Source organism: Siniperca chuatsi, linkage group LG4 (assembly GCF_020085105.1).
Source record: "Siniperca chuatsi isolate FFG_IHB_CAS linkage group LG4, ASM2008510v1, whole genome shotgun sequence".
Lineage (NCBI taxonomy): Eukaryota > Metazoa > Chordata > Actinopteri > Centrarchiformes > Sinipercidae > Siniperca > Siniperca chuatsi.
Window position 1 is genome coordinate 10177295 of NC_058045.1, and position 141893 is coordinate 10319187.

The following is a 141893-nucleotide window of genomic DNA, read 5'->3' on the forward strand; positions in this document are numbered from 1 at the left end:
GGGTTGCTAATATCTCAGGTAGTATTAAACAATCAATGAGCAGGACTGCTTCATCCAAGTATTGGATGTACAGGCATCAATGTCATAGACATACCTTGATTTGACAGGTTTTTAATTCACTGGACTAGCAAAAACAGACATCCTATCTTGTCCTTTTTGTCTTTAACAGTTTAGATTATTCCCAAAATATGTACTGTCATGGTTTATACTCAGTTGCCAGTTTATTATGTACACCTAGCTAAAACTAATGCAGCCTGATAGAACAGCCCTGCAATAAATCTTACAGATGGGTGACAAATTAAAAGAAGATTAAAGATTAAAACCAACATGAAGTGTCTTAGTATGGAGTCAGGCCACCACGAGCCTCCAGAACAGCTTCAGTGCTCCCCGCTAATTCTGTGGAAGTCTACTGGAGGGATGAACACCATTCCTCCACAAGATAGTCCCTCATTTATCTATACAACCTACCTTTATTTAATCAGGCCATCTCATTGAGATCAAGCTCTCTTTTGCAAGAGAGACCTGAGTACAACAGATATAAAGAAAAACAAACATAGCCCGACATAACAAAAGGACATATAGCATCAGAGACACTCGCAGACATCACTAAAGGATGGGACCTGGAAGCGTCTGCATTTTATATGTTTCTCTACTCGTTTATTACTGGGGTTATTACTGGGGGATTTCCTTTCATTTGTCCCCCATCAGTACCTTCATGAAGGTTATAATATTGTGGTTTTGTTGCAGCTGTGTTGATTCAACTGCATTGTTATTTTGGAGGCTGTAGTTTGTGGTGGGTGTAGGTGTACCTATAAAATGGCAACTCGGGAGTAGGCTATATCGCACAATGACAAGCTTTATGATACGAGAGTTGTTATCTAGAAAAGGAAGTTAACGGTTTAACGCTAGCTATGAATGCAAACTTTGCATATTTTACTCGATTTAACGTTTAACAATTTAACGTTAACTAACGTTAGCAGATGCATATTTCGCTCTTAACGGCAGGTTGCTATCTAGCTTAGCTGTCATACTCATAAACAGTACTTCTTACATGTCAACTCACCCATAATGGCCGCTCTCTACAAACGTAACTAGCTGGTAAATATTGAATGCAATATCATCGCATGTTTTTAAATTGTCACAGTAGATTTTCCAGACGACATTTCAAAGACCCTCCATTTAGTACAAGCAACTGGATGCGCATGCGCGAACGGTGTACACACTGCGCAGTCTTCTTCTTGTGGTCTACCACCTCCAGCTCAAATGAATGCCGCCACCTGCAGTGCGCAGGGGCAATGGCAGGCTATTTAGGCAAATAAGGTGTACATGTAAAGAGGATGGTACATTTACCTTTTTTACTAGCCCTAATCCACGACCACGAGTGCTATCTGGGTGACCTACACATCGGACATTCAGTTCAGGAAAAACTTCACTAAAGTGATGATGAAGTTTTAGCTTCTTATCTAGGAAAAAGTCAATGTCAGGTGTAAATTAACAAAACTGGGCTTTTTATTCCAATTGAGTGCGGCTGGTTTGCATTTAAAGGGACAGATCACCCCAAAATCAAAAATACATATTTTTCCTCTTACCTGTAGTGCTATTTATCCATCTACATTGTTTTGGTGTGAGTTGCCGAGTTTTGGAGATATCGGCCGTAGGAACACGAAACTGCTCACAACAAGGTCTGTGGATTATCTTGAGTGGGTTTTACAAATACATTTTTTTGGTGTTCTGAGCACCACAAGCCGAGTGCCATATAGTCCCATTACATTAAAAAAAAAAAATCTAGACATCTCTTAAAGAGTTTCCCCTCGGGGATCAATAAAGTATTTCTGATTCTGATTCTACAGCCGATATCACTCACACACACACACATTTTCTCATCTACACTAGCTAAGTTTCGTGATCAGGTTTGGAGATATCTGTCTCTGAGATGTCAACTGCTGTCTCTACAGGTGAGGTGAATGGAAGTTCATTGTTGTGATAATATCCACTCCAGACCCAGACCTCGCAGTTTTTATTGGAACTAAATTTACCACTACTTATCAAAGAAAATAAAACTAGTTCCTAGGTAAGATTAATGCTGCTGGGTTTTTTAAGATAGCACTTTTTCAATATTTTGAGCAGTCCCAACAAGCCAATTCACATTCATTGTATTGGGGTGGTGGCAGACATAATGACATGGGACATAATCTCACTGATGGACCCATTAATGTTCAGCCTTCCTCTGGTGAGTTCCTATTTTCAGTATTCTTCTGTTAAAGAAATTCAGGGGCACAACAAACCTAAATTAATTTTGTGGACAGTACCGGACCCTGTTTGTGATGTGTGTTATATGTTTATGAAACAGGATTGGACACAAGGGCTACAAATATGATTTGCTTTCTAAAGTAATGTTAGGTAGCGCGTTAGCAAGCCACCTATGGCAGTTAGTTAACCTAGCTAGCTATCTAGTTAGCTAATAATGGTAGCTAAATTATGTAATTAGTTAGCATGGATGTATAATAGAACGTATAATGCATCCATGTTAGCTACCAGCCTATAGTACAGAATTGTTTGGCTATTTTTTTCCTAACAGTCTTCAACATTATAAAAATCTTTACCTTCATTTAGACTGATCCTTACCCAGAGTTTTGCATAGGTTTAATCTGATTTACACTTGATACTAAAATTCAAAATAAATGAAACTAGTTCCCTAAAATTATATTAATGAACATTTCTTGCAAGCAGTTTGATGGTCATGTAATAATTGCTACTACTGAAATGATTAGTCAAATAATTGATTAGTCAATCCACAGAAAAATAATGTGCAACATTTTTGAAAATGAATTTGTTGTCAAGGCATTTTATGAAGCAAAAATGTCATAAATTAACTGGTAACAGCTTCTCAAAAGTGAACAATTGCTGGATTTCTTAGTCTTCTGTGATAGTAAACTGAATCTCTTTAGGTTTGGGACTGTTGATCGGACAAAACCTGACATTTGAAGACGTCACAATTATGTGACATTTAGTATAGACCAAGTGATTAAATGAGAAAAAAATAAATACATTGATAATAAAAATAATTGTTAGTTGCAGCCCTAATAATTATTTTAGCATTAGCATCAGCTGCTAATGAATGATTGCATAACTAATAAGGCAGTGGTTTTTCAACCAAACCTTCCCACGGAGCACATCTAAGTATTCTCTGGTTTCTGTGTGTTGTAACAGCACATGTAGTGTTGTCTTTGCATACTTCCCTACAAACAGAAATACTTGCTCTGCCTGGCTGAAAACATAAAACATGTTTCTGTTGTATCTACTTTTTTACTTATTGTTCTTATAATAATAATAGAAAGAAACCTGCAGCCCAAATGTGATTGAGTGAATGAATTACAGAAAATTTGAATGAAGTGCAAACAAAAAAATTAAACCTTGTTGGTTAGAGGATACATAAAACCTACATTTTAATTTAATTTAATGGAGAATCTTCTTCCCCTTTTCTCCTCTTTTCTGATCAAACCTTTTCCTCCAAATAATTGGAGCCAGCATACTGATCTGGTCCTGTGGTCAAATAATCACATCAGACTACCTAAACCTAATCCAAACTAATGATTATTATTTGCTGTAATAGAACCTGTGGACAATTTTCCAGTCACTTTAAATTAAACTCTTGAGTATATTGTGGTACATATAAAATAAAAACATTATAAACCCTGCTTAAATTTAAAATAAATTATATTCCATTTTTTTAAATGAAAGCAGACATGTATTGAATGTCTACTTTTTGTTTACATTTCTTCTATGTTGTGTTGTATGCTCACACACTGCCTTGTTTAAAGTGTCACTTCAGTCTGTTTTATGGGAAATTACGATAAATCTGTCAGCAAGGATGTTAAATAGTATGATGTCAAAATGGATTATAAAATCTTAAATAGTCCCACCTCTAATCAAAACTGTCTTTAGGTAATTTGGCGAATGTACTGTCCTCCCTGAATCAACACTGTCAAGCAGAAATAACAATACACCTTCCTCATGATGCAGCTGTCACCCCGTGGGAGTGTTCAAAAAGCTCTATTTGCACTTGGAGGAGCTTCCACTGAACAGATATTTGAGAACATGCAAAATAACTGTTTGTTTCCAAGATATAACCACAGATTAAACAAATGAGTAAACAGCTTTTATAAGGTGTGATGGAATGTAGAAGATCAACTGACCAGCTGGAGTAATCAATAACCTCCTATGTTATAAAACTGCTTTGCACAAGTGAGTACTCTGTTGAAGCATCTGTTGACCAATAACATTTGGGTATTACTATGGTGTTTAATTAACTGTTTAGTGAATTTAATAGTGATATTGTGACTTTTAACTTTTCTTAGTAGTAAGAATAGTTCTCAACCGTTAAATGGGGTTTTAACACATGGTTACTATAGCCACAAGACAAACCTATTGTCATGACTTTGTCTGAGAGTTGGAAAGTTTTCAGCTTGATATGATGCCAAGTCTTGTGTGCATTAATGTGACACTGCAGGTAGAGGATGACCGTAATCAAGGATGTAGTACAGTGAGTACAGTTGCACATCCTGTGCTATTCATGAACCAGATGCAATTTAGATAACGCAGTGTGCTCTCTTACCACATTAAAACAAATATTAACTTTAAGTAGTATAATATTAGGCCTTTATTTTTTAGAAATATAGTTTTCATTATTGGTTGAGAGTGTCCTGATTTTATCATTATGGCATTATTTTTTTGATTATGTTTTGACCCACATTGACACTTCACATATCAACAAAACATAAACACACAATCCCAACAATGACAACCACGACAGGCAAACAAAACAAAACAAAAACCGTTGGCACCCTGGTGACCAAAGGGTTGAGGCGTCGACCATGAGCAGCAACATGTCTGGCCAAGGAAATTTGTTGCATGTCGTTCCCCATCTCTCTCTACCCTCATTTCCTGTCATCTCTACTGTATACTGTGCTACTATCAAATAAAGACAGAAAATGCTAAAAAAATAAATAAAACTACATATTAAACAAACACACAAAACAAACAAGCTCAGTCTCATTATCTTAATATCTTGTGAACTGATGTTCATAAAACATAAATGTCATATATTTGTCAAACCTAAATACAGTTCATCTCTATTGAGTACCATTTGAAACTAAAATATTTTGTTTCGCACTGTTGTTGTTTTTTTGTTACTACTGTGTGTTTTTCTTGTATGTAATGTTTCTCTCAGATTATGGCAGATGATGATATAAAAAAAAACATATTGGTGCACATGCACAATGTGCAATTGCATAATAATAAGGGATTGTGCTATTTGAGCCTAATTGTCAAAGGTTTACATTTGCATATTAAGAGAACGAAAGTTTTGGCATATCTTAAGTAAAAACACTGTGATGTGGGGTTCCTTCAGGAAACACAGTTATTAGACCAATAGACAAGAAAACTACATAATGGGTGGGTGGGATATGTGTCTGTAGCATGTGGATCTAGCCGTAGTAGGGAAGTTGCTATTTTGGTTAATAAACATCTGCAGTATAAATGTATTAAAGAAACCAGAGACAACTCAGCAAGGATTTCAGTAGTATTTGTTGAGCTACAGGGCCTCACTGTTGTTTTAGCCAATGCCCAAGCTCCTAACATAGAGGACCCATCCTTTATTGGACTGCTGGAGTGTAAACTGAGTGAGATGGGTAATTACCCAGTAATCATGGGCGGAGATTTTAATCAGGTGTGGGACCGAGTTCTGTACCGTCACCCCTCAATACCTCGGCCCCGTAGATCAGTGAATATGCTGAAGGATATGTTTGTCTGGGCCTGGTAGATATCTGGCGTCTCCATAATCCAACATCCAGAGACTGCTCCTCGCCTTATGGCTCTCTCTCCAGGACTGACTACTTCTTTATTTCTGACTCCATTGTATCCTCCACAATATCCTGCAGTATAGGAAGTATTCACATCTCAGATTGTGCCCATGCGATGGTCAACATTCTCCCCTTTAACAAGTCTAATAGGACCCCTCAATGGAGAATGAATTCAAGCCTTCTACTGGATATTGGCTTCAGAGAAACTTTAAGAACCCAAATTACCCTCTTCAAAGAAACCAGCGCCCCACTGCCCCTTAAATGGGTGTAGCATGGGAAGCCCTGAAATATTTTCAACTTAGTTATTTATTTTCTATTAATTAGAAATTTCTTTTTGTCAGTCTCAGTCTCAGTGTTATCTACTGCGTAGACATATAACTACGTAACCTTGTTTCTGCTCCGTGTGTCTTGTCTCTCAGCTCTTACATTGCCATATGATGTATCTGATGTGTTGTTTTGCCCTGTCTGAAAACAAAAACAAAAACTACTGATCACAAAAAATGTAAAACAGCACAAATGATTGATTTATGATGATTTGACGTAATTTATGAATTTGCCAAGCAAAGGTTAAGATTATTAGAATGCCTTGTAAACAAGCATACTGTAAGTTACATAGTATATATTCAGTTCTCACTGACTGCATCATGTGTATTCTTGAAGCCTAACAAACATATTGAATGCATTTCCTTTCTCATGAAACATTTTTAAAGCAAATGTTTTTGATATTTTGAAATCTGCCTTGTTAACATCTGTGTTTGCTATTTAGCATTCTTCTTTCCTGCATTGCTATGTTTCTTTGCAAATTCAGTGTGTAACAGTCAGCATGCTCGTGTGCATGAAATACAAACAAAACAGGTCCCGCTCATGAAAAGCATTGCTCCATAGCACTATTAGCAGTTAAACACTTCACAGGTTACCTTTAATGTGTTTTAGAGCAGCTTTATCATGCATTTATTTTGGAGAAATGTGGCAAAACAAAACATGGCTACCCTATTTGAATTGGATAAAAATGTGTTGTAATAGCAGAAAACAAAAATAGCAAAAAAGTGCAAGTAGTGAATAACTCTGTCAGTAGAGCCATAATGCCTCACCTGTTAATATTTGTTTAGCACATCAGCCTTTTTTCTTATAGACTCTGTGGCATTACAAAATCTGACATGTCACACAATGTCACTCAGGAAACACCAGCTTCAGTGTTTCCTGAGACACTGACATTGTCTGCAATGGACTAATACAGAATTAAATATTAAAGGGATGGCATTAGCAAAATCATTACAGATTTTTATCGGCTCACAATATATATCATTTGTGAAACTGTTAAAGAAAAGAAAAGTAATTGCCCTGAAAAGAACAAGATCCTTAGTGGAAACACTGATTACTGCCATATTACTTGTTACTTGGTAATTATCCACCTGCGTATCAAATGTAAAGCAGATGGCAGGTAGGGTGACGCAGGCTCTATTTAAGCTGTTGTTTTAGCACACACAGTCAAGGTTTGAGGTCATTGTAGGTCAACAACTCCATTTAGGTCATACTCACTCATAAGATCTCTACTTTTTTTGCAACTGTGACATGGTGCTCCCAGTGCCTAGATGCATTTATTTATGCTCATTAAAATGTCATATTATTATGATTTAATTTAATTTTGTTAATATTTTACATTGTTATGAATTGTCATAATCACTATTATTAAAATATACGCTGTAGTGTTTACTGAAAATAAAATTATGTCATTTTGCCTTGTTGACACTGGGGCTGTTCATACATACGTACTCATCCTGTGCAGGGTTGTGGACTCAAGCATATCGCAGCTGACATTGGGCGTGATGGGATTGGACAATAATCCAGTAATAAAAATATTTTTATAATTTCCTGTTTAATCATATCATAAAATAATTCAAATATCTATATATAAATTAAAAAGTTTAATTTTACAGAAATCTGTCACAGCATGGCATCCTCAAAACCTGCTCACTCTTTGACACTGATTTATTATTTCATCCAGACACAATTAATTATTACAGAATAAGTTTAGAACAGAGGAGCACACTGTCAACAAAACTACTTTATTGCTGCTCATTCCTCTTGGAATACAAATTCTGAATTGAAGTGCAAACATATTAGTTCAGTCAAGAGATAAGGAGGATGTAGGAATGATTATATTGGACTTGTGAAAGACATCAGACATTCATTCAACACATGTTTGCCATGTCTTGGCAATAAAACTTCAGTTCCCACTCAGAAAGAAGGTGGGAGCAAAACAATGTGCAGTCTCAATATAAAGGGCTGGCAAGTACAGTCTGACTATTACCTGCTTTAGGGACAGCAAGCCCACAGCTGCAACGATGAGGTGGAGATGTGTGTGGTTGTGTTTCCTTGCTTTGTCTGTTGCCAGTGTCACTGATGTCCAAGCCAGACTGGGTAAGACTCTGATGGTTTTGGATACTGTAGAACACTTTTCATGACTGTGTGAATGGATTATTCTGCTTGATTTATACACACAAATGATGTTTAGCACTGTCTCCAATGTCAGCTATGTAGAGCATTTGGTAACTCAACATTGTTTTCTACACTTTAAAATATTGCCCAGTTCGCAACCATGTCAGCAGCATCTGCAGCACATGGGGCAGAGAGCACTTCAAGACGTTTGATGGTGATGTGTACCAGTTCCCTGGTATGTGTGAATACAACCTGGCCTCAGACTGCCATGAATCCTACCAGGAATTCTCAGTGCACATGAAGAGGAAAGAGAATGATGGAAACCCTACAGTTAGTTATGTGTCGGTCACCATCAGTGACCTTTCATTCCACCTCACCAAGAGCCTGGTCACTGTGAATGGCTTGCCGTGAGTAAAAAAGCAATTTAGCCTGTGAAAGCCACTGTACTCTACTTTTCTATGATTTTTCTGCATTATAGTAAAAAATATATTCTCTTGTTCCCAGTATCAAAATGCCATACTACAATGCAGGAGTACAAGTAGAAGAAAATGCTGTTTACATCAAGCTCCAATCTAAAGTCGGCATCATTGTCGTGTGGAATGGTGATGATGCAGTCATGGTAAACAGGTTTTCATCTTCTACACTGCTTTTCAATTTTTTAATATTACAATACAATTGTGGAAAACCTGTTATAACCCCTTGCTGTGTCGTAGGTGGAACTGGATCCTGACTATGCTAATCGTACTTGTGGGCTTTGTGGAGACTTCAACGGTGTTTCTGTCTACAATGAATTAATTCATAATGGTATACATGGTTATTCACTTTGTGTAATAATGAATTTCAACAATCATCCACTGTATCTTTGACATTTCACACTATGATTGCAATACGCAGGTCGCAAAATCAGCCCCATTGAGTTTGGCAACAAACAGAAAGTCCATCATCCAAACGACGATTGTGAGGACCCCTACGAAGAGGAAGAGGAATCACCGGAGGCTGTTACTGTGCCGGATTCATGCAAGGAGTTTGTGAGTTTATTATCCAACTAGTTTTATCAACAGTGATATTTAGTAGCATTTGCAACAGAGTAACTTTGTCTCTGTTGCCTGTCTCCCTTTTCCCGTTTAGCAAACGACCTGTGACCAGATGCTGCGTTCAGAGTCCTGGAGCTCCTGCACCAAACTAATTAACCCTGAACCTTACATCCAGGCCTGTGTGCAGGACATGTGTGGCTGCACCAACAGTACAAATGACTTCTGCGTCTGCAGCACACTGTCTGAGTTGTCTCGACAGTGTTCACATGCAGGAGGGCAGCCTCCCAACTGGAGGACACCTCAGTTCTGTGGTAACGTTTTGTGCCCTCTTTTCTGTTTTGTTTTCATCTTTATATTTTATACGGCACTGAGCAATCAGCTCAGTGAAAAGATTAAATTAAATTGTCTCATGCAGCTTTAGGATGAGAGGATTAATTATATTCTATTTGGAAAAAATACATTTAAAAACTACATAAAGACAGGCCAGATATGTCTACTTTTCTGTCTGACTTCACAGTGTCAAAGGTCAGAATGTTATATTCTAGTTACTGGCACTCATTGAGCTGAACAATTTCTGTGTAATAGATATGATTTAAAACAGTTCAAACTACATAAGTGCAAGTACAATAAGCACATAAAAAATCTACTTTTGTTACACTTAATCAAAGGAGTTACATCCACCCTTGATATGCTATTGAATATATCACATAAATTCATATCTACTTCCATATATTTTCAATTGTACCGTATCTTCACAGCTAAACAATGCCCATTCAATATGGTTTATGAAGAGAGCGGTTCCCCTTGCATGGATACATGCACACATCTAGATACAAGTTCCCTGTGTGAGGACCACAAAATGGATGGCTGCTTCTGTCCTCTTGGTTAGTGCTGTTTACATGTGCACACTTTTCACTTTTTATTACCCTTAAAGTTTCCTTTAGAATTCATCTTCCTAGTCTGTGAATATTCATGTTCATGTCACGTGTCTACTAAAGGAACTGTGTTTGATGATATTTCCATGAGAGGGTGTATTGCTCAATCTGAATGTCAGTGCAAGCACGACAAAATCTATAACTCCGGTGAGGTTTACCAACAGGACAGAGAGAAATGGTATGTCACATATTTCATAACGTCTACATAATATTTCGTCTGGTCTCCTTAATTGTGTTTTATTTTTGATAACTTATTTTGGTTGTTTCAGTACATGTTTTGAGGGTAGATGGGCTTGTGAGAGCCTTCAAATGCCTGCTACATGTTCAGTTGAAGAGGGTTCATATGTAACTACCTTTGATGGGAAAACTTACACCTTCCATGGAGACTGTTACTACACCCTAGCCAAGGTGGAAAGCAAGGTGAATGAGTCATTGCTTTCTTCTATTAAATGTTAAAAATATATAACCTGCTGATGAAAAACATAATTTGTTATTCATTCACTTCTGCTCACACTATGTATATTTCAGAATGATGTAAGTCCGAAGTTTACCATCCTGGTTCAGTTGGTGCCATGTGCAAATCAGAAGTCAGACACTTGTCTTAAGAGCCTTAAAATCCTGCTGAACAATGACAGAAACAATGTGAGTTAAAGCCTGTCAGTTAAGAAGACTAGTCATTTATAAATTCATAATGATATCTGCAACACTCTTAATGATCGATTCTGTTTTTATTCAGGTATTAATGTTCACTTCCGATGGCACAGTAAAGCAGAATATGCAGACCATCAGTTTGCCATACCACTCAGGTGGGTCCGACAATATTATTGTCTTCTGTCATTTATGCTATGACATTAGCAAATGATCTGACTGTTTTTGTATTTCTCTTTATTCAAAGGTGATGTCAACATATTCCACGCTTCATCCTTTCACATCTTGCTCCAGACCAGTTTTGGGTTGCAAATTCAGATCCAGCATGTGCCTGTCATGCAAGTCTATGTCAGCCTGGAACAGAGCTACAGAGCAAAGACACGTGGTAAGTTTTACATTTGTCTTAACATGAAATCAAAACGTATCGTACTGTCAAAATACAGTATATTTACAATAAAGTATTTGTTGCTGTAGGCAGTACATATTGTGAAAAAATGCCCAAAACTTCAATCAGTTGTTTGTGACAATACTATCTTATATATTTAACAATGAAACACCCATTGGCCAAGTAGTACTAAACAGGTGGACACAAATATGTATGATAATATTTATTTAATAGTTGTTTTTCATGACAGTGATTACACAGAAAATTTCAAGATCCATGGCTGTTACCCATCATCTTTCCCACACCCCTGAATCCGTCCAAATAAACAAACAAACAAAAAACAAACAGTATACATAAAGTAGATAAATACATGAGTAAATGAAATAGGGGGTGGATTTGGTGTCAAATATACATCATTTGTATCTTCTCTCATTTTATCTTAATTCAAATAAATTAACCATATTCCTAATCTATTTTGTAAGTTGCATTACAGTAATGATGCCAACTTTGTGGTTTCCACCAATTGTTGGTTATCTATGTATAAGTGCTGATAAAATTCTAAATTAATTCTAAAATATTTGGTTTCTTCAGGTTTATGTGGAAACTACAACATGGTCCTGTCTGATGACATGAAGACACCTCAGGGGATCGTGGAGGGAACAGCAGCAACTTTTAGTAACTCCTGGAAAGCTAACTTCATGTGCCAAGATGGCGAGGAAAGACTTGATGACCCCTGTGCCCTCAGTGTGGAAAATGGTAAAAAGCAGTGGCTCATTATTCTACAGTTGTCTGGTTTGTCTACTGTTTTTTTGTGTGTGTGTATTTCTTAGATTGATTCTCAGCTTTAAATACTTATTTATAGTCTGCAAGTATGTTATCTTTAAGGCAATTAGACAGTTCAACATAATTGTAGACATTAAACGTAAAATGTAAATTGTTCATCCACTCTTAGAGAATTACGCCAAACACTGGTGCGCCTTGCTGCTAAGTCCAAACAGTACCTTTGCGCAGTGCCATTCAGCGGTGGATCCTGAGATGTACTATAAGGTACAGCAAAACCTTTCTGTTTGTCTTTCATTGAATAAAATTTTCATGGGATTGTAATTCTCTAAAAGTGTTTGCTGTCTTCTGCAGCGATGTACTTATGCTAGCTGTAACTGTGAGAAGAGTGAGGCCTGCCTGTGTGCCGTCTTCTCCTCCTATGCACGAGCTTGTGCATCAAAGGGAGTGTTCTTGACAGACTGGAGAGAGAACGTGTGCGGTAAGGATTTCTGTCATTATGTTGTGGTAAAAGGATTTCTGGAGTTTGATGAACATCTTCTTTTTCATTACTTAGTCATAAAACTATGAAGTAACCATCCTCACATTGTGCACAAAACAGATAAATACACAAGGAGCTGCCCAGAATCTCAGACCTTCTCTTACAAGCATCAGAGATGCCAGTTGACTTGCAGATCGCTTGGCTCAAAGCAGCAAAGCTGCACTTCTGACTTCTTGCCTGTGGATGGCTGCTCCTGCTCTGAGGGTCTCTATCTAAATGAAAATGGCATGTGCGTCCCCATGGCAAAATGTCCCTGCTACCATAACGAAGTCTACATCAAGCCAGGAAAGTCCATCAGCATCAAAGACGAGCACTGGTGAGTCAGTTGTTTGTAATTTGGTGTCATTGGACATCAAATCAATTATCCTAAACTAATGTTTTAGATTGTAATGCCTGTAGTATATGATATTTACAGAAACAACATTTTTAGTCTTTAAGTACCTTTGTGTTGCCTCTTATAGCTTTGGTGTCTTTTTCTAGTGTGTGCACCAATGGAATGCTTCATTGCCATTCTTGGAGAGCCCGCTCATCAAGTAATTTTTTAAGTTTTTTGTTTGTTTCTTTACCACAGCACAAGCATTTGGTTGATACAGTGTATATTAAATCAATTTCTACTTCTGTTACAGCATGCCCTTCTCCAAAAGTATTCTACAACTGCTCCACTGTGGGCACAGGAGAGCTTGGACTGCAGTGTGCTCGAACTTGTTTGAATCTGGACAGCGATGATTGTGTGAGCTATTTTTGTTGCTGTGTCCAAATTGACCTCTTAGTCTCAAATCATGGATCTAATATTTATTTCCTGAATTTAATGTTGGATAGTATGTTAAATTGAAGATGTAAAACATTGAATATACTGTGGTGACACAGTTTTGAACAGTAATTTTTAACCATATCAGTAATTTTTTTCTCACTTTCTATCATCTTCCCAGGTCTCCACAGAGTGTGAATCTGGCTGTCAGTGTCCAGGTGGCCTCATCGATGATGGCAAAGGCTCCTGTGTGAAAGAAAATGAATGTCCATGTCAGCATGATGGCCGTCTTTATGCACCGGGAACAAAAATCCCTAACCAGTGCAACACCTGGTATGACCTTGTTTTTAATCAGACGTATATTATAGCATGGTAAAATGTAAAATGTTATCATATTTGCCTGCATGTTTTACTTAATTGCAGTATTCAAACCACTATTATTTTTGACCATTTCTAATACATCTAGCACCTGCAAAAGTGGAAAATGGGAGTGCACAAAGAAAAAATGTCCAGGAGCTTGCATTATTTATGGGAGTGGTCACTACAATACATTTGATCAGCGAACATATGGGTTTCATGGACATTGTGCCTATGTTGCTGTTAAGGTAAACAAAGCATGTCAAAATCTTCTAAAACTTCAAAACTAATATGATCTTGCTCTCCTGGGGATCAATTACACTTCTGTTTTATGTTCTAGCTTTTCTTTAACAATCTTAAAGTATTGTGGATTAGTAAAGGCCAAGCTGAAGTTTGATTTGATCAATGGTCTCTGTCTACTATAAAGCAAACACACAAACTATCTAATGAATCTCTCTCTTTTAAGAACAAATGTGGCAATAACACAGTACAGGACAACTTTGGAGTTATCACAGAAAATATACCATGTGGATCTACAGGCACCACATGCTCCAAAACTGTCAGAATCCAACTGGGGGTAAGACCTAATACCAACACTTGCCTACAATATTGAACATAATTAAATAAATTATGTCATATATCAAACTGCGGTTTTTACATTACAATTAAAGCAACAGAAATATCTTTAACATTACAGCGAATGGAAGTCAAACTGTCAAAGGGTGAATATAAAGAAGAGGACCTGGGACATGGCCCTCAGATTCAGTACAAAATAAGGAAGGTTGGGTTGTATCTGGTTATAGAATCTGCCATTGGTCTGACAGTGATGTGGGATCGCAAAACAACTGTTCGCGTCTTCCTGGAACCACAGCACAGCGTGAGTCACAGTGATTGTTTTAGTGATGATGACTGAAATCTCTTACAGTAAGAGTTTAGTGCTAGAGTTTTCATATGATGTACCATTTTTTCCTCATCTGTAGTTTATTTGTCTTTGCTGATCATCTTAAACCACTTGTAAAGCTTTGGGACTACAATGCCATTGATGTACAGTATGTACACATTGCTGAAAAGTCCTTAAGTCACTTATTACAATATTCATAACATGAAGTAAATACAATAGAATATTATGTTTGTCAACATAATGCAAGTGTATTAATGCCTGGAACATGCTTGTTTCTTGTATTATGCTATGAAATATTGTCCTCATATAAAACTTGACTACTTTTGTTTGCCTGTACAGGGAGAGGTATGTGGCCTGTGTGGAGATTTTGATGGTGATGGACAGAATGACTTCACCACCCAGGGTCAGCTGGTAGTGAGCAGTCCGTTAGAATTTGCAAACAGCTGGAAAGCGTCAAGCAGCTGCAAAGATGCGGAAATTAATGTTGACCCTTGTGGAGCAAGACCCAATAGACATCACTGGGCAAAAATGATGTGCAGCATTATAACTGCAAAGGACGGCACTTTCAAAGACTGCCACAATAAGGTAATGACATATTTGTTTCAAATTTATCATTATTTAAAGTTCCATGATTGCAAACATTAAACCCATTTTTAAAAATCTATCATATATTTTGATAACTGAACAGGTAGAGCCCCATCCATTTTATGAAAACTGTGTGAAAGACTCATGTGCCTGTGACTCTGGAGGAGACTGTGAGTGTTTTTGCACAGCAGTTGCAGCTTATGCTCAAGCTTGTAATGAGGCCGATGTCTGTGTTGCATGGAGAACTCCAGAAATCTGCCGTAAGTAAACAACACTTTTTCCCTCAGACTAAACTGAGGTTTTTCAGCCTTTTCTGGCCTAAGACCCTGTTTTACCATCCCCAAATCCTTATGGCCCCAGCATTTAGAGATTTAGAGATTTGTCAAGATATGTGTGATGTATATATGAGAATGGTTTGCTATTCTTTTCTTTATAAACAGGACACCTAATATTCTGCCCTGTTTGTTTTGTATTATATATTTAATGTGTGAATGGACACCAAATGTAATTAAAGCTAATATATGTTACAGAGACTCTATAAGCATCAGTGCATGCTTCATAAAATGTATATTGTAATGTATAAGACTGCAATGATTTGTATAATTTAATATATACTTAAATTAAGTGCAATTTAGTATTATAAAATGTTCTTGAATTTATTTAGTTTTGAATTGGCTTAAAGGTTGTTTTCATCATTATCTATTTTAGTTTTAGTATTATAGTCATAAACTTCCTAAGTTTAACTACAACTAAATGAAATCCTCAGGCCTAAAATAAATATTATGAATAAAGAAAGAATGTATCAGATGAAGTTTATGTTTGAGTTGTCTTTCACTGACACATCAACATTTCTTTTATTTAAAACATTACATACCTTGTCTCTTTTCTTCTAGCTGTCTTTTGTGATTACTACAACAACCCAGGTGAATGCAAGTGGCACTACAACCCTTGCCACACACCTTGCTACAAGACCTGCTTGAATCCACAAGAAAATTGTAACAACCATATACCCAACCTGGAAGGTAAGTGGTTAACTCACAATGTCTTACCTTACTTCTGATTAATGTGCTAGTTTATCTTAAATGTTGTCCTATGTGACTTACTGTATGTGACAAAATGAGACAAGAGATTCAAAGACTACCTGGCCAGCTTAAGCTTTTGTGATTTTTGCAGGCTGTTACCCTGTATGCCCAGAAGATAAGCCCATATTTGATGAGGAGACCCAGATGTGTGTGGAGGAATGTACAGGCTGCTTTTACAACGGGTCTAGATACGAGGAAGAGGAAGTCATTTACAATGTGACGGACAATTTGGGAATGTGCTACTATGCAATATGCATTAATGCAACAGTGATACATGAAAATGAAACCTGCTCTGTTACTGTCTCAACAACAACTATGGCCACCACTACACTTGTAACCTCACCAACCCAACCTCCCACTACAACTGCAGGGCCAACCACAATCACAATATCTACGACCACACCAACCGAACCTCCCACTACAACTGCAGGGCCAACCACAACCACAAAATCTACGACCCCACCAACTGAACCTCCCACTACAACTGCAGTGCCAACCACAACCACAAAATCTACGACCACACCAACCCAACCTCCCACTACAACTGCAGGGCCAACCACAACCACAATATCTACAACCACACCAACCGAACCTCCAACTACAAGTGCAGGGCCAACCACAACCACAAAAGCTACAACCGAACCTCCCACTACAACTGCAGGGCCAACCACAACAAAATCTACAACTTTGTCAACTACCATAACTCCTACCACCACTCCATGTATTACAACGTGTCAATGGTCAGAGTGGTATGATGTGCATAACCCACAAAAGGACAAAAGTGACTGGGAAACATATCAAAACATCACAAATAGCGGTAAACAAATATGCAAAAATCCCAAAGAAATTGAGTGTGGATTAACAGATTATCCTGACAAAGACTTCAATGACTTTGTGAGTCAAACTGGCCAAGTTGTTACTTGTGATGTGGGATATGGTCTTATATGTAGAAAAGAGGACCAATTCAGACCGCCACGAAAATGCTTCAACTATAAGATCAGAGTATGTTGTGAGGTTGAGATATGTAATACCACAACCCCATCAACCAAACCTTCCACTACAACTGCAGGGCCAACCACAACCACAATATCTACGACCACACCAACCGAACCTCCCACTACAACTGCAGGGCCAACCACAACCACAAAATCTACGACCACACCAACCGAACCTCCCACTACAACTGCAGGGCCAACCACAACCACAAAATCTACGACCCCGCCAACCGAACCTCCCACTACAACTGCAGGGCCAACCACAACCACAAAAGCTACAACTGAACCTCCCACTACAACTGCAGGGCCAACCACAACCACAAAAGCTACAACCCCACCAACCCAACTTCCCACTACAACTGCAGGGCCAACCACAACCACAAAATTTACGACCACACCAACTGAACCTCCCACTACAACTGCAGGGCCAACCACAACCACAAAATCAACGACCACACCAACCCAACCTCCCACTACAACTCCAGGGCCAACCACAACCACAAAAGCTACAACTGAACCTCCCACTACAACTGCAGGGCCAACCACAACCACAAAAGCTACGACCCCACCAACCCAACCTCCCACTACAACTGCAGGGCCAACCACAACCACAAAATCTCCGACCACACCAACTGAACCTCCCACTACAACTGCAGGGCCAACCACAACCACAAAAGCTACGACCACACCAACCGAACCTCCCACTACAACTCCAGGGCCAACCACAACCACAAAAGCTACAACTGAACCTCCCACTACAACTGCAGGGCCAACCACAACCACAAAAGCTACGACCACACCAACCCAACCTCCCACTACAACTGCAGGGCCAACCACAACCACAATATCTACGACCACACCAACTGAACTTCCCACTACAACTGCAGGGCCAACCACAACCACAACCACAAAAGCTACAACCGAACCTCCCACTACAACTGCAGGGCCAACCACAACAAAATCTACAACTTTGTCAACTACCATAACTCCTACCACTACTCCATGTATTACAACGTGTCAATGGTCAGAGTGGTATGATGTGCATAACCCACAAAAGGACAAAAGTGACTGGGAAACATATCAAAACATCACAAATAGCGGTAAACAAATATGCAAAAATCCCAAAGAAATTGAGTGTGGATTAACAGATTATCCTGACAAAGACTTCAATGACTTTGTGAGTCAAACTGGCCAAGTTGTTACTTGTGATGTGGGATATGGTCTTATATGTAGAAAAGAGGACCAATTCAGACCGCCACGAAAATGCTTCAACTATAAGATCAGAGTATGTTGTGAGGTTGAGATATGTAATACCACAACCCCATCAACCAAACCTTCCACTACAACTGCAGGGCCAACCACAACCACAATATCTACGACCCCACCAACCAAACCTCCCACTACAACTGCAGAGCCAACCACAACCACAAAAGCTACGACCACACCAACCAAACCTCCCACTACAACTCCAGGGCCAACCACAACCACAAAAGCTACAACTGAACCTCCCACTACAACTGCAGGGCCAACCACAACCACAAAAGCTACGACCACACCAACCCAACCTCCCACTACAACTGCAGGGCCAACCACAACCACAAAATCTACGACCACACCAACTGAACCTCCCACTACAACTGCAGGGCCAACCACAACCACAAAATCTACGACCACACCAACCCAACCTCCCACTACAACTGCAGGACCAACCACAACCACAATATCTACGACCACACCAACCGAACCTCCAACTACAACTGCAGGGCCAACCACAACCACAAAATCTACGACCCCACCAACCCAACCTCCCACTACAACTGCAGGGCCAACCACAACCACAAAATCTCGACCACACCAACCCAACCTCCCACTACAACCGAAGAGCCAACCACAACCACAAAATCTGCACACCAACCGCCAACTACAACTGCAGGGCCAACCACAACCACAAAAGCTCCGACCCCACCAACCGAACCTCCCACTACAACTCCAGGGCCAACCACAACCACAAAAGCTACAACTGAACCTCCCACTACAACTGCAGGGCCAACCACAACCACAAAAGCTACGACCCCACCAACCCAACCTCCCACTACAACTGCAGGGCCAACCACAACCACAAAATCTACGACCACACCAACTGAACCTCCCACTACAACTGCAGGGCCAACCACAACCACTAAATCTACGACCACACCAACCAAACCTCCCACTACAACTGCAGGGCCAACCACAACCACAAAATCTACGACCACACCAACCCAACCTCCCACTACAACTCCAGGGCCAACCACAACCACAAAAGCTACAACTGAACCTTCCACTACAACTGCAGGGCCAACCACAACCACAAAAGCTACGACCCCACCAACCCAACCTCCCACTACAACTGCAGGGCCAACCACAACCACAAAATCAACGACCACACCAACCCAACCTCCCACTACAACCGCAGGGCCAACCACGACCACAATATCTACGACCACACCAACCGAACCTCCAACTACAACTGCAGGGCCAACCACAACCACAAAAGCTACGACCCCACCAACCGAACCTCCCACTACAACTGCAGGGCCAACCACAACCACAAAAGCTCCGACCCCACCAACCGAACCTCCCACTACAACTCCAGGGCCAACCACAACCACAAAAGCTACAACTGAACCTCCCACTACAACTGCAGGGCCAACCACAACCACAAAAGCTACGACCCCACCAACCCAACCTCCCACTACAACTGCAGGGCCAACCACAACCACAAAATCTACGACCACACCAACTGAACCTCCCACTACAACTGCAGGGCCAACCACAACCACTAAATCTACGACCACACCAACCAAACCTCCCACTACAACTGCAGGGCCAACCACAACCACAAAATCTACGACCACACCAACCCAACCTCCCACTACAACTCCAGGGCCAACCACAACCACAAAAGCTACAACTGAACCTTCCACTACAACTGCAGGGCCAACCACAACCACAAAAGCTACGACCCCACCAACCCAACCTCCCACTACAACTGCAGGGCCAACCACAACCACAAAATCAACGACCACACCAACCCAACCTCCCACTACAACCGCAGGGCCAACCACGACCACAATATCTACGACCACACCAACCGAACCTCCAACTACAACTGCAGGGCCAACCACAACCACAAAAGCTACGACCCCACCAACCGAACCTCCCACTACAACTGCAGGGCCAACCACAACCACAAAATCTACGACCACACCAACCCAACCTCCCACTACAACCGCAGGGCCAACCACGACCACAATATCTACGACCACACCAACCGAACCTCCAACTACAACTGCAGGGCCAACCACAACCACAAAAGCTACGACCCCACCAACCGAACCTCCCACTACAACTCCAGGGCCAACCACAACCACAAAAGCTACAACTGAACCTCCCACTACAACTGCAGGGCCAACCACAACCACAAAAGCTACGACCCCACCAACCCAACCTCCCACTACAACTGCAGGGCCAACCACAACCACAAAATCTACGACCACACCAACTGAACCTCCCACTACAACTGCAGGGCCAACCACAACCACAATATCTACGACCACACCAACCCAACCTCCCACTACAACTGCAGGGCCAACCACAACCACAAAAGCTACAACTGAACCTCCCACTGCAACTGCAGGGCCAACCACAACCACAAAATCTACGACCCCACCAACCCAACCTCCCACTACATCTGCAGGGCCAACCACAACCACAAAAGCTACGACCCCACCAACCAAACCTCCCACTACAACTGCAGGGCCAACCACAACCACAAAGGCTACGACCACACCAACCGAACCACCCACTACAACTGCAGGTCCAACCACAACCACAAAATCTACGACCACACCAACCCAACCTCCCACTACAACTGCAGGGCCAACCACAACCACAAAAGCTACGACCGCACCAACCCAACCTCCAACTACAACTGCAGGGCCAACTACAACCACAAAAGCTACGACCCCTCCAACCCAACCTCCCTCTACAACTGCAGGGCCAACCAAAACCACACCCACAAAGTCCACAACTGCACCAACCGAACCTCCTACTACAACTGAAAAGCCAACTACTGTTTCGACAACTTCTACAACATTAGAAACGCCTGTCACTGGTCCAACACCTGTGAAGCCATCATCTCCCCCCATTGTCGTCCACACTACAACGTCTGAAACGACACCATCAACAATAATCACGCCAAGTGTCACTACGGAATGCTTCTGTATAGTTAATGGCAAGCATTATAGGCCAGGTAAGACAAGACAGACATTAATTATGTCTTTGACAGTGACAAGTAATATAAGGTCTCATATTCCTGTTTTCATATTACCACTGTTTAATCCATTCTATTCATTGTTTTTCTCATCTTTAGGGGATGTAATATTTGACAGGGAACACATCGGATCAGATGTGTGTCTCACAATGATATGTTCTGATATTTGTGAGATTCACAACAAGACTGAAATTTGCGTGTCCACGACTGTGCCTACAAGCACAACTTTGGTGCCTACAACCACAACTTTTGTGCCTACCTGCCCTGAATGGGAAGTAACAGTAAGAATCTTAACGTATCTAGCACATTAAAATATATACTATTTTATTTTATACTCATATTTAATAACACTGCACATCAGCACATGAAAAGAAAACAAGCTTTCTTGCAGTTTTTTACAAAATACTTCAACAAACCAATGATTTTCCCCATTTTTTCTCTTTACATCAGCAAAATGAGACCTTTTATCTGTGCAACTGCACCATGGCCAGATGCATTGAGAACAATACAATTGAAATAATTCCATATGAATGTCCACCCATTGAGAACATCACTTGTGCCAATGGAAAGAAACCAGTTCTTGTGTATGATGAGTATCACTGCTGCCAACATTTCGCTTGTGACTGTAAGTTTTTCTGTGGTTAAAAGACTGTATGACATATTTATTGACTCATATGTTTCTCTTTTAAATTATTTTTGGATTTTGAACTTACTTTGTGTTTCTTTTCAGGTGTATGTGAAGGGTGGGGAGATCCCCATTACATCACATTTGATGGATTATACTACAGTTATCAAGGAAACTGTACTTATGTCTTGATGGAAGAGATTTTACCAATACATAAGTTGAAGATTTATATTGACAATGTCTTCTGTGATCCAGCTGAAGATGTTTCTTGTCCGCGTTCGATAATTGTATCGTACAAATCACAAGCTGTCACACTCATAAATCATAACCTTATTGGAGCAGCGCAGTTAGAGGTATATATGGTGATATGAAAGCTTTATTGTACATTCTGAAAAACTCACCAGACTAACTACGAGTATATTATTGTCAATATAAAGGAAATAGCAATGATGGATCATTTTGTCATAGTATATTATATTTTTTATTGTCATATAGTGTATTTACTTTTTTCCCTGTAGGCACTCAAAGATGGAGTAAGTTTGAAACTGCCTTATTCACATCAAGGTGTTAAGATCTTGAATTCAGGTATTAACTTGATTTTGGAGATCCCTCATCTAAACGTGGTCATTACATTTGGAATAACTGGCTTTAGTGTCACCCTTCCATATCAACACTTTGGCAGAAACACACAGGGTCATTGTGGTAAGAACATTTCTCTCTCCAGTTGCCATATTGGTAAATAATTTAGAAGAGTTTAGACTGTATATTAACTGTTTTGTGACTCTACTGTCAGGGACATGCAATAACAACCAGGCTGATGACTGCAGGTTGCCTGGAGGCCAGCTGGTGGAAAGTTGTGCTGTGATGGCTGACTATTGGCTTGCAAAAGAAATTTCCCAACCCAACTGCCAGATACCATCTGTACTGCCCACCAGTATACCTGAACCTCCACCAACCTTAACTCCATGCAAGCCAGACTCCATATGTGACCTGCTTAAGAGCAGGTAGACATTCTCTAATCCATTGTAGTAGTTCACATTCATCCCCTTAACTTTGACATATTGCAGTTAAAACACTATATATTTTTTATTTGTGTTTTTGTTTGTTTTACTTTCACAGTGTCTTTGCAGAGTGCCATCCTTTTGTCTCTCCTGACAATTTCCACCGAGGTTGTGTTTTTGATAGCTGCCATGTTTCCAATCAAGTAGTGGAGTGCACAAGTTTGCAGACTTATGCTGCTGCCTGTGCTCAGGCTGGGGTTTGCCTTCACTGGAGGAACCACACCACACTGTGTGGTAAGCAAGCCCTCATTATTTTATGTTAAATGCTGGGATCAATAGAATCAGGAGGGGCAACTCATTTATTTTACTTTTGTTGCGTCTAGCACGCATTGAACAGGTTGCTGCACATTTTATTACATACAGTATGTACGCAGTATGTATTTTAAAAATAACCAATTGAGTTATTTTTTTCACTAACAGCAAGTAGCTGTCCATCAAACAAAGTTTATAAGCCATGTGGTCCTGCAGAACAGCCAACCTGTGAAGACAAGTAAGTTTCAACAAAAAATGAATTGTATTCATTTTAAAGTTCATTGTTCACATTAGCATTTCCTAAGACTAGGATCATAATGGCTAGTGGCAAGAAATATTTCTTGTTAACAACATAGTAGCAATAAGTATAGTAGAATATAGTGTATTTAATCAACTGTGTTTTAGAGATCTAAAAGAAATAACGTAAATTAACTTCTTTCTTGATGATTCTAAATTACAGTCCTAATGAAACTCCCATGAACATCACTACTGAGGGCTGCTTTTGTCCTGATGGAATGAAACTCTTCAACAAAGAGTCTGGCATATGTGTTGATAAGTGTGGTAAGTGTGGTGTATATCTTCAAGTCTTATCATTGAGCTGAATATGTTGTATCAATCATGAAGTTCTACAGGATTGCTAATTTTCCAACAGGATGTCTTGATCCTGAGGGCATTCCTCGTGAGGTGAGCAAAGTCTTCTATTCATATTCAGTTAATATCCTAACCAGTGTTGTTTACTTGCAAGAGACAATTAAATCACTACTGTGGTTTATTCTTTCAGTTTAATGAAAGGTTTGAGTACAAATGCCAAAACTGCATCTGTAAGGAGTCCATCAAGACTGTGACTTGCAAGCCTAAGGTGTGCCCAACACCACCTATAACAAACTGCACTGGTCCAGGGTTTGTCTTTGTCAACCAAACAGATCCGTCAGATCGCTGCTGTTCCACCTACGTTTGCCGTAAGACACGTAGCCTCAATTCACATTTGTCTTCCAGAGTTTTTCAGAATGCTATACATTGATCACAGTTCTTGAGGATGGCTCTTAACTATTTACTATCATCATCTTATCATCGCTACAGAATGTCACAGCAACACTTGCCCAGTCACCAACATGAACTGTCCAGTTGGATATATTTCAACTGTCAGTGTTCCTGAGGGAAAATGCTGTCCAGAACATACATGCGGTGAGCTCATTAATTCATAGTTTGAATTTATATAAAACCTAATGATGGCAGTGACACTTTTAACATCATTTCCATTGTCTTACTCTGTTGCAGTACCTAAAAGAGTTTGTGTCCACAAAGAAAGTGAATACCAGGTAAATAAGAAATGGAAATGTGAGGATGATTTGTCACATAATTTGTTAATATATCACTTTTGTCAATTAATGATTTCTTCTGCGTTCTGTATGGCTAGAAACAAAAGTAAGATTACATTTCTTCTTTATTTGCTAGCCTGGTTCTTCAGTTCCTGGATATAAATGTCAGGATTGTGTCTGTACCAATGTGGTGGACCCCAATTCTGGTCTATTTAAGATATCTTGTGAGTTTCAGCAATGTGAAAAACATTGTGACATGGTAAGAGAAATTACACCCTTGATACTCATACACACAATACATACAATGCAACTTGTTTTCCTCAGAATATGTTTACTGGGAAGGTGAACTTGAAAAACAGGACTTGGAAACTAAACTCCCCCCTTTCTCTCAGGGATATGAATATGTGGAACCTGATTCAGATGAATGCTGTGGGAAGTGTGTACAGACACACTGTGTCTTTGAAGTTAACGGTACCATGCAGTTTTTGATGGTAAGTTGGATCATCTCTGTTGGCTGTGACTCCACATGTTCATGTTTGATAGCTTAAAGTACCTCAGTATTTTGATATCTGTGTGTGTGTGTGTGTGTGTGTGTGTGTGTGTGTGTGTGTCTGGACATCCATTTCACTACTCTCCAGCCAGGACAAACCTGGTCACCACCTGAGAGTAAGTGTGAGTATTACAGCTGTGTTAAGAACGGTGAGACTTTAACAACGATTGGTTCAAACGTTGTCTGCCCGCCATTCCAGCAGACCAACTGCCAACCTGTAAGTATAACTTTCAATAAATTAATCTGGATTGACTAAACAAATGCTGTTGATGTTATACCAAATCATTTTTTGCAATACAAAACAAACGTCATCATCCCTTTTGAAAGTAGTTTGAAATGTTGTGTATTTTCCTCCTTAGGACACAATTCAGACTGCAGCAAATGGATGTTGTAAAATTTGTGAGTATAACATTTTCTTTACTTTTGGGTAGAAGGTACTTAAATGAAAACAAGCTAATTGTGTGTCTCTTTTGAAAAGGTGTGGAGAGGGAGAAGGCCTGCAAATTAGAGTCCATTAAAACCCATGTTATGCACAAGGGCTGTCGGTCTTACCAGGAGGTAGATATGCCATATTGTGAAGGATCCTGCAACACTTTCACCAAGTAAGGATGGTATTACTAATATTTCTCATTCCTCTAGAAAGTCAGTAACCCATTACATTTTGGTAATCTTAAAAATGTTTAGCTATAGTTTCTGCAGATTTAGAGTTTATTAATCAATCCTGCCTCTGTTTTCTTCAGGTACTCTGAAGCAGCAGCTATTCTGCAGCATTCTTGCTCCTGCTGTACGGAGACGCGCTCCAGCAATCGCACCGTTAACTTGCACTGCCTGAATGGAGATGTGGTTCCCTTCACTTACATCCATGTGGAGGAGTGTAGCTGTAGCCACACAGACTGCACCAGAACTGCTGGACAACCTGCTCGCAGGAGGCGATCGTCACATTAATGGATGTGCGATGTAAAAGTTTCTTCTCATATTGTCTTAACAGTCATTACATATCTTAACAAAATAATTGCCATTATAGAGAAAGTATTTATCCATTGATCAAATAAAAAACTGCAACTCAGTTTATGTCTCATCTCTTCTATTGTCTTGTTTGTGCCAATCCACCTTTTGTTTGCTTATTGTTTTAATTTGTTATCATGAATATCAATTTTTCAAAATAGTACGCATATTTATTCAAAACTACATTTATTATCAATTTCACACAGACCCAAAAGATATATCTTATGTGGTCCTTCATAATGAAAGTAAAATATGCTATCATTTGTGTATCACATAAAACATGGTTGGCAAAGTGAACAATAGAACTGAATACAGCATGATCAAGCATCTTGACTGCTTGTGGTGGAGTAGATAGGGTAAATGTAGGTAGAGATTGAGATGGGTCAAGATGTGCTTTTACTTAAGCAGTTGTTCTGTAGATCTGAACTGAAGATCCAGCCCACATGGCCCATTTGAAGTGAGAGTGCTGTCCAAGGTGCTGAAATAGAGAGCGGTGGGTTATCTTATTCTTAATAATGTCAGCCCACTGTCTCTGTGTGTGTTTGCTGCAGCTGCATTAATATTACATAGTTTGTTAGTGTGGATATAGATAAACCCATAATTCAGTCAGAGATGTCAAGGAATTGACCTGCAAATGGTTGTACGGTTAGATGTAGCAGAAAAGGCTCTGCTCTTTGAGGGAACTCACAAAGAATCCCAGCAGCACTAAGGATTCTGCCAGGAAAACTAATTAACCATCTTAATAAACAGATACATGAAAATTAAATTGTAGTTAAATCCACATTACAAAAAAAAGCACATAAGGAAGAGGTTAGGATGGTGGAGGGAGCTGAGATGGCAAACAGTTTTGGTATGAGCCATCAGCAGTAATAGTGAGAAGTGTCAGGTGATTATGCTGTGCACCTGCTTGAATTTGATTGGCCATAACCAGTCATCTGATAGCCATACAGCTGTGAATGAGCCAGTGATTGTGAAGCATGAATGAAACAGTGTCTGATCCATATAACCTGCTCAGCAGAACAGAACACAGATGACCAACATAAAATCAGAAGCCAGAGTGGTGCATAGAAACAACACAGCAGACTTCATTGCCAAACTTAATTAAAAAAACATTTATAATTGGAAAGGCAATTTCCATTAGCTCTTAATCCTGCTGACCCTCACCCTTGAAAGACCACAATAGTACAAGTATTCTGTATCCGCTTGTTCCCGATCTTCATTGAAGCTATCTGATGTTTACACTGAGTGAAATTTTCTAACCCAAGATTTCAAGATTTTTAGGGCTGCACCATTCTATCAAAAGGAAATATTCTAGATATCTTGCATCATTTTATACACATTTTCCACAAATTCAGACTGACATATTTAGTATCTTTGAAGCTTTGGCATCTCCTAGAATTTAAAATAAAGTTCTCAAAACAGTGAGGTTTCGCTGTGAAAATTTCGAATAAGCTACATATTGCTGTGGTGTGAGCACAGCTGGTATGCAGTGTGTGTACTTGCAGTGAGTAACAAAACTGCAGGAAAATTTCTCTTATCTTACTCTTATCTTATCTAAATATTATCTTACTACTACTACTATACTATATACGTGTAACCAGGTGGGAAAAAGAAGATGGTGATACCAGAAAACAAGAAAACGTGTGTAAACATTCTCTGCTATTCCAGTCCTGCCGTCCATACCTGTTCTTGATTTGTACGAAGGGTACTGACACACATTGACAAAAATAAAACATTTATTATCAGATAGCCTACATCTATCTATATTAATGTTATTGTTCCATTATTTTTAATCACTGATATGTTCAGGTGCATCAGAAGATGTATTTTAAGAATTTATCTTTTCGAAAAATTGATGCTAAGCTTATTTCTCTGACTATAATGTAATAAATGAGAGGCACAAACAGAGGCTATTTTAACTGATATAAATTCACATTTACTGTGATCATTAGGTTTAACATGTCGAAGCTGATGGGAAGAATACATTTCATGTGGGCTGTGGGAGCTCCTCAACTTGAAAAATCGTTGGAAACAGTTAGAAATGACTATGTTGGGGGAACATTAATGTTTGTATTTTTATTTATCTCATGTATACTAAACAGAGATATTTTGTCTCTGATAAATTCTTTCACTTCTGAAATACAGTATGTTCAGTAGGTTAGCAAACATACTCTACAGTGATGCTAAAGCGCAAAGTGCAGAGGTGCTGCTGCCATATTTGTACCATATTATTATTGATTGAGCATTTTATTCCTGAAGTGTTCCTTTGAAGATTAAAGATAATGTGAAAAGTGATGAAGGCACTGCAGGATTTCTCTTATTTTGCATATTTCTTTTTCATCCAAAATGCAAACCCAATTCCAAAAAAGATGGGACACTGTACAAATTGTGAATAAAAAAGGAATGCAATAATTTACAAATCTCATAAACTTATATTTTATTCACAATAGAATATAGATAACGTATCAAATGTTGAAAGTGAGACATTTTTAAATGTCATGCCAAATATTGGCTCATTTTGGATTTCATGAGAGCTACACATTTCAAAAAAGTTGGGACAGGTAGCAATAAGAGGCCGGAAAAGTTAAATGTACAAATAAGGAACAGCTGGAGGACCAATTTGCAACTTATTAGGTCAATTGGCAACATGATTGGGTATAAAAAGAGCCTCTCAGAGTGGCAGTGTCTCTCAGAAGTCAAGATGGGCAGAGGATCACCAATTCCCCCAATGCTGCGGCGAAACATAGTGGAGCAATATCAGAAAGGAGTTTCTTAGAGAAAAATTGCAAAGAGTTTGAAGTTATCATCATCTACAGTGCATAATATCATCCAAAGATTCAGAGAATCTGGAACAATCTCTGTGCGTAAGGGTCAAGGCCGGAAAACCATACTGGATGCCCGTGATCTTCGGGCCCTTAGACGGCACTGCATCACATACAGGAATGCTACTGTAATGGAAATCACAACATGGGCTCAGGAATACTTCCAGAAAACATTGTCGGTGAACACAATCCACCGTGCCATTTGCCGTTGCCGGCTAAAACTCTATAGGTCAAAAAAGAAGCCATATCTAAACATGATCCAGAAGCGCAGGCGTTTTCTCTGGGCCAAGGCTCATTTAAAATGGACTGTGGCAAAGTGGAAAACTGTTCTGTGGTCAGACGAATCAAAATTTGAAGTTCTTTTTGGAAAACTGGGACGCCATGTCATCCGGACTAAAGAGGACAAGGACAACCCAAGTTGTTATCAGCGCTCAGTTCAGAAGCCTGCATCTCTGATGGTATGGGGTTGCATGAGTGCGTGTGGCATGGGCAGCTTACACATCTGGAAAGGCACCATCAATGCTGAAAGGTATATCCAAGTTCTAGAACAACATATGCTCCCATCCAGACGTCGTCTCTTTCAGGGAAGACCTTGCATTTTCCAACATGACAATGCCAGACCACATACTGCATCAATTACAACATCATGGCTGCGAAGAAGAAGGATCCGGGTACTTAAATGGCCAGCCTGCAGTCCAGATCTTTCACCCATAGAAAACATTTGGCGCATTATAAAGAGGAAGATGCGACAAAGAAGACCCAAGACAGTTGAGCAACTAGAAGCCTGTATTAGACAAGAATGGGACAACATTCCTATTCCTAAACTTGAGCAACTTGTCTCCTCAGTCCCCAGACGTTTGCAGACTGTTATAAAAAGAAGAGGGGATGCCACACATGGCCTTGTCCCAACTTTTTTGAGATGTGTTGATTTTTCCCTTTAAAATGATACTTTTTCTCAGTTTAAACATTTGATGTGTCATCTATGTTGTATTCTGAATAAAATATTGAAATTTAAAACTTCCACATCATTGCATTCTGTTTTTATTCACAATTTGTACAGTGTCCCAACTTTTTTGGAATCGGGTTTGTAGGAAATGTCATCATAATTTCCATAATTTCTGGATCTATGATCCAGATGTGCACTGGTGTTTACATACAGTGTGTGCAACATGTATCTCAGTCCATTGGTAGTTGAGCCTAGGAGCAATTTGGAGCACAAGGCTGTTTCTTGTGTCAAAAGTCCTTGCAACTAATAAAAGTACAGAAATATCTGCAGGCTGAAGCATAAGATACAGTGCTGTGAGATAACAGCACCTTTATTTAATGTGTACAACATCTTTATTGTGTTTTTCTCTGACAGCATGCACTCTCAAGGAAAATGCTATTTCAGGGTGTTTACTTTGTATCAGACTGCTGTGAGTAGGCCAGCATCAAGATGAGGTGAGTTTGTTTGCTGAGTGTCAGTTTAGTTTGAGTTTAGTTTTAATCAGTCTGATTCACTTATGACACCTTACTTGATAATGTGTTTCCTGTGGCCTGAACCCTTTTGGTCTAAGGAATGATGCCATTTTTTTCTGATGTCTGAGAACTTATGCTGAAGTCTAAGGATGTCCTAACTGTAATTTGAACTCAAATTAAATTGTACAAATTAAGTAAGCTTTCATGAATGTTAATGCCATGGCTCAATTACATATTGAATTATTACATCTTAAAAAGAAAACTAAAAAAAAGATAAATTATCACAAGACAACAAATGATTTAAACAGTACAATCCATTAGGATTTGTATACACGTGGTCTAAGACAAATATCAAGTGGTACTGCTAAGTATACAGTATACAGATGAATACAGAGAAAAATATTCCTGCTATCCATAATTCATTCTTTATTCCCCTCCATACATTATTAAAGACTAAGACTTTCAGATTCGTCTTGGGCGTCTTCTGTTTGGTCTGCATAGACACAACACAAATCACCACCAAAGCTTGACCTGAATCAAGCTATTCTTTTACAGTAATACAACACATTTAATGCAGATAAACCTATCACAAACATTGTGTAAATCTTTCAGTAAGGCAGTGGAACAACAAATTGCACTCAGTTATGCATAGTAGTCACACAAATTTGGAGGTTATTGATCACTCCAGCTGGTGGCATGGTCATAAAGCTTGGCTCCCATCCCAGCACATTTAGCTTTATACAAGCTTGTAGTGCTATTTGCTGAAGTCTGTTTATTCATTGTTTTATCTGGGGTTCTTGGAAACGAAAGCGGAATATTATAAGTTATTTTGCTACTCAAACGTACTCATATTCAAATAGTTACTCACATGGGAGCTCCTCCAAGGGCAAACATGGCTTTGGACCACTCCCACAGGTGGACAGCTGCATGACGAGGAAGAACTATTTCTCCATAATAGCACGCATTGTGTTGATTCAAGGAGGACAGTTGATTCGCCAAATTACCTTCAACCAGTTTTTATTAGCGGCAGGACTTCTCAAGATGTTGTAATCCATACTGACATAATATTATTTAACTTACAATACTTGTCATCATTCCACAAACAATTTGAAATGATGGTCACTGAGATGGTTTAAACAAAATAAGTAAGTAAATAAGTAAAAATAAGTAAGTTAAGTATATTTAATAAAGCACCTTTCAGAGAGCAAGGTCACAAAGTGCTTCACAAAAGTAAAATTGTTAAAAACAAGACCATAAAAACAGTAAAAAGAAAGAAACAATAAAACATAAGCAACAAAGACCTTAAAAACACACCAAATTACAAACACTTGACAGGATGAGGCAAGACAAAGGCCAATTTGAATAATCAGAGACCGCAGACATAAGTCTATAGTAAAGAGTGTTCCTCAGTGTCGGAGCCACCACTTCAAAGGCACGATCACCTTTTGTTTTCAGTCGAATGTGAGGGACAACCAGTAAGCCCTGGTCAGAAGACCTAAGTGACCTACTGGTTATATATGTATATATGTGTGAAAACAAGAACCTTAAAATGAATCCTGAACCTGATGGGAAGCCAACATAAAGAAGATAAGATGGGTGTGATGTGAGTCGACCTGCTGGACCTGGTCAACAGCCTTGCAGCAGCGTTCTGGTCCATTTGAAGATGGTCCAGAGACGACTTGCTGAGGCAGGTGAAAAGGGAAGTGCCAGGATGATATAAAAGCGTGTATGATCATCTCTAGGTCAGGTTGTGATACAACAGACCTGAGTGTGGCAAATATTTCTTAAATGGAAGAAACATGTACGGATCAACGATTTGATATGTTGATCGAAATACATAGCCTGATCAAATATAACACTGAGATTTCTAAGACTAGACTTTGCAGCTGAAGAAAGGAACCCAATACACTGAGCAACCTTGGAAGCTATGCTATCTAAAGCAATGATAAGGACCTTAGTCTTATCTGCGTTTAGCTGTAAAAAGTTGTTAGCCATCCAGTCCCTAATGGCAGTCAGACAAATGTGCAAAATGGTCAGTTTATCAGTCTCATCAGGTTTAAAAGAGACATACAACTGGATATCATCAGCGTAACAGTGATATGAAATACCTTTGCTAATAATATGACCTAAGTAAAACATATACAAAGCAAATGATATAGCACCCAAGAGACACACCACAAGAAAGAGCAGCAGTTTTAGACATGTAGGGTCCAAGCAACACAGAGAGATCGGAGAGATCCGAGAGATAGGAGAACCAGTCCAGGGCGGTCCCAGAGACACCCACCCACTGCCTAAGCCTTTCAGTTAGGATGCTGTGGTCTACACTATCAAAAGCTGCACTAAGATCCAGCAACACCAAAACAGAGCATTCACACACATCAGAAGACATCATTTTGTCATTGGAGACTCTGTGAAGAGCTGTTTCAGTGGAATGCTTCTGACGGAAACCAGATTGGAATTTATCTAAAAGGCAGTCAAGACAGCAGTGAGCTGTGTAGGGAATCACAGTAAAGGGGCACCAAACTGTGTAGGTACAATTAATTATTAAATTATCAAAGGTAATAATAAATAATAACATTAATTAATTTAAGTTCATCGGGGCACCACTCTTAAAGAAGAGACAATTGATAGTCAATTTATTAATTTAGTCTCATAAAATATATTAAACTATCAATTTGGAGCTCTGTTTAATAATTAAATGTATAAATATAACCAAAATTACCATCAATAGCTAGTAGGTTGAATGATTTTGAGTTCTAAATATGCCAATATATTAATTTTTATCCATTATGGACTATAGTAATGTAATTTATATGCACTCTCCTGCCTCTACTCTTAAACCTCTCGATGGGGATGGATTTAGAACACATCGTTGTATACTATATGAGAAAGTTAGGTGGCAGTCTTTGGCAGTGAGAAGAGAACGGCACTGAATTCTATTTATTTATAAAGCATTTCTTGGCAAAGTTCCTGGGTATCTCACATGTCTTTTTAACTAGATCATCTTCAAACTGCACTAGGACCCAAGACTATTTGGTCCTCATTGTTAATCATCATGTTAGTACTGAGCCTGGGAAACTGGCTCTTAATTACCATGCTCCACACAAGTGGAACAATCTGCAGAAGTTTGTAAAATTATACAAGCTAATCCCTTTTAATTAACTTAAATCTTGTTTGACTGACATAGAGCAATGTGAATGCATGTGTTTTCTTTCTTATTTTGATGTCCTTGGCCTGTTTGCTGTATAATGTATTGATGTATACTGTAACTATCGTTTGCTTTTATTGTTCTGTATGTACTGTAATCAGGGCGTCCTTGTAAAATACAGCTTATTTGCAGTTGTCCTCCCTGTTTAAAGAAAGCTTATAATCATAATTAAGTTCCATGTTTTTACTGTGTTAACAGCTGAGTCAGAGCAAGCCTTTCTGTTTGCTATGTGTCAGAGCTAGTCTTTCAGTTTGCATGAAAGTATGCAAAGTCAACACTGCATAAGTTGTTACAAGACACAAAAACAGTGGCTACTTTGACGTGCTTTGTGGGAGGGTTCATGTTAGTTCTGCTACCTCTAGCAGCTGATGTAATGATTACTGTACATGACCATATAAGACAGTATGATTTATGCTTGCAAGAAATTTTTATTTTTGGTTTTTATCTCTACCTTTCCACAAAATACCTTTTGACTTTTCCTCCTGCCCCGGCCACGTCACTGACTCTGTCTGCGTTTTATTAGTCATTCAACATACCCTCTTCCTCTTCCCCTCGGCACTTGCCTTCAGGAGAATGCTGCTATCCTCCAGCCTTCACCCTGGCTCAGCATCAGGATTTTTAGCCTGCAACCTGCCAACAAGTTGAGGAGCCGCCCTGACATTCAGCAGTCACCTTTTGAAGGGACTTGCCTTGCTATTTTCAGGGGGTACTATGGACCCCATGGCTCCTGCCATTGGCTCTCTCAGCTGTCCTCAGAGTCTCAACTGTCCAGCACCATGGCTGACCAGTGCCACAGAGACCTGGCTGCCCAGCACTGTGACTGACCACCAGCCACATCATCCAGATCTGCATTTGGCCAACTTCCAGAAAAGGGATATGGTAAAATTCAGGCTCAATACAGATTTGGACCAAACAGATGGTTTGGTTTAGACCTTAGCTGGAAAAAACCTGATGTGATTAACTGAAACAAATGACAATGGGGGGGGTCTGGGTTCCTTAAAAGGTTACTTTTATGGACAATATACATGAAATCCTGTCATCATAACATAACACCCTTTAAATAAAAAGAGGAGGTGGGGCTCCATTATTTTGGTCCCACCCAGAGTTCAAAGGTCAGCATAACAGACCTGGTTCTCTCTCCAAATTCAACCAATCATGGATGTAGAGCGGGTAATTGCAGGAATCACTTGTGTGGTAAATTATATCATTTACAAAAAGAACTACAGGTGGGTTTGAGTAAGCTAGCAGTTTTTGTGGGTCTGCAGTCTGATAGTGGTACATATTCGTTTGTTCCATCCATGGTTTCCCTTCCATATCAAGTTAGCATAATTAATTTGGGGTAACTTAAGCTAGCTATTACATTAATTCCGTGAGGCAGCTTTTAGTGGGATTGAGGTCAGTGTGATTAAAGGCAACATTTGACAACACTTGAGAGAAAATTAGATGTATCTGGAGAAAATAAGATCTTGAAATATACCATTAAAAAGCTAACAATTGCTAATATTACATTTTAGAGATACTAAATAAAGTAGCTTTCTTGGATAGACCTTTGATTGGCATTAAGTGCATCACCACAGGCCCTTCAAATGTTAAGCCACACTGAGAATGATATACTGCATCGAAATTGTGCTGTGTATACATGTGCATACACACAGTAGATATATATGTGTATACCCAATTTACAGTGTGTATTATTCTGTAAATACCTAGTGCTAATAGAGCTCCAAGTTGACTGACAATATGTTTTCCATAGATGCCCATTTATGATGATTTAGTCATATGTACTGTATGTACTTTTAATGCTAAGATTTGCCAGTGTTTCATAGTTTGTAGATAAAATGTTAATCCAAATAAAATATCATAAATTGCAGCATTTTTTTTTCTGAGTCTGCACATGATGACAACCAGCACAGCTGGTACATCTGCCTATTGGATAACTGACTGATAAAGTGACAAAACTGAAGATAACAGATACAGACTGTTGAAACAGAGACCCTTTTCCAGCTGTATGTGGACTTATGATATACTTGCTAATTTAATAATGTTTTTTTATTGCATGCTTTTCTAGATACTCAAAAGAAGCTTTACATTACAAATTAGGTAATTTATTTATTTTTGTTTTTACCAACCAGCTGCAAGCCATTCAATTTGCTTGCACACAAAAAATGGTGACCCTTAAATTGGAAGGAAAAACACTGACCCTAATGAGTAAACGTTTAATTGCGCATTATCTTGGTACATAATTAACTATTCAGTTATATTGGAGTAGTATTTTAAGTTGTCTTAGCCTACAGTATGGCTTAGGTGGTTAAGCGGGCCGATAATCAGTTGCGATAATCAGTAGTCGGTTGGTGGATTCTCCTGGGCACATGCCAAGTGCCATGCCATGCAAAGTGGCTCCTGATTATGAGGCCAGCACATTGTGTGACAGCTCCAGCATCATCAATCTGTGTGTGTTTTTCTGTGTGTGTGTCATTCTATCAATATGGTGCTAGCTCAAGTATTTTAAGTTGATACTGCAGGTAGAGGATGACAGTAATCAAGGATGTAGTCTTATTTACACATCCTGTGCTATTCATAATCCAACTGCAATTTAAATCATGCATCATCTTCTCTTACCACATTTAAACCAACAGTAACTTGAAACACAACATAATATAATTTTCCATAAGTTTAATTAATATTATGGGCCTTATTATTTATTGCATGAGATATTTGCCTTTGGGTCCTGATTTTATCATTATAGCATATAGTAGATAACCCAAAAGTTAAATACTGCAAGACAACAGAAAGTATTGCTTTAGGATGAATTTACATAATTTATGATTTTAAAAAACAAAGATTATAACAAAAATACCATGTAAAGAAATAAAACTCAACAAAATTACTTTACCAAACTATCCAAAATATATACCTACATGTAGGATTTGATTTTTTTTTACTTTGGTGGTTCTTAATCTAAAACAAAACAACAGTGTGCAGCTTGTCTGTTTAGTTGTTGTTCAACACTCAGCCCTTTTCTATAATTGTGTAATACCAGCTTTAGTATCTCCTGAGGATTATTCTTAGAACAAGTAGTTTGAACTCTAAAGGCTGTTCCCCCCAAATCTGTTGTTTTTACAGTATATGCAGTAGGTGATATGAGGGAGGAAGCCATCTCCCTTGTTAGTAGAATCAGAATCAGCTTTATTGCCAAGTAGGTTTACATATATAAGGAATTTGCTTTGGTATTATGGTGTATACAATAAACATAGTAAGTAGAAAAATATAAAGAAAGACGGCAAGCAAGTACTGCGAGTCACAAATCAAGTCAGAAAAAGTCAGAAATATAAAAGAGACAATAGGATATGAAAAAATATGATAAAAATAGTAAAGAATATGTACCTTGTTAACCTGCCATCCCCCCTCTTCATCCCCTAGTAGCAGAGAGAGTGCATGAGCAGAGGGGTTGTTTAGTTGAATATGTTAGTCTAGTCTGCCTGACTCATTGATCCTTTATCTGACGGAGGTTTGTGCAAGTTAGAATCTACGGCCCCGACCATGGCTCTGAAATATCAGTAGCCTAACTGCGCTGTGTATTGTTAAATCCATGGCGCTGTACGTGGTGCTGAAGCAGCAGATGGATTTGTAATTGCACCCTTCTGTCAGTTTCGTCTTGGATCTATAATATTCTCTAAACTACATAGCTACGGGGGAATTAAAAAATATTGAAAAATACAGAACCAAAAGAGTCGTTCATGAGTCGGTTCGCTAGGCACGGGTGAATGAAAGGAACTGGGTCCCCCCTGTTAAACATTAACAAATCGCCTACTGGTTATAAGATACCTGCCAATATGGTTTGATACTGTACACTCACTGGTCACTTTATTAGGTACATCTGTATAATCTAATCCAATCAAATACAACAGTTGTGCCATAAATTATACTTTTTAGTTTTTGTTGACACTGTCAGAAAGGTGATAATTCTACTTTATGTTTATTATTGAGGTTGTAGCGGGTGGTGGTCTTGTAATTCAATGTATTGTGGGCATATATGCATGTTTATTATTTTATTTACAATCGATTACACTTTTAAAGTATGACTAATAATAAATAAACTTAAGAATTTGTGTTTATGCATCTAACATTTTGTTAGTTGTAATATCATGATTTTGAATAGTTCAGTAAATATTGTATTAACTTTACCAGAAATGTGTTAAAGAGTTAAAGAGTAAGCCTGGAATAGATAAGCACAATCTCAACAAAACAACATCATTGCTACCACTTTCTAGAAGTCCTCGTAGAACTGCTTGTTTAATTAAGAGATATGGATGACAGAAAATACAGTATCAGTAACATGTGATAGGTGTCAAATGTCAATTCAGAGCATGTTTTCCATGTCTTTGCAAAAAACTTTAATCACTACTCAAAGAGGGTGGAAGCAAAAAATATGAGCGATTTCAATATAAAAGGCTATCAGTGACAGCAATGAAGTGGAGATGTGTGTGGTTGTGTTTCCTTGCTTTGTCTGCCAGTGTCATCAATATCCACACCAGACTGTATTGTAGTTATGTGCATGTGAAGAAATTTCAATAATGCTGGTAACATTTCTTTTTCTTATTTTAACCAAATCTGTCTGCATCAGTCAGTCAGTCAGAAAGGAACACATATTGAATGAGTAAATACAGATAGCACCACACTGAGTGACAGGTTAGAAACATGTTGCTCAGCAACCCCCAAAACACCAAATCTCACATGTGACTGTACCAAAACAGAAACAGATATCCATAAGAGTTCAAAATATTATATTGCAAAAAAAAATACCATCCTGGTTCAGTTGGTGCCATGTGCAAATCAGAAGTCTGACACTTGTCTTAAGAGCCTTAAAATCCTGCTGAACAATGACAGAAACAATGTGAATTAAAGCCTGTCAGTTAAGAAGACATTTATAAATTCATTCTGACTCTTAACGATCGATTCTGTTTTTATTCAGGTATTAATGTTCACTTCCGATGGCACAGTAAAGCAGAATATGCAGACCATCAGTTTGCCATACCACTCAGGTGGGTCCGACAATATTATTGTCTTCTGTCATTTATGCTATGACATTAGCAAATGATCTGATTTTGTATTTCTCTTTATTTAAAGGTGATGTCAACATATTCCTGTTTTGGGTTGCAAATTCAGATCCAGCATGTGCCTGTCATGCCTTGCTGCTAAGTCCAAACAGTACCTTTGCGCAGTGCCATTCAGCGGTGGATCCTGAGATGTACTATAAGGTACAGCAAAACCTTTCTGTTTGCCTTTCATTGAATAAAATTTTCATGGGATTGTAATTCTCTAAAAGTGTTTGCTGTCTTCTGCAGCGATGTACTTATGCTAGCTGTAACTGTGAGAAGAGTGAGGCCTGCCTGTGTGCCGTCTTCTCCTCCTATGCACGAGCTTGTGCATCAAAGGGAGTGTTCTTGACAGACTGGAGAGAGAACGTGTGCGGTAAGGATTTCTGTCATTATGTTGTGGTAAAAGGATTTCTGGAGTTTGATGAACATCTTCTTTTTCATTACTTAGTCATAAAACTATGAAGTAACCATCCTCACATTGTGCACAAAACAGATAAATACACAAGGAGCTGCCCAGAATCTCAGACCTTCTCTTACAAGCATCAGAGATGCCAGTTGACTTGCAGATCGCTTGGCTCAAAGCAGCAAAGCTGCACTTCTGACTTCTTGCCTGTGGATGGCTGCTCCTGCTCTGAGGGTCTCTATCTAAATGAAAATGGCACGTGCGTCCCCATGGCAAAATGTCCCTGCTACCATAACGAAGTCTACATCAAGCCAGGAAAGTCCATCAGCATCAAAGACGAGCACTGGTGAGTCTTGGAGAGCCCACTCATCAAGTAATTTTTTTACGTTTTTTGTTTGTTTCTTTACCACAGCACAAGCATTTGGTTGATACAGTGTATATTAAATCAATTTCTACTTCTGTTACAGCATGCCCTTCTCCAAAAGTATTCTACAACTGCTCCACTGTGGGCACAGGAGAGCTTGGACTGCAGTGTGCTCGAACTTGTTTGAATCTGGACAGCGATGATTGTGTGAGCTATTTTTGTCGCTGTGTCCAAATTGACCTCTTAGTCTCAAATCATGGATCTAATATTTATTTCCTGAATTTAATGTTGGACAGTATGTTAAATTGAAGATGTAAAACATTGAATATACTGTGGTGACACAGTTTTGAACAGTAATTTTTAACCATATCAGTAATTTTTTTCTCGCTTTCTATCATCTTCCCAGGTCTCCACAGAGTGTGAATCTGGCTGTCAGTGTCCAGGTGGCCTCATCGATGATGGCAAAGGCTCCTGTGTGAAAGAAAATGAATGTCCATGTCAGCATGATGGCCGTCTTTATGCACCGGGAACAAAAATCCCTAACCAGTGCAACACCTGGTATGACCTTGTTTTTAATCAGACGTATATTATAGCATGGTAAAATGTAAAATGTTATCATATTTGCCTGCATGTTTTACTTAATAGCAGTATTCAAACCACTATTATTTTTGACAATTTCTGATACATCTAGCACCTGCAAAAGTGGAAACTGGGACATCGGAAGTACATCAGAGACTCACTACGCGTTGGGCTCATCCATGTGTCCTCCTCACCAGCAGGGACGGGCTTCTTCTTCGTAACTAAGAAGGACAAGACACTATGTCCCTGCATTGACTACAGAGGCCTCAATCAAATCACCATTAAAAACAACTACCTTTTGCCACTGATTAACTCAGGGGTCTACGGTCTTCACTAAGCTGGATCTCCGGAACGCATATCACCTGGTGCGTATTAGAGAGGGGTCGTAGAAAAGGTTTCAGTCGTAGTCATCTGGACACTGTTTTCAGGATCAAGACGTTTCGACTCCTATCCGGAAGTCATTCTCAATTGTGAAAAAATAGGACGGAAACTACGTGTGACTACGACTGAAACCTTTTCTACGATAGAACACTCCTGGACGAATGAGGGACTACACCGTCTTATTAGAGAGGGGGACAAGTGGAAGACAGCTTTCAACACCCCCATGGGTCACTTTGAATATTTAGTGATGGCTTTCGGACTAACGAACGCCCTGGCTGTCTTCCAGGCACTTGTGAACGATGTGCTAAGGGATTTTCTGAATCGTTTTGTCTTCGTTTACCTAGATGACATTCTCATCTTCTCTCCGGACCAAACCAGTCATGTTCTCCATGTCCACCAGGTACTTCAGAGGCTTCTGGAGAATCGGCTATTCGTCAAAGCGGAGAAGTGCGAGTTTCACGTCAGCTTGGTGAGTTTTCTTGGCTACATCATTGAGAGTGGGCAGATGAGGACCGATCCAGCCAAGACTCAAGCGGTAGTGGATTGGCCTACACCCACTACCCGGAAGCAGCTACAGGGGTTTTTAGGATTTGCTAATTTTTATCGGAGGTTCATTCGGGATTACAGTCGGGTGGCAGCTCCCCTTATGAGACTCACCTCAACTAAGATCCCTTTCGTCTGTACCCCTGAAGCGGACATGGCCTTGGCCCAACTCAAAGCCCTTATCACCTCAGGTCCCATCCTAGTACAACTAGATCCCACACGACAGTTTACGGTAGAGGTAGATGCCTCGCATATTGGTGTCGGAGCGGTACTCTCCCAGTGCTCCCCCACTGACCAGAAACTCCACCCGTGCACCTTCTTTTCCCGGCATCTCTCCCTGGCCGAAAGAAATTATGACATCGAGAATAGAGAGCTCCTGGCAGTCAAGTTGGCCTTGGAAGAATGCCAGCACTGGTTGGAGGGAGCTGAGCAACCATTCATCATGTGGACAGACCATAAAAACTTGGAATACATCCAAACGGCCAAAAGACTAAACTCCCGTCAAGTTGGGCCCTGTTCTTCAGCCGTTTCAGGTTCACCCTCACTTACTGTCCCGGATCCAAGAACACCAAACCTGACACACTTTCTCGTCAACATCATACCCTGGATAGCAACCCCAAACCTGATACTGTTCTCCCATCCGCCTGTGTTGTGGCCACCGTCATCTGAGAGATTAAGTCGATAGTTAGGGGGGCCCAGCGTGACCAGCCAGACCCCAGGAACGGGCCCCCTAATCGCCTGTTTGTCCCGGACTCAACTCTTTCCCAGGTGCTTCAATGGGGGCAAAACTCTCGCTTCGCCTGACACCCTAGGGTGACCCGTACCCTCTCTTTGCTTAAGAGACATTTTAAGTGGACCACTATGGAGGCGGACACCCGAGCCTTTATCGCCGCATGTTGCATCTGCGCTCAGGGAAAGGCCTCTCAACCCCCGGCGGGCTTGCTCCGACCTCTCCCCATCCCCAGCCGTCCATGGTCTCACATCGCCTTATACTTTGTCACCAGGTTACCACCTTCACACGGTAACACCACCATACTAACCATCGTGGACCATTTTTTAAAGGCAGTCCACTTCGTGGCGCTAGACAAACTTTCCTTGGAGGCAGCCGACCTCTTGCAACATGTGTTCCATTTCCATGGCATACCTCTAGACATAGTTTCCGACTGGGGCCCCCAGTTCATTTCTCAAGTCTGGAGAGCTTTCTGCCTGGTGCTGGGGACTACCGTCAGTCTCTCTTCTGGGTTTCATCCACAAACAACAACCAGGTCAGAAAGTTTGGTTGTCTTCAAAAACATTCCCTTACGAACAGAATCCAAAAAGTTGTCCCCCCGTTACATTGGGCCATTCATCATCGAACGTATCATTAATCCCTCTGCAGTGAAACTCAAACTACCCCACTCTATGAGAGTTCATCCCACTTTTCAAGTGTCACAAATAAACCAGTCTCTGTCAGCACTTTGTTCTTGTTTTGCCTTGGTGGTAACTCTGTTCTGTCTCTGCCACAGACTTACACTCTGCCGGTGATCTCAGCCTCAGTCTGTCCTCGGATTTCTGCAAACCTATTACCACACCAACTGCCACATCACCCTCGCCTGCCGGCCAACTTCGCCTCCGGAGCCTGCTGTCTACTGGGACCCACCTCCAGGCTTCACGGGTCCACCGCCTGGCCGGCCCAGCTCTTTCCACTACGCTTGCCAGTCCAGAGCCAGCTCTCCTTGTCTCGGTCCGGAGCGTCGCCATTCTCTTCCTCGACCCGGTCCAGTCGAGTCCTCGGGGCGACCACGAACCACGCCGGACTTTATCATTTAATAAAGAACATTCCTGTCTACCTCTGTGTCCCCCGCCTGTCTGTAACAGTAACAATATACCACTGTTAGCAAAAGGATACATTTTCTTTTGTGGTTCTTAACCTTGCAAAAGTATACTAATATTTTGTGTTAAATAAAACATGCTTGGAAAGCTGGACAATGAATAGGATAAGTTAAGATATTACTTAATCCACCCATTTTATCCAGACCTTTTTGTGTCTAAAAACCTCAGTATACTCTACATAGTAAAATATAGTAAATCTATACACAGTACTATATAAAAAACACACTATTTACATACTAACATTAAAAGTAGAAAAAATACATACACATAGAATATATACATATACTGTATATCATTTAGAGTGAGATGAGTGAAGTACAAATGGTGCAATGCATTAATGAAAGTGCTGGGTACCGGGGTGTATAAATTACAAGGCATGAAGAAAAATGTACAGGTGCATTAGGATTATATTACTTAAATTGCAAATTACAAGCATAAAGAAAGAATTTTTTTTTTAAAGTATGAACTGTATTAAGGGGTGATTTCCTCTGTAAGTAGGAGATGTAATAAAAACAAGACAGATAGATATATAGATAAAAAGTAGTAATATGAGCTAAATTTAGCAGGAAGGATATCCTATTGTGTTCAGTGGTGCACATTGATTGTATCAGTCTATTGCTGAAGGTGCTCCTGTGTTCATCCAGAAAGGCAAGAAAGGGTGGAGAGGTATTGTGCATGATGCTCCATGGGTTGAGCAGCATTTTTCTCTCACCTGTGACACATGATCCTGAAAGAATAAAATAGAATAGAACTGTGACACCGTGTTTCTGTGATTACAGATCACTTTTGTTTACACTGTTAATGTGTGCTTTAGTCAGTTTGGGGATCTCCAACTGGCACCTGTGTTCACATTTGTTGGTTGTTATGCACAAGCCAAGGAAAAATCTAATTTAGGTTTTGTGGAGTATTTTATCAACACACCCAGTTCATTATTCTTTTGGCATATTTTTTTATTAATCTTGTTTGTAATTGCATTCATAACTTTTGAGAGGCTTACATGTTTGTCACGTATGAGCTAATAAGGCATCATGTCTCAAACTGTTTTTTTCAAACATTTTTTCAACAGAGATTGTAGTGACAATTCTGCAGAATAAAGAAACACTCAAGGCAACCACTTGTCTTTCTGTAGGTTTACGTCAAGCGTCTGCAAACGGGCTCACAACAGTAAAACATACATCAGTATAATCTGCTCTGAATGAGTACAGAGGGAAAGGAGCATCAGTTATGTATCCAGTCTTCAGGGTCAGGCTCCTCAGCCCGGGGGGAAGAGTGTCCCTGAAGTCTGGACATAACAGTCAATAGCATGTTTTATAGTTCCATATCATCATTATCAATGTACTGTTCTCATCATGCAGTCCAAGCAATCATACACAGATCAAGTATTGACACCAAACAGTTATGTGCCTGGTACACAAAAGAGTCAGATATATAGTGTATATATCAGAGTCATGTGTATGTTATACAATCATGCAGTCCATTTGTTCTTGCCATTACAAGATACTACTACACCAATAATTAATTGGCATGCTAATGGCAGCAAGTTGATCTGTAGCAAAATATTTATTGATATCACAGAAACCTAGGCAGGAAAGAGGAAGCATTTCTAAACAAGACTTAAGAGTCTACAGTCATACTAGCAGCTCTGTTAGGCTGTACTTAGGTACAGCTGTGCTTTGAGTGAAGACAATGTTAACACGCAGATGTCTAGCAGGTATAATATTTACCATGTTTACCATCTTAGTTTAGCATGTTAAAGGGAAAGAAGATCACCAAAGTCATTAGGGTTCATTATTTGCGCACCATGAATGTCTGTACACCATTTTGTGCCACTCCATCTTGTATATGCTGAGATATTTTACTGAATACGTGAAAACTTTGACCTGCTGATAGTGCTAGAAGAAAAATCACCAAAGTCAGTAGGATTCATCCTCTGGGGACCATGAATATCTGTATAAAAATGAATGGCAGTCCATCCAGTAATTGATAAAACAGAATGATATTGCCATTCCTAGAGCCAAGACTCTTGCATGGCTAAAATTCATAATGGAAAGCCAGCCTTAAAATTGATATTGGTCTCACCCACACCACTTTTGTCACTATCTCAGTTTCTATAGGCAAGTACCTTAGTCTAAAAGCATAACTGATGGTCACATCAGATGTTGTGTATTAGTAAATGTTAAGTCTCAGTGTGTATGAACAATGCTACCTGGTAAGGAAAAGGGAACAGTAAATATTTCATACGTCTGTAAGTCAAATGTTTGGTCAGTGTATGGATTTACTTTCAGATGTCACATCAATGTATTTACTCATATCCTTAGTAGATATGGAGGCACAACCCACATCTTAAAATGCTCTGGTTCAGTGAGAAAAGTACACAATTCTTGTTTAAATATACAAACACACTCCTCTTCCTTTAATAAAAACCAGAACCTGAATAAAAGTGTGCCATAATTAAAGCATACTGTGCAATGATTCATCAACTTCAACTGTATTGCAGTTCAATTTAAAAGATTTGTCTTACTTATAGGATATATATATATCCCAATGTTTACAAAAGATTAATAGAAATAGAGCTATGGATACTGAGAGCGAATAACAGGTTGCTTCATGACAGTGTTGTTACAAGCAACTTCTTCATGGGTGTGATCTTAATGGAGACAAAAACCACAATGGTTGACACCCAAAATGTGTCTTTTACCCCTCCTAAAGTGCAAACACCCAATGAGCTATATTACATGACATTAGTAGTGTGGGACCAGTTAGCTTAACCATCCCTCTCAGAACAGGAGCTACTCAGTGATCACAAGAACAGCCAGGATGCCACTTGAATGGGTGATACCATGGCTCACCCTCTGCCTTGGACTATCTGCAGAGGCCTCTGGTATGTACATTCAATGGGACACTGCATATATCAAATCCAGTCTTATTGTCCTGTACTGGCTATCAAGTGTAATGGAGTTTACTGGATTATACAAATATAAACAGTCTGATTTTGTCTGACATTTTTGATGATGTGTAGTGACTGTGTGAATGTCTTTCTCTTTTTTAAGTAATGGTTCAGGCGATGACCAAAATGCCAGTAATTACAGGTAATAGTTTTTTGTCAAAGATGAAAGATGATAAACCAAAATCATGTACAATTTGAACTACTGTGTAATTAATGTTTTTTTCTCCACAAACTAGAAATGACTCACTCTCACGACCAGTACTGCAGTACATGGGGAAATTACCATTATAAGACCTTCGATGGAGATTTCTTCCAGCTCCCCTACACTTGCAACTACCTCCTTGTGTCCCAGTGTAAAGACAACTATGAGGAATTCAATATTCAGCTCCAACGGCAGGAGATAGATGGGGTGACCACCATCAAGAAGGTCACTATGAAATTGAGTGGGGTCATTGTGGAATTAGCAAAGACTTCCATCAAAGTCAATGAGAAATTGTGAGTCTGTTTTGATAACGTTTTATTACCAGCTGATGTTCCGGTTACAGTGATGGATAATGTCTTCTTATCTTACTGTGATGGGGTTTTTTTGTCCCCTCTAGTGTCACTATACCATTCAGCCAGGTTGGCATTTCAATTAGAAGAACTGTCTCCTATGTCAAAATCAAGGCAAAGCTGGGTTTGGTCATCATGTGGAATGAAGAAGACTCCCTCTGGGTATGTTTATTCATTCTCTGTCATCATAACTGATTGCACTTACATATAGATAATATCTGATATTGATTATTGATTATTTTGATGTCTTACAGATAAACACACTATACATACACTATATTTAGTTTTACTGCTATTCGAGAGATTAGAGAATTGACTCAGGCGACATAAAGATGAATCCATGTTAAATCAAAAGAGAAGTAATTGTAAGGGTTCAGTGTCTTGACACTTCTCAACATTTTTTCTGTTGATGACTAAACTGAACCTGACTCATTGTGTTTATGAGAAAAGTCTATAAAGTAAGACCAAATACTATCAAAAGTTAGTTGTACCAGGGATGCTGTTAAAATGCAGTTTGTATGCATTACAAATGTTAAAGAAAAAAATTCACAACCACTGACTCTCAACAAGAACGGAAAAATGCACAAAAAAACTATTACTAAAAGATAGTATTCAGTATTGAAAGGCAACAGAAAAAGTTCCGTTTTGAGGCTTCTTTTAAAACAAGTGAGAGCCTGAGCACATCTCCCGTCCTCAGGAAGGCTATTCTTGCAGCTAGGAGCACTTTATTCAAATCAAATTTTCACCTGGTTTTAAGGTTGAGCTGGATAAAAAATTCAAGAATCAGACCTGTGGCCTGTGTGGTGACTTCAACGGAGTCCAGATTTATGATGAGTTCATCAAATCAGGTAAATACTAAATAACAAAGCTTAAAACAAACTACGCAAAATCATCTTCTTCACATTTACTAAAACCTCTTTTTCCTCCAAAACAGGGGTTTCTATAACTCCTGATAATTATGGGGATGTTTGGAAAGTCAATGGTCCTACTGAAAGCTGTGAAGAAATCCCTACAGCCACACAGACCTGTGCAAATCAGGTATGTGAAAATGGATTTGCTTCAAAATTTTTATATATAACATTTAGGTACAATTTAAATACATTGTACACTTTGACCCACAGAAAGACCTCTGTGAGACCCTGCTGTCAGAACCTGCATTCCTCAGCTGTCAAGACCTGATGGATACTGACTCCTTCGTCAAAGCCTGTATGAAGGACCTGTGCTACTGTAACAGCAGCAGTACTTCATGCTTGTGTTCAACCATATCAGAGTATTCCCGCCAGTGCGCTCATGCAGGCGGGAAACCACAGCAATGGAAGACCGCACAGTGTGGTAAGAACACCAATCAAAATATTTACATGTTCGAGCTTTGATGTTTTCACTGTATTTATATCACAATCGCTGTTTTGAAATTGTAAAAAAATAATTTGTGTTATATAGCAAAAACATGCCCTTTCAACATGGAGTATAAGGAATGCGATAGTCCTTGTATTGACACCTGCAGCAACCCCCAGAGAAGCCATGTGTGTGACGATCACTGCGTAGATGGATGCTTCTGTCCATCTGGTAAGTTTCAAGATTTTAAAACCAGCACAGATCATGTTTGTACAACAGATGTCAGATTTTCAGTTTTTTTTCATTCACACAAATTAGTAATTTATGCTATCAAATTACTTGATTCGTGCTGCTGAATTACTGTCAAGTTGTTGTAACAATAGAAGCTGAAGTTATAGTTTTAGCAGCAGCCTCGTACCTGTGTTTTGGTATTTACTTACCTACAAATACTGAATTAATTACTTCATGTTAATATAATCCTTGTCCTCATCTTTGTACAGTTGTGATGCTACATTGAATGTAGCTTTGGCTGCTATTAATTTGGTGCACTTATACAACTGTGTGGCCTAATGTATTGAAAATTAACAGTGAAAGCTGACAGGCCACGGACAATGAAATCTAAATGAGGTGCTTGGATTTAATGCAGTTTTTAATTTTCGAGATACGTGAATATACTGAATATTGTACCTAGTAAACAATGTTGTTGACTTTGACGTCCCTTAAACATATGTTAAGTAAAAATGTCAAAAATATTGTTTGTTATGTTCTGTTAATTCATGCACACACTGGTGGTAAAATAAGTGGTAAAAACATATTTTGCAGTACCATACATGTACGGCTCTTACAGGGTTTGCATTGTGTAGAGCAGTTTACTGTTGGCCTAAGACTAATCATGTCATTATGTTTCTCCCAAGGGACTGTCTTTGACGACATAACACGAAGTGGGTGTATTGCTGTTGACCAGTGCTCTTGCTTACACGACGGCAATCCATACAAACCAGGGGAATCATACTCAAGTCCATGTAAACAATGGTAATTACTTTCCTATCTTTAATATAATGTTTACATCTTCAACATGTGTATTTATGTAGCCCAGCTGAACTGACTGAACTCTGTTGACAGCACCTGTACCCAGGGTCATTGGAAATGTAAGGATACAGACTGTCCTGGTATCTGCTCCGTACTGGGTGGCTCCCACATCTCCACCTATGATGATAAAACATATACTTTCCATGGAGACTGCTCTTATGTCCTCTCCAAGGTGAGGCATTCAAACTTAAATTAATTCATCCTTAAATTCAAACAACAATTAAAATACTTATAAATAAGCAAACAGTTTGTAATTAAGTGCATTTTTATCTTCTTGACTTTAGGAAACTAATGGGACATTCAGTGTCCTTGGTGACCTGGTCAAATGTGAAAAATCAGATAAATCAACTTGCCTTGCTGCAGTCACTGTACAGCTGCCTAATCAAATGGTAAAATTACAGAATATTGAAATTTATTATTTCTCCATTTCATATCTGTTGGAAAGGTTGTATATATATATATATATATATATAATATTGTATATCATATTTTAATTTTTTTCCTACTGCAGATGATTGTAGTTGAAGCCAACGGACAGGTTTTTTATAACAAACTATTCTCTCAACTGCCTCTTTTCATGGGTGAGTGGTCGGTTATTTTTGTTTTTCATTCTCCTATAAAATCACAAGATATAAATGAGTTTTCTCAAATTAAAACAGTCTCTTTATACAATGCAAAAAAAATTTTCCTGCACAGATAACATCACAGTCTTCAGTCCATCGACATTCTTCATTGTAATTTACACCACCTATGGGCTTAATCTTGAGATTCAGCTCACACCCATTATGCAAGTCTACATCAAAGCCAGTGTTTCCAATAAAGGAAAACTCAGCGGTGAGTTTGATTTCTTGAGCACTTTTGATTATAATGTAAAATAGCCACCTTGAGTGAGTATTTTATTAAGTATTAAGTCAAAGTCATTATTTTCATCCAGGCCTTTGTGGAGATTTTAATGATGTGGAAGTTGATGACTTCAGAACCACAAATGGATTGATTGAGGGAACGGCTGGGACATTTGCTAACACATGGAAGACCAAGTCAAACTGCCCTGATGTGACAACCACACATAGGGACCCCTGCATTTTGAGTGTAGACAATGGTAGGTCACAGACCTCATGCTCCATATTTTAATATCATTCTTCAAAACCCTCTACCAGTAAACATGTTTATTTGTTTTTGTAGAGAAATATGCCAAACACTGGTGCTCCATGCTGTCAGACCCAGAAGGGATTTTCTCTCAGTGCCATTCTACAATAAACCCAGGAGACTATCAAGCTGTAAGCAGTGATTTCTTTTTGTGTGCAGTCTAATGTATGTGTGTGTGTATTTATGTATTTGTGTGATTTTACTTATTTAACAACTGCTCTTTTTAACTAGTCATTTAGCTCACTGCTGCCTCTCTCCACAGTCTTGTATTTATGACACCTGCATCTGTGAAAACAGTGAGGAGTGCATGTGTGCTGCCATATCCTCCTATGTCCACGCATGTGCTGCTGAAGGTGTCTTAATGGATGGATGGAGGGACACCACGTGCCGTAAGTTAAACCCAAACTATCAAATGTGAAATAAATGTAGTCCATATTTACTTATAATATTTAAACACTAAGTGAACCTGTTTTCTTTCAAAAGAGAAATACACGGATGGCTGCCCTTCTACTTTTGTGTATGGCTACCAAATGACAAGCTGTGGTCGCACCTGTCGCTCTCTTAGTCAGTCAGACTCAACATGTGAGGTTGAATTTACCCCGCTTGATGGCTGCGGCTGTGCTGAAGGAACTTACCTAAATGAGAAGGGAGAGTGTGTGTCAGCCTCACAATGCCCCTGTCATGTGGGAGACACTGTGCTACCCCCCAGGCACAATGCCATGGTCCACGGACAAACTTGGTGAGGATTTCAATATTTCCTGTAAAAATAAAACAGAACAATCTTTTTAATGATTTGGGGGGGGGGATTAGTGGGTCCTAAGTTGTGGGTCACAGTCCCCGGAACTTATTGTGGGTCAACTTTCCGATGCTTGCCTTACACGTTGTAGCAGTCCTTCGAGGATCTCCAATGCTAACTGCAGAGATGGAAGCTAGCGCACTCCACAACTTATTTGCTTAACAGAGTTATGACAAAGAATATATTAAATTTGGTTTTACTGAAAGTGAAATATACAAAAAAAACTCAGTATGTTGTATGCAGTGAAGAAAGCTGCTCACCTACAGTATCCAACCCAGTGCTCACTATGTTTACTAGGAAAGTGAACTTTGAGGTTAATAGATTATTAAATGCTAACCCTTTCATTCCCAAATCCAACCTGTCTAACAAAGAGCAACCAGTCATCTCCTTTTGTAAAGCAAATGCTTTATTGCTCTTTTCTTATTATTAGGCCTATTGACACATTATTCTGTGTCAGTATACTTTTATTTTAATATTCATTTTGTTCACAGTTTTTTGACGAATCAGAATCACTTAATTGCCTATGTGTATGTGATTATCTGTTTGTATGTGTGATAGACCAGTGACCAGGCAGGTGTATACTGCTTTTCACTCAGTATGTGCTAAAATAGTCTCCAGCTCCCTGCAACATCATCCATTGAGAGAATGGACCGATGGACACAGAATTTAATTGCTGTCAAGCTAGCCTATGTGTGTGGACAATGACTTAATGACTAAGGAGAATTGCAGATCCTAAAGGCATGACCATTTGGGTATCACTGTCTTAGATTGTTTTTGCTTTAGCAAGAATTGAGCAAAAACTTGCAAGAATTAACTAGAAAATGCTTTTCTCTTCATTGTCCAACTTGCCTGTCTTTCTATGCATTTCAGCTCCTGCTACAGTGGAGTACTAAGCTGTTCAGGAACCCCCATAAGTGAATGTAGGTACAAAGCACTCAGCTCATCATAGTATTCCTTCTATAGCAAAGCACAGTATGAGCATACACCAAGCATACAGTGGTGTCCTTTGTAACACACTATCATTGTCATCAGCATGCACCAATCCAATGGTTTTCTTCAACTGCTCAAACGCAAAGCCAGGTGTCACAGGATCCGAGTGCCAAAAAAGCTGCCAAACACTGGACACAGAATGCGTAAGATTGAGACTCTGGTTCATGACTGTTATTTGTTAATATTCTACACGTGTATACTAAAGCAGCAGGATGACATGTTAAATACATTGCTGTTACGCTGTATAGGTCAGTGCACAGTGTATGTCAGGCTGTGTATGTCCTGCTGGCCTGCTGTCAGATGGTAAGGGAAACTGTATTGAGGAGGAGCACTGCCCCTGCACATATAATGGAGAATCCTATAATTCTGGACAGACTGTCACTGTGAACTGCAATACCTGGTGAGCCTTTTAATCCTTTCCACTTATGTAATGCTTATGCTTAGTCAGTTCACTGTTGTGTGTTTATTTTTAAACTGGAGATATATAACTTGACATTAGTTCATCTATTTAAATCATAGCACTTGCAAAAGCAGAAAATGGGAATGTACAGATCAAGAGTGTGATGGAACCTGTACCATATATGGAGAAGGGCATTACATCACTTTTGATGAAAAGAAATTCTCCTTTAATGGGGACTGTGGCTACATCTTCACTCAGGTATAGCACAAACTTATGGTTAGTCTTTGTGATTTGTCAAAAGTCAGTCTTGTGATACTGACATCAGTATCTTGCAGGATTACTGTGGGGACGATATGACTGGCACCTTCAGGGTCCTGACTGAGAGCATCCCATGTGGAACAACTGAAAGCATCTGCTCCACTGCTATCAAGCTCTACTTAGGGGTACATAACACTATTATATGCATTTAAAACAATTTTTAAAATGCTGAAATTAACTTTGCAGGATTTCAAATGAGCATGTTTCGTTTCTTTCAGAACAATGAAATCATTCTTTCAGATGAAAATATCAGAGTTATCAAACAAAGCAAAGGGAAGGACATACCCTATAAAGTCCACACTATGGGTATTTATCTTGTCATTGAGGCAAATAATGGTCTTGTTCTCATTTGGAATAAGAAGACAACACTCATGATCAAACTCAGCTCTATATTCAAGGTGGGTAAACAGATATACAGGTATTCATGTAAATGTTAATAAAGTTGCCATTTTACAAATGAACTAAATCTCATTTTATTCTAGGGAAAAGTCTGTGGTTTGTGTGGGAATTATGATGGGAATATCAAGAACGATTTCACCACCAGAAACAAAGAAGTTGTGGTTGAAGCCCTTGAGTTTGGAAACAGCTGGAAAGTGTCACCTACCTGCCCTGATGCAAATGCACTAAAAAATCCCTGCAGTCTGTACTCATACAGGCAGGCATGGGCATTAAAACACTGCAGCATTGTCAACAGTGAAGTATTTGCTAGTTGCCATTCAAAGGTAAGAAAACTGCCAAGCAATTTCACATGGCATGTAATCGCAAACAATGTCATTGTAATCAGTTAACTGTCTACACAATGACTTTCTGTACAATTAGCTAGCAGAATATAATTCAGCCTCTACTTGCATTTACAATGGTTTCTTTCAAAAAGGTGGATCCAAAAAACTATCATGATGCCTGTGTGAGTGACACATGTGCCTGCAACACAGGAGGAGATTGTGAGTGTTTTTGCTCAGCTGTAGCAGCCTACGCAGCAGCCTGTAACAAGGCCGGAGCCTGCGTGAAATGGAGAACTCCCACAATCTGCCGTGAGTGTTTTACAAGTGTTTCTATGAGGAGATAATCAAAAAATACAATGTATGGTCATAATCATCATCTGTCAGCATCACCTTTGTCATTTTAATTTAACATCTACAAATGAAGCCAGAGTGTCATTTTACACATGATTATAATATTTTCTTGTATCTTTTTAATATTCTTTTCTCTTGTTTCATTAGCTCTGTTCTGTGATTTTTACAACCCTGATGGAGAGTGTGAATGGCACTATGAGTCTTGTGGAAAACCATGCATGAAGACATGCAGGAATCCCTCAGGAATGTGCTACAATCAAATTCCAGCATTAGAAGGTACAAATGATATGAAAGTGATGGTGTATGTATTTTTAAGGTTATACTTATGTAGGGAGAGTTTATTGACCATGCATGCTCTTTTCTAGTAAAGCCCATTGGTTAAGCACAATTGTGCATACTGTAGTCTTAATGACTTTTTATTCACTTTCACCACTCAGAGGGAATCACATGGTTTAGGCTACAATTCTTGTCTTTATCTATTCTGTGCAAGTTTTGCAATTTAAAGTAACATTAAACTTTTTAAGGCTGCTATCCAAGTTGCCCGCCTGAACGCTCTTATTTGGAAGAAGTTACCATGAAGTGTGTGTCAAAGGAAGAATGTGGCTGCTATGATAACGAAGGGAAACATTATAAAGACAAGGAGACTATACCTACAGACACCATCTGTTACAAGTGGTAGGACACGTTCCATCTTATTAATGCTACAGTTGGTGCAAAAGTTGATGATAGCCTTTATATTGTTTTTACAATAGCTGATGTAATGAAATGATGTATACTAATATCATACAATCATGTTGTTTAGCTTATATTATAAAATGAAAACAATTTTAATGCAGCATTAGCAATCCTTATACAGAATATACAGGTAGGTGATACATTAAAGGAAAAACAACATAAAGTGTCTTAGCAAGGCCACGCCCCTCGGCATCATATACATTTTTCTTGTTTCATTTACATTTTAGTTCTTGTTCTTCAACCAAGGTGGAGTGCATCTATGATGAAGGTGAATATGGTTATGACTATTACTGTTATTCATTGTTGTCACTGAGGAATCAAAACATACAGATTAATTGAAAAGACAATAGTATGAATCTATTTAAACAAAGATTCATATCATTCTTATACAAATATTTCTTTTGCAGATTGCCCTTGTTTCTATGAAGGACGTGTATACAAGAAAGGAGATATAGTCTATGAAACACATGATGGAGATGGAACCTGTTTCATTGCTGTTTGTGGAGAAAATGGAATTATTATGAGAATCATGAAGGAATGCCCTACAACCACCCCGAAACCAACAACAACAGTCTTTATTTTTCGTAAGAATAATACGCTTTAAAAATGCAGACCATAGGTGTGGAAGATTTCTTATCGGTGTATTTTGAACCATTTAAAGATAGCTTGATAATTTTGTCTTTTCTTTTTTTGACAATAACAGAAACAACGACAACCACAGGAAATACCATCGCAACAACAACTATAACGTCTTCCACTCCAAGTGTTACAAGTGAAGCTGTAACAACCATTCAGACCTTCTCAACACCAGGTTCGACAAGGTCTACAACAACAGAAGTACCTACATCCTCAATCACCATCTCTACAATCCCTGACTGCTTTGTTTGTCAGTGGTCAGGTTGGAGCAACAATCATTACCCTGACAGTGACCCTGACACTCCAAATGGTGGAGACTATGAAACCATTGAAAAAATTACTGACCCAGATTTGAGTGTTTGCAGAAAACCTCTGGAAATAGAATGTAGAGCAAAGCAATACCAAGATGTGACTTTGAATGAACTAGGTCAAAACGTAACATGCGATCCAAAAGTTGGATTGATCTGTCATAACAAAGACCAAGGTCTACTTTCTATTTGTTATGACTATGAAATACGAGTCAAATGTTGCGTTTACACTTGTGAGACTACAACAACAATTACACCATCACCAACAACAACAACCTCTGAAAAACCCACCACTTCAGCAACAACAGAAAATGCAACTACAGGATTCACAGAAACGCCCATTACTACTGCTCTTCCAACAACTGTTAAACCTACCACAACAACCACAATCACAGAAAAACCCACGACAACCACACAAAATCCCCCCACCTCATCAACGACAGAAAAGGCAACTACAGGATTCACAGAAACGCCCATTACTACTGCTCTTACAACAACTGGTAAACCCACCACAACAACCACAATCACAGAAAAATTCACGACAACCACACAAAATCCCCCCACCTCATCAACGACAGAAAAGGCAACCACAGGATTCACAGAAACGCCCATTACTACTGCTCTTACAACAACTGTTAAACCCACCACAACAACCACAATCACAGAAAAACCCACGACAACCACAGGAAAGACCATCGCAATAACAACTCTAACATCTCCCACTGCAAGTGTTACAACAAGGTCTACAACAACAGAAGTACCTACATCCTCAATCACCATCTCTACAATCCCTGACTGCTTTGTTTGTCAGTGGTCAGGTTGGAGCAACAATCATTACCCTGACAGTGACCCTGACACTCCAAATGGTGGAGACTATGAAACCATTGAAAAAATTACTGACCCAGATTTGAGTGTTTGCAGAAAACCTCTGGAAATAGAATGTAGAGCAAAGCAATACCAAGATGTGACTTTGAATGAACTAGGTCAAAACGTAACATGCGATCCAAAAGTTGGATTGATCTGTCATAACAAAGACCAAGGTCTACTTTCTATTTGTTATGACTATGAAATACTGAGTCAAATGTTGCGTTTACACTTGTGAGACTACAACAACAATTACACCATCACCAACAACAACAACCTCTGAAAAACCCACCACTTCAGCAACAACAGAAATTGCAACCACAGGATTCACAGAAACGCCCATTACTACTGCTCTTCCAACAACTGGTAAACCCACCACAACAACCACAATCACAGAAAAACCCACGACAACCACACAAAATCCCACCACCTCATCAACGACAGAAAAGGCAACCACAGGATTCACAGAAACGCCCATTACTACTGCTCTTACAACAACTGGTAAACCCACCACAACAACCACAATCACAGAAAAATTCACGACAACCACAGAAAATCCCACCACCTCATCAACAACAGAAAAGGCAACCACAGGATTCACAGAAACGCCCATTACTACTGCTCTTACAACAACTGTTAAACCCACCACAACAACCACAATCACAGAAAAACCCACGACAACCACAGGAAAGACCATCACAATAACAACTCTAACATCTCCCACTGCAAGTGTTACAACAAGGTCTACAACAACAGAAGTACCTACATCCTCAATCACCATCTCTACAATCCCTGACTGCTTTGTTTGTCAGTGGTCAGGTTGGAGCAACAATCATTACCCTGACAGTGACCCTGACACTCCAAATGGTGGAGACTATGAAACCATTGAAAAAATTACTGACCCAGATTTGAGTGTTTGCAGAAAACCTCTGGAAATAGAATGTAGAGCAAAGCAATACCAAGATGTGACTTTGAATGAACTAGGTCAAAACGTAACATGCGATCCAAAAGTTGGATTGATCTGTCATAACAAAGACCAAGGTCTACTTTCTATTTGTTATGACTATGAAATACGAGTCAAATGTTGCGTTTACACTTGTGAGACTACAACAACAATTACACCATCACCAACAACAACAACCTCTGAAAAACCCACCACTTCAGCAACAACAGAAATTGCAACTACAGGATTCACAGAAACGCCCATTACTACTGCTCTTCCAACAACTGGTAAACCCACCACAACAACCACAATCACAGAAAAACCCACGACAACCACACAAAATCCCACCACCTCATCAACGACAGAAAAGGCAACCACAGGATTCACAGAAACGCCCATTACTACTGCTCTTACAACAACTGGTAAACCCACCACAACAACCACAATCACAGAAAAATTCACGACAACCACACAAAATCCCACCACCTCATCAACAACAGAAAAGGCAACCACAGGATTCACAGAAACGCCCATTACTACTGCTCTTACAACAACTGGTAAACCCACCACAACAACCACAATCACAGAAAAACCCACGACAACCACACAAAATCCTCCCACCTCATCAACGACAGAAAAGGCAACCACAGGATTCACAGAAACGCCCATTACTACTGCTCTTACAACAACTAAAAAAGCCACAACAACCCCTGAAGTTGTTACAAATACAGTGGTTACAACAGCATTAACACGACAAGTGGTTAGTAATAACACAACACACACAACAGCCACAGAAAAATCCACCACATTCACAAAAAAACCCACGACAACCACACAAAATCCCACCACCTCATCAACAACAGAAAAGGCAACCACAGGATTCACAGAAACGCCCATTACTACTGCTCTTACAACAACTGTTAAACCCACCACAACAACCACAATCACAGAAAAACCCACGACAACCACAGGAAAGACCATCGCAATAACAACTCTAACATCTCCCACTGCAAGTGTTACAACAAGGTCTACAACAACAGAAGTACCTACATCCTCAATCACCATCTCTACAATCCCTGACTGCTTTGTTTGTCAGTGGTCAGGTTGGAGCAACAATCATTACCCTGACAGTGACCCTGACACTCCAAATGGTGGAGACTTTGAAACCATTGAAAAAATTACTGACCCAGATTTGAGTGTTTGCAGAAAACCTCTGGAAATAGAATGTAGAGCAAAGCAATACCAAGATGTGACTTTGAATGAACTAGGTCAAAACGTAACATGCGATCCAAAAGTTGGATTGATCTGTCATAACAAAGACCAAGGTCTACTTTCTATTTGTTATGACTATGAAATACGAGTCAAATGTTGCGTTTACACTTGTGAGACTACAACAACAATTACACCATCACCAACAACAACAACCTCTGAAAAACCCACCACTTCAGCAACAACAGAAATTGCAACTACAGGATTCACAGAAACGCCCATTACTACTGCTCTTCCAACAACTGGTAAACCCACCACAACAACCATAATCACAGAAAAACCCACGACAACCACACAAAATCCCCCCACCTCATCAACGACAGAAAAGGCAACCACAGGATTCACAGAAACGCCCATTACTACTGCTCTTACAACAACTGGTAAACCCACCACAACAACCACAATCACAGAAAAACCCACGACAACCACACAAAATCCTCCCACCTCATCAACGACAGAAAAGGCAACCACAGGATTCACAGAAACGCCCATTACTACTGCTCTTACAACAACTAAAAAAGCCACAACAACCCCTGAAGTTGTTACAAATACAGTGGTTACAACAGCATTAACACGACAAGTGGTTAGTAATAACACAACACACACAACAGCCACAGAAAAATCCACCACATTCACAAAAAACCCACGACAACCACACAAAATCCCACCACCTCATCAACAACAGAAAAGGCAACCACAGGATTCACAGAAACGCCCATTACTACTGCTCTTACAACAACTGTTAAACCCACCACAACAACCACAATCACAGAAAAACCCACGACAACCACAGGAAAGACCATCGCAATAACAACTCTAACATCTCCCACTGCAAGTGTTACAACAAGGTCTACAACAACAGAAGTACCTACATCCTCAATCACCATCTCTACAATCCCTGACTGCTTTGTTTGTCAGTGGTCAGGTTGGAGCAACAATCATTACCCTGACAGTGACCCTGACACTCCAAATGGTGGAGACTTTGAAACCATTGAAAAAATTACTGACCCAGATTTGAGTGTTTGCAGAAAACCTCTGGAAATAGAATGTAGAGCAAAGCAATACCAAGATGTGACTTTGAATGAACTAGGTCAAAAAACGTAACATGCGATCCAAAAGTTGGATTGATCTGTCATAACAAAGACCAAGGTCTACTTTCTATTTGTTATGACTATGAAATACGAGTCAAATGTTGCGTTTACACTTGTGAGACTACAACAACAATTACACCATCACCAACAACAACAACCTCTGAAAAACCCACCACTTCAGCAACAACAGAAATTGCAACTACAGGATTCACAGAAACGCCCATTACTACTGCTCTTACAACAACTGGTAAACCCACCACAACAACCACAATCACAGAAAAACCCACGACAACCACACAAAATCCCACCACCTCATCAACGACAGAAAAGGCAACCACAGGATTCACAGAAACGCCCATTACTACTGCTCTTACAACAACTGGTAAACCCACCACAACAACCATAATCACAGAAAAACCCACGACAACCACACAAAATCCCCCCACCTCATCAACGACAGAAAAGGCAACCACAGGATTCACAGAAACGCCCATTACTACTGCTCTTACAACAACTGGTAAACCCACCACAACAACCACAATCACAGAAAAACCCACGACAACCACACAAAATCCTCCCACCTCATCAACGACAGAAAAGGCAACCACAGGATTCACAGAAACGCCCATTACTACTGCTCTTACAACAACTGTTAAACCCACCACAACAACCACAATCACAGAAAAACCCACGACAACCACAGGAAAGACCATCGCAATAACAACTCTAACATCTCCCACTGCAAGTGTTACAACAAGGTCTACAACAACAGAAGTACCTACATCCTCAATCACCATCTCTACAATCCCTGACTGCTTTGTTTGTCAGTGGTCAGGTTGGAGCAACAATCATTACCCTGACAGTGACCCTGACACTCCAAATGGTGGAGACTTTGAAACCATTGAAAAAATTACTGACCCAGATTTGAGTGTTTGCAGAAAACCTCTGGAAATAGAATGTAGAGCAAAGCAATACCAAGATGTGACTTTGAATGAACTAGGTCAAAACGTAACATGCGATCCAAAAGTTGGATTGATCTGTCATAACAAAGACCAAGGTCTACTTTCTATTTGTTATGACTATGAAATACTGAGTCAAATGTTGCGTTTACACTTGTGAGACTACAACAACAATTACACCATCACCAACAACAACAACCTCTGAAAAACCCACCACTTCAGCAACAACAGAAATTGCAACTACAGGATTCACAGAAACGCCCATTACTACTGCTCTTACAACAACTGTTAAACCCACCACAACAACCACAATCACAGAAAAACCCACGACAACCACACAAAATCCCACCACCTCATCAACGACAGAAAAGGCAACCACAGGATTCACAGAAACGCCCATTACTACTGCTCATACAACAACTGGTAAACCCACCACAACAACCACAATCACAGAAAAATTCACGACAACCACACAAAATCCCACCACCTCATCAACAACAGAAAAGGCAACCACAGGATTCACAGAAACGCCCATTACTACTGCTCTTACAACAACTGGTAAACCCACCACAACAACCACAATCACAGAAAAATTCACGACAACCACACAAAATCCCACCACCTCATCAACAACAGAAAAGGCAACCACAGGATTCACAGAAACGCCCATTACTACTGCTCTTACAACAACTGGTAAACCCACCACAACAACCACAATCACAGAAAAACCCACGACAACCACACAAAATCCTCCCACCTCATCAACGACAGAAAAGGCAACCACAGGATTCACAGAAACGCCCATTACTACTGCTCTTACAACAACTAAAAAAGCCACAACAACCCCTGAAGTTGTTACAAATACAGTGGTTACAACAGCATTAACACGACAAGTGGTTAGTAATAACACAACACACACAACAGCCACAGAAAAATCCACCACATTCACAAAAAAACCCACGACAACCACACAAAATCCCACCACCTCATCAACAACAGAAAAGGCAACCACAGGATTCACAGAAACGCCCATTACTACTGCTCTTACAACAACTGTTAAACCCACCACAACAACCACAATCACAGAAAAACCCACGACAACCACAGAAAATCCCCCCACCTCATCAATGACAGAAAAGACCACTCTTGAAACACCAACTGTAACACCATGTTCCTGCAAGTACATGGATAATATTTTCTCTCCTGGTAAGTAGTTGGCAATTGTCATCAATTGTTGTTCATATTATCATTATGATGTTTTGGTCATAGTTACACCTGTCCTTACAATGCAACCTGGCATCTGATCACAATAGGCCGCCTAACATGTAAAGTGTTTATGCTTGGAGTTCAAATTCTTCTATCAGAATCCACATTCTGATCTGCATTTCTTTTAGATCTTGGGCAAAACTCTTGCCACAATGTGGTAAAACTGATGTACATATTGGCTGTACATGCTTTTCAACGAAATAATTGGCTGTATTCTTTGTCCATGCAGTTGTGACTGTGGTTGGTCATGGCGCCTGCATGACCAACCAGCTGCATGGCGTGGTGGGATATTTGACCAGAATTGGCAAGTTTGGTGATGAACACATGACTACTGGCGCTGTGGTCAAAACATTTAGCAATTGGAATCGTACTTCCAGGAACTACTAATGTCCATTTAGAAAATAATAATGTTGTCAGACTTGTATTCACAAAGGTTGTGTAGTCCCTCATTCGTCCAGGAGTGTTCTATCGTAGAAAAGGTTTAAGTCGTAGTCATCTGGACACTGTTTTCAGAATCAAGACCTTTCGGCTCCTATCCGGAAGTCATTCTCAATTGTGAAAAATGGACCGGGAACTCAGAAATTTAAGCTACTCTGTGTTACATGAGCCTTTCCCTCAGGAAGCAGTCTACCTGAGTATCTGTTGATTACTCTACCTGAAACTGACCTAATTGTTTCCATGATGGCCCAGTAATCAGGCCTATTGTTTTCTGGCTGCACCTCCCTCATCACTGTTAAGTACCAGCATATGGTTGGCGTGACCAAGGTGCTAATACACTGTGGTAAACACAGTTCCCGGTCCATTTTTCACAATTGAGAATGACTTCCGGATGGGAGCCAAAACGTCTTGATTCTGAAAACAGTGTCCAGATGACTACGACTGAAACCTTTTCTTCGATTCACAAAGGTTGCATTATAAAGATAACTGTAACCCTGTCTTTTGTCATGTTTTTCTCACATCATTAGTCATTTTGATCTAACTGCCTTGGTTTTATTCTCAGGTACCTTCATGTACAATAAGACTGATGGAGCAGGCTGGTGTTTCACTGCATATTGCAATTTGACATGCAATGTTGAGAAGCTTGCTAGACCATGTCACTCTACTACTCCACCAACTCCTACCAGTACAATTTCAGTAGAGAAGCCCAAGGAAAACTGTTCATATCTCAATCCACCTAGAAAGGTATTTGAATTCAGTTATATAAACATGTACTTTAAAGGAACAGATATATCTTAAAATAAAAATGATGTCATTATGTCCTGACCCCCAAAATCAGTCAAAACTGCTCAAGTTTTATCTTAACTGGCTTGGTTTCCAGGGACTCTATTCTGAGAAAGCCTGAAACAAGGTATTTGATTCCCTTGTATAAGGGGAAGGAGCTTTTAATGCATATTCTGCATACTCTCATTGGTCTTTTGAGTGTCAACATGCAATTACTGATTCATTTGAAATGCCTCCAATACCTCCATATTATAATGGCTGCTTTTTGTTGATTTTCACACCTTAGTTCTTCCCTGAAAAAGGTCTACAGTAGTGTAGGATGAAACAAAAATCTCCTATATCGTCAGATATCTTCTCCCATTAGTTGCCGATTTTTGGAACAAAAGTCAATGGTTGTTTAATTTAATATATTTTTATTTATTAGGGTTCCCATTAGCTTAATCAAAACTGAGATCAAAACTGTCCAATCACACACCACATTGACAGACAACATAAAAACATGTTAAAACACACCACAACACTAACAACATACAAAACCAGACAAACTGAAAGACAGAGATAATAATGCATAAAAAAAAACAACAACAAAACAAATAGCACCATAATAAGATAATTTACAGGTAAGTAATATAACATTGTTAAGTACCTCATATGTCACTAAAGGACATCTACAAATAAACCCAACATAATAATTATTAAAGCAACTGATAAGTGAGATTGATAATAACACCTGTGCATATACTTTATTTCAACTTGCACCTATGTAAAATTCTTTCCTTGTTTCCTGAATTACATAAATCATAGATGTGTTGTGCATGTGTGTACCTGTAAGGCTCAAAGATAATATTTATTTTACTGGTAATAGATTGCTAAAAGTACTACTTTGCCCTTTACAGCATGGTGAGTCCTGGAGTTCAAACAAATGCGCCACAGAAAAATGTGACGATGGAAGAGTAATAACAGAACATGTGTCATGTAACTCAGTGACCATGCCTGTATGTGAAAATGGGCAGCCACCAGTTAGGGTTTATGATAAAGCAGGCTGCTGTTTCCACTACGACTGCAGATGTAAGTTCAAATGAAAGCCTTTTAAAATTTCACATTCAAGCAACGTCTTAAAACTGCTACACATATAAGCAAAATTCAATATATACAGTTTTTCTTTGATATAACACTCACTGTAATCTCAATCTAATATTTGCAGGTTTTTGCGGTGGCTGGGGAGATCCTCATTATTTGACATTTGATGGCCAGTATTACAGCTTCCAGAAAAACTGCACATATGTCTTGGTCAAAGAGATCATTCCTCGACACAATTTTAAGATTCTTATCGACAACGAAAACTGTGATGCCTCTGGAACTGTGACCTGTGCTAAAGCCTTGATCGTGTATTACAAAAACTATGAAGTTATTCTTACACAGAAGAGAACCCCAAAGACTGTGAACATGGTAAGTTTTGCCAAAACAAACTGTCTTGACTGTATAATTTTACTTGAATATATTTAAATGATATGAAATTATAATGGTGATGTAAAATGTTTAACCTTTACAATGTTGCAATTGTTTAGGTGTACGTCAACAGAAAGCAGGTATTGCCAACCTACTCTAATGATGACTTCACCATAACAAGTACAGTAATTGAGCTGCTTTTGAAAATCCCGGCAATTGAAGCAGTTGTGACGTTCAAGGGGCTTTTATTCAACGTTGACTTGCCATTTTCCCTTTTCCACAACAACACAGAGGGACAGTGTGGTAAGCTGATAATTGATTTGCTCTTAGAATAAACATGTTCAACAGCATGTGGTTGCATGTTACGTTGATAGATGAAAATATATCAATATATATAAAATATATAATATAATTAGTGCTGGATTTAATATGAAAGTGCCACTGGATGTACCAAGTGTGGTAACACATGGGTTGTAATATCTGACATGCTAACATTTACTTTTACAAGGTACCTGTGACAATAACAGGAAAAATGACTGTAGATTACCAAATGGCCAGATTAATCCCTCGTGTTCTGAGATGGGACAGTGGCATGTACAAGATGACAATAAGCCATATTGTGAGAAGCCACCGACACCGCCACCGCCACAGCGATCAACATCACCACCGACACCAACACCGCCATCAACATCACCACCGACACCAACATCTACAAGAGGCTGCAAACCTGATATTTGTGAAATTTTGAACAGCAAGTAAGAATTTACAGAATAAACATGACCACAATATATCAATTTGTTCTAGGGTAACACTTGGATTAACTTTTTTTTAATTTTTGCATTAAGGGTGTTTGAGGAATGCCACAAAGTAATCGCACCAGAACCCTTTTATGAGGCCTGTAAATTTGATGTTTGCCGCACAAATTCCACCGTCGGTTGTTCCAGTCTGGGGGTGTACGCCTTGATGTGTGCTCAAGCGTCTGTCTGTGTATCCTGGAGGGGTGCTACAAATGGAGTGTGTGGTAGGAGGGTTTTGTTTTAGTAGAAAGCAAACAATGTTATTTTCAGATGTCCAGATTACCTTTTTTCATCATTTTGATGTTTAAATCCACTTTCTTTTATTGTAGAGTATAAATGTCCAGAAAATAAAATCTACAAGCCTTGTGGACCAACTGTTTTACAGACTTGCAATGCAAGGTAATCGCTCGGTTCTATTTAGTAATATCATAAATTAAATAATGTCAGCAGATTGTAATTTAACAAGACTAAGAGTCTATAGCCATGCTAGCGGCTCTGGGAGGCTGTACTTGGGCTGAGCTAAATGCAAACATCTGAATTCTAACATGCTCACATTGATAATGATAACATGCTGATGTTAAGCAGTGATGTTTGCAATGATCACCATCTTAGTTTGGTGGGTTAGCATGCTAACATATGCTAATTAGCACTAAACACAAAGACAGCTGAGGCTTATCGGAATGTGATTAGATTTGCAGGTATTTGGTCATTGACCAAAGTATTAGATAAATTCTAATTTTGACCTGATGATGATGCACTAGATGGAAAGTGAAGGGGTCACCAAAGTGATTACAATTGATCCTTCACTTAAAACCACATGTGTCAGCCTCATGGTGACACTAGAGGGAAAGTCAGGGGATCACCAAAGTCAGTAGGATTCATTCTTTGTTTGCTCTGTTTGTACAAAATGTCGTGGCAATCAATCAAATTGTTCAGCCTTGTTCAGTGATGGACCAACAGACAACATTGCTGTATCCAGAGCCATGCTGCTAGCATGGCTTAAAAAAGCAATAATTTGTGTCTGCACTGCATTATACATAGCATTTTATTTCTGAAATGACTTTTTGTGTTTTTCACCAACAACTGTCTTCATATTTAGATACAATGAGAAGTATACACAACAATGCCAGGGAGCAATTGGCAGCGAAAACCAAGCTTGTAATGAATTCATGGAGGGATGTTTCTGCCCAGAGGGGAAGATTTTGTTCAGTTCACAATCTGACATCTGTGTCTCCTCCTGTAAGAGCTTTTTCTGAAATTTTTCAAATTTTTTGTGATTTAATTAATGTACAAGTAAACTGATTGCTTTTATTGTTTAAGGTTGCACTGGACCTGATGGCCAACCTAAAAACGTAAATGCTACAATACCTAACTAATTATCATTACTAGTTTATTTGTTGCTGTTACGACATTAATTCTGTTCTGTCACTCAAACAGGTTGGTGAGACTTGGAAGAGTGGCTGTCAGCAGTGTAACTGTAATAAGGACACTATGAGTGTTCAGTGTGAGCCTCTCACATGTCCCACTCCAGAACCAATAATCTGTCCCAAGGAAGGTGAGGTGTTGGTGAACCGCACAGTGGACTGCTGTAACAGACTGACATGTGGTGAGTAATTTAAAGTGTCACACCTACATCTGCTGACATAATGTTTTAACAGAGGCAGGTATGATCATTTTAAAAACATAATTTAAAGATTTTACACACAGAGATCAGTTTTCTCATCATGGGGAGCAGTACTCAGCTTGTGAAAACTGTGTAAAAGCTTTCTAAAGCCAGAGAAAATACCCTCAGTTGACAGTTAATTAGTTACACCGAGCTAAAACTAATGAAGGTTGTAATGTTCAGTTTTTGTTGAAACTGTTTTAAAGAGGTGCTGCTCCAACTTTATGGTCATTTTGGAGGCTGTAATTTGTGGTGCTTTTGAACTGTATTGAATCATACAGAGAGGTGTTTGTAAATTGGGTGGACAAAATAATAGAAACACCTGTTAGTGTAACAGCAATACCACAAATTGCAGCCTCTAAAATGACCATACAATTGGAGCAGCACCTCTTTAAAACAGTTTCAACAAAAAATGAACATTATAACCTTTATGAAGGTAAGATTTATTGCAGGACTGTTGCATTAGACTGCACTAGTTTTAGCTAGGTGTATCTAAAAAACTGGCAACTGAGTGTAACCTGATGATATCTCAGTTTGGGTTACTTAAAATTGTTAAGCCTTATGGTAGAAAGTATTACAAATTGGGGGCACAGACTTTAAAATATGCAGACATTCACTGGGAGGGTCTAACTATTGAATTGCATTGTGGAAATTGTAGAATCCAGCATTTTTGGAGCTTAGCCCATAACAGGGACTAAAAGTTAGGATATACTGTATGATTAAACAGTGTCAGCTGCTGTCTATAATGAAACATTTTTAAATCAATGAAAAATGGCGTTTGTATCACTTATTCTGCAATTAAGAGACCAATTTTTATTTTAAGTTATGTAACAAGTAATTGCCCATTTTCCAGAAGTACCTATAATAATTCCAGTTGCTATACTGTTGGTTTAATTTTATGTTATACTCACCAACCCTGGAAATGTCTCACCTTTAAACCAACAGAATGTGATAAGAACCGCTGTTTGTTGCCAACACAGTGCAAACTGGGATTTGAGTTGGAGATCCACATCTCAAATGAGAGTTGCTGCCCCTCTTATCACTGCGGTAAGCTTTGCATATAGTTACATTTACTTACAGTATTTGTGTGTGAAAGACATAAAACTGAACTAAGCATATGCCTGTAATGTCATCATGTTTGTTAACATTTTTGAATCTAGTACCCAAAGGCGTCTGCATCTTCAATGATACTGAGTACAAGGTAAGGAATAATATACTGTATATATTTTGAATGTACTCTTTTAAGAGTATACTTGCTTGTTAAAGTGTTACTAACACTCTGCAATCTTTGTAGTATACTATAAATTAAATATAATCTTAAGAATGATATTTAAGTAAAATTTTGCTCAACATTCTTCCCTGTCATCAGACCAGAGTGACATGTGTTTTGCTGACCTTTATATAAAATTGGCTCAGATTTTACATTTTATTGTTTACAGCCCGGTATGGATTTCTCCAAAAGCCCATGTGAACTATGCCGCTGTACTGAAACTCAGGATCCCAAGAGCATGTTGAATGACATTGAATGTCATCTGATACAGTGTAAAACACTGTGTGCAGAGGTACTTTTGCATGGAAATATTAAGAGTATTGCAGTTTTTAGCCAGTAAAGTCATATATTGTACAAAAATGTTTAAGACAACAGCATATACAAAATCTAGGGTCACTCACTCATATGCTTTACTTTCACAAATCTACAAGATGTCTACTGTTGATCTGTTGCTGATGCATAGACTTTGTTGTTATTTATGTGCACGCGATGATAGGTTTGAAGATATCAATTTTAGGAATGCAGACTTAAATGCTGGTGTTGACTCATGATACCCATGCTTAAAAAGAAACAAAATACAAAACAATATTTTTTTCACTTGTATCTTGTATCTAGTCATGCAAACGTTTTGGTTTTATTTGCTCAGGTTTGAGACATCTGTCTCTGAGATTTCTGCCAACATCCGAATCCAGTGAAGGTGAATGTAATTTTGTTTGTGGTGTTTCTACTGAAGAAATTGTCCACTGTTGACAGTCTACTCCGTAGATTATCCAAAGGGACATTGTCTCTGGAAATGAATGTTGCTGTTTAATTTTTTTATGGAAAAATCTACATACTAAAAACTAAAAACTATTCATTCACCTGAATTTGGGTGACTGCAGAAGTCTCAGCAATGGATGTCTCATACCTTTGCACATAAAACCAGAACTATCTAGATACCACATGGGGGTAAGTGAGAAAAAAAGCTTTTTGTAATTCGGATGAAACTATATCCTGGTGGTGTAAAAGCTTTCTGTAACTACTAATTACTAATTATGTATACATTTAATGTAAAAGTTGCAGACCACATTGATTTGTGCATTTTTTTCAAATAGGGCTATGTGTATGAAAACCAACCTGGACAATGTTGTGGATCGTGTAAAAAGACAAGTTGTGTTTTGGAAGTCCCAGGCTTCACTTCTCCGATCATTATTGAAGTAAGTACAGTGTAATATCTGCAAACTTAAATAGTTGTATTGGTCAGAATTGTTTATGTTCACTAACTGACCTCTTTTACACTTCTGACAGCCTTCTCAGTCTTGGTCACCACCAAATGACAACTGTATCACGTATGACTGCCAGAAGGTGAAGGATGAGTTCATAACCTCTAAACACCAAGTAACATGTCCTGAATATGATCCAAAGAACTGCGTTCCTGTGAGTATAATCCAGCCCCAAAAGGAGCATAAATTCTTATATCTGGCAGCTAAATATCTTTGTTAATAACTCTGAACTGATGCTGGCTTATCTTACAGTGCACTTTGCATGTGTCAGATATAAATGAAAAAATATGGGGTTTGTTTTGCTATTTTGCTAATGCAATGTGTAATGTGCTTTACAAAGAGCATTTACCTTTCTTTTCTTTTTATACTTTTGATTCAGGGTAGATAGTCTAAGAAAACAAACATTTTAAAATTAAATATAGAAGGCAGAAATAGGCACTGCAAGCCAAATACAGATAAGTGTGTCTGTAAATGAGCTGAAATTATAAATTCTGAGTTAATGTATATGGTTAGAGAAATATGAGGGAGGTAAAAAAACCAAATGTGCTGAAATACACAAATACATAGTGAAGAGGAAATAGCTTTACATTGGCTTGTGCAAAAGCACCAGTAATACAAGTGACTCTATATCTGTCAGTGTTGTCTATGTGCATATTTTACAATCTATATTGTCTGTATTACAGGGAACTGAACAAAGTGACAAGAACGGTTGTTGCAAAACTTGTAAGTATAAGTCGATAAAATGTATTCAAATTACACAATATTACATATTATTTTTTGTATGTAAAATACTAAATGCAACTACACATAAATATAGGCCTTCATAAACCTCATCCACGACTCAACAGTCAACAGTTTCTTAATTTAAATGATTTAACCTACAAGTGAGCCCTTGCAACTACTGATTATTTGCATTATTGATTAATGCATGGTACTTGTTTAATTATTGGTTTAGTCTATGAAATGTCTTCAAAAAAACAAAAAATGTTCCAGAGCCTGAGATTATGTCTTCAATTTCCTTCTTTTGTCAGAACAACAGTCTAAAATCCAAAGGTACCCATCTACACTGATATAAAACATTGAAAATAAGCAGATCCACAAATTTGAGAAGCTGGAGCTGAAATTATTAATGGACTATCAAAATTGTTGATGATTAATTTTCTGTCAACCAACCAATCGATTAATCAATTCATTGTTTCAGTATTAAATTTCTCCCTGTTAAAAGGTGTCAGAATTATACTAATGGGCTCTTTTTGCAAACATCAGTGGTCAATATATACCTATAATGGTGTTTTTTGCATTAAAACAGCCTGACCAGAATACATTTGTAACAATTTTAACTAAAACTCTTTATTTTATTTTGCCACTGAAATGATAATGTGTGTTACATGTTGCTTTTGCAGCAAGATGAAAAAGATGCTCATGTGTCATTCACAGGTACCCCTCGTCACAACTGTCAAATGAACAGGACCACCACCTATCTGCAGACAAAGAACTGCAAGTCAGTTGTGCCAGTGGAAATCACAGCCTGTGAGGGATCCTGTGGAGCATCCTCATCAATGTGAGATTTATAACAAAGTATATCTGAAGGATGTACAGTACAAACTACTCGTGCTAAAACCACTTGTTCAGTTTTCATATGAAGAGTCATATTTAAGATAAATGTTTGTTTACATTCAACAGCAGGTGACTGACACTGCTCCTGTCTAATTGTATCTATTTACAGGTACTCCGCGGAGAACAACAGATTGATGCATTCATGCTCATGCTGTCAAGAAATGGCCACCAGTAAGAAGGAGGTGAAGATGATCTGCACCGATGGCAGGAAGACAAAGCACACCTACATTTCAGTTGACCAGTGTGGTTGCCAAGTCGCTGAATGTCCTAAGAACACCAGTGATTCTAAAGAAAACTAAGTTTAAATGAAATTCTGACTATTATACTTTTAGAGACCATTAGAGAATCAAGACTCAATATGTGAAGACAACCAAAGATACATGTCTATGTATTCAGGTGCCCCAAATAAGGGCAAATAAGTTAAACCTTTTAAACAGCAGAGATGTTATGGTCTGAAAGTTCCTACACCTCTGGAAATTGGCTCTGTGTACTCTGACAATACTTGTCATCACTTTCTCATTTATTGGCATTGGGCATGTCCGCATAGTGCCCCATGATGACAGCACATATTTGTGTCATGGTGGCTCTTTTAGCTTTTGAAGAGGTAGTTCCTTTATATAAACTTTACAATTTGGTGTTTTCAGTCTTAGAGGGTGTTTCTTTTCATTTTACTGTAAATGTCTTAAGAGATTAAAAGACACAAGAAAAGGGCTTAAAAAATACAGTACATTTTAGCAATGTGTTCACTGACTTGTTCTTTTCAAACTATCCAACATGTGATTGTCTTCAATGTCATTAAAAACTCACAGGTTTACTGATCATCGTGTGTTCTTGTTTTTTTTTTAGTTTCTTGGCTATTTTCATTGTGTTTCTTAAAACAGTCAGTTCTCATTTCAATAACTATATTTATTTTACCTATGGCAGTGCACCATCATTTATAAGTGTAGATGGTATATTTCATACATATTTGATTACTTGATATGTGCATATATAGAGTCAGTCACCTACAAGTGCATATATTGAGTCCACTTCCAATAATTAATAAACTCTAAAATACATTTTTTGTAAGTGATACTTTTAAAATTGAGAAAAGCCTACTTTTTTCTCAATATACAGTAAGCAAACATTGTTTGTATTTACTATGTAATGCACAGATTTCTCCAGTTATTGCCATACAGTTGGTGCAACATCAAACCCTCATGGGAACATTGGTTGTTGCTAACACATTGTTTTGTCTCGGTTGTATTAATAAGGTGCTGGATTACCATGTGAGGCAGCCCTGGGGAAACTTTATTTAGGAATATGCACATTGTGAGCCCAAACTAAACTTAAATAATAAAGTTGATAAAACTACATTTTGACACAGGTCAAGAGGAGGAAGATCAGGTAGCCTAAATAAATAATTCATTAACCGATTTAATTGATATTGTACCATAGTGTTGCAAACTGCCTAACATTTAACATCACCATAAACTATTTTACAACCTGGGCTTTTGTGGCCCCTGGGGGTCTGTTGCCTTGGAGCAGTTGTGCCACTTTGACTAGTTGGTAATCAAGCCCTAGCTGGTCCAGTACTGTGGATGCAAATTTTATTGAAGATATGGACATAAAACCCTAATATCATGTTTCAGCGTTTAAGAATAACTGATGAAAAACCATATCATAAAAAAAACCCTCCTTGGCAGCATTGGCTGAGGGTGGTGGAAAAGTTTCAAAAAGAGGAAGGTCTTTGGCTGTGTCCGTGGGTGACATGTCAGTAAACCTGATATTTAGCTTTGAGGGTCTGTAAAATAAATAATAAATTAAATAAAAAGTATTTACTTTTTATTTAATCTATTTATTTTGTATTATCATTGTATTAATATTACAATTTTAATTGAATATTCATAGAGATTCATATCGATGTTTGCATTAAATGAACTGAATTATAGTGCACCACATTTCATAAAATGTGCTAAAGTTTAACATCATCATTAATAATACATTAGTAGTGGTAGATTTTGTAATGTGGCCAAACTATGCTGTAAATATTATCTGGATATCTGCTGCATATAAAGAGTTCATCGGGCTCTGAGTGGAACTGATTCCTGTTCGGGTTAACCACCCGGAACGTTTTTAGTGTAACACCCCGCTTGGCAGTCATGTCGGCACTGAAGTCAGGACTCTCAGTGTAGAGCAGTCAAATTTCTGTTTAAAATAACTCATTGTGTCATTTTTATATTCAAGAATACATTAGTTAAATGTTATGCGTTAAAGGAAAGCGACGTATTCGTTGCACTATCGCTTCAGTTTGAGGTAAAATAAGTTTATTGCCGACTTCTCCCTCAGGCTTTTTTCTTCTTGACTGTTCACGTTAGCTAACGTAACGCTAGTTAGCTAAGTTGATATGATAAAACAGTAAACACAACAGTGGCTTGCGTGTGTTTGGATAAAGGCGTTGTAGGAAGCATAATATTTATTCAGGACGTTGTCGCGAAGTCAGCTGAAATAGTTCTTACTTGTATCTCATATGAAGTGTTTAATATCTTAGTCTATGTGCTCGCTTTATTCCCGTTAATGTCGCTAATGTTAATTCTGTAACTGCAGGTCAAGTAACGATTAGGTGGTTTAGTCAGCGTTAAATAGATGTTTAACACATTTCTTTCTAATGTCCTGTTTATTCTTTTATCCGTGAGATTGTATCAATACTGCTGTGCATGATTATTAATGTTAATCAATGGCAGTATATATGCTTTCTCAGTTATTTGTTTGAGCCATGGCATCACTATCAGAGGAGGTGCTGCTGGTGGTGAAAAAGGTTCGCCAGAGGAAGCAGGATGGCACACTTTATCTGATGGCTGAACGTATAGCCTGGGGTCCAGAGGGCAAAGACCGCTTCACAGTCAGCCACTTGTATGCAGATATTCGCTGTGAGTACTTGATACCATCAAATTACAAGTAGTGCTACAATATGTTGGCGGTGTTCTCAAGCTGCTTTATTTGTTGTCTATACAGGTCAGAAGATCAGCCCAGATGGTAAATCCAAAATTCAGCTCCAGCTGGTCCTTCACACCGGCGAAAGTACCACATTCCACTTTTCCAATGACAGCAGTGCACTCAAAGACAGGGACGCTGCCAAGGAACTGCTGCAGCAGCTACTGCCCAAGTTCAAGAAGAAAGCCAACAAGGAACTGGAGGAGAAAAACAGGTGAGACTCTGCTGTTTCTACTGTTAAGATGGTCCTTAAAGGATAAGTGTGGTAACATTCTGTGTTTCTCTTACTGTCAACAAATTGCATTAAAAGACCAAAACCAATAATGAATTTATCCTTCTGATATGTATTGTCTGTGTAACCAAAGCCTAATAAAGCTTATTCCTCACTGCCATAGACCTCCATTGTGTCCAAAAACTATTAAGAACACACTAGTGAGGCTCATAGTTGCACTGGGTGACACCTTCCTTCCTTGCAGTTTGAGTCAGTCCCACTTACAGCGTGCTGGTTGTTGTCCACAACAAAAACCTGCTAATCTCTACTGAAGTTCTACTGTTTTAGAGGGGTGTTGATTAAACTGTTTGGTCATTTTGGAGGCTGTAGTTTGTTTAATACAGAGAAGTGTGTAATATTTAGTCTAGCCTCATTGATATAAATGGGGTGACAAAATACAATTCAGCAATACACAAACTACAGTGAATCACCTCTCTAAAACAGTTTCAACAAAAGCTGAACGTTATAACCTTCATGATGGTAGGATTTATTATAGGACTAGTTGTACCTAATAAATTGGCACAACTGAGTGTATATATGGGGATGTAATATTGATTTTATTATAAGAGAGTAGAAACTGATATTTTTTTGTAATATCATCAATATCATGATGTAGTTTAAATAACGTGTGTTCCTGGTCTTAAAGGATGCATCACAGTAAATCGATGCAGGAAATTAAGGCAATTAACAGCTTCAATGAGGTTTTTAGGCAATTAATTAATTAAATTCTCAAAATATTGTTTTTTAAATTTTTTCCTGTAGGATGCTTCAAGAAGATCCGGTGCTTTTCCAGTTATATAAGGATCTCGTGGTGAGCCAAGTGATCAGTGCTGACGAATTCTGGACCAACAGGTTAGGAGACATAAACAACACAGACCCCGCACTATACAACAACAAACAGGAAGTCGGTATATCTGGAGCCTTTCTGGTGAGTACATCAAGTCCAGCACAATTAGACCTTACATTTTGAAAACAACCTAATCTTAAATTTCATAATTGACTCAAGCATTGACAACTTCAGCATTAACAACATACTGTTAAACGTTAACAGCTTACATTTTCATGCTTTACAGGCAGACATTAGACCTCAGACAGATGGCTGCAACGGCTTGAGATATAATCTGACAGCTGACATTATTGAATCCATCTTCAGAACATACCCTGCAGGTAAACCATTGCATCTTAACTTTGAAGTTAGCTCATCAATTGCAACAGTAATGAAAGACCAGGAAATGGCTAACAATGATTTTACTGATTAACTCACTGTCAGCTAGAGAGGAAGAATTTCTTTGTGAAATCAGCTGGTAAAACTTTAGCTTGACAGTGTAGTGCATTCTTCTTCACCTCAATAACTGATATTAAATGTGCAACTAGTGTTCCTCATCCATTACATAAAAGCTTGGACTAAATATATTTATATCAACTTGCGTTGTACTTGCAGTGAAGCAGAAGTATAGTGAAAATGTGCCTCATAACCTGACGGAGAAGGAGTTCTGGACCCGCTTTTTCCAGTCCCATTATTTTCACAGAGACCGCATCAGCACAGGAACACAGGATATCTTCTCAGAGTGCGCCAAGCAGGATGAAAAGGGTAGGAGTTTTAAAGCGTTTTCAGGTGCAAATCTCACATGTAAATGCAAAGGTTTTCTAGCGATGTCAGTACATGTATGATTTCAACATTTAATTCATTACTGTAAACGAAACTGCCAAGCCACAAATCTGTTTTCATATGTAAAAGTTTTAAATCTGTTTCATGCAGGGTTAAAGTCTATGGTGGTTCAAGGAGTGAAGAATCCTTTGGTCGACCTCCTGTCGTTAGAGGATAAGACATTAGATGAGGTGAGATTTAATGAGATGATTAGCCAATCACAGCCACGTCATACTACTCAAAAATCATTTACTTGTATAGCTTTCTTTTTCCTCTCCATCCTTCGACCTCAAGACTTGGTATTTTCTGTGACACAGGGTTACGGAGTTTGCACAACGACACCCTCAACTTCCAATTCAAACAGGACGGTGAAGGAGAGCAGCAACGCTGCCATTATAAAGCGGTTCAACCATCACAGTGCCATGGTGCTGGCAGCGGGCTCACGCAAGGGGTAAAGAAATAACTTTTTGAAAAAAATATCACTTGCTCAGTGTCTAAAATTTTTTGCTAATTGTATCATATTTTTAAAGGGAAACACCAACTGACCAAGCTAGTGAGACGAGCAGTACAGATGGAAACTCAAGGGATTCTGACTTCTTCCAGCCTCCTGTAAAAAAGGTATGATGGCTCTGTAGCTTTAACAGTTTTTCCAAAATATGGTTGTTACTCTGTAACAGACTGAGATACTTTTTTCTGTTGGCAAACTTTCTTAGGTTAAATTACAAGAAGCCATTGAATATGAAGATCTGCAAAGGGAAAACAGACCAAAAACAGTCGCATTAAACCTCAAGAAGTCTGACAGGTACAGTTTATCCACATTTTTATTTTTTCTTCTGTGTTCCTTACATGTTGTTAAGTGGCAGTGATTTATGAAACACCTTTTGTTAGATGAATATTTTCATGTAACACCTATCAATAAATAATACATTAACCGACGGGTGATGTTTTGAAATTACATATTTTGCCAATTCATCACATAACAGGGTTTTTTTGCATTTCAGAAGCTGTAACCACCAAATATTTTTTTATATATATATATTTTTTTAAACCAGTAGATAATCAAACTTTATTTATTGTATTTCCATCAACTGAACAGAAACCAAGCAATCAATTGATTATCGTCATCCCCTCAAAAAGCGCCACAGGAAGTCATTCCTGCCTGTGGCCATCAAACACTTTAACTCCTCCCTCTTAGTGTTAGTCTATATGACCCTAAGTCATTAAATTGGACTTTGATCATTACATCTCTGCAATACTTTATTATAATTGTGCAATATTCTGTGCTAATACTACTGTGCAATATACTCTTTTCAGTTTTAAATTTCCTATTTATTGATATTTATTCATACCTCTATTACTGCTGTGCAATATCCTCCGTCTCATTATAACCTTAATAGCTACACTTAACTTGACAGTTCATGCACTATTATTTTATACCGTATTATTATCATCAACCGACTTTGTACTTCACACTTATTTTATACTTATACCCACTTGGTACTTAATTTATTATCTGACCTGTATGATAGTGTATTAGATTTTTTGCTTAGTACTTCTATTCCTGTGTGCACTGACATGATAGTGAGCTGCTGTAACAAAACAGTTTCCCCTTGGGGATCAATAAAGTATTTCTGATTCTGATTAGTTGTGTCAGCTCTAACAAAGCATATCACCCATATCTAAAGAAAATATATAGATAATAGATATATATATAAAGAGCTTTGAGGCTTGTGTAGCCAGAAATCAACTGTGCAGAATTTGGAAAGATGCTCATCTGTTGTAGGTGAGTCTCACTTCCTCTGGACAGACTGCTCATTTCGAAATATATTTTGTATTTCATTTTACAGGTCAGATTCATTGCTTTCACTGTGTTAAAGTTCTTGCTAATGGCCTTAACCCAACACCTGAATGTCACTTCAGCATATAAAGTGAATGTATGAAATCTCAGCCCCCCTTTATGCTTTCAACTGATAAAACAGGCATATTTTTGCCTTAAAATTATCCAGGAATTAAATATTGCATTTTTTGTTATGTATTCTTGGTTGAATTTATGATGATTTATGTTCTAATGTAATGTTTCTCACTCCCTATCTTTATGTATAAGGTATGCTCACGGTCCTGTGCCACTTCAGTCCCAACAGTATACGACAAGCCAGGATATCATCAACTCTGTCAACTACATCCGGCATGAGATGGTCAATTACAAACCCAACCTCACTCAGGTTAGGTCATGCACCCTATATTTCTGTAACTTTATCATGAATGATCAAAATCATTGCCATCAGATCTTCACCAGGTGCGTTCACGTATTCACCACAGTGTAATCAGGTCGGCTGCACAGAACACACAGCCTCTGTTGTGAATCAACACTCATTGATCTTTGGACACAGATTCATGATCATTCACAGCTCAGAAGTCCAATAACAACATTCTCAGGTTAAGATCAGGAAGCCTGTTCCTTCCAGTCACACATCTCCAGGTTTTCTCATTTCTTGTGAGCATTTAAGACCCCCGAGAAGCACTGTGGACTGGGTAGGCAGTCACCCTGAGGCAGCCCTGTCATTTACTAGGAAAGACTTTGCAGACCTCACTCAGGGATTTGTGTGTATCTGCATATGTGACAAACCATTCTTCATGAAGCTGTTTGGTATCTCCATCAGCACCATTTTTTTTCTCTTTTGCAGGTGTTGTCCAGCACAACAGCTAGTTCTGCCATTGCAGCACTTTCTCCAGGAGGCGTCCTCATGCTGGCAGGAGCGCAGCAAGCCATAAATCGTAAGTGTGTTGTACAATTGCTAAATAAAGTTAATATTACTTGCTGTGAAAGGTGGCCAGTGGGTGCCTATAGCATCTGTAGTGTGTGAGGTTGCTGAAATGCCACTGAGCAACACACTGAACTTCAAGGTTCTTCCATAAGACTGCTGTCTGTGCAGACTGTAGAGATGGAGGGAAGGATTATTTATGTAAACCGAGACAAAATCTCTTGTTTTTCTGTCCAAGATTTCTGGATTGTTCACTGATGATCCATAGTTTCACTGTTGCTTAAACCTGAATCCATCGTGAAAAATGTTTGAATGCTGAGTATTTAAACTGCCAGTACTTTGTCTTTTCTTTTCAATCTTTGTTTGTTTTTCAGAGATGGTACCTACTGAGGTTCAAGGAGAGTTGAAGCATCTTTATGCAGCTGCTGGAGAGTTGTTAAGACACTTCTGGTCCTGTTTTCCTGTAAACACACCGTTTTTGGAGGAGAAGGTGACTAATATTCACTGTATTGAAAGAAGGTCAAATTATTATTGTCACACAGTAAGTTATTCCCTGTCTTGACATCCATGATTTTGGCAACAAAAAAAAAATCTATTAGCACTTAATACTTGTCTAATAGTACACACAAATCAATGATTAGCATTTCTGTGTGGTTTAAAAAATAAACCACACTTGTCCATAACAGTGTAGCCAACAGAGGGTATCATATTTCATACAAAGTATTCATGCCCCTTTGACTTTTTCATGTTTTATTGTTTTACAACACTGAATCACAGTAGACGTTAGTGTTTTTTTAACAATATTTTTTATGCTTTTCAACACATAAATACAAACATAGACAGATCCAACAATACACAATGGCCATAAGAACTAAACATCTGACTTAGATACATGATATATGATGTACATAGCACATAATATACTCAGAGAGATAATTGCACACTCACATAAACATGTTGTGGAAGTATAAATGGGAAAATATCATAGCATCTATGTATATTTGTATATATAAGGAAACACTCAGTCCCATTACAGGCGACAGTGATAAACAAACATCTGGAGAGAAAAGAAGGGACAATAAATAATAATTTTAAATAATATATAATTTTGAAAGAAATAAAACAAAAAAATAGTATCCCACCTTTTTATAACCCAAAAATGTCAGTTTGCCAATTTTTATTAAGTCTTTTACCAGTATATAAAAAGAAGTCCAAGTCTTACAGAAATCATCGATTTTACATTTAAATCTGTATGTTAGATATTCAGTTGGTATTAACTCAAATATCAGAATCAGGTTTATTGCCAAGTAGGTTCACACATACAGGGAATTTGCTTTGGTATATATGAGCTTATTCCATCCCACAACTGGGCAGCAAATGTAAGAAGACTGAACAGCCTTCTTTGATGAGGGCCCTTAATATAAGAGCTGGGTAAATCTTAGCTGTAAATCTTTTGTGTTTTTTTTTTTTTATATATACTTAAAATTATTTATCAATGTTTGTTTTCACTTGTACATCAACACATTTTTTTCTTCTTGATCAGTACCAAAAATCCTAAATTCAAAATGCGTAAAATCCTTATTACATCCACTTTGAAACTAAACTGGCTATAAGCCACAAACGTTTCCCATCAGTATGTGTCAGTATAAAGTTAATATGTAGTTTTATAGCATAATCTCCATCACTACCATCACCATTACAGGTGCCAGCCCCCGTAGTAGTAATCCTTTTTTCAGATTTTCCTAATGTTATGTCTTTTTTTTCCCTTCACATTTGTTCTCAATATCTCATGTAGGTGATGAAAATGAAGACAAACCTTGAGAGATTTCAGGTGACCAAGCTTTGTCCTTTTCAGGAGAAGATTCAGCGTCAGTACTTAAGTACAAATGTAAGTCTCAACGCTATTAATAAAGACACAGTAATGGCTTATACCGGGTGGCACTTGTATTAAATCTCTTTGGCATTTCCCACAGCTCACAGGGCATCTGGAGGAGATGTTGCAGACAGCCTATAGCAAGTTCCACATCTGGCAAACCCGTCGCATGATGAGAAAAACCTGAGGTTGGACGGTTTGTCAAAGAAGAGGACAAGGAAGACATGAAAGTGTATGAACAAATGGCCTGTGAAGGTTCTCCAGACTGCTGTGAAGAGACACAGTTTACAGCCTGATGGGCGTGGTTCACAGGGGCTTAATGAGGATATAGATGGATGCTGCCACATCCCCAACTGTTCTACAGAGACTAACTGCATCTCAGCCACAAATAACTGTATTTAGTTTCTTTCTCTTTTGTTTGTGTTTTCTCAATGGTTGAGAGATTGGTGCTGGTAATGGTTAAATGGGACTTTAAAAATGGTGTAATATGACCAACTTTCAGATGGGAAATCAGTAAAGTCACTCAGGACAACAGTCTGAAGTGTCAGATGCAAGCGGAGGGCTGCCAACACGTGTTTCATCAGTGCACGGAGCAGAGAAAGGACATAGCAAGGAGTGCCTCTGAGCACTGGGTCGATTTGTGGAGCACATTTCCAGAAAATCTGAAGCGAAAGGCGAAATGAATATAGCAATACTGTAAAGACATTTCACACTCGAGTGCATTAGTTTGTGTGTGACTCAAATCACACTGTCACTGGTTTTAATGTCTGCACCCTCTGTCTGCACTAAAGACAAAAGTGTTACTCTGAATTAAAGTGAGGCATAAAGCTTTTGTTCATGCCGCTGTCTATTGAAACTGCAGTGTTTCATTACGTCCATGCACCTCAACCTCAATGTTTTTGGTACTGTTAATGCGGTCATCTATATTTTTACAAGAGCGATAGTTTTTTTTTTTAACTACAGCATCTAGCGCTGTAGAAGTTTATGTCCTGTGTAAATGGATATTATATAGCCATAGTTTCATTTTTCGTAATGACATCCAGCGAAGCCTCCAGTGCGGCTGTTGGGAAGCCGCTGCTTTCAGGAAGCGTCCTCCTCACGTCAGCTGAGCGGAGCTGGCTGCCAGTGGCGTGACACTGACCGCTGACTTTCTCCCCAAGAAAGTGAACAAAACCTGCGATGTAAGACGGTGGTTTGGAGTGGATTTGTAAGTGGTAATGCTGGAGTGTCATTCCAACTGCCATTTGGTGAGTTTAACTGACAAAACGATGAGTGAATGGCAACATCACTGTCTTAGCTAGCTAGCATGCTTGCTAACTTGTTATTATAAATATAGTCACTGTATTGGCGTACTGAACATGTTCAGATTTATCTTAATTTCAATAAGCCGTCATACATATTTAACATAGCCATGTCGTGCTCATATTTAACGTGAATTATTTAAGGCCTTCGGTGTTTCGTTTTGGTAGAAACGTTAGCATCAGTGTCAGCAGACTGGTCTCGTGATGCTGACTGCCATAATCGACCGATGGAGTCGCCCCCTTTTAAGTTAAGCTAGTTAGTTGTTTGCAGCAACTTAATCAAGACACTCACTTTACTGTGTATTATCAACGAAAACTGCAACCTAAAACAGCCGTTCAGTTATCTAAGTCACCGAGTCACAGTAACTGACTTAAACCTGGAACGCCTGAGCACGAAAGCTTGAAAATTCAAGGTTTGTTGACGGTTACTAACGTTAACGTTGGAAAGTTATGGTAACGGTTAATTAGAATGTTTGTGTTAACGTTACACCAGTGTCTTCTTTAGCTAGCATTGTACATTTACACTACTCAAGTACTGGTAGTGTGTGTAGGCGACACATTTGAGGTACTTTCTTTGGGTGCTTTTACTCCACTACAATTCTGACTTATTGTACATTTTACTTAGGTATTAACTTCTTACATACATAAAAACACACAATGAGCTTTTAAAATATGGAGCGTTGTTATGGTTTGAACTAAACAGTGTGTAAATGAGTTAAAACGATCTCCTCTTTGACATAATATACTTAATCAGTAATAATAATATTTTAAATATTAAGTTAATATTGTGTAACACTCACAAAGGTCAGCACTTTTACTTCTGGTATTTGAAGTAAGTGGGCTATTATTGAATACTTCCTCCGCCATTGACCACAAGGCTGACATCCAAATAAAAATCAATGATAATCCATAAAAAGCAGCACACACATATTGAATATGTGCAGTCTTTAGAGAAATAGGCAGTTTTGCACTACTTAACTGTACAAACAGAATCAGTGTCAGGCTGAGGCCCCAAGGCCCCTCAGGTTCAACATGTCAGGTAGTTTGTTATAATGTGATTAAGTGCAATTTTGTTTCAGTGTGCAACATTCAAGCAAAGACATTGCTCTATCATTGCCTCTGAATTGTCATCTAGACTTTAGGCCTATCAGGACCCCTGTACATGGCAATTATAGGGGCCAGTTTTAGCAAATTCAGCAGGTTAATTCAATTATGGTTAGATCAAATCTGTGCACATCCTCATCCCCAAATACATTCTACATTGCATTAGAGTGCTAGCAAATACAGAGGCTGACTGCTACTTCTCACCTTCTTTTGAGATACTTGTGTCAACTACAGTACTTTTTGTTTTAAAACATTTTGTAACATACACACTGATGTTTTCTTCTGAACAGTATTTGATCACTAATGATCTGCAGCTTTAGTTTTCCTTCTGCTTCCTCATAAGTTCACACACCACAACAAGTAAATTAAAGCCAAACTACAGTGTGTTGTGCTGCATTTTGGGCTGAATGGTGTCCTCTGGTCCTGTCAAAATGGTCTTTCTGGCAATATTAACTGACAGCTCCAGGATAAGAGACATTTGAGAGACCCTTACAGTATACTACACTAGAGATATCATGTGTTTTTTCCATAAACCTCAGCCTAAAGAATACAGAATTTTGTGTATGCATGTGTGAAGTAAAGAAACTTCAACCCATTTACAAGATGTTTCATCTTTATTCATTTAGTGACAGTAGTTTCTTCCTCATGTTGGTAAATACTACAAACATCAGTAAAACTTTGCTAAATTAGAAAATATCCTTTAAGTGGGGCTTTGTTTACCATGTAAGTGTTTTTACATGAGGCTGTAGAGTGTAAATTGCAAGTCATGACTGGTCAGTTTGAGAGGGTTGGTATACTACTGAAAGTCACAGATGCCACCCGGCTGAGGGCCGTGGTATGAGAGGAAGCAGAGTAGTGACTCTTGAAGTCCCTCACATTTTTTTTTTTTTTTGTCATACTTTGCTGACTGCCTCATTCTTTCTCAGTTGTAGAGGATCACTAGTGAAGATGCCTCCGATACCAGTCGTGCCAGAGAACCACAGTCATGTACTGGCAGAGTTTGACTGCCTCGATCCACTTCTGTCTGCTCTCCGGTTAGACTCTGGCAGGCTCAAGGTAGGTTTCACCATCACATGTCTGAGTCAGTGTTAAAATGAAGATTTATAGTAGCTTATTATTTGATGTCTTTAAAGTACTACAGAGTGAAAAAATACTGAATTACCCTTACTATAAACAGTTAGTGGGCCTGTAACTCATGTACTTTGGACTCACAGTGCACTAGGTACAGATTAATAAATGTAATGTAATTAAAAACCCAACTGCTACAATCGACTTTAAAGGCAGAAAAATGTCTACCCGATTAAAACATCAGATCGTCGATCTGATGTTTTAAACGCAAATTACGTTAGCACAAAATATTTTTTTATCTAACAATGTATCTACTAGGGCTGCACAATTAATAGAAATATTATTGAAATCGCAATATGGCCAAGTGCAATATCCAAATCACAGAAGCTGCAATTTTTTGGTTTTAATATTTTTTTCAATGAAAATGAAAATTGTGATGCAAAAATTAGCATTCCTCTTTAAATGTGAATCATAACGCAATCGTAATTTCTGTCAAAATAATCGCAATATGATTTTTTTTTTTTTTTTTTTTTTCCCATATCGTGCAGCCTTAGTATCTACATGAACAGATGAGTCAACTCTTTTTAAATGTGACTGTTGTGTTACAGTGCACCTGTTTGGCAGTGTCAAGGAAGTGGCTTGCATTAGGAACATCAGCAGGAGGGTTGCACCTGATTCAGAGGGAGGGCTGGAAACAAAGGCTCATCCTCACTCACAAGGTAATATGTGACTGAGTACCTATTGCGCAGAAATAAAGAGTTGACTATTGTTCTGCTTTTAACTGACACAGCTGCACATAATAAAGAATAGTGTTCTTATGTGTCAGTTTCTCTTAATTTCTTTTTAACTTCAAACCCATCGTGCGCTCATTTTCAGGAGGGATCTATCACTCAAGTGGCGTGTTGCCCTCATGATGAAGACTTTATCGCTGTTGCAACAAGGTTAGAATCTCTCCACCCTCAAACAAAATTCTCCCCATGTCATCTGGTGCCACTTTCCTCCTCTTCTCTCCTCTCCCACATATCTGTGTGTTTGGTTGTGTTGCCTGTATTGTTCACAGTGTTTGCTGTGTTTGTTTCTGCTCTAGTCAGGGTCTGGTGGTGGTGTGGGAGCTGCAGCTGGAGCGGCGGGGTCGTCCAGAGAGAGTCAGTGTGTCCTGGGAGCACCGAGGTCAGGCCATCACTGCACTCTGCTGGGACACCAGCATGCTTAGAGTTTTTGTCGGGGACTCAGGAGGCAAGGTGTCTTTTCTCCGTGCAGGATCCTCCAAGCTGGGCAAGGTGCTGAAAATTACTTTCCTCAATAAAAATGTACATAGTAAATGCAGCTTTTGAAAATGTTTAGACACTTTCTAGTTGATACACTAGCAGTTTTGTATAGTCTCAGAATGCAATTGAATCAGCAGGCCTTAATTCAAGCCCAGTGACGAGGCAAATTAATTCTCTGACCCTTCTAACCTGATTAGAGTCCACAATCACGGAGACCTTCAAGCAACTCATGAAAGATCTAAAAATAAAGATAATTGACTCTTACTTACAAAGTAACGTTGTCTAATTCAGTCCCCAGACTTAAATATGAATTGAAAATTGGTGGTTTGATCTCAAACATTCATTGTGTGCAAGACAACCTAATATCTCTGAACAAGAAGCTCTCTGAGAGGGAGAGAGTGGGGGAAAGGTTGTAAGTCAGTTTGCTACAAGAAGCCTTTGGCTGTGATTTCTTTGTAGTAGATGTTAACATCAAGTACTGTTTTTATGTCTTTGATAAGTGCTCTATAAATAAAGTTTTATTATCATTATTATTATTATTAAATGTTGGTACATCATGCCACATTTGCTATTTGTTTTTATTTGAAGTTGATTTTCATCTCAAACTGAAATGCACTGCCTATCTGGCAGGTTGAACATTTATTTATTTTATTATTTAACAATTACTTATAACCTATTGTTACCTTTGAATAATGTTTTGCAGTAGCAGGTTGTAGCAAATAGGGTAAAATGTGCAAAACCACTGGCATAATGAATTAGGCGATTGCATTTTTTTGTTATGAGCTGTTTTCATATACAGTAGATGTGTCACATCTTTGTCTTAGCAAATATGCCCATAATTACATCCATAAATGATTATTTATTTGATATTATTTTCTTTGTGTCTAGGGATCTGCATTCGTTATCTTCCCTGTTCAGACCGTCACCACTGTGGACTCCAAAGTGGTTCAGCTCGGGTACCAAGATGGCCGCCTGATGGTGTCCTCCTTGAGCCGCTGCTACCTCTGTGACACAGAGAGGTGAGTACAAGCATGGCTGCATCTCTGATAGACTGTCTTTAGGGAGAGACTCTCAGAGGGCACATGTTAATGCCCCCATATTGGTAAATTTGATAAATTTGATTGGTAAAAGTGATTTATTCTTCACTCATTAAAAAAAAAAAAAAAAAAAACTGATCTTGGCATTTGGTTTGTAAAGTATTATTTCGTGACCCTGCACAGGATAAGCAGGTATAGAAAATGGATGAAAGTAAAATTCATTTATTTTCTTTTTTAACGATTTTCTTTAAAATAATAATACAGCTGAATCTGAGTATTTGGGTAATAAATTAATTAAGAAAATGGTAATTAAACTGGGTTCCCAAAACAGCTCTGTTTTGTCTTCATGTTGATCATTTTGCTAGCTCCTGTAAATGATTTCTGGACGTCTCTCAGCAGTGGTGTATTTTTCTGTCTTCACCTGCCTTCAGGGAGAAGTTCTGGCGTGTTGGAAATAAGGAGCGTGATGGGGAATATGGAGCTTGTTTTTTCCCTCAGAACAGGGGATTATTAGTTGGTCAGCCCCCTCTGCTGTACTGTGCCCGGCCGGGGTCTCGAATATGGGAGACCAGTTTTAATGGCGAGGTTCTGAGCACCCATCAGTTCAAACAGCCACTGGCCTGTCCTCCTCTACCTCTCATCACTTACAGGTACTGATTGTTCCTGCTTTTTAAGTTAAGTCTTCATTAAAAGGAAATAAAACTCATAATTTGTCTTTTGTTCCTCTGTTACCTGCAGAAATGAGCCACATTACAACCCAGTGCAGAAGAGCCCCCAGTCAATCGCGTTCCCTAAACTGCTTTATTTAGGGTAATGTTAGATATAATTTATATATTTTATTATCTGACTTGTTAGGCTTGTCAATTACTATTTTTTTTATCATATGTACATTATTGAATGCAAGGCAAACATGTTAAATTAAATCAACCTCCGTCAAAAACATGGCATCATTGTTAAACAATAACTGCAAGTGAGTCTGTCACGTGAGTAACTGTACATGTTATTTGTTTGTGTAGAGACCAAAACTTGCTGACCTGGACTGATTCAGCTATTTATATCTTCACACCTCAGAATGGACAAGTGCTTCTGTGGACTGAAGTCAAAGGTGTGCTTTGCTGCTTTCTCCAAAAATCCTTTGGAGCAGTTAAGCAAACATTTTATTCATAAACCTGTTCTCTGGTTTTGTAGACTTGGTTGATATTGCAGTCTACCGCAGCGAGCTCTTCTGTCTCCATGGCAGTGGACGTCTATCCCACCTCTCCCTGTTATCTGCTGAGCGCTGTGTTGAGCGTCTACTACGGAGGGAGTTCTGGCCTCTGGCTGCTGTGGTCTGCTGTATGTTCCAGCACACAATCACCACCGGCAGGGTAAGATGGCTGCTACTGCCGCGCTAACTGGCCTTGTCTCTGTGTACAGTGTAACCTAGATTCCGGTCTTATCTGGGCTAAGCTGTTCATATGATTTTCTGACTTCCTGTGTGTGTTCCTAAGGATAAAGCACAGAATATACCTGTTCACCTGAGGTGTCTCACCTTGAATGGCCTGAGCATTAAAAGAAACAAAAATGTGCAGGTGCTAGATTTGGCTCCTGCTATTGACTAAGAAACAGTGTTATAATAAGGAATATCTCAGTAGTTAACATTATGATCTTCTTAACACAGCACATAAATAACCTGACTTTACAGTCCATAGTAGTTTGTATTAAAAATATGCACTATATGCCCCAGGTAAGTCTGGGTTGGTGTAAATAGTGAAAACCAAATGTAAAATGTACAGGTTAAAGTTTGAAGTAAATAATCAGACGTTGAGTAAGGGCTCACCTGTGTTGTATTGGGAGTGTTGTTAAAGCATTAATGAATGCCTTGCTCATCATTCCTGTTCAGGCCAGGAAATCAATTCCCATCGACCGCCTTGAACATCTCAGGTCCCAGCTCAGTCCCAGCACACACCTGGAGCTGACTGGCCAGCTGGAGGAAGTCATCGCTAAACTAGAGCCCCTGGACTCCGCCTCCAGCAGCCGCAGAAGTAGCATCTCCTCACATGTAAGTTAAAGTAACTTACATAACTTTAGATGATAAACACCCCACTTCCATTTCATTTATTTTTCTATGGGACCCATTGAATCATGTTGCTATGGATACCATTCAGTTAATGAAGGACAAGTGTGTGGTGAGGATTAGCAGGTTTCAACAGTGGAACTAAACTTATATATATAGCTAACATTAGCCAGCAAGTGTTTTACACAGAAGCAGAGCGTTCTGTTGTAAAAAGAAATCTCCATTCAGTGCATTTGTAATTCTGTGAGCCAATTATAACTGAAGCACGCACCTTCTGTAAACCTGTATACACATGTAACAAATGAGTGTACTTATATCTGATATATCATTATCCAGGAGAGCTTCAACGTCCTGGACTGTGGAATCTATCGTGTAATCAGCCGCAGAGGAAGTCAGTCAGATGAGGAGACGAGCTCCCTCATCAATCACTCCATGTCCGAGGAGGAGCGGCTCAAAGAGTTCAGTTTTGTGCAGGAGGAAGATCAGGTGGATCACGGTAAGACATCATCAGCTGCCAAATGATCAAATGTTGTCAATAATAATGACTGCTATCTTTAAATATACGAAATTCAATATATATTCAAATTCATATATAAGCAATTCCAGGGTTTTTGTCAATACTACTAAATGTTTATATAATAATTACTAGTAATAATAATTATTAGTAATATAATAATTACCAGATGGAAGCAGGTTGAAGAGGGGGAATCATTGCCTGAGCATTATTTTATTAAGACATCACACAAAGAATGACTGCAAAAATGTAATGCTTGTTATTATGATATTTTTGGATATAAACTAATTTACCCTAACAAGGTAATTGTAATGATAATCGACACCTGTTTTGTATTATCTTCCTCTTAATTCTAATATTTTTATTTTTTTCTGCACACTGACACAAATATAAATAACGAAACACTGGAAGATTCTCTGGGTTGTTAGTTTATATATACCAGTTGTGCAGAGTGATATGGAGACAGTATCCAGCTGTACAGATTCAGAAGTCATGGTGTTTTCATCCGCTCTCAGTCAAAAAAAAATCTTCATCAGCAGAACAAATGAAACCCACGAAACCTGGCTGTGCTAATGCTAAAACAACGCAAGAATCAAACAAAAAATTAAAACTGCAATATAGAGAAGTAGAAAACAGTAATATATTACTCATCCAAAAAAAATTGTTCTTATAATATAGCAATACAAGCAAATTCAGCCTCGCAATCAGCCAGAACCTATATTGATACCTGTCCAACAAGAAGAACAACAGAAAGAAAATGAAAAGGGAGGTTGCATCAACAGATATAAACTTTTGGGAGAAACAACTGATTAAGAAGATTTAAGTATATATAAGTAATATATTTAGAAAAAAATATATTTTGTTGATTCCAACTATGCCACTTACAAAAAAGGTCTAAATTTAAGCCCTTAGGTGATAGTGTTAACCGACACCACAGCAAACCAGAAACAAACAAATCTTATTATTATATCTTATTCACACACACTCTTTGTTGTTTCTTTATTCACTCCTTTTTCTCTGTTTCTGACTCTCTCTCTCTCTCTCTCTATATATATATATATATATATATATATATATATACTGTGTGTGTGTGTGTGTAGCAGGAACAAACTCCTTTTCCGCCTCTTCTGAGTTCAATGTGAAAAGAGAGTGAAGTTATTTTCAGTTTTATATCTAACACAAAAAACAAAACATGGAGGAAAAATGCCAAATAATAATATTTGTATTTTGGCTTCTGAAAGATCTGTCAACATACACATGTGACGTGATAATAATTTTACTCTTTGACTTTATCTCCATTGTCCTAATGATCACATGTACCTGTTTGTTATACCGTCTTGTATGTTTGCCTCTAAAATTAATATGTTTGTGATTTGATTTGAAAAATACATAAAATCATTGAATCAATAGTGTTGCTATGCTGTGCCACCTGATTTTCTGTGAGAGCTGAATGATCACTCTTAATGGCTGACATGCTTTACGAATATAATCTTCACTGTTAATATCAAGTTTCTTTTCTGTCCCATTGTATCACACATATATCACCATTTTGGTTCAGTTTTTCTGCATTCGTAGCATTTACGTTTCTTCTATAGTGGTGTCTGGCACCTCTGTTCCATCTGCTTGCATTATGTCGTCTTCCTCTTATCATTCCCCTCCAGTACTCCATCCATCTGTGTTTTTCCTCTGGCTCTTGCCCCCATCTTTATTCAGATCCACAGAGCAGTGAGCGTATGGAGGCTGAGCGATCTGAACAAGGCCTGCAGTTCCACCTCCCCCTCTCATTCCGCCCCAAACCCCCTCGCATCGCACTGCAGGCCGTCAAAGACAGGTGAACATCCAGAGAAACAAAGGACAGACATGCTAACAGTTTTGAATAGAAGAATGAAATTATTTGTGGATTGTACTTCTTTCATTTTCATTTTTGTTATGAGGATTGAAACTTCTACAGTAACCTATTATTCAAGTGCAGCTGTGCTTTTAGACGGCTTACTTCCCCATTCCACTGAAGACCCACATTTAGTTTTTTAAAATTCACATTGTTCATCTGTGGCAGGTTTCATTTCAAAGCATCACACTCAGTCATTTGTCATATGAAACTGTCCACTGTTTGTAGTTCTGTTTGCCTTTCTGGTTGTCAGATTGTAAACCCATCTAATGTAATCTTATTGGTAAAAGGTTGTTTTATTATTCGATTTTCTTTTTGTCAGTGTTTCTAGTTTTGTTAAGAAGACAACCGAGAAGATCAACACCCTCCAGATGAACTCTGAGCTCTGGCAACGACCTGAATTCAGAGAGTGCGGACAGGCTGACACCGCAGGTCCATACTCGGAGGAAATGGACAATCAGTAAGTACGGACCTATAAAAATGGACTAAAACCAATTTCTACCGAGAACAGATGCGTATATGTTTTGTTGTTATAATTGTTATAAAAGAAATAGAAAAATTAGTCCACAGATTAATTTCTTAATTTTTTTTTTTACTTTTTGGTCAAATAACAGTGAATTATATTTGTCGTCACAGAGTTTATGATGAAATGCCTAACAGAGAGGCCGGCATGCAGGAACTTCAATCAGCGACAGAGCGTGCTATGTAAGTACTGCATACCGTTTTGTTAAAATCCCCACTGCAAGGTTTCACAACCTTTTTACCCAGTTTTAATAGCAGAAACTACTTCTGAACTTACATTTGTATGTTACATTTTCATCAGCTCCCATATACAAGATCCTTTGGTGCTACTGGATCCAGTCTGCCTGGGAGAAACTCTGCTGGAGTGGCTGCTGGTGCTGGAGCGAATACTCGGACCTGTAGAGCACGGGGCAACTGCTGCTGGTAATTCAAACGTGGATGGACCAGGAGAGGAGAGGTGGGAGAGGGATTATCTAAACTCCTGCTCAGAGCAACAAAAGGAGTCTTCCTGCTCATCAGGAGAACCAACAGAGAGGATTACAGAGGAAAAGAAAAAAGAGTCTCCTGAGCTCGGAGAAAAAGAGGACCAGTGTGACTCCACCGAGGAGGAGCCTGAAGTTTCTAATGGGAGCCCTTCAGAGCCTGTTCGAGTGGTGTCTCCCAAACCTGTACCATCGGATCTCCTGGCTGATCTCACCCAGCTGGCAACGCTATACACGGAGCTGAGCTGCTTTAGAAACCAGGAGAATGAACAAGCATTGGGGTGCACAACTTTCCTGCGCCGCTACTTCTTTCTGCTGGACCAAGAGCGTGTGAGAAGAATGTGTCTGCTGTGCTTCCAGGAGCAGCCAGAGCTGCAGAGCTCCTTCACTGAGGCAATGCTAGGTCAGAAGCTTTTTTTTTTTCCCAGATTTCAAATTTTACAAATACAGAAAGAAAAAACATAAAACACACATAAACAAGAAGTAAAAAAGCGTTGTTTGGGTGCCACTATTTGAAGTAAAAGTAAGTAAAAAATGTCGCAGATTACTAAATAAGTGAATTAGTTCAGATATTTCACAATTGGATCACGTCGTCACTAAGTAGTCAAGGAAAGAAACAGTTTTCCTGTTTTCAGAAATAAGGAAGTGTAGCTGTTCCATTTTAACAATAAAAAACTTTCATTCGTCATTTAACCATTTTTTTTAAACATAGAGAATCAACTTATTTCCAGTCTAGGGTTTTGTTTTTGTTTTGTTTTTTGCTGCAACCATGCCCAACATTAATACTTGTTGGTGGCTATACAAAAAACTCTTTGTCTTGTCAGAGTAGCCAAGTATTGCTAAGTGCAGATTTGGTTGGATCTCTTACCTTAGAAGTCTTGTAACCAATAATCACATAGAACAAAACAAAATCAAAATAAATGAGAAAGTGACCCCTCAGCTTTTTAATGCCTGCCACATAAAGTTGATACCGATTGTCCTCACTGTAGTTCTGAGATTGTGGAGCTTATAGACAACAAACTGTATTTACAATTTATAATCCGATGCAATCCAGTCCCTTTTTTCAGACCTCATTTAAATCAGAGGCCCGTGCATCTCTGATACTCCAGTAGTTTAATCTAAAATGATTTGGAAAATCAACTTTTTGTCGTTCTCGCTGTAGATCTCACTCAGTCCAGTAAGGTGGTGGAGGTTATTCAGAGAGGTGATTTGCTGAGATCACTGCGCAGTCTGAGAGAGCTGCAGCCCTGGAGTGCACCTCCTCTCCTCGCTCACTTGCACAGGTCAGTACATGTATTTTTTTCTAACACTTTTAGCATATACTTATATCACAGTTGTGATGAACTTTGTAAAATAAGTTCACTGTGATATTATCTAGGCTGTATGAGAAGCATGGGGAGGCGGCTGTACGCTCGTTTACCCAGTTCTATCCCACGATAACTCCTGCTGACGTAATGACCATGGCTCAGCAAAGCCACTTCCTGGCATACCTGGATAATCTGGTCCAATCACAAACTGAGGAGCACAGGTACATCTCCAGTTTCATCTTTTTGTCAAAGACAAAAAAGACATTGTCACAAGTCTCCTCGTTGCTGAATTTTACATTCATTTCTTCCTCTAGGTCTTCCTTTTTGCAGTCCCTGCTTGAACCAGAATCACTGAGACAGGATTGGCTGGAGCTGGCACTTACCCATGATACCCCTCGACGCTGTGATACCCTGACCCCTGATGGACATCCCAGGTCTGGTTCTGTTAGTGTATATAAAATACAAAATAACATTTATGTACATTTTATTTATGTATTATGTATATGTATGTTAAATTCATTTTTAACTCTTACTTAAAGGCCCAATATGTTTTCAGTATGAGACTAGAAATCAACCAAATAATAAAAATACTATACCTGGATTGATGTGAACTAATAGTATCTTAGTTCACGGGTACATTTGACAATTGGATTCTAAATTAGGTCACAACAAGGTAAAATAGAAAAGTGAAAGTAAAGTATAACAATAATTCTAACTGTGAATTCATGTGATTCCTGCTGCAGGTGGCATTCTCATTGTTTCAGCTGGGGTTACGGACGCCTCCTGTCTCTCCTGATTGGTCTTCCTGCAGACCTGTCCTCCAAGCAGAAGATGGCAGAGACTTGTCGCAGTCACGGGTACTTCTGATTTTCTTTGACTCAACAGGACAGTCTTTTTTTAATTGCTGTTGATGTTTGGTAGTGAGTTTACTTTGTCAAATGTAACTTTCTGTATCGTGTGTGCAGGTACTGGACGGGCTACCTCTACCTCTGCCATGTGCTGCAGCGTCGCACAGAAGCGTTCTCCACCATCTGTCGGCTGGATGACATCAGTCTGCTGGAGGATCCGGAGGGTAAAACTGTTTCCCAAAATCTTTTCCTTTCACACTTTCATGCAGAATAAGAATTATAATCTGTAATGGGCTGAGAGGAGAGTTTGGCAACAGTGATGTGTGTCAGGGGTTACTGAAATCCACATCTACTGCATGGAAATCCAGTGCACATACATATGATGCGTTAGTAGTGCAGCATGTTTATCTAAACTACACACTGTAACCTCATCACACACAGACAAAGATGAACACAAATACACTAAAGTGGATTTATTTTTCCAGGGGAAGTATTTAGACTGTGGTGATCCTTTGGAACAGTATTCTTTATATCATAGTGATAAACACTAAGTACAAATGGCAATAGAAATTCGAGTATGCTGTTGATAATGGTATAGCATGGCACTTATCCTTGTTTACCCCTGGAATTTATGCTCGGCTGGCCATTTGACGGTAACTTCCTGGTGATAAACTTGGACATTTTTGGCTTAACAAGTTCTCTGTGAGTCTCATTTAGGGACGGGAGATAGACAGGGTCAGCCTGGCCTTTAGCACCACAAGACCAAGCTCCTGAGGTGGAGCACAGCTTTAGTGTCACTTTCCTCCTTTATCGTCATTGTTGAGAAATAAAAACATTTCAGCAACTTCAAACATTACAGCTGATTGTCTATGTAAACTTTCACAAAGTTTCACAAAGACAGAACCTCAAAATAAACGGCACTTTATGACCTGTAAAATCCTTCTTCAAGTAATACAGAGAACCAGATTGGCTTTCAGAAAAAAACAGTTGGGTGCAATGCCTGGTCCAAACAATGGTTCATCCTTTTTTACACTCAGTGTGTAGTTATACATCAGTAATGACACTGTCTGCACTCATTGGAGTGGCTTCTCTGGCAACCACCCGAATGAGTTAAACGCACTCTAATTAAAGCACACTGGCTTGAGACATATTTCATAGTCTAATGTCTGTACTGGCTCTCTGTTATTTTCCAGGTGTTGAGCCCCAGACTTTGGAAGAGTGGAAGCACTTGATCCAGATATCTCAGCAGTGCAGCAGCGAGGTAGACTCAGAGCAGGTCACAGGTGTGAATGGGAGCAGCTGGTCCAGCGGCTCAGCAGACTGTGGTGGGAAGATCAGCCCGGAGAACCTGACCCTAATGCTGGCTCGGACAGCCGGGCCTGACTACGCCTTGACCGTCCTGGAGGAGTGTGGAGTGCAGCTGGTCCTTTCGCCGCACTCCAAACTGGTCTGCGAGCTGCTGAGAGTCACTGAGAAGAGGCAAAGGTGGGTCAGGGTGCTGATTACCAAACTGTCAAACTTTTATAAGCACATAGAATAGGAAGGAGTTCCAGCACTGTTTTCAAATATGCTTTTAGTTGTAGACAACAATGAAAATCAACTAAACATATACGTAAAATTCTCCATCAGGTGTTCTTGTGGCTCCTGACTAATGAGGGGATTTTTTTGGCATGATGGGATTCTGTTTAACGGTTTGCAGCTGAGTGTGAAGCAGCTGGGATGAGAATCAGCTCTTCCAAATCTGAGGCCATGGTTCTTGACCGGAAAAAGGTGGTTTGCTCTCTTCGGGTAGGTGGGGAGTCCTTGCCTCAAGTGGAGGAGTTCAAGTATCTCGGGGTCTTGTTCACGAGTGAGGGACGGATGGAGCGTGAGATTGACAGGCGGATCGGTACAGCGTCTGCAGTGATGCGGGCGCTGTATCGGACCGTTGTGGTGAAGAAGGAGCTGAGTCGAAAGACAAAGCTCTCGATTTACCGGTCAATCTACGCTCCTGCCCTCACCTATGGTCATGAGCTCTGGGTAGTGACCGAAAGGACAAGATCGCGGATACAAGCGGCCGAAATGGGCTTCCTCCGCCCGAGTGGCTGGGCGCTCCCTTAGAGATAGGGTGAGGAGCTCAGTCACACGGGGAGCTCGAGTAGAGCCGCTGCTCCTCCACGTCGAGAGGAGCCAGCTGAGGTGGCTAGGGCATCTGATCCGGATGCCTCCTGGACGCCTCCTCGGGAGGTGTTCTGGGCATGTCCCACCGGGGCGGCCCCGGGAAGACCCAGGACACGCTGGAGGGACTATGTCTCTCGGCTGGCCTGGGAACGCCTCGGGATCCCCCCGGAGGAGCTGGAGGAAGTGTCTGGAGCGAAGGAAGTCTGGGAGTCCCTGCTTAGACTGCTGCCCCCGCGACCCGGCCCCAGATAAGCGGAAGAAAATGGATGGATGGATGGATGGATGGATGGGATTCTGTTTATCTTTTGAAGGCTTAAAATATTAGGAGAAATGCTATTTTGATCCATCAGCTTTATTAAATTTGCGTCTTGAAGAGAGCAGAATAAAACGTTTGAGAGGTTTCTCAGTTGTTTGGAGCGTGTGACAGTTCTCTTAGTGGTCTGAAAATCTCTTTTTAATAAGTAGATATTGAACCAAAAAGTCTGAAATTTTTTTCATTGTCATAAAAAAGGACCACTAGAATCAAAGAGAATCAGTGTAATTTGAATGGACTTGATGTACCACAGTACAGTACTATTTCTTTTGTTTTCTGTTTCAGAGCGATGATCCAGACGATGCTAGAGCGCTGCGATCGCTTCCTGTGGTCTCAGCATGCCTAACTAAAGATCACCGCTGTGTGGACAGCAGCTTCTCTATGCCAAACAAGATAACTAACACTGTATGTAAGTCTCCCCAGTAACTGCTGTTGAAGCTGTGAGTTAATTTATGCACTGTAATATTTGTCAAAGCTTTCCAGTTTAAATGAAGATACTTATCCTCCCAGTGAAAACAGTATTATCTTTTTAACTTTTACTTCACTTTTTTTGTGCGGATCTTTCCAGTATTATCCTCTTCATTCCATTTACTTGCCATATTGGTCAATATTCAGATATATGTACAGGGTATCATCATATTACTGTTTATTTAATGATTCAGGTTGAATGCTTTTTTGCATGTAAAACAAAAAATGAACTGTCAATAATTACAGTGAAATGTTCTAACCAGGTAATATTATGTGAATAAAAGCTGTCTGTATTGTTTTTGTTTGTTTGGGGGTTTTTTTAACAAAAAGTTTCAATCAGCATGATGATAGTCAAGCCTGGTGAATGTGTATTATTCCTCCATATATGCACATCAATAACATTGGGGAAAAGTCCACATAAAGAGCAGAGGACAAACACAAGACTGACTCTAATCCAATCTGTAGATTGTTGCTTTTGTTTATTTATTATTAAGTTTAAATCTTTTTTCTTTATTTTAAAGAGTAATTTTATTCAAATTACAAAACTAAATCCAACATATATCTAGTATCCAGCCATGCACATAGTTTTGGTTTATTTGTTGAGGTTTTGAGATAAAGGTTAAACCAAAACAACCACCTAAAAGAATCCACATATCTAGAGACCATTATGGATAAGCGGGAAACTGACCTGTTATCTACCTGTATGTCAAGTATTTGCTTGAATTTTTTTCAATGGAACATTTTTGAGAACAAAAGATTTCTACATTTCACATCACACATATAGTAGAAGATGGGTAATGTGGGACAACAGAGATAATATTAATAACAACGTAATGAAATGGGACTGATGACTCATTTGATGGTATCACACACCTGGAGCATCAAAGGGAAGACGCGGGCAGAGGGAAGAGGGAGTTTTTAAGGCTTATCCTGGACACAACCAGGCTTTTTGAGTCATCCTCTACAGTGATTTAACTGAGACCTTTCTGTCTAATCCTTGACGCTTTCTTATTTTCATTCTCATCCCTGGTTCTCCATCATTTCCCAGAATCCTCATCTCCATCACCTGACTGTGTCACTGGCACAAATCAGATTGAAGGTTTTGGCATGTGGCAAAGACACACACACACTTGTAATGAAAATGATCCACAAAAAATTTATTTTACATATCATTGTGAAATCCCATTTTGCTAACCTGTCTTTTAAATCTACTACTAAAGTTTGCTAGGACATTCAATTTTACAGCTGCCTGTTTTTGTTTGGTTAATTGTATCCACTGCATACAAAGATATGCATTCTCTGTTTTCTCGAGGGATGAGTAGAATTGTTTAATTTAATTCAAACGATCCAAACATGACAGGGTTTTCATCATGGGCGAGAGGACAGAAGTAAATTTGATTTGAAAGGTTATTAGGTCGAGGCAGTGAGTCCGGTGTTTGATGTTGCGTTCCTGTCACCAGGAGGACAGATAAGGGGATTCTGCACATACCTGTTGGCCCTGCTGCCAGTGTATAAATGACAACGTCGACGCTCTTAGCCGAACAAACACTGACACACACACACACACACACACACACACCGGTTGGCTCTCAAGATGAGTCATTGTCAGCGCGGTGGTAAGATACTATAATCGTGATTAGTTTTCTAAACTTGAAGTGAATCTTTTCTGCTCCGATTGAACCGTTTTAACATTATAGATGGACACAGCACTCATGGTGAGTTTCTGTTTTTTCCTTCTTGTTTATTTTTAATTAATTTAATAGAATAAAGTACCACATTTCTTATTCAGTTATATGTGTTCTGGTTTCAGGTGTCCATCTCTGTGCTTGGACTGGCTCTTGTCCTGCTCTCCTTCCCTGAGCATGCTTCACTGAGCAGAGAATTTGACTCAGGTAGGATTCCTGGTTCATTTTTACTGATGAGACCAGGTACTGAGGAGCCTTTCAAACTGGATCAAAGTTTTCCTTTGTGGTGATTTCAGGAACTGTGTATCCGGGATCTGTGTTTGTGAAGGAGGCTCTTCAGAAGGCGATTGAGCTGACTGATGCTGCTTACGCCCGCACAACTGAGAGGTAAAAAAACCACTGGTGCACTATGGAAAATATTATATGGAAATATTTCAGACCATGCTGGCCCCCTGCAAAGCATAAATAATAATTTTAACTCTAGAAGGCATTGTGTTGGCACTAAATACAAAGCTATTACTGTTTCCAGGGTGAAGAAGTCCCTGTCTGAAGGCGCCCTGAGACCCAGTGACCTGCTGGCTCAGTTTAAGCAGACTGAAGCCAGAACCAGGACTCAGATCCGGGCTGCAGAACTGCTGGACAACACAGTGGAGCTGATCAGGGAGATGGTCTACACTCACAGTATGGTGCAGCCCAACTCTAATGGTACTGAACAGCAGCATAACACAACACATAGAGAAGTTTCTGCATCTGTATGTCAAATAATTTTTTTATTTGTATTAATTGAAGTATTTGAACTAAACTACTACTTATCTTACATGCCAGGCCCTCTTTACATTGGCTGTCAGTGTGTTTCAGGCTACAGATGAAGGTTGTTTTAATTACATTCACTCTGTAATTTATACTCATATAATCCACCAAACGTGACCCAGATCCACCGACAAAAAGCTGTTAACTTTTCTGCAGGTCTAGGCTCAAAACAAAGATGGATCCTACTTTTAACATAATGGTATCACTTTTCCCTCAGTGTCCATAGTAAAAAGCCTATTTGAATAGATTTCAATTCTTGTAATTTGTTCCTCTGTGACGCTAGTTTGTGTCTTTCTTTGTCTTTAATGACAATTTAAAATTTTCATCATAGTTATTTTTTGATGTACTTACTGTATTTCACACTCTGGGCACTCTATCAGAATCCAAAACTATTCAGGGGGTACAGAGACCCACCGAGCCCACTGGAGGTCCCAGAATCAAGCCCACTAAGACAAATGCACACAAAATGTCAGCAGCATGTTATTGGAAATAGCCTCAGTTCTCTGACCACTCCAAGCAAGTTAAAGCCAGCTGGAGGTTGTTGGGTTTTTTTTTTTCTAAATATGAATATGTAAGTTAATATTTGTACGACTTTATGTTAACTGTATGTTTCCAAAGAGCTGCTGAGTGAAGGAGACATGGAGAATCTGCTGCAGGTGACGGGCTGCTCCGCTGAGCTGCAGAGACCCAGCTGTGACTCCGACTGTCTGTCTGAGCGCTACAGATCCATCACAGGAGAGTGCAACAACAGGTTAATGCTTACACAACAAAACATGTAGTAACAGAGCAGTGCTGTCTTGAATAGATTTTGACAACTGTATGCTTGTTGTGTTTATGTAATGTTTAGACAGCATCCCAGATGGGGCGCTGCAAACATCCCGTATTCCCGCTGGCTACCTCCTGAGTATGAAGATGTGTGGGGGATGCCCAGAGGCTGGGACCCAGAGCACACCTACCATAATGCCACTCTGCCGCCAGTAAGAGTCCTGCAGCTGCACTGAGTCATCCTCTGTCCTGTCAGCTGCTGTAACTCCAACACTCCTACTTTGTTTGTTGTCCAGGTGCGGCTGGTGTCTCAGGAAGTGCTGTTCACTCACAATGACAACATCTCTCTGGACTCCACTCTGTCCCACCTGCTGGTGGAGTGGGGTCAGTGGATAGACCACGACGTGGTGCTGACGCCTCAGAGCCCCAGTAGAGCCGCCTTCAGGACAGGAGCTGACTGCACGCGCACCTGCAGCCGGGACACGCCCTGCTTCCCCATACAGGTGCACTTTACTATCAGCTGCTTCTCATTGTACTGTTTTCTGTCTCTTTCCATCCCTCCTTAAATAGTCCTTCTTCATTCTGCATACTGTGTATATGATTCCACCTCTGTTATTTTATTTTAGAGGCATTTTTTAAAATGTATATGAAACATACAATATATTCACTATTAAAATACGTAGACCTACAACACACAGTAAACTAATGCTGTGACCCCCTTAAAACAAAGCAATGTCTACTTGTGACCGTTTGTCAAGCGTTGGTAGTACTTTGTGAACAATTTCAAAATAAAAACAGTTTCTTAGTATCTGCAGTAGACATATGAATCAAACATAAATGGAGGAAACTGATGGATCTTTTTTCCTGATTTGGATACTACAGTGAGGGTGTTCTTTCTTTCTTATGGATTATAGGTGAAAAATCCAAAGAAAGTTGACATTGTTACCCCACACTGCTAAATCTACTCAGTGAAATAAATTCAAATGACTTGGGATTTGTTTTTGGCTTGATGACCTTATTTCATTCTTTCATTTTATAGATAGCACTTTATTAATCTTGAAAGAAATGTTTGTGCATAAGATGCTCGATATACATAGTAAAATAAATATATGAATTGTATGAATATTCCATATATGCAAATAGTACAAAGTATACATAAAAATATACATACATTAATAAAATAAAAGTAAAACTAGGAAAAAAAGAAATACAATAAAATAATGGGATGCAAAGTATAAATGAATGTGCATGACAATAATGAAAGTGTGAGGTACCAATTACAATGTTGTAAATTATAAGCAATTAATAACTTATACAACACGGTATCTATGTTACTATGAAAAAAATATTATACTGGGTAAAACTAGATCCTCTGTTTTCCCCTTCTCATCAACTATAAAAATATAAAATCTCTCCCCCAGATCCCTTTGACAGATCCTCGTAATGGCGTCCAGAGTTGCATGCCTTTCTTCCGCTCTGCTCCCAGCTGTGTTGCTGGAGTCCTGTCTCATCGCCACCGAGAGCAGCTCAACGCCATCACCTCCTTTGTGGATGCCAGTATGGTGTACGGCAGCTCCACCAGTCTGGGCTCGGCTCTGAGAAACTACTCCTCTCCTTTGGGCTCAATGGCCCTCAACTCCCAGCACTCAGACCAGGACTTGGCCTACATGCCCTTCCTCCCACGCCTGCAGGCTCACCTGGACCCCTGCGGCCCTCGAAACTCCACTCCCTCAGGGGCATCGGTTAGATCCACGCGCCAGGAGAACACCACATCCTGCTTTCAAGCTGGTGAGCGAGTAAATGTAGTGAGTCGTTTCTCTGCAGGCTTCAGTGGAGCTGTTGTTCATGATTAATTTTTCACAGGTGATTCAAGAGCTAATGAGCATCTGGGAATGATCGCGCTGCACACACTCTTCCTGAGAGAGCACAACCGGCTAGTGAAAGAGCTGCACCTGCTCAACCCTCACTGGAGCCCTGATACTCTTTATCAGGAGGCTCGTAAGATCATGGGAGCCATTCATCAGGTATCACTAGCAGCTTCAGCTGGACATCCATTCACCTCTACCCACATGAGCATTCCCGGCACTCTGACCTGCTTCCTTTATCTTTCCAGATCCTAACATGGGAGCACTACCTGCCGCGGGTCCTCGGTGAGAGTGCCATGTCTCGCCTCATGCCTCCCTATGAGGGTTATGATCCTGAGGTGGATCCCAGCATCGCTAACGTCTTTGCAGCCGCTGCGTTTCGTTTTGCCCATGTCACTGTGCAGCCAGTGGTGACCAGGCTGGGTCCAGGATACACCACTAACTCCCAGCATCCCCTGCTGCCTCTGCATCATTCACTGTTTGCCTCTTGGAGGGTGGTGCAGGAAGGTAAAGAACGATGCTGTCATGCTTTAAACTCAACTGGCATGCAATGTACTTATCGTTTCTGTTTTTGTCTCTCTTTTTCTCCTGGTGTGTCAGGTGGTATAGACCCTGTGCTGCGTGGTCTGCTGCTGTCTCCAGCCAAGCTGCAGACTCCAGGTCAGATGATGGTGGAGGAGCTGACAGAAAGGCTCTTTCAGGCACAGGGAGGGATGCCTCTGGACCTCGGGGCCCTTAACCTCCAGAGGGGCCGGGATCACGGCCTGCCTGGTACCAGCTTTCTTACTTCTGGCACAGTACAATGTCACTGTATCACTTTATACTGAAAGTCTTCTGCTGACTGTCAACATTTGTTTCAACAGACTGTTTGTTTATTTTATCATCTACCTGTGTGTTAACTTTCAAGTACTGTCGTTCAGATTACTATTACATTTAGGCACTTAACAGAAATGACTTAGAGCCTGGTACAAAACTTGACAATAGAGTTCATTTAAGGGTAAATGTAACTTCAACAATGTAAGAGAACAAACTCAATTAATAAAAGGATTATAGTAGGTTTTACACAGCAGACATTTTGACCTGTCAGAAGAAAAGGCGTAGATGTACCTAATAACAATGACGGCTCCATTTTATTGAAATGTCTCAGTAAACCATGCCAGTAGTTGTGTTGTAATTCCATGACTGTTGAACACTGAGTCTAAGCAGGTTTTGAATCTGTCCTGTGTTCACACTGGAAAAGTGAGACTCAAAAGTCAGCATGCATGCCTCACTCTGAATCTGATAGGCCCACTAGCCTAGTAGTACCTGTTTGAATAAACATAACTTGTCAGTTGAGACAAAATTTGTTGGCAGTTAACTCGTTTAGAGTCAACAGTAGACTGAAATGAGTAGGGGAAAAAAAATTATAATTCAGAGTTTCACCAGAAAATTGTTTTGCTGAAGCGGTGAACAACCCAGATCCTGGTGTATCTCGTCATGTGATCAGTTTAGTTAATAGATGATGGCCTAAACAAAAGCCGCACATATTATTGGCCCTGCACACCCACACAGATGTTTTCAGTTAATCCTAGTTATTATTACTGCCGGGAAGTCACCAAACTCAGTGTAGCAGTAATAACATGACACTTGAAACAACGGCTCCATGCTGCACGTAAACAATGCATGACCCAGTGCTGTCTCTGCCAGCATTTAAAAGCTATAAAAAGATTAAACTGAAGTTTATCACAGCATCTCAACCACCTGCTTTTGATTATAAGCTGATAGAGATTCACCATAATACCTGCTGCCTCATGAGCCAGCTGTTACCTCCATCTAAGCAGCTTTCCCCGCCCCTGCCACAACATAACAAGTGGCACACCAGCTTGGCCAAATGAAGCGCAGCTACTGATAACGGGTGTGAGTTGTTCCACCTTAATAGGTTGAACAATTTGGAGATGACCAATCAAGTACACTCTGTACCTGCCCACACAGTCCAGAGAAGTATAATCAGGCAAAATAAGTCAAAACACAGAGTGTTTAGTCTTTTGCCACAAAGGTTAATGTTTTATTTCACTGAAGTGTATTCATTTATTCTGATGTTTAGTAGAGGTGGTCTTTGTTTCAGGTAACTAGAACCCTGTATTTAATGCTCTCCCCTCAGTATCTCACTTCCTGTCCCGTCTCACCCCATCAGGATACGGCTCGTGGAGAAGGCTCTGCAGCCTCTCTGTTCCCAACACTACATCAGAACTGGCCGAAATTCTGAGTAACTTCACTTTGGCTCATAAACTCCAGCTCCTGTACGGGACACCACTCAACATAGATGTGTGGGTGGGGGCCATCTCTGAGCCCGCTCTGCCTGGAGGTCGAGTTGGACCACTCCTGTCCTGCCTGCTGGCAAGACAGTTCAGAGCGCTTAGAGATGGTGACAGGTGAAAGTAAATCCTCTGTGTGACCGCTGGTTTAAAATTATGACTATTATGAAGCAAGCAGAGAAATCTAAATCTGTCTCTGTCTTCCGAGGTTTTGGTGGGAGAGGGAAGGAGTTTTCACCAGCACCCAGAGGGGACACCTCCACGCCGTCTCTCTGTCTCGCATCATTTGTGACAACAGCCACATCACTCACGTCCCTGCTGACCCGTTCTCACGCACCGAGAGGCCGGAGGACATGCTGGCCTGTTCACACCCACTCATCTCCCACCTCGACCTCAGCCCGTGGAAAGAGCCAGATACTGGTGAGGAAGCGGAAAAGAAGACATGTTGATTGTGGTATCAGGTTTGTCTGATGAGTTTTCATGTCTCCCTGCCTGACCTCTCTTCCAGATCCCACCTGTGGTCCGATACCCAGGATTCAGTCTGGCTACTCGCTGCTCTGTGACTCTGTGATTCTGTATCAGTGTCACGCTGGCTTCAAGCTGCTGGGATCTTCATCTGTCAGCTGTGATCCAAACAGCCAGCAGTGGAACCCCACACCTCCAACATGTCAAGGTACGAAGCCTAAACCAGGGCCTGGCGAGATGACTGGAATAGATATCATGGTATTTCTAAAGACCAGTGTATCACAATATGGTTTATGTTCAAAATCCCATTTAACAAAACTCTTCAGTTCATTCTTGACCTTGGAACTGTAGTCATAAAAACAACTTCCCAACAAGACATATTTAGTAGCTGTTCTGGAGCTTTTGATCTTATCACATGATCTCAGAAAATAAGGTTTTTCCACTTGTTATGGAATTGTAGATGTTCAAACACTTCAAGGACGTCTCGTCCACACTGGCTCGAAACTCAACATATAAAGTTCATTCTTGACCTTGGAAACAGTAGTTGACACAATAATCTCAAAACAAGGTCAAGACTGAAGTTTTAATCTCAACATGAAGGAGAGGTCCTTAAAGTGCTCCAAAAAATAGAAATGTGAACATCTACATTTCCATGACACCTGGGAAAATGCCCATCTGCTGAGGAAGATCATGTGATGCGGTCAAAAGCTCCAGAACAGCTACTAAATAAAACTTGAGGTGAAATTGCTTCGTCAATTATTCCCAAGTCTTTTTCTCAGTTTGTAAAGAAATGTTGCTTATCATCATCGGTTTAGACAACACTTGTGTATCATACTAAAACTAAAATTTCACTGAAAGATGAGCAATAACCGAATAACTGTTCAGTCCCGTTAGATATAAATTGCATGTCTCATTGATTTCCGGTGTTTCTGACTGATTGTTGCAGATATTAATGAATGTGAAGCACAAATCTGCCCACAAAACCTGGAGTGCCTCAACATACCAGGATCCTTTATTTGCTCCGGTTGGTTCTCTTATTGTGAAGCAAATTTTGTTTTGAAAAGTACTACATAGATTAATCTTTCCTTGCTTACATTGCTGAGATATTTAAACATGCACAACATGTACGCATCCTTCACTTCTGAGCCTGAACGTCCCTTTATGTTTGTGTTCACTGATCCAGAACCCTCCTCGCTGTCTGCCGTCTCTGTTGTCACTGCAGTGATAGTAGTGATCGGTGGTGTGGCCGCGCTGCTGCTGATCATGTTCTGTTATCGAAGGTGAGTCACTGAAGGTAGAAATCAATTTAATGGACACAATCTGCCCAAATCAGATCATAAAAACAGACGTAACAATGAATAAAACCGTACATATTTAGTAAATTGACAAGTAAAATTAATTTTCTATAAATAGTTGTTTTAAAGTAAAATATGAATAACTAAATGTCTCTTTTGCAGATATTTCCCCAAGAAAGAAGAGTTAGTCAAGGCTGGATGAAAGGGGAAAAGTTAAGCGTTTGCTCCGTTTTTGTTGTAATGTTCCTCTGTGTTATATGAAAATTATCTTACTGTCTTCAGTATATTTGCAACTTAAAATTATCTGTGGACCTGTTTTTTAACTACCTATAGTAGCAGAATATTTTGTCTTAATTTATAAAAGAAATATCACGCTAAGTAATCAATGTTTTACATTAATAAGTATCGCTGTTGTTGACCTGCTCACGACCGCATGTTTTGCCCTCTGACTACACATTATGTCACTAACCAGTCTGACGGTGCTCATTCATTAACTACAAGTCAAACTATTTATTAAGGTCTATTATTATTAAAGGTGGTAATCTGTACAATGAGGCCATGAAAACAGAATAGCAAGCTTACAAAAGTCCTTTCAATCCGGAAACTAAAATCTTACAGGAATGTCTGCTCCAAAAACAGATTTTCATACCGTAAAGCCCCTCTGAGCGGGATATGGTCTCAGTATTTCCTCAGTATCCCTGTGCCCGATTCCAAACCAGCTGATTCATTTATCTGCTATCAGATTTTGTTTAAACAAGACCTATAAATCACACTCAGTACAAAGGTGATGTAGTCAGGCTACAATGCCTCATCTTTAATGGAGTGTTTACACTGGAAGACAGGTAATTATCAGCACACTGAGGTTAGGAAACTCAAAGCCCTAAAGAAGGCTAAGAAGCAGTTATTGCACTTTCTGACACAATACCTTCAAGAGTCTGTTTTCTGTAAAAATTGTCCATTAATAATAATAAATCTATACTTTGAGGTACACCCTATATACATTGCATAATATGGCTATGTACTGCATTCATGCAAAGTCATTTATGGCTTTTACTGTATGTACATACTGTTCATTGCAGACGTTGTGCATATTGCAATCACTTGTATTAAAGCTTGTTCATTTTCTGACTATTTTGTAAAACTGTCACTATTTTGAGCGTGGGGGTGTCATAACTACGGTAATTCATTAACAATATATCTGATTATTAAATACAGGCCAAGCTAACATGAAGCTGTTTTTATATGAGGCCTCTAGAACAGTTAGTGCAACAGTGCATCAACAAAATTAAGGCCATGCTGAGACAAAAAGTCTTGGCTGTAGTAACTGCAAGATGCTAGTTAGTATTATCTTTATGTAAAATAATCCAAATAATTGTTCTGTTGAAACTATGTGGATCTCACAATAGAACTATTACATTACATAGTTATATATAAGTATGTAATACTTAAGATAAGAGACCAACTCGGCTTTCATGCGTTGTGCTCTTTTCAACAGACTAACGCCTGAAACATGATACATAGAATCTATTGTATTAATATGAGAAGTTGTGTGTACTCCACCGGGGAACTTCAGTAACAGAAACAATTCTCCACACCAGTGGAGAGAATTACTGGAGGCCTGCAGTATAATGGAAAAATATATTTTACATATCTGGGAAAAACACTTGCTTCTTTCTGGCTGTGCTGGTTTAATTCTTTGTCTTCTTGCATAATAGTGGCACATGAACATTTTCTGCTTCCCTTGTTGATCGACCCTCTGCTGCTGCTGCACAACCTCTGCTACAAAAACTGATCCAAGACCTGTTTGTTAGTTACCACAGTTTAACCCTGACTCAGATAATTAAGGTCCTGGGATCATGCTGTCCTGCCGGGTGTTTCAGTGGTCTGTCAGGTCTTCTAGCCCTGGTCGTTGAGATAGAAACCTAACTTGGCCACGGTCATTTCCCTACGGAGACGCATCACCTCCCAGAACATCTGCTCTGCTGGACGAGGGCAAACCGACGACAACAACAAAACATACAACATGTCAGTTCCTGAATAAAACCCTTGATGGCAAAGCAAAACAGACCCACACAAAGAATAGTTACATAATATTGCAACATGTTCGTGTTAACTTACCATCGTGTCTCACCAGGCCCTGCTGGATGTAGCGGATATACGTAAAAAAATTGCAAACGGCCGTGATCTAGAAAGGCACAATGAGGACGAGGTCACATGTAGCATCACTTGACAGCAGTGTATCTAATGAAGGTTACAGAGATAAAGTGATAGTTACCCGTGCTCGGCTGGAAGGAGAGATGTAATAGTAGCTCCCCTTGTCGCCAAGTTTAATACGATGTCGGCAGAGGTGCGACATGCCGCTTAATGCACATTTTCTACAAACGGAGAAAGATCAGCGTCAGACGATTCGGCTACGTGGATACACAGAGTCACTGTTTTATCACAGCAAAACACTGAACATGAGTTACTTCCCATCAGGTATTAACAACAATAAAACCTAGGTATCCTAACTTTGAGTAAAGACTAAATAAGTGAGAACACACAAAAGAGTAGTGCACAATCAGAGAAAGTTAGTCACTGGAAAAGGAAAAGGTTCAAGGTTTCATTAATATTACACCCAGACACATGCAGAACCCCATCTGGATCATTCATTTACAGATTTGTTTTACAAGTTTTCAGACGTCTGGACAGGCAGACTTCATTTCATGCTACAGTAATGTGTGTTAGTGAAAAGCTGAACAGGTGATTGGTTCCTGAGAGGACTTACGTCTCTATTGCTGCCCTAAAGCCACTGGAAGAAAAAGATTTTTAAATCAGACAGTGATTAGAAATGTGCCCGTTGATTAAACCCTTCTCACATACATGGTAAGACGGTGAAAACCCTTCAGCTATGACCATTAATCATCAAGGAAGAATACAAAACCAAGTAAGAGTGAATTTTCAGAGTTGACTTAGCCATGGTTTAGCAGTGAACAGTGAAAGAGAGGGCAGGATGATAGTTGATATGCAGACGTGATAACTCACTTAGGGCCTCCACACTCTATAGCTGAAGCTTTAACCATCGGTAACGCTGACATGGCCACAGGCTCGATAGTCAAAGAGTTGTTTTCCACTGCACTCTGCACCAGCTGTGACAGCTGTGGAGAACAGTAATCAATAATGCTAACATAACTTCAGACACTGAAATATAACAAATGCAGTGGTGTAGTGTTAACGCAAAGAAGCAGTGAGATTCTGACCTCAGATCTTGTGAAGGAGAGGCAGGGTCCGATGTCTTCTCTGTAGATGCGACTGAGGAAGGCAGAGGAGCGGTCTAGACTTGGATTTTCCCTCCACATCAAAAACTCTGCATACAGAACAGAGTCCATCTGCAAGAAGAAAACAATCCACTTATTAATCCACTCACTTATTAAACTGCCCGTCTAATGTGTCAACTACATGCAGTTATAGCCGCTATCCCCCCACCCTTCGTAACCCTGTTAAATTACAGAAACTTTAAAGTGACAATAAAATTACATTTTCAAAATACAGACCGGTTAACTGGCTAATTACAACAGCGATATATATAATAAATAGAATATAGTGCAAAACGCACATTTCCAAATGATCATTAATTCATTGGTATTGATCGATAAACCTATAAAACATCGGCTGAGAAATTGTTAATTACAGTATTTCAAAACTTTAATGTCCAAAATGTCTCTGGCTTCACCCCTCAGTGCATAAATTAAAAACAAAAACAACACAATTGAGGAAAGACATCAGAAAACATGACTTTAAAAGATAAAAGTGCAGGTGTAGAACAAGACCACGAGTCTACGGTCATGCTAGCAGCTCTGTGAGGCTAAATGGTGCTCTCGCATTAGAAGGACCAACTCTTTCCCAAACCAGTCAGAAGCCATTAACATTGGTGAGCTTGACATAGTTTTGTCAGCCATAAACATTGTGTTTCATTAATAAATACTATTAAAAAAGATGACTGACAAGTTCAAACATTAAAATAAAGTCTTAACTAGAGAGCTGTGATTAAAAAAAAATTGCTGTTTCTGGCTAAGAGCTTTACCAACTAGAGAATGATGCTCTCAGACTGATAATACTTTTCCCCCCAAGAGATACAGTGTATTATTGTCACTTTGTACTCTGGGGCAGGAAAAACTTGCTCATAAAATGTCCCATGTCCCATAAAAGCACACAATTACAGAAAACAGATCCATCTGTCCGCAGCTAAATCTGAAAGACGCATCAGGCCTGGTCGAAGAGATGCAGTTACCTGTCTACTGTCAGTGCCCAGCCCCTCCCCCCGCTCCTGCCAGTAAGGTTCAAAGGTGACATTGACAGACTGGCCAGGGACCAGGCAGAGTATCAGAGAGAGGAGAGCAGGAACAGCAGGCTGAGAGAGGAAGAACAACAAGTCAGGGAGAGGTTAGTACTGAGAGAGAAGAAAAAGCAAAGAGAAGTTGGCTGAAGGAAAGAGATACGAGTGACTGGAAACTGGAATGAAGGGAAGAAACAGAAATGCACAAAGTTGCAGAAACATTTTATGGAGAAGAGAGGCAAATGTACAATCTTCATTCAGGTTACCTCTCTGTCCTCTTTGGCCACAGGGTGAATGGAAACTGAGGAAGGTTCTGGTTTCCCAAGTGAGGATGGAAAGGCACCGCTCGCGCTCTTGTTGCGGATGTGGCCCCCGACATGTTTGTGCGCTCCCCTGGTTCCTGAAGACTGCAGCTGTGGATGCAGCTGGCGGTTTGGTGAAGAAGGTGTGGATGTCAACACCAGAGTCTTGAGCGCTGTCACCTCTGCTTGCAGAACATCAATCTGGGAGCCAGACACAGAAAAAGTACAGAAAGTCTGATGATGGGAGGAAAATCAATAACTTCGCCAAAATGCTATTTATGTCCTTTTATTGTTGAAATCAAATATATCTTAAAAACCTAGTTAGAACAGCAGCCCATTTTAAAGACAAATCAAGAGTGCAATTCAAAAATAGTTTTGGTGCTACGAAGGAATTTTAATGGAACAAAGGGTCATGAAGCATCACCTAAAGTTTTAACTGGAGTACAGAGACACACACCTTCCCATGAGCCTCCTTCAGTTGTTTCTCTGCTGCCGCTTGTTTGACGTTAGCTTCATGCACCATCTTGTGAGCTTCCTGTTGTGATGAAGATTGAAACATTAACACACGGTTAAAACACTCAGAGTTGAAGATATCTGTTGTCTATCTATACTGTGAGATCAGAAGTTGTTCTTGATTATTCGCTAATGGTGAATGGTAAATCTGTTAAAAAGTTAAAGCAGTAATAAGTTATTTTTGGAAACAAGCTGGAAACATCAACAATATCAGTTTATAAAGTTGAATGCGTTAGCAACCAATTAACCATTTATACATCCAGCAGACACAGAGCAACATTAGCACTCAGTTTAATTAGTCTCTACCAGTGACTTAGAGTAAATCCAGCTCTTTAGCTGCTAAATGCACCACTATGTTCACCAGCTAGTCACTAACTGTGTCTGTTTAGTGCTGGGCAGGTAATATAAAGTAGGTTTATCTGAATTTCTTTCTGCTGGGACTGGAAACAAGGTTGATGAGAACAGAGTTTGTGGGCCAAATAGAGCTAATACAATTAGTTGAATAATCAGTTAGTTGACAGACAGCAACAATTAGTATAATCGATTAATCGTTGAAGTTGTCATTTTTTCCAAACTAATCCAGTCATTTATTCACACAGTCTGAACATTTTCATCTTTATTTATGTTGCAGTAATGTGGTTACATTTTCATTTAGATAAAGAGGCGCCATTTTGTGGAATTCAAACTTACATATTGTCCATCATCTTTGTTTAAAGATGTTTAAAACACATCTTAACATTGGTAACTTTCCAATAACAGTGTTGACTGTTGAACAACTGGAATGAGAAACAATTGTCATGTATACATTTTTCTTTTTCTCTTTTGCTTTTTGTCCTTATTTTGTAGTAGCCTTTCTATCCCTCATTATCTTTATTTAATGTAATCCTGTTTCTCTTGCCTTGAGTTTTAGGAGAGGTCTTTGTATAAGCTTTTAGCTTCCTACCTCTCCAGCACAAGCTTTTGTTTACTTTAAATTCATGTGTATATGAGTATATGTAGGTAAAAGTGTGTTTGTATATATGTGAATGTCTTTTGTGTACATGCATCTTTTGTAATAACTGTTTTTTTTTTATGTGCAAACAAATAAAATAAAGAAACAAAAATAAAAATAACTCTCATTCACTGGTTCCAGCTTCTCCAAAGTGAGGATTCTCTCAATTTTATGTCATTAGAAATTGAGTATATCTGAGTTTTAGACATTCAGACAAAACTAGACATCTGGAAAGTCATGATGGACATTTTTCACTATTTCCTGACGTTTTATAGATGGATTAATTGATAATAAAAATGATCATTGCAGGTCTGGGGCCAGAAAACCAAAACAGTGAACTACAAGAGGCTAGAACTGAGGGGAACTGAGGAGTCCGGTGATAATTCACTACAAGCGACCCCTTTCACATTACACATAATCCATTGCACATATCAATACTAAAATATTGATGTGTTAAGATTTAAACTATTCCAGCTGAAGGTTTTGTCCAGTGAACCCTCATCCCAAAATATCTGTTGTTTCCCTAAAGTGTAAAAGCTGAAATATTACAGTGTTAAACTTAAAGTAAATGTTTTAACTGCAATGCAAATTGTAAATTTTAAGACTCGTAACGCATCACAGCATCATGTCACCTCCCTCATCATCAGGGTCTAAGGCACAAGTCAAAATGCAGTACCGTGCACTCAGCAGAGAGCAATGATTACTGCTTACCTCAAACTAGGGCTGCACAATTAATCGAAATATTATCCTAAACGCAGTCCAATATCCAAATCGCAGAAGCTGCAATTTCTTGATAAAAATGTGTGACAAAACAGCATTATAATGAAGTACTGTGGTGCTGCAGAGATGCTCTGGCCTACAAATCTTGTTCTCCAGATGTAAGAAAACATGTTTGTTTGGTACAGACCCCAACAAATGTCCCATAGTTTTAATTGTTTTTTTCAGTGAAAATTAAAATTGTGACGCAAAAATGATCATTCCCACTAATCGTGAATCATATCGCAATTGTAATATCTGTCAAAATAATCGCAATAAGATTTTTTGACCATATTGTGCAGCCCTACCTCAAACAGACTGGCAGTCAGCTCCTCCAGCTCCTGCTCCAGCTGATTCCTGACCTGCGACAGGCGCTCGCACTCCTTGTCCTTTAGTTTCAGTTCCTGAGATGTGTAAGAGAAAAGGTCACAACTACATTTAACAAGGAAGGACATTTGCATTGTCAACTGTTCTTTCGCACACAGTGCTTTGTGTGTTTGCGTGTGTCAGCATAAAGTAGGTTACAACACCCTCTTTGCAGCGTCCAGCTGTTCCCTGAGGATCTCAGAGCCCTTTTCTCTGATTTCTTTTTCTTTGATCTCCAGCGAGGAGCTACGAAGCCGGGAGAGGTCGCCATGGTCTCTGCCTGAGGTGGGCCCAGCCTGGCCTCCTCCCTCCACTCTGGACTCTGGCTCTGGATCCAGATCTACCAACCTTCACACAGGCAGAAATATAATCAGTATTGTTAGTGAGGGGAGATAAAGATGTAATTTCTGGGTTGCTATAAAGTCGGTTTAGGACATACGGTTGATTTAATGATAATGACTGATAACCCCACAATTTGCCTGCCCTGTCCTGTCCTGTTTGCGTCATGTATGTCATTGTGTGTATGTTTTAATTGTGACTGCAAAGGGGCTGCAGATGTAAATTAGCTTTTAAGATAATGCCAGTATAAAACATTAAATTGCAACATTTATGTTTAATATTGTACATTGTCTTTTACAAATAAAAGAAAAGCAAATCAAACCAAAATCTTTCATGTCAAGGATTCTAGGATGCAAAATCTGTTAAATACACAATTTGAATGTTCAAAACATTAGGCTGTATGTTACTTAACAACAACACTGACATTTCAATATGGAGTTCATTAAAATGTTTCCCCTCAGTTTTCAAACAATATTTGCTTATCATCAATTTAGACAGCAGAATTGTCTGACAACATCAAAAGATACTCTTCCCCAGCTCTAATGATACAACACTATACATTTTCTCACTGAGTTACAGCTAGTGAGTGAAATCACTTGATTTACAGACCCCTGAGACCACAGTTTTAGACCCTCTGCTACGAACCCGAACATTTCATTTTCGTTGTGTCTTTTTCCTACGAAGCTGTAAAGCTCATGCTCAAAGCAGCTAAGTTAACTACAAACATTAACCAGGACGTTTAGCTAGCTAGTTGTCGTTAGCTAACAGTTACAACTTTTTAATACGGAGAGGTCCCCCCCTCCAATATCCGCCCTTACCCTTTCAGTGTCCAGGACAGCAGATAAACCTCCCACCCTGTTTGTGTATCTGTCAGCTTCTCCCCTCCAGTGTCCTCCAGTTGTTGTTAAATTAACAAATAATTGTACTAAGTGAGCTAACGTTAGCTAGTTTCAGTTAAACTAATCTCAGCCGTTTTAAATCACAGCGGAGGAATGCGGACGCTGACGTAGACAACCGACAGCAACGGCAGCAGTTTGATGGTAACAAAAACGATTAAGTTTAAGTGTAAGGACGATTTAGTTTACACTTTTACAGCTTTGTCCTTCACTGTTCTTGTCATCCCCTTATTATTTTTTTGCAGGCAAGAAAAAAACGAGTGTCTCCGCTCTGGCTGCCTCTTTCTCACCGGTCACATGACGGCGCATCCACTCCTCAAAACGCCCTGACCGAAACATCCTGTCCGGGGCCCGCAGAGCAGCACGCCGCCACAGTCGAGCTAGCATCCATCCATCCAGCATGCACGGTTACACTGACAGGGCCATTTACTAACCTATCACCTCGAGTGATTAGCTGTTTATCTGTAAGTGTGTGTGTGTGAGGCTCTAACAGCTACCCCTAAGGCCCAAACATTCTTCACTAAACTTAAAATCATCTCAAAAATGATAAAACCAAGAGAGTATCATGGCCATGTTGTCCTGCAAGGGGGCCCCAGGGCAAAAATGAGTTGCTGGCCCCTGTTAAGCAGTGGTGGAAGAAGTATTCAGATCATTTACTTAAATAAAAGTAGCAATACCACACTGTGAAAATACTTCACTACAAGTAAAAGCCCTGCATTCAAAACCTTAAAGTATTATCAGCTGAATGTACTTCAAGTATATAAGGAGAAGTACTCAGTACACAGAAAAATGGTCCCTGTCAGTGTTTTACTATTAAATATGATGTTGGATTAATATTACTGCTGCATTCATGTGTGTGTTGCATTTTACTTTCTGTAGATGTTTAGGTTGTGCTAGTTTAATCTGCAGCAATGCATCATATTCTATAAGTTCATCATATTTTTGTAGCCTCGCTGTCCTGTGAGAAACACGTATCTCCAGAAAGTCAAATTTTCATGAGCTCAGAAAGACTGCCCTGTTTTCAGCTTTGTGACAGCTAATCCAAGGAGAGGTAGTAGTAGTAGTTTATTTAGTTTAAGAAGTAGGAGAATGTTCTCAACTCATAAAGGAAACACTGAATCCTTCAGTTTATCAGAAAACTTCTAATTTAAAATCACCAAATTTGGAAAATCTGAAAAGTAACTAGTAACTGAAGCTGTCAGACAAATGTAGTGGAGTAAAAAGTACAGAATTTGCCTCGGAAATGTAGTGGAGTAGAAGTATAACATTGCATAAAATGCAAATAATATATATATATATATATAGTATAAGCAGGACCAACCTTCAGGACCATATCATTTCAGTTGATAAAAGTTTCAATTAAAGCACAAGCCAGATAATACACAGTAAGCCTAAACTTTCTGGGCCCCAGGGTAGTTCCCAGCTTTACACAATTGGTAATACAGCCTTGCAGAATATTAGCTATCAAATCAATTCTTCATACAGTTTGCATTCATTTTACCTTTCCAAACTCCATGATAATACATATCTTTAGTGACACCTTGCTATACATCAAACATTTTAAATTGTAGTGCAATCATGCATGAAATAAAAAAACTAAATAAAGCACTTTGATTATTGTTAAGTGAATTTAATCAAATAATGAACAGACATAAGCAGAGATTTATCTATTTCCCATGAAACAAAATGTCTAAACACACCAGAGCTAGACAGACAGTTGATGTTAGCTTATCACAGATATATATCGACCTCTATGTTGACCACTTAGTAAAAGAAAATTGCAGTGCAGAAATGCCACAGAAATGTTGGAGGTTCTTCAGAAACAGTGTCTCCATTACATAGTTTGTTGACCAAAGAGCACTGACAACATTATTTTAACTGTAAAATGTTCCACACAGTACATATCTTGGTCACAATTCTTTAACAGATTTCTTAAAACTGCAGTTCAACTGAACATCATGTCCAATAGAACGACATCTGAGAAGACTTTTGTTGTTAGATAATTGTGCAAAATTAACTGATAACTGCAGGTGAGGTCATACCAGTATGGTGAAGAGTGAAGCTTTTGAAGAAAAAAGGCTTTCATCTACCATCATTGTGGTAACCTTTAGGGAGTTAACCCTACACTTTTGGAAACACCTTCAAAGTGACCTTTTTAACCAATAAAACCCATCATGTTTACCTCATACAGGTAAGATGAAACTCATCTCTCTTGCTTCAGGTTTTGACACTTACCGTCCAACAACACAGCCTTCCTCCTCAGCTTCCCTGCTGGACTTGACTTGTCTGACAGCTGGCTTTCCCAGGACATCCGGCGTGCCGAAAAAGACTGTAGAGGAATATACTGCTATTCCAGATCTGCCTACTTTGAGGACTTCATATCCTGGGCTTGCTGTTGTCGAAGACGGCGGAGAAGAGGAAATCTGGACGCGGTGAATTCCCTCAAAAGCCTCCATGTCTCTCTCAGGCAGTGCAGAGACTCATCAGAAACTACGAGACATCCCCACTGAAGTTACAATCAGTTTGTTAAATGCTTTCAGTGGTGTATAATGATCCTGATGCCTGTGGGTGTCAAGCACCTACAGTGCAGAAAAGAAATAGTTACATACTGCAACTTAATAGCCCATAAAAGCTTTGCCAAACAAACCTCACAGTCAAAGTCTTCCAGTAGTCAGTGGACGAGCCATGACCTCTACAGTGTTTAAACTGTAACTCACGCACTTGTTCCCTCTCTGAATACTGCAGAGCTAGGGGAGGTCAGGCTCTTTATTTGCAGGTTGTCATGCTAAAGGAATTTGCTTCTTTAAGATATCCAGCGTAAACAAAACTTCGACCTACGTTGAGTAACAGTATCATGCAAGTATCACACACATGATAGACTTACACTCATCCAGATGACTTAAGGACACAAAAATACACTGAAAATACTCACCAAAGTGTTCAAAACTGATCCCAGTTGCCAGAATTGTGAAATTGTGCTTTGATAATCTCAAGATTGAGAGTTCAGCAGGTTGAACTCTGTCTGCACTTCACCCTGCTGTTGGTCTCCTGGTTAGACAGGAAGGGTTAATCACTAACACCTTCTGGCCAGTCAGAGTCCAGCTGTACGCATTTCTTCCTGCGCGGGGGGGGGGGACCGGATCAAATACTGCATAAGGCTTCAAATGGAAAATAATCAATTTTCCCTCTAGAAGTTTACTGAAATCAAGACATGAGAATATGTTCAAATGTGTGTGTTTGTGATTCATCAGAAGGCAAAAGAGAAAACTTTGAAGAAAATGTTTGGGAAAATTGCTGAAATTAGTTTCATAGAGTCATATTTCCTAAATCTGAGCACAACTACTCAGTGCTCATGCCTTTAACCAACCTATTTATGGCAGTTGGGTGCTTCAGATTACAGGACCCGGCCTCACAATGCAGCTTTGTTGCTGAAACAGATTAGCACATCAAGTGACCGGAGGTGTAGGAGTCCCTTTGCTCTCTTTTTCTTTCCTGCTTCCCTTTCTCCAACATTCTCCACGGACGCTGCCGCCACACATCTCGAGCCACAGTGAGTACGATGGCCAGACATTGTCTTTTTTTTGTTTGAAACTTTAATATTTATTCAGTTTTTGTTTGTGCATACAGCCAAAAGTATTGTGTATGTTAACTTATGACTTTTTACAACCAGAAAGGTTGAAAAAGAAAACAAAAACTAACAAAATAGATGAAAAACAAAAACAAAATAGACATTACTGAAGAAGGGCATATACAAATCCAGTATCTTGAAATTTATATATCAGTTAGTCCATGAGCATTTGTCATAAATCCTCCATTTACTAACAAAAACATTTTCTCTCACTCAAGCATTTTTTCCATAGTATAAATCTCTCTTATAATTTCCAGCCATTGTTCTATAGTAGAGGGGTCAGTCTGGTACCAATTTCTTGTTATTGCGTGTGATCAATAATATCTTGGTTAAGTATCTATCATTATCAATGACACAATCATTTATATTTCCAAGGTACATAACTTTGGACTTCTTAGGTATTGCATATCCCAGGATGTCTTTAATTGTAACATGCACATTTTTCCATAATTTATGACTTTACCAAAAAAATGTGTGTGTGTTTTGCCTCTCTATTATGATGGCAAGACGTTTTCATATTGCGTGGTAAGTAACCACAACTTCACAGCCTTGTGTTTGAGTCAGTAAACCTAACCTTTTGGGATCCTCACATATTGTATTTGCCTGCTGTAGCCCTGCAGACATCTCTTCAGGTGTAGTGGTGTATTTTAGATCTGCAAAATGAGGAAAGTTATTATTTTAACTGATTATTTAAGTGTGTAGAAAATGTTTCAATCAGTTCAATCAGTTTCAGCTGATTTAGTATAGGATTATGAAAACTCTACTCTGTATCTCAACACAGTAGGGGTGTATAAATCCAAACATATGGATTGTAGAGTAAGTAGAGAACATTCAGTGTATGAAATAACTAATCCTGTTTTGTTTAACTTTATCATTTTAGATATGTGACCAAATTGGCCTTATGAGATCCAGGTTGGTAGCTGACGTTGAGCTCAGACGAAGCACAGAGAACAACATCACACTGGTTCCCTTCATGTCACGACACAGTCAGCCAGCAAGTCGGCCAGCGAGCAGCAGCAATGACAGTAACGTACTCTCGTAGGGTTGCTGATGCAGGTCTGGGGACCTTCTTTCACCTGCTTCTGCGATGGAAGGGCAGCATCTATAAACTGCTCTACAGAGAGCTCATCATCTTCACCCTTCTATACTACTTCTTCAGTATTGTTTATAGGTACTCTCTTAGAGAAAACGCTGTGAACTGTATTAGTAATCTTTCACGTCCTCCAGTCTGCAGATAGAGTGACTACAGCCTCACCCATACTGGATTTTTGAGGCTGATACAGATATTTCAGATTAAAAAACGATATACCTTTCAAATTTTTTACCTAAACATTTTTGTTAAGGATCACTTAAATTTAGTTATTGAAGAATTGTGACCAAGATGTATACTGAGCAGGACGTTTTAAAAAAAAACTGTTGAAAAATAAACTTGTCAGTGTTCTCTTGTGGACGAACAATGTGATAGAGTAGAGACACAGTTTCTAAATTATTTCAAGCATTGTTGTATTGCAATTTCATGTTACTTATTATTACTTACCGATATATCTCTGATAAGCCAATATCGTCTGATATTAGGCCAGGACTGATTTATCAGCTTTAATAGTAACATTATTTAACAGTATTTATTCGCTCAACAAACATCAGACGTTTTAAAGCAGGAATCTGAGGACCACTGGAAGTCTTTGATGGGCTTTCAGGGGGTCCATAGTTTAGGGATTGTATAATTAAACTTTCATTTTTGTCCCTAAAAGATTTACCAATAAAGATAACTGTATAGTATCAGGACAATAAAGTAAAATGTACTTAAAGTGGATTCTTACTGGACAAGAATTCTCAAATGGTGGTTAGTACACAGTTCCGTATTTATTTAGGGGTTTTCATTTCAACAAGATCCTTTTCTCGTTATGACAACACACCAAATTATTCCGTTTGAACAAGACTGGACCTTTTCCTCCTTTTCACAACATGGGAGTTTCTTGTCAACAACATACCAACTTATGTTATAACAGGAAAGGTTTTCTTGTTTTAATGAGATAACTTGGTATGTTGTTATGGCAATAAATGTTTCTTGTTTTAAAGATATATGTTGATTTTGTGTAATAACAGGAATGTTTTAGGATATAACAAGATAAAATTAGATGTTATATGAGAAAAGTTTCAATTAAAAACTGAATAATTTAGTGCGTTGTAATAACGAGAAAACATGTCTTAATAACATGAGAAATATCTTGTAATAACGCGAAAAGGATCTTGTCAAGACAAGAAACTTTTCATGTTATAACAAGAAACTGAGCAAATATGCTGCCATATCTTCTAAAGCAAAAGTTATGTTAGACCAGAAAGTGTGCTGTAAGTGTCACAGGTCACCTCCCTGTGTTTTAGTTGTAATGAACTCAATACATGTTTCCTACACCAGGTTTGTGTTAAATGATGACCAGAAGAGGCTGTTTGAGAAGCTGTCAATATACTGTGACCGTTATGCAGAACTCATCCCTGTGTCGTTTGTGCTGGGTGAGCTGAGGCTGATTGTTTTACTACTTTCAAATCCAAACATGGGCAATAGATGTGCATAAATCTCAATCTAAGACCGCGTTCCTAAAACCATCACAGGAGGTTGGCATTTAATTCTTGTTTGCCAGGTTTCTATGTCACCTTGGTCGTGTCCCGTTGGTGGGGCCAGTTTGAGAATGTCCCCTGGCCAGACCGCTTGGCAGCTTTAGTGGGGGGTCATGTTCGTGGAGCTGACGAGGCCTCCAGGCTGACCCGACGAACTCTGATGCGATACGCCAACCTCTCTGGTGTGCTCATCTACCGCTCTGTCAGCACAGCCGTCTATAAGAGGTTTCCCACCGTGGAGCATCTGGTGCAGGCAGGTACGACGTGGCGATGAAACCACCAAAAGTCAGGTTCAGACTCAACAAACATCTTAAATGCTTTTCTCATTCTCTCATTTCCTGTGTTTGTGCCTCTCAGGTTTGATGACGTCAGAGGAGCTGAGGCACCTGGAGGACTTGCCCTCTCCTCACAACAAGTTCTGGGTGCCCTGCATGTGGTTCGTCAGCCTGGCTCTGAGGGCTCGGACTGAGGGTCGCATCAACAACGACGTGGCACTCACAGCCATTCTCACTGTAGGTCTTCATGTGTATCTGTCTGCGGGCCAAAATATCTTCACTTCGTGGCAAATTTTAGCTCTGAAACGTTTTTTTAAAATGGGTTTTGCCTGTCCTGTTTTTTTTTCCTCTGTTCAGGAGTTGAATAGTTTACGGGCAAAGTGTATGAAGCTGTACGGTTATGACTGGATCAGCCTGCCTCTTGTCTATACTCAGGTTTTGTTGATATACTGTGCTGTAACTGAAATATAGTAGATGCATTGGCAGTAGAACAAATAGACTGAATCGTCTTTATTTAGTGATAAATGTGCAATGATTAGGTGTCAAAAAAGAAATAACACTGCTAATGACAGTGATCTAATATTAGGCTGCTGGTAGGCTATAAATAATGTGATTTTGTGTGTTACAATAATCATCATGTACCTGAAATGATTAACTCAGTTTGATCAAAATTAGCAATCTGACCTAGAAAAACACGTCGAAATCAGCAGAAAAATAAAGCTTTTTTTTCTCAGAGGTAGTTGTGAAACACTTCCAGACTTGACTAATCTCTTTTAACTAGGTGGTGACAGTGGCGGTCTACAGCTTCTTCCTGGCTTGTCTGATTGGTCGTCAGTTCTTGGATCCAGCTCAGGGTTATCCTGGTCACGATCTGGACTTCTACCTGCCTGTTTTCACCCTGTTGCAGTTTTTCTTTTATGTTGGTTGGCTGAAGGTGAGGAACAGAAGATTCCCCTTATGATCGTGTCACACTGATGCTGCTTCAGTGTTTTATTCATTTGTCCATTTCTGAGCGGTCTTTTCTGTTCACGGTCTCAGGTGGCTGAGCAACTCATAAATCCTTTTGGTGAAGATGACGATGACTTTGAGACCAACTGGCTCGTTGATCGCAATTTACAGGTTTGGATTCAAACCAAAGTATTTTCCACTTTTTCATGGACGGTAGACAGAGGCTGTGGTGTTCTACTTGCTGTGGTTTCTGTTGTCTCCCAGGTGTCCTTGTTGTCTGTGGATGAGATGTACGACAACCTTCCGCTGGTTGAGAGGGATATGTACTGGAATGAGTCTGAACCTCAGCCTCCCTACACTGCTGCCAGTGCTGAACACCGCAAACCCTCCTTCATGGGCTCAGCCCTGGATATCAGGTTCAGTAATGTTTTTATTTTCTGGCAGATACTCCTAAATACTCTAGCTAACCATCACATAACCATCTATTTAATCTAAACTAGTGTTCCTAAGGAGGAGATGGAGTTTCAGTCCAACCTGGAGCAAATCAAAGAACATGAGGAAGCCAACTACTCCACCCCGCTGATTGGAGGGCTGGGTCGTCTTCTCGGTGTCCACTCCCCTAACTTTCCTCGCTCCTCCCGGGTCTCTCTGCTGCGCCGCCGCCCTGGAGCTCCACTGAGCCGCTTCCCTCTTTACCTGCACCCAGAGGCACCATCAACTCCGAGTCAAGCCCGCCAGCCTTTGAACCAAGAGCAAGATCCAGACTATGCCTTCTCCACCATGCCCTTGTATGAGAGACCAGGTTTCTACAGCTGTCCACAAACACCCATCCACTGCGTGCCCCCTGCCGTGCCCCGCCCTCGACCTGCCCGGCGGACTCAGAACGAGTGGGACCGCAGCTGCAGCTCCCTCGCTCCTCCGATGGTGGGCTCACAGTTGCTGCCTCCCGACACCCCCAACCACATCCCCCCACCGCCATCCTCCGCTTTCCCCTGGCTGAGTGAGGATGGCGAGGTGCCGATTGCCCCTACCTTCTCTTTCCCAGACCCTCCACCTGAACTCTGCCCAATATCTAAACTCAGACCTGGACACGGCCTTCTGTCTCGCCGCCCTCCACCTCCCCGCCTTACTCTGGACCCCCTTCCTTCAGCTGACAGCCAGCCCGGACCCCCAAGTGCTCGGGCGGCAGGAAGCGGAGGAAGTGAAAGGGTGTTCTCATTCACTCCTCCCTCTCGCACAGCGGCAGCAAATCCCAGTAATCCCAGCAGCAGCTCTAGCAGCATTAATGCAACAAGCACCAACGGCGCTGCCACAACGGGAAGTCTCTGCAACGGTACAAGTCACAGTAATTTTGGTAACCATGGGAACTTCAGCACCAACATGAGGGCAAGCAACGGGGGCACCAACGGCGGGCTGAGCAATAACATGAACACAGTTTCCACTTCAGCGTCACCACAGCAAGAAACCAATCAGCAAAACTCCCCCAATGATTCAGGCATCTCATTGGCCGAAGGGGACCTGCTGGGAGTTTTGGTGGACGGTGGGGTGAACAAAGCGGCAGGAGGGAGGGAGCAGGACTGAGACAAGAAGGTGTGACGGACTGTTTTTGTATCACATGTGGCATTCAAAATATTTCACACAAAGAGGTGAAGTGCATTACAGTCATCTGGAGCCCTACACACAACTGAAAAGTATTTGTGGCAAACACTGAGTTAATCTCCACTTCCTGATAAGCTCTTATAGAACAATTAACCTACTTGTAATGCAAAAAGCACCTGATGAGATTTAACCATCAACACGTGAAGGAAAAATAGAAATACTTTCCAGTTTCCTCTGAAACTCAGCGAAAATAAGCCAAAATGTGTATATTCTAAAACAAACTAGTCTTCTTAGCATTGTTTCATCAGTGTACTCTTTAATTAAAAAGGATCATGTTGTTTCTTTTGCCATTTTGTTTTTTCAATAAAAATTCAAACCTGAAATCATTTGTTTATTACTATTTTATTTTATTATACAAGGAAACTGTATGTACAACTTAAATTCACGACTACAAATATTCATAAATCATTCATAAAGCAACTGCAGAGAAGCGATCTAATCCCCTAAAAAACATTTTTATGGATTTCACCTGCTTATCCACATCAGTGTGTTCAGCTCACATTACATTTTATGTAAAGTGAGTTACTGAACAGTCAGCTTACACAGTCACCTTATGCAGTTTAAGCCATAAATACATGAGGGATGCAACTCAAAGCTGATGCATTTAAAAACACCCAGTAAAAATATGGTGGGTTAATGTGTCATTGTAATTTTAACCAGAGTAGTTAATATATAGTAGTTCTTATATAATATATAGAATAAGAGATTCACCAACTTGAAATTAAATAAAACTGACAAAAAATATTTGTAGAAAGTAGTTAAATTATAATTAAATGCACAAATTAATTCCACTTAATTAGATAGTCATTACATGGTGGATTAATCTATTTACTAGTGTTCATTTGTCACTTGGTTTACTCATTAAAGTTTCATTTCATGTACAAATTAATTCAAAGAGGTTTCTCCTTCAAGACACGCAAAACTAAAAGAAGTTCAATGCAGAGAATTAGCAGCAGCTGTGTGGAAAGGTACTAAAATGATGGCTAGGTCTGAGGACTCCCGTCCCTTTAAATATCCTCAATAACACAATCTTTGCAGGAACAATATAGTGAACAAAAAGGTCATGAGAGTATCAGAATGAGGTATCATTAAATTCAAGTCTGGAAAAAAGAAAGATGCTTAATCAGGAGACAAATGTGGATCGTATGTGAAAGATGTGGAATGCAATATCATAAGACTCATAGTAAAAGGAATAAAGGAAAACATTTTGCAAATGCATTTTTAAAATAAATATCCCAATATAGAGTATAAAGATATTACAAACTGAATTATAAACGTCCATGTCAGTCATTTTTACATAAAAGCTGTGGCTTAGAGGTAGAGCGGATTGTCCTCTAATCAGATGATTAGCGGGTTCGATCCCAGCTTCCACCGGCCCACATGTCGAGGAGCCCTTGAGCAAGATACTGAACCCCAAACTGCTCCCAAGGCTGTGCCTTTGGTGTGAGTGTGTGAATGAATTAGTTTCTTTGTACTGATGAGCAGCTGGCATCAGCCATCAGTGTACGAATGGGGTGAATGGCATGTAAAGCGCTTTGAGTGGTCAGAAGACTAGAAAGGCGCTATACAAGTAGAGTCCATTTACCATTTTAAATATTCCAGTGGCACAATCCAGCCTCCATACACATATTGCTCAAAGAATGAAATAGAATGAAAGAATAAAATGTATTTCTAATTTCTACTGAGACATTGAAAAGCACTGAAATGATCAGTAAAATATCAGGAAATATGAACACATAAATGGCTTGAATTAGAGGTTCCCTCAGTCTTTATTTCTACAAAACATCTCTCAGATCGGTTGTAATCTGGAATGTAAAGTGAAGTGAAGTCTACACTAGAACTATATGCATTTTGCAAACTGCAGTTGATTGACAACTAGCAAACATAAATGAAGCAGCGTTATCTGTATTATATTTCAGTACATCAGGGACAGGGGGCAGGCTGGAAGGCAGCGGTGACCAGGATAATTATCAGCGTCACAGCGTAGTTTAACTGCCCTCGTCAGCCATGGTGTGCTTGTCAAAGAGGTACTCAGCCATGCCACTCTGAGGGGCTCCCATGCGGCGCAGGTTGGATATCCAGTCAGCGAGCTGTTTGATAGATTTTACCTGCTCATCCAGGAAATGTGTTTCTATGAAGTCACACATCTGTGGATAAAAAGGACAGAATGTTATTCTCATTAGACCGTCAGATCCTCCAAATGGCAGAAACTGTATGTTCTCTTATGCCGAACGTACACAGCATCCTGCTGCACTCCGGCTCCGTCACCATTTCAATGTCTACTGGAAACGTTTCAGAAGCAGAGTTCATTTATAATATAGTTTAGAGTTGTTCTCGTGTTTTACAAGCATAAATACATGTTACATTTAGATGTGGTGACAAGATGCTTCTTAGCTGTACTTGAATATGACAACCTTTTGTTGCTTCAAACTTTCTCATTTTACATGTCAATACATCTCACAGCACAGCTGCTGTCATGAACCTGTGTTTTTGTTTATTTTGTCTGACGATATCATATTAGAATTATTTTTTATCTGCAGCTCAGCAGCTTTGTAATGCCTGCTGGTCAACATAGTATTTATGAGCTGAGATCAAGTTTCATACTCAAAAAAAAAAAAGTTAATGAGAATATATTGTGAATTCGGCTGCATTAAAACACAGTGATCACAGAGCAGGAGGAGACAGAAGGGAGGGCCGGCTCTCTCGCTCACTAACACTAAAAATAGTTTTGCTGTGTATGTGTGTAGACAAAGTCAGAAACAACTGAAATGCTTCATTAAAAATTAATTTCAAGTTAAATGCTAATAAAAGACAGACATTGTAGCACCGGCTAGAACAACAGCGGATCGTCTCCGGCAGCCGTGACAGAGCAGGATGATGTGCACACTGGCCCTCAGTCTGCTGCTTACATGAGGATCGTTGTGCTCAGTCGCCATTTTCTGCAGGTCCAGCAGGGATTGGTTTACACTTTTCTCCAGCTGCAAGGAACACTCCAAAGCCTCGAGGCCGCTCCCCCACTCATCTCTATCAGGTTTCTGAGATAGACATAAATAATTCACGACAATTCAATACTGACGTTATACTGATTTTACAAAAATAACCAATGGCTGAATCAATAAAAATAAACAACAGATGAATTAATAATTGCATCATAAATTGATACTTGCAAGTACCAAAAGGCCTTTATGGAAGAAGATTTACTTTGTGAATCTACATAGAAAAGGTCACGGCGAGAATTTTTTTGAGGAATACTTTTACACTCCCTGGCAATATGTTTTGCGTTCTCTTGCAATACCTTCTGAGCTGTAGGTCTATTTGTAATGGAAGGCAGTGTGGAGATTCTCAAGTTAATGCATTAAGCATTGTTTATGGAAACCTCACCTTATTTGATGTCCATTGCAAAGAAGTTATCAGATAGAACATTATCAAACGTCTAGGTAGGAGCTGTATGTATAAGGAACATCAAATATGCTCCACACTTATAGCAACAGGCCTTCTACCAAAACCTGTTTCAGCATTGAAGGTAACATTAATTTGTTTTGTGCAAAGAACAGAGAACCCTGTGTTAAAACGCAAAAAGCTTTCTAACTTGCGTTGGTCTGCATTGCTGATGTATCTCTGCAAGTGGTTCAATGCTGTCTGCTCTTTCTGTGACAGAACCACAGACTCTGTTTGCAGCATTTCAGTCGCCTTCTTGTTTGTTGTTTTTTTGACTCATACAAATACAGCACATTAGCTTTATGAGGTAGATTCAACTGTACATCTGTAATTCCGCCTCTGGAGACGTCTCCTTTTCCTCGGTGAAACCCCTCTGGGGTCCAGTACAGTACAGATACAGTAACCGTCCACGAATGAAACCGACAGCATCCTGCAGATTACCGTACTGCTTTCTTCTGGAGAGACCACTTGATCTAAGAATTCTTTTAATTTTACTTTCACTAATTACATAACCATGCATGTCTATTGAGCAGTAGTACTATATCAGCATACTTAATGCCCGGTTCAAAGTCAAGTTCAATGAGCTGATTTACTGTTGTGTTGCACTGGGAGCAGCTGAGTGGAAATAGACATATGGCTCTGAAGGAATGGTAGAAGAAAAGTATTGCAAGATAATGCAAAAGTTGCGAGAGAACGCAAAATGTATTGCGAGGGAATGCAAAAGTAGTCCTCAAAAAAATTCTCGCCGTGACCTTTAGGGGGCTCCGTAGAAAACAGGTCTTGGTCCCGTTATCTACCCCACCGGAAATAGAACAAAAAAAAAAACAAAAGAATGACATTGTAAACAACTGTAACATTGTTAATTGTATAGACAAGGTATTAGTACATACCCGGACGTCCTGCAGAAAAATTCTGCCTCCCCGCTTGTTCTGCAGACTCATCAGCTTCTCTGCATGATCGCGTTCCTCTTTGGACTGCGCGTGAAAGAACTTTGCAAAGTTCGGTAGGGATTTATCATCCCTATCAAAATAGTATGCCTAAAAACCAACAACAATAAAAAGAGTCTTTGAGCTTTAAAGACACAAATAGTACTGAGCTATGAGCATTTGGCAGGAAAGATGCACATTGCATTGCTGTCTTGAAATAATTTCTTACCATAGAGAGATAAACATAGGAGGCATAGAGCTCCAGGTTTATCTGTCTGTTAATAGCAGCCTCGCAGTCCTGGTGGAAGTTTTGTCGGATTTCCGAAGTCATTTCTGTATAAATTGTAACAATGAATAAATGAGTGACACTGTTCTGCAGGTCAAATGTAAGGCAGTAAATTATTGGATAGGCAAATAATGCAAGTATAACAAGAGAAGACCTTACAGACAACTACTAATAACAGACCTAGACAAATAAGTAATAAAGACATTTTTATCCCTTATTTACTCTAGTTATCCATGCAGCTCATTTTGGGTTTACTTGCCCAAGTTTTGAATATCTGTCCTTGAGATTTTTGCCTTGAACTTGATACAATGGAGGTGAATGGAATTTCAAAATAATTTACATTTAACTATTTAGTTTACATGCAACAACTTCTTTGTACTTTCTAACAAACACCCTGTACAAACCTACTCCCATGTCTGTGGCTTATCCTGATTTGGGTGCATCTTCACTTTAAGGGCATAACTGCATTCATATTGATCCACAGAAACTGACCTTCATCTCACAATAACCAACTGAAAAGCTGTAAACTGATACAACGTGTGTTTTTAAGGGAGACGGTATTGGTCAGAGCCACTGGTAAGATAAATAAACACTCTTAACTTCTGTCTTCCATTTGCAGCTTACTACATCTTTTACAAAGCCATAATGATATAGCGTAACTGGGTTTCAAGTAATTTCTCAAAGAGGCACTGAACTGTGACTGTTCGCAGATTAACACAGAAGACTGTTTAGCTACATGCTTAATGTAGCATAAAGAAACGTTAACGTTAGGTCAAAGTTGGCTGATAAATAATAAAGCTTGCTAACATGGTGGCCAACACTAAACACAAAATTAAAATGGAAAGTAGCGTTGACTGGTGATAATACTGACTTAATTGATAGAGCCTAATAGGTTATTTTATTACACCAGGTAGCTAGCTAATTAACTAGCTAGCTAACAACAAGTTACGTTACCAGGCTAACGTTGCTAGGCAGTAACCAGATCTCCATCAGTTCTTCTCGGACTCTCTACATCACGGCAGGTGACAATTTACAAGCTAGTTAGCATCAAGCTTTTATGTAAACGTACCTGGTTTCTCGATCTCGGCCTTTTCACAAAAGTAACTATACTAGCTGTGTAGCAATCCGATATTTACTACGTTAAATTTCCAACGACATATGTTGGCAGACTGGCTGACGTTAATTTATATGCTTGCTGACACCGCGCATGCGCATTAAAATGAAATGTATAAAATCTTACTTGGAATTAAACCGGATATTGTAACGTTACTTTAAATGACAGGTGAAAATTACTTTTAAAAAGCAGTTAACGTTATAAGCAGCGCTGGAGGGAGTAATCTTTCACTTAAGTAAAAGTAATAATACCACACTGTAAAAAAAATATCTATTAAAAGTCCTGCATTGAAAATGTTACTTAAGTAAAAGTATGTAAGTATAATCAGGAAAATGTACTTCAAGTGTCAAAAGTAAAAGTATCAATGCAGAAATGTCCCCTGTGACGGTATTATATATTATAGATAATTACTGATGCATTAATGTAAAAGCAGGATTTTACTGTTGTAGTTGGTTGAGGTGGGGCTAATTTGTAACTATTTTGTATAGGACTGTAAAATGATTATTTATTATTATTATTATTATTATTTTGGATTAATTAACCTGGTCGCTTTAAAAACAAGTCATGACAAGAAATGAACTTCAGCTCAGTGTGGAAACTGTCGCCACTGATTCTGCCGGTTGTTGAAATGTACCCGGATTTATTTTTATTATTATGATAATAACATAGCTCGTCAGCGACAAGTGCTGTTGTTTGAAAAGAATGAATATAAATTTGCTTTCGTTCCACTTTGACCAAATTCACCATAAATGTTTAGATGTAAAGTTTATCCTTGACCGTGGAAACAGCTGACATAATCACCACAAGGTCCATTTAGCAGCTGTTGTGGAGCTTTCGATCATTGCAGATCTTCCGCAGCAGATGAAGTTTGCCCTGTTGTCATGGTTTTGTACATGTTATAAATTTCCATTTTTCTGAGCTCTTTAAAGGATTTCACATCCATGCTGGTAAATGACCAATTAATGGCTTTCAACAACGTTCCGTTTATTGTGAGGGCAAAATTAAACATGTCATCATTTTGCTATGGGCTGCTGGGTGACATAATATCATTTTAAAGCACAGACCCTTTTTGTGGCAGCAGTGTGACGTGCTACAGCAGGAAAAGCACAGGCGTAAATAACATTATAAATGGCCACATTCCATTCAGGTGTTACAGTTCCAGGGATCTGGTACAGCTCAATGGGACTGAACCATCACTAATGTTATTGGTTGCACTTGTTTTCTTGCAAGTCAAAATGTCTGCCATGAAAAAAGGCCTACCGGGATTTGAAGATGCTGACGTTTTTTCATTAATCAAAAGGACTTTTATCAACATAAGTTGGCTGAAATAAATTACTTCTGAGTTAGAGATTTTATTTAAAAAGGCCCTGCACACCCATGCTACATCCACACAGGTGATCTTATTTGGACTGATTAGATTTATCTTAGGCGTCACATATTATCAAATCCAATCAAAAGCTGTAACCTACACAATATTTTGGTGTAATCAAACATTTTTATGCACTTAAATCCCAAACAAGGGGATTCTACTACCATTTACGGTCAGCACACACACATATTATACAAATGAAAGTTTTTACTGATCACTTGGGCAAAAACTTTCAAACATTCACATCCCACTGGATTATAATACATACCCATTTTCAAGTACAAATACAAGCGTGAAGCATCAATGTCATCACTTATGTATCACTTAAATTCATGATATTTTACATACTAGAAACAATATTCCTAAAACGTTGATGCCTAAAACCTTAAACAAATTTAATATCGGAAAAACAAACAAAAAAAAAACATTGAGAAAAAACGTGTTACTTTATTGGAAACAGACTTTAAAACAAAAATGAAACTTTGTACAGCAATGTATATAGCGGTATCAGTGTACGGACATTACTTGTTTCCAATTGGAGGTGAGTGCCACACAGCAGAGCTGGTGCGTTTAAAATAGCGAGGCTTGCTCTTGTAAAAGATGTTTTCCAGTTTTGGTGGTTCAATTGTTCCGAAGAAAGAGTCTAAATCAGGAGGGTTGAAGTACTGCTTCATAATTATCTGCTGCAGATTGTGACCTGGGATGGGGGGGACATTAAATACAATATTTTCATTTAAATCTACACAACATGAGACTGAAATCACACTGAGCATTCCCCAAATAAGTCTGATAAAAACAATCATGTCAAAATTATGTTTATGGGATTAACTCAAGAAGTCACAATATTAAAATTGACTGTTCATTGATAAAACTGTCATCTCATTTTAACATAAACCTGTTTATCTTTTATACATAAATACTATACTAAATCATGTTTACCTTCTGCCCAGGATGGAATAGGTTTCCTTGGGGCAGACTCATCATCAGTGGAGTCGTCACTGTTTTGGTCCATCCCATAATCTTCTGCACTTTTAGACATAATCAAAGGTTTGTTGCCGCCCTTTGGAGTGATAGAGTATGATTGTGGCGATTGCTGCAGAGGAGGATAAAACCCATGGTGAGGCTTTGCTCTGATGAGAAATTATTTCTATTATGTTTTAAGATAGGAATTGATCAAATACGTGTGCCAAAAAATAAAATTTACCTCAATATCCACGGTCACATTGAGGCCACCATCTTTTCTTACAGGCGTGCTCATTACAGAGCGCTGCAAAGATTAAGAAGAACAGTGGTAAACAAGTCTTTCACAACTGCTTTAAGGTTCCCTGTGGAGTTTTAGACCACTAGTAGACATATGGAGCTGTTTTTCAATGAGTGGGTCCCCGTTTTTGTTTATTTCGTGCAAGAAGACGCACACGCACGCACACTATTCCAGTGATCAAGGTGGCAAAGACAGAGAAGAAGACTGCAGGCTAGTAAACATGGTTGTAAATGCTGGATTTGAAATACTTACAAAACATTTTTTCTTTTAGTAAATTGGCGTTGCAAATGTTTTATGGAGGAAGGAAATTCACACACCACGTTTGTTAGACCTCAAGGATACACACAATGCGTTTTGGTGAGTAACACTAAGCATAACTTTTGTTTGTTTACAAGAAAACTCCACAAACCAGAAGAGACAAAACCCACAGAGACCTTTAAAGAATCAGGTAAGTTATTCATATGTATTATTCCAAAATGTCCCCTTGTTTATCTGACTGATAAAAGTAAAAACTGTTTTTCAGAGTGTTTAGATTCTTACCTCGATATCCACAGTCACATTCAGGCCAGCAGCGGTCTTCATTACCGAGGGGAGAAGAGAGGTACATTTAGCTCCAACCAGTTGGCTGCTACAGTATTATGCACTCTAAAGAGTCTATTCAACCAAATGACTAGATAATCCACAGAAAACACTAACATTTTTATAGGGACTATTTGAAAATGTGTTCAACAGCAAAGTCTGTGAATAATAAAGCTAAATAAACAAAACCTTAACTATCTGCATGGCTAAAAGAAGTGTATTTTTAAATTGAGAATAATTAACCTTTAAGTCAACTTTTGCTGATGTTCAACTGCGCAGGTGTACCTAAACTAAGTCATTCTCCCTGCTGGTTTACCTGTGTATCAGCAGCCTTTTTAGCAGCAGCTTCTCTCTCTTTCGCAGCTTTCTCTTCTGCAGCTAATCTCTGCTGCTCCTCCTAGTGGAACAAAAAGCACGTAAACAACCAGACGGCTGAGCAACCAAAATAACAAACCCAGAGCTGCTGAAAATCTTAATACATTAACTTTAAAATATGAGTGGACTACTTATCCACAGAGTTGTTTCATGGAGGTAAATGTGGACATGGTAACACAGTTATATGGAGCTCCTAATGAAATTTAGTCACAACAAACAAATTTCCTGAAACGGTCTCATTAATCAATGAAACCTCTGGTCATTAGGCAGGGTTTCTCCACCAAATTAAATTTAAGACTTTAATACCACGTTAGGATTAACCAATGAAAATTTTTTTTTTGATAAAACTCGGCACTTGCCCATTTTGAGACGATGAGCTTCCTAGCTAATGTACCAGCAGTAGTGGCAGTGTTTGTAACAGGTCTGATGGTGCTGACTCAAACTTCACTGTTGCAGCAATCCCACTTTTAGTTTATAGGTGTGTAACGTGACCCAACAGCCCACAACCAGATCCAAAAACATTTTATAACCAACTATTTTCTGCATGTCAGAGAAAATATTTAAGAAGTTTACATTTAAGCATTTTTAATACCTTTTAAGGCCTTTTTTCAGGAAACTGAATGCAATGCTTTAAGACTTTTCCAGACCTGCAGATACCCTGAATAAATACTTGATTTTTTAAAATTAAAAAAAAAAACAACACACACACACTTTCTTTGCTTTTTTAAGCTCTTTACGATCTACCTTCAATTACTTATGGTTTCTCTGTTGCCTTTTGGACAACAGTAAAAGATCAGTTTTATCAGGCAGGAGGCAATATCTTTCATGAATTATTTCACTGTTGCTATAAACACATCATGTGTGCTCAAATTTCCCTGACAAAGTGAAAGTTATAATCAACCCAAAATCTGAGATTACTAAGCATCTATATGGAAAGTGGAGAAGTAGACTGCAAGAGTGATCTGTGTTTTGATGCTTTGCAACATGCAGTCTTTTAACAAGTTGTCAGTTTTAATGGATTCAAATAACAAATTTCCTTTGGACTACTAAAACAATCACGGTACAGACACATTAAAGTGTGGACCCAAATTTCAATTTCTTACCAATCTTCTTTTTTCCTCAAGCGCCTTTCTTTTCTCCTCCAGTTCTCGCCTCTCTTTCTCTCTCGCTGCTCTCTCCAGTTCCCGTTGCAAAGCGAGAGCTTTTTCTTTTTCCACTCGCTCCCTGAAAAACAAACTCTGGAGTAAATACACAAACCTTTTTCTTACAGTCTTCTCTAATACAAGTTCAAGTTTAATACCTTTACCATTATCAAAAGATAATTAGGCTACTTAGTTTTTAGAGTAGTTATTACTGACCTTTCAGCAGCAGCTAGTCGTTCTCTCTCCAGCTCTCTCTCCCTCTCCTGCTCTCGGCGAGCTTCAGCCATCTTACGAGCTCGCTGTTCCTCCTCCTCTACCTTCTTCTTGGCCTGTAACTCCTGCTGCCGCTTCTCTTCCTCCTTAAGTTTTAGAAAACACACAAACATAAAAATAAGCCAGCTTGCAATATGTAACAGCAGAAAATCAAGTTACAAAAAAAAAACCCTTACCATCACAGGACATGGATGAAAAATGTGTACTTTGGATTCATGAGACATAACCTCTTTTAATCTGTTTATCAAACACCCATACATACAGTATGTCGGAAAAATTCCAGATATGGGCTTTAAAAACTCTAAAAATGACAGTAAAAATGACTTATCAGTTTGTAGGGGTACGTCCTAAAAAAACTTTAAAATAAAAAAAATAAATCTACAAATCCTATTGTACTTGTTAAGTTTATGGCAAAAGCAATCTCAATTTTGAAGACATGTGGCCTATCAGAGTTATTGTGCAGGAAGAATGGGAGAGGGCTCAGCATGCCTGTATTTAATAGTGGGGCGAAACATTTTGCTCTATGCTACACATTGTCTAATCAGCAGCACAATTCTTTGCAGTGGCAGATAATTGATATGCGTGATAAAAAAACCCAGTGTGCACAAAACTGAGCACAGCTACAGCAACGGAAATGACTACATAAATAAATAAATAAAAAGAATTGTCTCACTGCTTGCTGAATCTTCTTCCTTTTAGCCTCTTCTTCCAACTTCCTCTTCTGCTCCAGCTCATCTTGACGTTTAATGGCAACCTTCTTCTTGGCCTTCTCCTCTGCCAGACGCTGCATAAAGAGGCACAATATTAAAGATGAGAGAGAAAAAAAGGGTTCAATCTGTTCCAATCTGAGGTAAACATACAGATTCAGAGACACCAAATTTGTTGCATACCTTATCATTTTTCTCATCAATCTGAGCCATTTTTTGCTCAATCTTCTTTTTCTTTTCTTCCTCCCTTTGCTCCTCTTTTACTTTGGCCTCAAACACTCTTCTTAGCCTCTCATCCCTCTTCCTGTAACACAAATTTTAAAAGTAAAAAAATAAATAAATAAAAATAAATTACTAAACTGTCCAGTCAGAAAGTATAAAGAGGTTGAGTGTAAACCTTTTAAGTTCATCCATTTTCTTTTTCTTCTCCTCCTCCATTTTCTTCATTCTTTCCTCCTCTTGCTCCTGCTTCTTTTTAAGTGCTTCCAGTTTGTGACGCTCTTTTGTCTGAGAAAAGGAAGAAACAAGAATTTAGAAAAGTTATGTTGTCAGGAACTAGCTATTTCTAATGCATTGCAATAGGTGGCAAACGTCAAAAGCATCCAAAGTAGCAGGTGGAGTGCATTCATGTGGAAACAGATCACTGTATCATTGGAGCAGATGGATGAAGCAAAAATCCACCCTGACAGACTGTTTTATTTCCATGGTCTTAAAGAGTTAAAATAAGTTTGTGCTCACACTGCTGAATACAGAGATCATCCTGTCCTTTGTCACTACACTTAGCCTGTTGAAATTGTCCACACAGTAGTTTGGAGACTGATGATCACAGGTCAGTCATTGCTGGAAGCCAAAAAGTTATTTAAAATAAGAAAGAAAAAACTATAAACTTAAAGCCAGCTTTCACGCCTACACCTCTCGAGGATAAGTGATACTCATAAGATAGAGTTTCTTTAAACAAGCTACATCACCCATTAAAACTTGGCTACTGTCATGTCTACGGTATCTAACAATAGTTTATCTAACAGATACAAAGCAGAGAAACTGAGACAATCACCCAGTCCATCACGACAAGTGTCCAAATATCAACAACAGTAGCTGAATGCTATTTGATTACAAGAACAAATTAAACATGACCCAGAATCCAAAAAGGGGACAATGACTTTAGCTCCAGTGTGATCTCCTCACCCAGTAAATGTTAATCCACTGACACTCAGTGCCCCGTTTTATGAACAACCCAAAAAGTTACATGGCTTCTGGTTGAGATGGATTTTTACTTCACTTTCTACTTCTGATCAATTTATGTTTCAAAGCCAACAAACTGTGAGGTTAAGCTATTTTAGGTGGTTTGAAACATTGTTAGATTAAAGACTGCAAAGAATGAGCATTAGTGACCCGTGGGATGAGAGACACCACAAACTAACTAGTGCAGGTTGGGGTGTTGTTGAAATTGTAGCCCCTTTCACCAATGGACCTGCACAAGTGCAGGGCTCAATTATTGTCATGAAGTTTCGGTCGTTAACATGCATGTCTGTCTCCTGTACATAAAAAGTGTAGCACAGAATCTGGTTTAACTTGTTTTTGAGTGATTTATCTGGGAATGTTGCTGCTGTCTTCTCACAAGAGCCCAAGTTGAATAGAAATCTTTATAAATCTTCAGCCATCAAACTGTCTGAGTCTTCATTTCAGCTCTTATATAGAATGCCTGAACATTTATGTTTAAAAAAGTGGGAAAGAGGCATATCTAAAAGGAATGTGGTAAATAAGGAGACATTCAATCAAGTTGCACAATGGGATATTAGACACCACCAAATGCCCACACACACAACATACAGTACTTCAACATTACACTTACCACTATACCAACGCTCAACTGGGGAGGGGAGAAAAAAACATCCAAATATTCAAAAATGTGACCCACAATATTTTAAAAATATAACTCTCTTTTAATATAACAATTTCAATTCAAATTGTGACATTGTTTATTTGTGCTTTCAAGTTCCCAAATGTTCTAAAAGATACAAAAGATTCTGGTTTTAGGGATGCATACAATTGAAATTATAAGATGTCTGATAAGCAATAATTCCCATGAGAGTTATGCAGATACAATACTATTTATTTTCAATTCACTGCAATACCACATGTCTGTTCTGGGCCAGTGGAGTTTAGTCAGTCAGTAGAGATGTCGAGAGCCGATCCTAAGGATCGGTATCAGGGTCGATCCAGGCACATTTTAATGAATCGTATGGGCTTAAATAAAGCTGATCCTTTCTTTGCTGTACTCTACTGTGTTTTGTCCACATTAGCTTGTGAGTATTGCAGCGCTGCTCTTCTTTACCACAGTCAGGCTCTACAGTTGAGTATTTCCATGCAAGACAATGAGTTAAGTTAAGTATATAACTTACCTTAGGATCAACCTTCATAGGAGTGGTGTATTTAATGAAGGACTTGATAACACCAGTCCGACCGAGGGAATTTGGAGTCATCATTAGCATCTGATTCTTCTGCACAGTGTGAAGGAAAGATCTCATGTTGGGTCTGATTGCCTATGTATTAATAAAGGAGAAGACATTACTATTTGAAATTCATTCTTAAAAAACCCACACATATCCCCAACATTAATACTCTAAGATTTTTGCATCTTACACTTTGAGATTTCTTGGGAGGAGAGAACCTCTTTGTGGGACTTTCTACAGTATCTGGTGCTTTGCGTTTGGTGCTGTGGCGTGACCTAGAGACACAGAAATAACACACAAAATTTATTTAACAGTCAACAAGTTAATGTCATTGCAGACATCAAAAAGAGCACTAAACTCCCATCTATCATTTAGGGCAACACACACACACACACACACACACACACAGCACTCACCTCCGACCTGACTGGGAAGTCAGTTGCTTCTCAGTGACAACTGAAACACAAACAATGTATTTAGCACATAGAAGTTGCATTTTGGTACAAAAGTGTTTACATTACAAGAACTATTAACTAATCTAATCTAAACAAGAATTACTAAAATGGAGAGTTCCCATACCTGTTCTCTTGTTGGGAGTGCTCATTTTTTGCTCAGAGGTATACAATGATGGGGGTGCCAGTTTGGGAGAGTTTGCAGCCACAGATCGAGTAATGCGTCCAATAGACAGGTGTACATGCTGGTTAATCTGGGTCTAGATTTGTTTGATACAAATAATGTAAGATGATCAATAACCAAAGGATACATTTTATTTCAGTTTGGCACTTTTAACAGACAAAGACATATATTCATACCTCTGGAGTTTCCTCCGATTCTTCAGGTGCCGCAGTTACAGCTTCTAACAGGCTATAGCAGTGAATAAATTAATATGGGTTACAAAACACTTTAAAATAAATGAAGAACATTGAAATCATGTCCTGTCACATGTGGCTAAGGGGTAAGTTATGAATTTACTAGTCACTGTTCCACATATCTTAATCCTCATATCTTCTAGATCCTGAACACCTGATTTTTCTTCTCCATTAAGACATAAATATATTCATCCATGCAAAGAAACATTTTTAGTCATTACTTACGCCTCTCTATCCTCTTCCTCTGCAGAGTTCATGCAAGAGTCCCCTACAATCAGAAAAAAAAACAGCCAAATATAATACACAGATTAACGAGAATGTGGCAGAATGTGATGTTTTGCATTTAATGTAATTATAGACCAAATATGGTTCATTTCTCACCATCAACATTGCTGCTACATGTGGAGTTGCCCATGCGAGTCGCCTTCCTCTTAAGCATGGAGCGGCGTGAGGCGCGGCGAAGAGACTCCTGTGTCATACTGTGCCGCAGACCAGCCAGCGAGTGACGTAGTTTGAGGGAGCACCGTACAGAGCTCCGCCGTGAGCTTTGAGCTGCACCAGCTATTGCAATCTTAGCAGCTGTACGACCAGGAGAAGGTTCTGGCTTTTTAGCAAGCTCAGCAGACAGACGCTCTGCTGTAGAGATGCTGACAACAACCTCAGGTGAGGGTATTGTGGGTAGAGACTGGGCAGTGCTACATATGTAGTCCGGCTTGACTTCTGCATCCACCTCGTTATTTTTGTCCACCTCTTTATCCTCTACCAGCTCTGGCTTCTTGTTCTCCACCTCCTCAGTTTTACAGCTGCCATGAGGTGACTGGCTCACATCCTCTGCCACCTCAGACTTTGTTTGTTTGTTTTTACGGGTGGTGCGTTTAGGCTGTGTGGTGGCGTTGGCTTCAGAGGTGGAAGCCTCGGGAATGGCCCCTTCTTCAGCAATGAAGTTCAGTGATTTGACAGAGGAGCCACGAAGGTTACTGCGCTTCCCCTTTGAAAATCTGGACAGGAAAGGAACATTTATTTAGAGTTACAAAGGCACAACATGTTGCTCAGGTTTTTGCTAAGAAAATTTAGCCTTCACTTAAACAGTAATGAAGGCAACAAACCTTCGCCTGGCTTGATTTTCTTCCTGACGTCCCAAAGACACACGCTTCCTGCGACTATTCTTTTTCTGTGATGGTGTTTTTGGCATTAATTCTGGTTCAGCATTAAAATCTCTGAAATAACAAGAAACAGCTTCATTAGTAAAACTTCAAAGACAATTCTAGAGAAGAACAACAAATTTCTGAAGATGGAAACTTGGTTGAAGGAACACAAGACCTACAAATGTATTCGATTGGTTTTTAAGACATTACTTCAAGCCTACCTTGAGAACATGCGGTTGGCTTCTTGTTGGATCTCCTCAAGCCAAACCATGTGGACATTATCAATGTCATTGATGAATTCTTGTGCTTTGCCATCGAACATTTGCATGAGGGATTGTACAGATGATAGTACGGAGTTCATGTTGACGGCCTGAGGGAAAGATCACACTGTTAAATTAGGACAAGCTGGAACATGCTTGAGATGGCAAGTAAAGATAAATTGATGCATCACCATAGAGGCCACAAAGACCAGACTGGTTGTTTAGGTTTTGTCTGTTTTTGACAGTCTTCCTTTTAGCATGACTATTTGAACCCACTTGTATTAAACCCCCTGAACAGCAACCTGGAAAAATAGTCAACAAATGCCTCTGACATTTTGTAATGCATCAATAATTAGCCAAAAACTTTTGATTACAGCAGGCAGTGTCTACAACCCTGGCTGCACCACATGCACAAAACCGTAACTATTGACAGAGAAAAATAGACACCAGAACATTTTTATTATTGATGCTTTACATAGATGAAAACGGTATCTACCATTGAAGCTACACTGTAAATATTTGAATGTAATATCACAGTGTCCGTTTAGTCAATAGTCCTCATGTACAAAAAGGGGCCCAGAAGTATAAGGCACACCTATATCTCAGGTTAACAGATTACCAGGTTAACTATCCTTTAACACCACTTACACAAACAAACAACCTTAGTAAACAATCAAAATGTAATTTCAAGTCACAGCCAATTCTGGGTAAAATGTTGCCTTAAGAAGTTTTATAATATTTTGACTGTGTAGAACTTAACGATTTGATTAACTAATACTCTTTTCATAATCACAAACAACAAAGTAACAAAAACCACAGTGACATGTAATATTGTCATGTTGTTTATTTAGTCTTGCTTTGTCGGATCCATTTTGCACTCTTCATGTCTTGGTAGGTATAATCGATGCATGCGCAATGTCCAATATTTTCGCGGACGGATTTCTACGGGCTGTGCAGTAGCTATTTAATAGCAATGTGGTCCACAATAACAACGTCAGTTGTTTTCATGTTACAGCAGCAATGACACATTGTGTTACAATAAAAACAGAGTACATTAGCCAAACAGAAACCCAAGCGTTATAAAATGTGAACAGAATTAGCTAACGTTTCCAAGGTAACACATTAGCTTAACGCTAGCTAACATTAAACACTCAAATGCGATCGACGAGCATGCAACGATAGTCAAATAAGACAGTGGTAGCAGTTAACTACTGGGAGACACGATAAGCTAATTTAACAGAGTTGGCGATAACGTTTATATTTATAACTGCTCTGCAATATCTTAAAAGGGCTAACGTTAATTTAGCTAACGCTGTTCGTTTGTTTTTTTCACGTCAAAATAATTAGCATTACCTTTGATATCCGGGTTTCTGAAAAAGGATTCGATGCTCGTTGCTCTGCTAATTTTAAAAGCTAAATCAGTCGCATACTGACATGAAAATAAATGTGATAAAATGAAGGAGTTCCCACTTTCCTTTACAGCTCATGTGTAAACTCTTTACAACCCGAATGATCTTGGACGGTAACTGCAATCCTCCCCGCTGAAACCGTTTAACTTGTTCAAAACTTCACTAGCCAATCCCAACGCGAAGCTCAGTGACGTTCGCGAAGAGTTGTTTGATTTGTGGTCTGTGATTATCTGCAAGGGCGGACCCGCGATTCGGGACAAGAGCGAGCAATGACGCGGAGTGCAGAAACCATCGACACGTGAATTGAAATCGAGCAAACCCAGCGGAAGTCCAGGGCGGGGTTACAGGGCTGCTGAGATTTAAATCAACCAATTGATATTTGGCAGGAGTTGCTCCGCCCCGCCCACGGTACTCTAAACACATGCAAGTTGCACTGTCCTGCACTGCAAGACAGTGGCTTTATCGAGCAGGCTGTTTCAGTAATTATGCCACAAAACA

At 39.3% G+C, this 141893-nt stretch overlaps 10 protein-coding genes across 24 annotated transcripts in view; 6 read left to right on the top strand and 4 right to left on the bottom strand.

Annotated features, from left to right (window-relative positions):
* The window catches only part of saal1 (serum amyloid A-like 1), a 9178-nt gene extending 7919 nt beyond the window's left edge, over positions 1 to 1259 (bottom strand). The window contains exon 1 of one of the 2 annotated variants that reach the window (XM_044194461.1): positions 1064 to 1259. Coding sequence is in view for 1 of the 2 variants with exons in the window: in XM_044194459.1 (XP_044050394.1) it covers positions 1064 to 1067 (4 nt within the window). In the remaining variant the exon portion in view is untranslated. The remainder of the gene's footprint in view (positions 1 to 1063) is intronic. The other variant, XM_044194459.1, reaches the window with a different exon arrangement.
* A 6871-nt stretch (positions 1260 to 8130) lies between these two features.
* On the top strand, positions 8131 to 26479 carry LOC122875154 (mucin-2-like). The gene is made up of 45 exons (XM_044193994.1): positions 8131 to 8282; positions 8452 to 8707; positions 8805 to 8919; positions 9014 to 9104; positions 9195 to 9328; positions 9429 to 9645; positions 10093 to 10218; positions 10333 to 10447; positions 10539 to 10689; positions 10798 to 10911; positions 11006 to 11075; positions 11165 to 11302; positions 11894 to 12058; positions 12255 to 12349; positions 12437 to 12563; positions 12684 to 12939; positions 13104 to 13156; positions 13250 to 13353; positions 13553 to 13704; positions 13838 to 13976; positions 14195 to 14305; positions 14426 to 14605; positions 14969 to 15214; positions 15318 to 15474; positions 16108 to 16236; positions 16388 to 19141; positions 19174 to 21585; positions 21706 to 21887; positions 22057 to 22231; positions 22337 to 22584; positions 22750 to 22933; positions 23025 to 23235; positions 23351 to 23526; positions 23713 to 23782; positions 24005 to 24105; positions 24197 to 24228; positions 24326 to 24503; positions 24625 to 24729; positions 24823 to 24863; positions 25000 to 25122; positions 25256 to 25354; positions 25502 to 25630; positions 25773 to 25812; positions 25892 to 26015; positions 26154 to 26479. The coding sequence occupies exons 1-45, from the start codon at positions 8207 to 8209 to the stop codon at positions 26356 to 26358; spliced, it is 11106 nt and encodes a 3701-aa protein (XP_044049929.1). The 5' UTR covers positions 8131 to 8206; the 3' UTR covers positions 26359 to 26479.
* Positions 26480 to 45884: 19405 nt separating this feature from the next.
* LOC122875372 (mucin-5B-like) lies at positions 45885 to 71962 on the top strand. The gene is given in 52 exon segments (XM_044194363.1): positions 45885 to 46028; positions 46198 to 46236; positions 46331 to 46589; positions 46694 to 46808; positions 47404 to 47494; positions 47581 to 47684; positions 47768 to 47978; positions 48087 to 48212; positions 48896 to 49013; positions 49104 to 49242; positions 49355 to 49459; positions 49582 to 49651; positions 49767 to 49904; positions 50005 to 50169; positions 50253 to 50347; positions 50479 to 50605; positions 50700 to 50955; positions 51883 to 51932; positions 52045 to 52145; positions 52251 to 52402; positions 52522 to 52660; positions 52738 to 52845; positions 52939 to 53118; positions 53203 to 53442; positions 53595 to 53751; positions 53941 to 54069; positions 54318 to 54468; positions 54756 to 54796; positions 54936 to 55112; positions 55232 to 55349; positions 56214 to 56547; positions 56549 to 58245; positions 58840 to 59060; positions 60884 to 61804; positions 62865 to 63046; positions 63982 to 64153; positions 64290 to 64534; positions 64654 to 64837; positions 65043 to 65289; positions 65380 to 65555; positions 65661 to 65730; positions 66431 to 66570; positions 66652 to 66683; positions 66769 to 66937; positions 67940 to 68041; positions 68155 to 68195; positions 68434 to 68556; positions 69359 to 69460; positions 69552 to 69680; positions 70210 to 70249; positions 70964 to 71087; positions 71253 to 71962. Coding segments are annotated over 52 exon segments (9606 nt in total). The 5' UTR covers positions 45885 to 45964; the 3' UTR covers positions 71443 to 71962.
* A 1273-nt stretch (positions 71963 to 73235) lies between these two features.
* Positions 73236 to 81526, top strand: gtf2h1 (general transcription factor IIH, polypeptide 1). The gene is made up of 15 exons (XM_044194441.1): positions 73236 to 73438; positions 73884 to 74052; positions 74138 to 74330; positions 75150 to 75315; positions 75461 to 75554; positions 75829 to 75978; positions 76147 to 76226; positions 76353 to 76486; positions 76566 to 76653; positions 76749 to 76837; positions 78140 to 78257; positions 78720 to 78810; positions 79172 to 79287; positions 80593 to 80685; positions 80771 to 81526. Exons 2-15 carry the CDS (start codon positions 73899 to 73901, stop codon positions 80855 to 80857), a joined length of 1653 nt encoding a protein of 550 aa, XP_044050376.1. The 5' UTR covers positions 73236 to 73438; positions 73884 to 73898; the 3' UTR covers positions 80858 to 81526.
* A 174-nt stretch (positions 81527 to 81700) lies between these two features.
* Positions 81701 to 97304, top strand: hps5 (HPS5 biogenesis of lysosomal organelles complex 2 subunit 2). 2 transcript variants are annotated; one of them, XM_044194374.1, is made up of 23 exons: positions 81701 to 81917; positions 84002 to 84131; positions 84752 to 84862; positions 85020 to 85084; positions 85231 to 85423; positions 86300 to 86430; positions 86880 to 87098; positions 87187 to 87258; positions 87465 to 87553; positions 87637 to 87815; positions 88331 to 88489; positions 88841 to 89000; positions 90732 to 90849; positions 91229 to 91366; positions 91543 to 91611; positions 91730 to 92313; positions 93073 to 93193; positions 93289 to 93438; positions 93532 to 93651; positions 93961 to 94074; positions 94183 to 94289; positions 95259 to 95550; positions 96824 to 97304. In XM_044194374.1, the coding sequence occupies exons 2-23, from the start codon at positions 84024 to 84026 to the stop codon at positions 96882 to 96884; spliced, it is 3360 nt and encodes a 1119-aa protein (XP_044050309.1). In that variant the 5' UTR covers positions 81701 to 81917; positions 84002 to 84023; the 3' UTR covers positions 96885 to 97304. The 2 variants fall into 2 exon arrangements, with proteins under 2 accessions (XP_044050309.1, XP_044050310.1); XM_044194375.1 differs by lacking the exon at positions 81701 to 81917 and adding an exon at positions 82215 to 82384.
* Positions 97305 to 97444: 140 nt separating this feature from the next.
* epx (eosinophil peroxidase) lies at positions 97445 to 106819 on the top strand. Its single transcript, XM_044194426.1, has 16 exons — positions 97445 to 98898; positions 98988 to 99078; positions 99221 to 99396; positions 100120 to 100252; positions 100349 to 100478; positions 100563 to 100769; positions 101688 to 102054; positions 102130 to 102290; positions 102380 to 102638; positions 102732 to 102902; positions 104305 to 104542; positions 104634 to 104845; positions 104934 to 105098; positions 105837 to 105914; positions 106074 to 106170; positions 106348 to 106819. The coding sequence occupies exons 3-16, from the start codon at positions 99357 to 99359 to the stop codon at positions 106385 to 106387; spliced, it is 2298 nt and encodes a 765-aa protein (XP_044050361.1). The 5' UTR covers positions 97445 to 98898; positions 98988 to 99078; positions 99221 to 99356; the 3' UTR covers positions 106388 to 106819.
* A 154-nt stretch (positions 106820 to 106973) lies between these two features.
* Positions 106974 to 117735, bottom strand: rab3il1 (RAB3A interacting protein (rabin3)-like 1). Of its 10 annotated transcripts, none has more exons than XM_044194446.1 (13): positions 117596 to 117735; positions 116899 to 117242; positions 113593 to 113776; positions 113371 to 113466; positions 111260 to 111337; positions 110767 to 111003; positions 110456 to 110575; positions 109425 to 109553; positions 109210 to 109322; positions 108953 to 108976; positions 108461 to 108560; positions 108304 to 108370; positions 106974 to 108167 (listed from the first exon to the last, which is right to left on the bottom strand). In XM_044194446.1, the coding sequence occupies exons 2-13, from the start codon at positions 117117 to 117119 to the stop codon at positions 108082 to 108084; spliced, it is 1455 nt and encodes a 484-aa protein (XP_044050381.1). In that variant the 5' UTR covers positions 117120 to 117242; positions 117596 to 117735; the 3' UTR covers positions 106974 to 108081. The 10 variants fall into 10 exon arrangements, with proteins under 10 accessions (XP_044050381.1, XP_044050383.1, XP_044050382.1 ...); XM_044194448.1 differs by having other exon boundaries at positions 116899 to 117153; positions 117596 to 117614; XM_044194447.1 differs by lacking the exon at positions 117596 to 117735 and adding an exon at positions 117311 to 117505 and having other exon boundaries at positions 116899 to 117153.
* Positions 117736 to 117851: 116 nt separating this feature from the next.
* best1 (bestrophin 1) lies at positions 117852 to 124564 on the top strand. 2 transcript variants are annotated; one of them, XM_044194427.1, is made up of 10 exons: positions 117852 to 118213; positions 119172 to 119462; positions 120708 to 120802; positions 120931 to 121164; positions 121265 to 121419; positions 121540 to 121617; positions 121964 to 122116; positions 122221 to 122301; positions 122395 to 122546; positions 122631 to 124564. In XM_044194427.1, exons 2-10 carry the CDS (start codon positions 119311 to 119313, stop codon positions 123709 to 123711), a joined length of 2181 nt encoding a protein of 726 aa, XP_044050362.1. In that variant the 5' UTR covers positions 117852 to 118213; positions 119172 to 119310; the 3' UTR covers positions 123712 to 124564. The 2 variants fall into 2 exon arrangements, with proteins under 2 accessions (XP_044050362.1, XP_044050363.1); XM_044194428.1 differs by lacking the exon at positions 121540 to 121617.
* fth1b (ferritin, heavy polypeptide 1b) lies at positions 124113 to 129666 on the bottom strand. Of its 2 annotated transcripts, none has more exons than XM_044194482.1 (5): positions 129509 to 129666; positions 128383 to 128486; positions 128118 to 128264; positions 126699 to 126824; positions 124113 to 125936 (listed from the first exon to the last, which is right to left on the bottom strand). In XM_044194482.1, exons 2-5 carry the CDS (start codon positions 128482 to 128484, stop codon positions 125778 to 125780), a joined length of 534 nt encoding a protein of 177 aa, XP_044050417.1. In that variant the 5' UTR covers positions 128485 to 128486; positions 129509 to 129666; the 3' UTR covers positions 124113 to 125777. The 2 variants fall into 2 exon arrangements, with proteins under 2 accessions (XP_044050417.1, XP_044050419.1); XM_044194484.1 differs by having other exon boundaries at positions 129394 to 129634.
* A 1443-nt stretch (positions 129667 to 131109) lies between these two features.
* On the bottom strand, positions 131110 to 141556 carry LOC122875419 (inner centromere protein). 2 transcript variants are annotated; one of them, XM_044194495.1, is made up of 21 exons: positions 141340 to 141556; positions 139948 to 140096; positions 139688 to 139798; positions 138963 to 139579; positions 138807 to 138849; positions 138525 to 138576; positions 138292 to 138424; positions 138129 to 138168; positions 137903 to 137987; positions 137662 to 137802; positions 137112 to 137129; positions 135657 to 135766; positions 135443 to 135563; positions 135226 to 135336; positions 134496 to 134638; positions 134241 to 134361; positions 133079 to 133159; positions 132724 to 132759; positions 132127 to 132189; positions 131862 to 132015; positions 131110 to 131619 (listed from the first exon to the last, which is right to left on the bottom strand). In XM_044194495.1, exons 2-21 carry the CDS (start codon positions 140085 to 140087, stop codon positions 131444 to 131446), a joined length of 2496 nt encoding a protein of 831 aa, XP_044050430.1. In that variant the 5' UTR covers positions 140088 to 140096; positions 141340 to 141556; the 3' UTR covers positions 131110 to 131443. The 2 variants fall into 2 exon arrangements, with proteins under 2 accessions (XP_044050430.1, XP_044050431.1); XM_044194496.1 differs by lacking the exon at positions 137112 to 137129 and having other exon boundaries at positions 141340 to 141554.
* Between the last annotated feature and the right edge of the window lie 337 nt (positions 141557 to 141893).

What these genes read in the sequence shown, in the direction of transcription:
- hps5 (XM_044194374.1), top strand. Translation starts at nt 84,024, where the DNA reads ATGCCTCCGATACCAGTCGTGCCAGAGAACCACAGTCATGTACTGGCA. An exon ending in TAGACTCTGGCAGGCTCAAG is followed by an intron (nt 84,132 to 84,751) that starts GTAGGTTTCACC and finishes GTTGTGTTACAG; the next exon opens with TGCACCTGTTTGGCAGTGTC. An exon ending in TCTGCTGGAGGATCCGGAGG is followed by an intron (nt 94,290 to 95,258) that starts GTAAAACTGTTT and finishes GTTATTTTCCAG; the next exon opens with GTGTTGAGCCCCAGACTTTG.
- rab3il1 (XM_044194446.1), bottom strand. Translation starts at nt 117,119, where the DNA reads ATGGAGGCTTTTGAGGGAATTCACCGCGTCCAGATTTCCTCTTCTCCG. An exon ending in TGAAGGAGGCTCATGGGAAG is followed by an intron (nt 111,004 to 111,259) that starts GTGTGTGTCTCT and finishes TCTGGCTCCCAG; the next exon opens with ATTGATGTTCTGCAAGCAGA. An exon ending in TTTAGGGCAGCAATAGAGAC is followed by an intron (nt 108,561 to 108,952) that starts GTAAGTCCTCTC and finishes CTCCGTTTGTAG; the next exon opens with AAAATGTGCATTAAGCGGCA.
- best1 (XM_044194427.1), top strand. Translation starts at nt 119,311, where the DNA reads ATGACAGTAACGTACTCTCGTAGGGTTGCTGATGCAGGTCTGGGGACC. An exon ending in CACTCACAGCCATTCTCACT is followed by an intron (nt 121,420 to 121,539) that starts GTAGGTCTTCAT and finishes TCCTCTGTTCAG; the next exon opens with GAGTTGAATAGTTTACGGGC. An exon ending in TGCCTCTTGTCTATACTCAG is followed by an intron (nt 121,618 to 121,963) that starts GTTTTGTTGATA and finishes TCTTTTAACTAG; the next exon opens with GTGGTGACAGTGGCGGTCTA.
- epx (XM_044194426.1), top strand. Translation starts at nt 99,357, where the DNA reads ATGGTCTACACTCACAGTATGGTGCAGCCCAACTCTAATG. An exon ending in ATAATGCCACTCTGCCGCCA is followed by an intron (nt 100,479 to 100,562) that starts GTAAGAGTCCTG and finishes TTTGTTGTCCAG; the next exon opens with GTGCGGCTGGTGTCTCAGGA. An exon ending in GTGGAAAGAGCCAGATACTG is followed by an intron (nt 104,846 to 104,933) that starts GTGAGGAAGCGG and finishes CCTCTCTTCCAG; the next exon opens with ATCCCACCTGTGGTCCGATA.
- fth1b (XM_044194482.1), bottom strand. Translation starts at nt 128,484, where the DNA reads ATGACTTCGGAAATCCGACAAAACTTCCACCAGGACTGCGAGGCTGCT. An exon ending in CCTATGTTTATCTCTCTATG is followed by an intron (nt 128,265 to 128,382) that starts GTAAGAAATTAT and finishes GTTGGTTTTTAG; the next exon opens with GCATACTATTTTGATAGGGA. An exon ending in CTGAGCACAACGATCCTCAT is followed by an intron (nt 125,937 to 126,698) that starts GTAAGCAGCAGA and finishes TTTTATCCACAG; the next exon opens with ATGTGTGACTTCATAGAAAC.
- LOC122875154 (XM_044193994.1), top strand. Translation starts at nt 8,207, where the DNA reads ATGAGGTGGAGATGTGTGTGGTTGTGTTTCCTTGCTTTGTCTGTTGCC. An exon ending in CGGATTCATGCAAGGAGTTT is followed by an intron (nt 9,329 to 9,428) that starts GTGAGTTTATTA and finishes TTTCCCGTTTAG; the next exon opens with CAAACGACCTGTGACCAGAT. An exon ending in CCATATACCCAACCTGGAAG is followed by an intron (nt 16,237 to 16,387) that starts GTAAGTGGTTAA and finishes TGATTTTTGCAG; the next exon opens with GCTGTTACCCTGTATGCCCA.
- gtf2h1 (XM_044194441.1), top strand. Translation starts at nt 73,899, where the DNA reads ATGGCATCACTATCAGAGGAGGTGCTGCTGGTGGTGAAAAAGGTTCGC. An exon ending in CTTCAGAACATACCCTGCAG is followed by an intron (nt 75,555 to 75,828) that starts GTAAACCATTGC and finishes TTGTACTTGCAG; the next exon opens with TGAAGCAGAAGTATAGTGAA. An exon ending in GTCAGTACTTAAGTACAAAT is followed by an intron (nt 80,686 to 80,770) that starts GTAAGTCTCAAC and finishes CATTTCCCACAG; the next exon opens with CTCACAGGGCATCTGGAGGA.
- LOC122875419 (XM_044194495.1), bottom strand. Translation starts at nt 140,087, where the DNA reads ATGAACTCCGTACTATCATCTGTACAATCCCTCATGCAAATGTTCGAT. An exon ending in GCCAACCGCATGTTCTCAAG is followed by an intron (nt 139,799 to 139,947) that starts GTAGGCTTGAAG and finishes TTGTTATTTCAG; the next exon opens with AGATTTTAATGCTGAACCAG. An exon ending in GAAAATCAAGCCAGGCGAAG is followed by an intron (nt 139,580 to 139,687) that starts GTTTGTTGCCTT and finishes TTTCCTGTCCAG; the next exon opens with ATTTTCAAAGGGGAAGCGCA.